At 40.9% G+C, this 144,179-nt stretch overlaps 1 protein-coding gene across 1 annotated transcript; it reads right to left on the bottom strand.

The window, feature by feature from the left end:
• Positions 1-16,180: 16,180 nt before the first annotated feature.
• LOC147455268 (uncharacterized) lies at positions 16,181-19,357 on the bottom strand. Its single transcript, XM_086515231.1, has one exon. It carries the CDS (start codon positions 19,094-19,096, stop codon positions 18,725-18,727), a length of 372 nt encoding a protein of 123 aa, XP_086371357.1. The 5' UTR covers positions 19,097-19,357; the 3' UTR covers positions 16,181-18,724.
• Positions 19,358-144,179: the final 124,822 nt, after the last annotated feature.

The following is a 144,179-nucleotide window of genomic DNA, read 5'->3' as shown; positions in this document are numbered from 1 at the left end:
CGGTATGAAGTAAATAATAATGTGATTGTCAATCTGTGTCCTGGCACCAATGCAAGTCTTTAATGTATATCAAGGGGTGTATGTAACATTCACAAATTCTTTTCACGTGAGCATAAAAGGAACATTGAGCTCCTCTTTGTCGCAGAGTTTATGAATGCAAGCTGTGCAAGAAATGATCTCCAAGATGATGAAGTGACAGGAATGAAATTAATCAAGAACATTGAGTTTTTGAATAAGAGTTGGTGTTTATTGCCAACATACACAATTGTACACAAATGCTTCTTCCTACCTTTGAATACCACATGCGATAAAGTGATTTACAAAATGAGTGACATTCACTTTTGTACACGTTTATTAAAGCTTGGATTTGCAGGATGATGTGCTCGGCCTCGGATGGAAAAGGGAGACATAGTGCTGGTTTCAAGCCACACCGATGTTGAATCTAATTCATCTACTAAAAATGCAGTGGTAATTGATGTTAATGTGCAACAACATTACTTCAAAAAAGGTTTTCTACATCAAGATCCAGAGAGTGAACACTAGAACATAGAGGGTGGAGTAAGCACTCGGCAAGATTGGAGCATATGTCTGGATATTTTACAAGGATGGTCTCCGGTTCATTATTTCAAATCTTGTAGATGGCATTCCTACTTACTTCAAAGCAGCGAATTAAATATTAGCTTATCAAGAGCACTAATAGATATTTTTGAACAATGTTTAAAGATTAAGTTTATGTACTTTAGGTTGATATTTTTTTCTATTTGATAATATTATTGTATTTTTTGCGACTTATATTATCTCTGAATGAGATTCTCTTGAATCGATTATGTTGGCTATTGTGATTTTTAGTTCTTGCATATTGCACATCATAAAGAGTACAATTTTAAAAAGCACAAATTCAATATTCCTTAATAATGCTAATTCGACATTCCTTAATATTAGTGATAATAATTCATTTATTTTTAAGATATTAAGTTTCATATTTTTTCACTAGCTTAGAATAAGGGCATTTTTCCCGCTCATTTTCACACTTCATTGGAAAATTTTGGGGCAGTTATAAAAAATTCACAATAATTTTATAAAAATCCATATAAAAAACAATTTTTGTGTTGTAAATGTTGACTAAGTATTACAACAGTCACGCCGGTGCCATGAGTACACATATAGTTTGAAAACTGATTAATAATTATTTTTGAGTGGAAAAGTTTCTTTTCATGCCTGGAATGTAGTGAGTGTTGACTTTTCAGCTAAGTTTTGGAACAGTCACGGCACCGTGAGTACTAGCTATTCCAAGAGTGAGAAAAATATTTTTTTGCACTCAAAAAGCTGTTTTTTACGCTCAAAATTTTCAAGGTTGCATGTGTGAAAAGGTCGTTTTCTCACTAACTAGGTGTGAATCTCGATTTTTCCACTCAATTTTGCAATTGGAAAAAGTTCCTGAACTTGTTGTGGCGGGAATGCACACTGGTTTGCGCGTAAAATTTTTGAATGAAAACTTTTAATATCTTACCATTATAGACAGTATACGTGTGAAAATTTTCAAAGTGAAAAAAATTATGATCTAAAAGGACTTTAACTTTTTGCATGAAGAAAATTCTTGACCAAAAAAAATATAGCATAAAAAATAGAAATTTGCATGCTCCCTTAAAGTTATGAATAATTCTATAGGAAAACATGTTGACAATATGCTAGAATGTAAAATATTTATACTTATATCACGTATAGAAATGTTTTCACTGTTGAAAAAGTTATAAGTACCGTTAGCAGTGAGTCGTAAAGAAAAATCTCAATGTAAAGTACAAGGGTCTGAATAATATTTGGGAGTAAAAGTATCAAATTTACATGGAGAGTTTGAACTTTAATCGCTTAAAAAAAACATCAATGTAAAATATGAGCATAATAATAATATATAAAAGTGAAAACATGACTTCTCCATAGAAATTCATATATTTTTTCTATAAAAAATGGTTTTCACACCATAGGGTGTGAAAGTCGGAATTAATACCCACTTTTTATAGGTAAGAAAAAGTACAAAACTTGTAGTAATCTATCCACTACAATTACAAGCTTGATTATCTCTACAAGTTTATTATTAGCGGCGCCATTGGTTTGGTGGTATTCATTAAGCCTAATCGTGTTAGCGTCTATCATCATTGATCATAGTTGGAAAATTGTACATTGTTTGGTAGACCGTAACTTTCGATTCTTGTTAATTGTATTGAAGAGTGTGACCCCTGTCATATGAACGAAGAAAAGGCTCAAGAGCTCTCTCTTTGAGTGCAAGAACTCTCTCTCTCTCTCTCTCTCTCTCTCTCTCTCTCTCTCTCTCTCTCCTCTCTTTCTGTGTGTGTGTGTGTGTGTGCGCATTGTGCTTACCCCTAAGGCATGATTAGTGATTCATCCTCTATGATTCATCTCTTTACTATGATTGATCTATAAGGCTACACCTATTAAGGTAATTTGCCCATGTTTCCATTAGCAAGTCAAGGTGTGGATAGTACATGGAGTCCAAACAGTATGAGGAAACTCCATGTCTACCATCCTCCCCATGACCTTGCTTTTGAAGAGAACTTGTAAAACAATGCAACCATAGCATTGCAACAATCTTTAGAGGAAGACTCAATAGAATATGAATTGAAAATTCTAAAGCGCTATGGCATGGGAACTAGCTACACCGTAGTCTCCACTCAGCCCCAATGATCGCTTGTCGATTATGATCAAAGTTAAACTTGACAAAAATGTGATCATCTGCCTTAGCTTCATCTATAGTGCACAAAAAGTATATGCCCATGCAAGAAGATGTGGAGCTTATATGTGAAGCTACTCAATATATGGCTTCTCTATATATGGCACCCAGGTCCCCTCTATATATACATCATCTCATGTGTGTATTCTACACACTTTGGGGTTTTATTTCTGTGCTCTCTCTTTCTCTCTCAACATGGTATCAGAGCAGTACATTTTTGTTTTCGATTTTTCTCCTAATTGAAAACGATTTTGCAGAAACTACCCAAGGTAGAGACTGGAATCGATGTGGTCTACAACTTTCAGAAGAAAGTTTTTTCAAATTCTTCACCGATTTTGAGTTATCGTTCGCGGACTGCGTACATCCCTGAAAAGCAAATTTCGCTTTTTGTTTTTGATTTTTCTGCTAATTGAAAACAATTTTGCAGAAACTACCCAAGAAAAAAAACGGAATCGATGTGGTCTACAACTTTGAAGAAGGAAGTTTTTCCAAATTCTGCACCGATTTTGAGTTATCATTCGCGGACTGTGTACATACCCGAAAAGCAACTTTGGCTTTCTGTTTTTGATTTCTCTGCTAATTGAAAACGATTTTGCAATTCTGCACCGATTTTGAGTTATCGTTCGCGGACTGCGTACATACCTGAAAAGCAACTTTGGCTTTTTGTTTTTGATTTCTCTGCTAATTGAAAACGATTTTGAAGAAACTACTCGCGAAAGAGACCGCAATCGATGTGGTCTACAACTTTGCAGAAGGAAGTTTTTTTCAAATTCTGCACCGATTTTGAGTTATCGTTCGCGGACTGCGTAAATACTCAAAAAGCAACTTTTTGTTTTTGACTTTTCTCCTAATTGAAAACGATTTTGCAAAAACTACTCACGAGAGGGACGGGAATCAATGTGGTCTACAACTTTGCAGAAGGAAGTTTTTTCAAATTCTGCACCGATTTTGAGTTATCGTTTGCGGACTGCGTACATGTCTGAAAAGAAAGTTTCGTTTTATGTTTTTGAGTTTTCTGCTATAATTGAAAACGATTTTGCAGAAACTACCCGTGCAAGGGACCGGAATCAATGTGGTCTACAACTTTGCAGAAGGAACTAGCCGCTACAGGCATCGGAATCGATGAGAAACTATTTGCTTAAGCCATCGTAATCGATGTGGTCTATAACTTTGCAGAAGAAAGTTTCTCTAAATTCTGCACCGATTTTGGGTTATCGTCTTGGACTGCGAATATGTTTGAAAATCAAAATTTTACTTTTTGCTTTTGATTTTTCTCATAATTGAAAACTTCTCAATTATATTTTTTCTTCATCAATCATATATTTGTTACTGACGTAACTTTGCTGCAGAAGCTAGTTATATATCGTTTCGATTCAGTCGAGCAGTTGATGATCGTCCAAATTCTATCGAGCTACTGTTGGTACATGATCTTTTGTTATATGATATACTCGTTCATTGATTCTCGTATAATTATTTTTTTAGAGATATAGATTCGTCGTTTTATTGATATTTTCTCGTTGATACCATAGTGATTTTGATGGTACCATGATGATGTTTTGTTAGTACTTTGGTCATGGTGATTTTTGTTGATACCATGATGATATTTCATTGATACCATGGTTATTCTCGGTGATGCCATGATGACGTTTCGTTGATACAATGGTTATTTTCGGTGATTCCATAATGATATTTCGTTAATTCCATGGTGATTTTTGTTGATACCATGGTTATTCTCGGTGATACCATGATTTTTTTTCGTTGATACCATGGTTATTCTTGGTGATGCCATGATGTTGTTTCGTTGATACCATGGTTATTCTCGGTGATGCCATGATGTTGTTTCGTTGATACAATGATTATTTTCGGTGATATCATGATGCTTTTCGTTGATACCATGATGATTTATGCATTTTTATTGATACAATGATGATGTTTTGTTAATACTTTGATGATATTCATTGATCACTACGTTGATAAATGTTGTTTTATGTAGTATATACACATATCATTTGCATCACGTAATCACGCATCTTGTACTTTTACGTTTATCCTCTATGTACCATATGTTTTCGTGCGTATATATGTCGTCAAAAGAGTGGCGTCGTGAACCATCTCTTATGGCATTGTGAATGTAAATTATTTCACTAATGATGCTAATAATTTTCATGACTATGTTTTTTGAGTTTATGATCTATGTAGGATTCATCAAAGAATTGATTTTATGAAGACAAACTTGGTGACAATAAAAGATTTATGAAGATATGTTTGGTGATGTCATATTGATGACAACATGAAGATATGTTTGGTGATACGATAGTGATGACAAGCTAGATAGCAGATTCATGGAGACACTTCTGATTACGAGCTAATCGATAGCCTTTACACCTCTTTATTGAACCTTTGTATTCATTATTGTATTTGATAGGATAGGAGTAATGTAACTCCTCATAAAACATTCATTGTAAAAGAAGTGATGTAGCTCCTCATAAAATATTCATTGTAAAAGGAGTGATGTAGCTCCTCATGAACATTTGTATATTTAATGATTTTTATGATATAACGGTGGGTGTATATAGAGCTGTGGGTTTTTCCCTTGATCCCCCAAGGGTTTTTTCATCCACAGTTAGGGACCCTTATTTGAGCGGGGGTGTTGAGCTCATATGTGAAGCTACTCAATATATGGCTTGTCTATATATGGCACCCAGGTCCCCTCTATATATACATCATCTCATGTGTGTATTCTACACACTTTGGGGTTCTATTTCTGTGCTCTCTCTTTCTCTCTCAACAGAAGAGACAAGGATATTAAAATGTTGCACATAAAAGTATTACACTACCCATTGAAAATGATAGTGCACCCAAGCTACTACCACCCAGTTTTTTTTCGGGTCAATGCTCTATCAATACAATTTTGGCTTAATTTTATATGCTACTCACATCATCGTTATGGAGCGCCAATGCTTCAGTTCGGAGCAGCAAACTTGTTTGGGGGTAGGCTTGATAAGGCCTCTTTAATGCTTGTGTCCATGACTCCATCAACCAGGGCAAGCTCTAAGAGCACCTAGTCAGACAACAAGGAATTTTGGGATGATCTTAAGTTCCTATTACGAGAATGATTATTTGAAAATCATGTATATCATGCGCATTCAAGGGATATTAAAAAATCCCTGTTTACACACATATTCTCATGATTTAAATGACCTCTCTTTCTTCGAAACCTTTAGATATTTTTCCAAACCTAAATTTTTAAACCCCTTTTGTATATGTAAACATCCAATGTTTTTAAATTGGAAACCCCCTTTTAATGAAATCGTGTGCTATATTCACGTAGTTTTAGGTGGAGCCCTCGAGTTTTTATTTTTCTTCTCAAGATGTTTTCTTGCATTTGCTAATTTCATAGCTTAAATTGAAATGTCTTTTTGTGACCACTAATTGCCTATTTTGTTGAAATTGTCCTTATCTAGTTGATATGAAACATGTCGACATCGCTAGACCATTGGCGGTTAATAACACAATGGTATATCATCATTTTTTTAATGTTGTTGTTTTCAGACTAATTGATTCAATCAAGAAGTTTCATAATCATCATGTATCTTCATGGAATGCACTATGTTCAAGCATGCAAAAATGTATGAGGTCTATAGGCAAATGAGTGGCAACTTGATCAGGGCAGTCAAAGTGCAAGGCAAAAATATGTATTCAGAATTTTTGTGGGGATGGTAGGTAGAATGTAGGTGCTTTGACTAAGGAGCAATTGGTAGATTTGGTGGAGCAAACCAATGGCTTAAAGATCATGATGTAGAGGAAGCCAGTAGGGCTTGATTTCTTTGTAGGCATCAAGAGTTAAAAGATGTACACATGCAACTTGAAAATGATTTTTTGCTAGACTAAATTGGAGACAGGAAAGGGAATGTATCTCCAAAATAGTGATAGGAGATCTCCACAATTTTGGAAAAAGAAAAATCCCTTCAAAGCATCTCCAATGCATAAGTGAAGGGTAAGTCTAGTTAATGAAAAGCCGGTTAGTGAAAGTGGAAAGTCAAAAGATTTTGCATGTCTCTTAATAAATATAAAGAGATGGTCGAGTCTCATGGTATGTGTGCATTAATCAACCTTTCCTTTACCCTTTCCTTGAGCTTTTTCTTCTCTTTAAATTTCCTTGCACTATGTCCATTTTAAATTTAAAAAATTGTTATTTTTTTAGTGTAAAGTGATGAGTCATTTTAAATAAAAAATCCTAACTCTTTTGTTGAAAAGAAGACATCTATGGAGCTCATGTTGAAGGTGTTTATCCCATGTATTGAGAAAGCCAAGGCTTTTAGATTTTGATATAATGCAATGTGGACTTATTGCAATGATAATGGATATGGTGGGGTTTGGTTTGAGAGTTGAATAATTTCGTTGCATTCTATATCAAGATCGATCCCTAGCTCACATATCAAGATCATTCAAGCCAAGATGTCCTCTTAGTCTTTGATGTCTACATTTGCTATTCATCCTTTATTCCTTTCTTTTGTAGTAGCATGTGGATAATTTATCTGGTAGCATCACGAATTAAAATTGGAGATAGGAAATGGGTGGAATTAGCATTTTCTCATGACACCGCTAATTTTTCGCGGATTTCTTGGTATCACATTCAAATGCCTATTGCCTGTAGTGGGTTAGCTGAGCTAAGTCTCTATATGCATTGTCATGCTAGAAGAACAAGCTTGATAAAGCACATGCTCAATAGATCAGACACCTTGTGGGATGACCTGCTATGAAAACTGATGCAAGGTTCGAGCAACACAAAAAGCAGACGCAAGAACCACTGCAAAATTTCTGTATGAGAATGTCTTTGTACGATACGGATTACCAATAGAAATTGTCAATGATCGAGGAACACATTTTCTTAATGAAGTCATTGAATACCTGTTAGAGGAATTCATGGTCATACATAGAAAATGTGCCCCATATCATCCACAGGCAAATGGAAAAGCTGAGGCCACAAATAAAACACTATGCACTGTTTTGACTAAAATTGTATCAGAGTCAAGGACAGACTGGGATCAACAATTACACTCAACACTATGGGCATACAAGGTAGCTTATAAAACATCTATTTGAACAACACCGTACAACATGGTGTTTGGTCTAAACGCTATATTACCCATAGAGTTTTTAGTTCCAACTCTACGAGTAGCAAAACGCTTAGAATGGACAGGGCATGAGCTCTCTTCAAGAATAGATGATCTTGAAAATCTAGATGAACTTCGACTGAGAGCTGTAGCTTCGATCTATGCTAAAAAGAGAAGACAAAAAGAGTTTTTTGACAAGCATGTGCGTACGAAAGAGTTCAAAATAGGTGATTATGTACTTGTTTATACTTTGAAGCAACATGCCAAGAAACTTAAAAAGCAAGGGATGGGGCCCTTTGTGATTAGTGAATTATCACAAAGTGGAGCTGTCAAACTTGCAACTTTGGCAGGAGAAGAAATACCAAATTGGATTAGTGGGTGTCGGTTAAAAAAGTATCATTTACCACTAACATAGGATATGCTTCAACAAATCCATCAAGAAAACCAACGGATTAAGGAGAAATAGAGGATACGAGAAGAAGCACAAGCAAAAGCAAAAGAACGCATTGCAAAAAGAAGGCTTCCACGACGACAACAACAAAGTGGTGGATCACCGATGCGAATAAATACTATTCGATTAACGAATTTTGATGAAGACACAGTGGAACCAATAATTACAGTAAGAGTGGGTAGCAATCAAGTTGAATTGACGGCATTGCTTGATTCTGGAGCTCAAGCAAATATGATCTCTTACAAATTATATAAACTACTCAAGCTCAAAGATCAATTACATCCTACTCAAAAAGTACTGGAAAGTAGTACATCACATTCGCTAGGAACATTGGGCGGACAATATTTCATATACAAATACATCAATATGTTTACCCCCACAAGTTTTATGTGGTTGAGGATGCGAGCACACTACACCGTATGTTGTTGGGACAACCTTGGTAGAAAGAGTATAATGTGCAGATAGATTGGAATTCGAATACAATCAAAATTTAGTATACACAAGAACAACACGTGGTAGTCTTTGCTCAACCAACCTGGAAGAACCAGATGATAAAATCACCATCACTGGATAAAGAACAAAAAGGATGGGTCCGAATAAAGCACAACACGATACCCTGGACAACAACCAGGGAACTGCCAACCATGTTCACTACAAAAATAAGACAACACAGACCACAGTGAATAGATCAAGGTTAGCACGACACACAAAACAAGTATGGGTATGGAAGGATAGAGGCAACCTGGCATACAAACCACAATACAACAGCAGAAGTCAACAAAATAACATAGTTAAATCCACAACCAAGGGAATAAAAAATATATGGATCCCAAAGAGAATGCTCAGTAACCACTTAAATGGGACCCGTATTTGGATCCCCAAACCAAAGCAACAGGAACTCCCTTCAGTACAAGTAACACCAGCAGGCAGACACTCACTACATATGAAACCGGCAAACCGATCTATGTGGATGCCGATCAACAGAACAACAATGACGGCCAAGGGCGAGGCAATAAACCTACAAATGGATCCAAAACAAAGATACAAATGGCAAGCAAAAGAGAAAAAGATTACGGCCAATTCAGCCACAACAATTCCATCCACGGAAACAACCATGGCCATATTGATAGTAGCGACAAACCAAGCAACTTTTGCAAAAAATACGATCAAACAAAGAGCTGTAGAGTTACAACTTTTACTTGAAAAAAAAATCTGCCAACCCAATCAACAACAAACAAGAAACCTCGACGTCGAATGCCAATAAGCATCTTGCTTATTCCCTCCTCTCGCACAGCATTAATTTTTCCATGCATTGACTGAGTATGCATCAGATAGGGCCACATTACAAGGCCGCGCATTAGCACAATTTTTAGCCCATGCACTGCGAATACCCTGAGGCGATACCTTATCATCCGGGAGGACTCCGACTAGGAGGGGGGGAGGCATTCTCAATGCGGACCCAATGAAGGTGAAAAGAGCAAAAAAAGGGCATGTTTTTCAACTATTTTGAAGGGTTTTTGTTTGATTGCAAAAAATTTGGACTAACCTAAGTATATCTGCCCTTATACAGCACGAATCTACAAGTATAGGGGGCCAAACGCCAAATTAGGCCTCTAGGTGTGTGTACATATGTAAAAATAGCCATTTTTCGGGCAAAATATTGGTAAAACGGAGAAATCCGGCCATAAACATTGCATGTGAGTGTACATAGTGTTTTGCAGTGATGTTTTTGAGTTATTGTGATTTTTGGGGATTTTTTGGGTTTATTTTGCTAGTTTCTTTTTAAGTTTACTAATTATCTGCAGAAAAACTTCAAAACTACAAAAAGCAGGTGAAATACGATCGTAATCAAAAACAAAAAATATGGGGATAATTAGTGACTATAGGACAACCTAAGGTACAATGGGGGTGCAATTATGTGAATGGAAGGGGAGGCATGTTTTGGCCAGATTTTGATTGAAACGTCAAATTTCTCAGAAACCGGGCAAACGGTGTCCAAATCAGGAACTTTTCCAGCCTTAACCACATCTCGCAAGAAGTTAGGAGCACATGTCAAATTTCATAAAAAGTCGTCCGGGGATCCACTTCATTTAGAGCTCATTTCTACTATTTCCTTCTTGAGAGAGAGCTCTTGCCACCTAGAACAAACCGAACTTTCAGTTACTTCTACAACGCGCATGACCACCCGACAGGCTCCAGATATGAGAGGTAGGCTCACCACCTTGATCTTTTCGCATATGCTTGATGTTTTATCATGAAATCTAGTGTGGGGTTCACACGGGGAATGGGCAGTAGAGACCTACAGGTAGAGGTAGCCACCTAACGGATAACCCAATAGCAATAAGGCTTCATAGGGGGTTTACCCTAGCATAGGAGACCACTCTTGAATGCACAAAGGCGGCAAAAAACCATTGGGAAACCCCTAAATTCTAGAGCCCTGCAAGAGGCCACCAAGTGGTAAATCGGTGGAAAGTCGCCCAAATGCTACCAAAACTCATGGGTAGGAGCATCTCGACATGCTCTACTAAGCTATATATCCCACATGGCCATAAGGCGACCTGAAACGGCACTAAGCTTCAGAAACGGCATCGGACACACAAAGCATCAACTGGCTCTCACGGCCAAACCGGATGTCCGTTTGCTACCAACTTCACGAGCGACTTTTCTAAACCATCAACAACCAAGTCCTATGATGGTAGACCACCACAAGTCATCGACCGCAGGCAAACACAACCATGGGCGCTTCCAGAGCGACAAATCGCCAAACGGAGCTCCGGTGAAGCCAAAGCCAACAAAAACCATATGGCAAGGTTCCCCAAGAAACCATGAAGCTATGGAAACTAACATCAAGAAATTTCATCACTGAAAAGTACTCCAAGAGTCAGAAAATGACTCAGAGGCTCTGAAAGCCAAACAGGGAGTTTCTATCTATCTTTTTGACTTTGTTTATTGAAATAAGGCTTGAAGGGGATCCAGGGGGGCTAAGGGCATATACTAGTAGCTAGCACTTCTCATAAAAAATTCATCAGGAGACATCCTACGCGTAGGCTGTCTCAAGGCCTTGTTTGGACACCCAATTCACTATCTCACCTCATACACAACTTCTACATAGCTTATACATGCTAGCCATCAAGTTTCATCACATTTGGACAAGAGTTGACCTCATATGCATCAAAAAAGGGAAAGTCAGAGCATAGAGGCAATAAAGGGTCATAGACCTATCAAAACTTGCACAATATATTGACTATCACATTGCTAAGCTAACTGTGGAGTCAGATATGAAAAATAATGAAATAGACATCCTACGCGTAGGATGTCTAAATGCCCTATTTGACCTCCAGCTGGTGTTTTTGAGTTCTAGATATCTTTATAACATTTTCACAAGCTCATATATCAAATTTCAAGCCAGACCCATCACATTTGCCCCCAAAACCTCAAGGATGCACTTTTCTGAGTCTAAAAACACTACACATGTTCCTAACAACATCAATCCTTATCCAAATCAAAATCTAAGAACGTGGCCACGTTCTACATGCTAAGGTCTACCCACAAAACCAAAATCAAGTCATTCTGAGAAACGAGACATCCTACGCGTAGGATGTCTCCAGGTTCATATTGACCTTCTGTGCAGGAATTGACATCATGGGAGTCTTTTACATGATATAAGAAGCCTATATATCAAACTTCAATCCAATTGGGTATCATTTGCCCATCCATATAGGACATCCTACCCATTTTGTGAGCCAAGAGCATAAATTTGCTCAAAATTGCACTTTTTGATGTCCAAACCACATTTCAAGTACAAGCATGTCAAGTTTCATAAAAAAATCAGAGAAGGTAGACATCCTACACGTAGGATGTCTACATTCTTATTTTTAAACCAAAAACCTACTGTGGGCACATGCATGGCTTTCCTAGTCCCTTTCGAGTTCTTATTTCAAGTTTCAGGTCATTTGGGTAATCAGAACTCATTTTATCAGCAAATCTATAAAAAACGCCAACTTTGGACTACTAAGTGCAACAGGATCCATGGAAGCCACAAAATCGCCTGCAAAGAAGAATAGGATGACTATCAAGGACTACTTAGAAGAAGTGGAGCCTTTTGTTATCCCAGAGGGAACCTTGAAGACCACAAGCACATGGATTCAAGATGACCTACTAGAAACCAATGATCTGAGAATCTACCAAGGAGTGTTTAAAGATCCGGAGGGAACTGTAGTGGAGCTACCCATGATCCCTTAAGAGCTCAATGAATTTGTCAGGAGCAAGATGGGGGACTACTTGGAGAAACTGGATCTCCACAATTACTTTGAAGCTTTTCCAACAGGGATTGATGTTAAAAAAGTGTGGGAATTTGTCACCACAATCAAAGAGGACGGCATAGCCAGAGTTACAGATCTACAAGGCAAGACTAATACAATGATTGTCATCACAGAGAAGGTGGTGGCAGTAGCACTTGACCTCTCTAACAAAGGAGATAGTGTGACTAAGAGGCAGGATGACATTAAGGTCTACTCAGAGAAGAAAAATAACTATACATTTGAAGATATTGCAAACCCGAAGGTGGCCATCATGAGCCAATTATACAATCAGTACTTCCACATGTGTACCAAGCAGCCACAGAAATACAAGATGCCACCTGGAGCTATTGCCACCATTTTCACTTGGGCGATGCAGAAGAGCCGCCCGAGGGAGATAAAATATGCCGCTTACATTCACGACAACCTTGTGAAGATGGGGACCAAAAATCCCACTTATATTGTGCCTGGTGAGTTGATAACCAAAGTCATCTATGGAGCATTGCATGCGAAGGAAAATTGGCCTCTACCTCCCTCCCAAAATGATTGGCTCAAGCTGAAGGAAGACAAAGAAGAAGAGCCTCCTAAGGCTCCAAGGGTAGCCACAAGGTTGAAGCGTCGTTTAGAGACAGTGCCAGAAGAGTCGCCACAACACAAGAAGGGGAAGAAAGAAACTCTACAGGTGCCAATAAAGGAAACAAAGTCATAGAAAGCAGCAAGGCTAGAAAGACTAATGGAGAGTTTCAGAGCTAAGAGGATGCTAAAAGGGGATCTGAGTGAATTATGGAAGCCCTCATTTGAGGCTATGTCTGGATCTTCTTGAAGAACTCAAAGAGATCGCTCTGAAGATTATATAAAGAATTTTTAGATCTTAGATGCTACAACTGAGAATATCCCAAACATACCTTTTACCGAAGAAGAAGTTGATGATGTGAGATGACAGCTGCTAGAAGAGCAGGAAGGCCAAGAAAGAGAGAGGAAAACAAAGGCTGATTGGGACTTCAAGAAGAAGCAACCAACCCCACCATCAAGCTGAGAATCCAGCCCTCTACCATCACCACCTCCTCATAGTCCTCCTCAAACCCGAGGAGTTGAACAAATCTGATGGGCAACAAGACTCCAAGGAAGAGAAGAACAAAGAGGAAGAGCAGAAGGCAGAAGTTGAACCAAAAGATAAGAAGCCAGATCCAGAAGAAAAAAACTATAGAATATTTCTTGATCTACTAGTTGCGGATACTTTCGAGAACAGGCAACTAATGAAGCTTTTAAGTTGTCAAGCACTAGACCCAAAGAATACATGTTGAGCCCTCGATTGGTGGAGTTGAAGGAAATGGCCACAGATGCAATGGATTTATAGCCACAAGACAATGATTGGGATGAAGTGATGCAAAGACTCAATGGGCTCAGAGCAAGGTCTATGGCCACTGAGAGTGAAATTGATAATCTCAAAGCAAATGAAGTTCAAATCAAAGACGAGGTAGACTCGCTGCAAAAGCAGGACCAAGAGAACACACAGAAGCAATCCAAGCTGCAAGCTGATCTAGACGCAGCACTAAAAAGATGCCAAGAGCTGGAAAGTCAGAGTCAGGCAGCAGACTAAAAGCTTCAAAGAGCAGAGGAGGAGTACAAGAAAATCAGCAAATCACTGACGGATGCGGAGAAAGAAAGAGACAACTTGACACTCCAGCTTGCTGATGAGTCCAAAGAAATGGAAACTTTGAGGAATGCTAAGGAAAAAGCTCAGCTAGAACATGAGGCCCGCCAGGACAAAGTTATAGAGCTGAAAGATGAAATAAAAGTGAAAGATCACACAATCTAGAGGCTAAGGGAATCTCTGGGCAGAGTCAGAGCCGCTACCTCAACTAGCACTGCTTCAGAGAAAGATATATATGAAGAACCAATGAAGGAACTCCAAAAGGAGTTGACACTACAGAAGAGACAAAGATTGATGCTAGCCGAGGGCTCCCTAGTGATGCAAAGCCATTTGGAGGATGAGAACAAGGCCATGAAAGATGAGCTAGCAGCCTTGAAAAAGAAGATGGACGAGTATCTAAAGATGATGCAAACCGAAAATGAAGACACCAAGAAGAAGCTGGAAGAGGCTGAGAAAGCCAATGCTGAATGGAATGACCTTTTAGTGACCATGGGGGATCAAGATGAACAGGAAAAGAAAGCATATCATAAGCAGATTGATGAGCTAAGGCCAACAGTAGACTGAAGAGCCACACTTCTGCATAGGACCAACAGCAATGGAAGGAATTGACATAGGCAATGTGTCAGATCCAGTGGACACTAAAATGCAAGAGGACATCCTTGTGGGACCATCCCAAGAGCCCCGAGATCTGACACAAGAAGAAGAAGAAAATCTACAAAAGGCAATAGAAGCGGCAATAAAAGACACCGCCAAAGAAGCAATGGAGTGGGAGCAGAGGGTATTGAAGTCTATGACCATTCAAAATTAGATGCAAATGTTTTTCGACATGAATGGCTACAACCCTCTCTCCCATATCCTCTTCTCAAGTACGAAGCTACTACAATAAACAAGAGGATTAAAGACTCAAGAGGAGCCAATAGTGCCACTATACGAAGAAGATATCTCCAAACCAGAAGGTGTTAAGATTATTGTGGACTCTTAGCCAAAATGGAGAAGGGCATGGCTAACTAAATACCCGCAGTATTTAGTACATCTGGTAGAGATGCCTAAAATAATCATAGACAACCTTAGCTTTTTCCCTCTACCAAGGATGCGGACTTGGAAAGAACAAGAGCTGCTGAAGAAAAGCCACCCCACATGGCTCAACTACCCAAAGCAGCCAGGCTTGAAGGCCGGTGAGAGATTAATGAGTGAGAAATACATGGTGAAAACCCTAACGGGCGCCATTAAATTGTTCACTGGCTTGCCTTACCTCTCTTGCATTATGCTCAAGAAAATCTGTAAAACCCTTCTGGTAGTTTTTGAGATCTTTAAACTAGGACAGGCAATAGAGAGCATATTCTTCTTCCAAGACACATATAGATGTGCGTATGAACTGTCTGCTCAACCTTCCCATGAGGTGATACATGCCCTCTATCAGCGAATAATTTTTTTGTCCTCGTACCATCTCCACGCCTTTGTAGAAGCCTTCTACACCGGTTTCTTCACCATTGATACAGATATAATCGTCCCTACATTACTGGCCCCGCATGCACGGTATGAGTCCGTTCTGAAGATGTGCGAAAGCCTCCACTGAAGAAGCAGCTCTACTATCATGTCGGGGACGACTTGACCTAGGAGGGGGGAGGTGTTAGTGGTTGGACACACCCAACGGAGGATGATTTCCCGGCAGGATACTAATTTGCTTTGTAATTATTCCTTAATTGAGAAGAAACCGTCATTTCACCTTTGTAAATAGTGGGGCTTGTAGAAGCTTCCAGATTGTATCCCATTTTTGACATTTAGACTTAGTAAATGGTTAAATTGGAACATTAGAGTTTGAGATTGTAAGGTATTTATACCACTTTTGACCTTAATGCAAAAGACATTTCTCATTTTTATAAGTTTTGTCTGTGTAAGTTGAGTGTACTCTGTGTACGAGAGAGAGTGAGAGTTTATCTTGACGCTACGCATGCACTGGTGGTCGGAATCAAGTGCGGAGAAGTGTTGAGTGTTGCCCCTGAAGAGAGCTACACGCCAACACCTACATTGCAGGTGTACGGTCTGTTTTTGCGGGATCGACCCAGGAGCTCTATCTAGTGATTCAGTGAGCGTACATTGTCCGTTTTTGCATTTCAGCATATCCATGCGTTTGCAATGAGTAGAGCTACACATTAGGCACTTTAGTTTTCGGAAACGTCGACTTGTAAATTTCAACCAGACATCCTATGTGATTTTGCACCGGGTGTTTAGGGTTGGAGTTTTGGTTCATGGACCTTAGAGAGAGCTACCTATTGGTGTTAATAGGATTTCCCTCAAGTTCCATAGCGTTTCCAGAACATTTGATGGGTATTTGGATCTTGAAAGCATTGTAGGAAATCTCCTCTTGTGTACTCTTGAAAGCTGTAACTTAAACATTGGGTAGAGACCTCTATAGGAAGTGGTCAATAGTCAGTCGAGTGTAGGTTGACACCCTATGCTTGCTTCCACGCGCCTACGGGTCGACCTTCGTCCTTAGCTGGACAAATCTTGTTAGGTGAGTTCTCGCTGTGCTGACGTCCGTTGGGCATATCCGTCAACATCGTCACCTGCCTCAAACCTATCTAGCATACCTTTCGAACCATAGAAGATGGAAATCTCATCGAAGAACTCCTGTACTTGTTGAATAGCCCACTCCATAGCTGTATCCACAAGCATACTCATCAGCTGTGAAGCAAAATCCACTTTTATAAGCTTTTCCACGGCCATAGCGTGTGGCTCTTCACTTGGCACAACCGACAACACCTGTTACTCGATCAAAGATTTCTCTATCTGCATCAATTTCACCTTCTCTTCCATACCTGTAGCAGCCTCAAGCACCTCCTCTTCAGGACCGTCCAAGAAAGTAGAGACATACGGCTTTGCTAACTCCTCTTGTATGTCATCTTATCATGAACCAGTTCTTCTAATACATGCTCTACTGTCATATTTCTAGACAAAAAACAAGGAATCTCATCCCGTATCATTTCATCCTGGAGCATAGCAGCAACAAACTCCTCCTCCTTGTAGGAGTGGGCATGCCCACTTTGTTCAGATTCATCACTATCTGTCTCTACCAAGCTCAAACATAGATCCGCTTCATCTTTATCACAAGGTAGACTGATCACCTCAACAACACTCTTCTTGGAAAATCCTTGTACCTGTTGGACCACTATAGCATACTCTATGGCTACCTTTAGGAGCATAGCCACCAAAAGGGTACCAAACACCACTTTTACTTGCATATTCTCTTTCACAGACTTTCGGCTCTTCAATTTTCTTTTCATTTGCATTTCCAATCAACATGTTTTCAAACAAATAGTCATGAATCTTTACTGTTAGAGCTTGACCTAATCGGAATCAGTTTTCTCGCCATGGGACGTGAAGTCTTGACTCTTCATACAGGCTTTCCTCTTTGCTAGTCACCCAAAACTTGGAGCTTGTATCATCATCATCCTCGCCATAGGTTGACTCCGTGTTTGCATCTTCATCCTCTTTCTGCTTCATGAAAGTTTCCCCCACCCTGGCTTTGCACACACTCTTTGTCCACTTTTGAGCTTTTGGTATCGGTGGAAAGGGGGAAGGGAGAACAAACCCAGCACACTCCAAACTTGCCTCTCTATAGCCCAGGGATTAACCCGCACTCCTAGCCACACAGAATCACACACACTGATACACAATCTACAAACTTCAATTGCACACACTCGCCTTTGAACAGCACTGGCTGCACACACTCACACAATAAGGTGAGACGCCTCGACCGCCTCCAAAATCCGCCCACACAATCTCCCTTCCTCTCTCTCTCTCTCTCTCTCTCTCTCTCTCTCTCTGCACATTCACAGCCTATCCAAAGCCACACCTACCATGGATGCTATGCATGAGACAAGACGAACAGACAAGAAAATTGGTGGCCAACCAACACAAAAAATAACCCAACTAGACCATAAATCCGCTTATGCATAGCAAAAAAAAAGAACTCTGGTACAATGATGGCTAATGTCGATTCCCTACTTTGATGCAATCATTGGCGGCTGTACAGTTTAACCCCCCATGCTCGCTACAAGCCACTCCTGCCTCTACAGCCTGACGTGACCTCCTCCTTGTATAGCCGCCTCCACTCTCTCCCAATATGGCGCACCCCATGGAACTCCTCTTCATTTGCAACTCGGGCTCCCTTCTTCCCTGCCACCTCTCTACTGCTCCAAGCCACCTCTGTTCTCTGAAGGCGGCCCCCTCTCTCTTTGGCCACTGGCCCTGGCCACCTCCCTCTATTCTCAGCCTTGTTCACGGCCCAGCTCCCTTCAGCTCCACTGCAGCGCTGCACTTATAAATAGGTCGTTGACCGCCCTCTTATATACACACCTGTTGTGATCCTCCAATTATCGTCGGTCACTAGCATCCTTGCTAGTGGTTGCCTCTCCCTTTCTGCTGCTTAACGGCCTCCTCCACCTTCCTGCGCTCTCAAACCCAACCGGCCCCCAACTCTTGGTAATTACCTCCTCTTTCCCACTCCACTGCAGACCATGACCTTCTCTTCCTTGCACTGGTGGACAGTCCCTTCAAAGACCATGACGCCTCCCTGTGTACCTCTGGCTTGGTCGTCCTCTTCTCCTGATGGTCGTTTCTTCTTTCATGAGGCCAACTCCCACTCGTCAGAAGCCTCTCTTCCTCCATTAGGCCTTGCCTTGGTAAAATTTCCCCTTCCAGAAGATTGGCGCCCCTTCTCCCCTGGCGCCTCTCCCTTTCTCCATGCAGTCCACCACACCCCCTGTGCTCATGGCCTCTTCTCCGACTACCACCCCTTATGGCAGCGCTATCCGCATGCCTCTCCATGTAGTGCTCCCCAGCTTCCCCTCAATACTTGGAGCCCCTCCTCACTTTCCTGGCACGCCTCCTACTCCTTCCAAATGGTGCCACTCTCCTCACACATGTCGGGTAGATGGCAACCTTTTCCACTACCTTCTCCCCTGGCGCCTCTCCCTTTCTCCATGCAGTCCACCACACCCCCTGTGCTCATGGCCTCTTCTCCGACTACCACCCCTTATGGCAGCGCTATCCGCATGCCTCTCCATGGAGTGCTCCCCAGCTTCCCCTCAATACTTGGAGCCCCTCCTCACTTTCCTGGCACGCCTCCTACTCCTTCCAAATGGTGCCACTCTCCTCACACATGTCGGGTAGATGGCAACCTTTTCCACTACCTTTGCTCGTGACTGCATGCCAACCAGACTTTGAAAAAAAAACCTTTTTTACAAAACTCTCCAACTTGGCAAGTATTTCCACGCGAAGAGGTCCCATCGATCCCTGTCATGTCTCCTTGCCCAAATCTCATGGTCTTTGAACACATAAAAAACTTCAAGCTAACTGACCTGATGTCCAGCTCATCACACATCATAGCACCTTTTGCCTCACAAGGCTTGAGAACCACGAATGACCTCTACAATGGCGCATTTGGCATACACATCCCTACCGTACGTACTCCAATATGCATATAAGTCCTGCCAAAGTCCGCTATCATCATCCTGCCTAATGTTGTGTACCTACTGCTGGCTCTTCCTTGTGTTGACACAAATTGGGTGCACCATCGGCAACGTTGATAGACCGTTTTTGGCGTGTACAAGGTAGCGTTTATATGCATGGTCATATGTACAAAAAGATGTAAATACATGCATTTGGGAGCTTTGCAAAGTGGGTTCAAGTTCAAAAAAAGATGCAACATGTACACATTGTGAATAGTCAGGTTCGCGTGCTAGTAGTCGGACACATGTACATGCCTTTATAGGGTATCGGGGCCTTGGATATGGTTGTAGGTGGCTTATTTTGGTTCTAGAGAATGCGTTTGAGCTTTCTAGAATGTAAATAATGCAAGTGGCAAGTATGGGTACTCTCATCCCGCTTGAGAAGTTTGGGACATGCAGTAACTGTTTATTTACGGTGCTTTATCTGCGACGATGCGTGCACTGCCCTAGAAGTGTTCAAAAATGGAATGTGAGGATGTTTCAAAGTGCTTTGGGTATCAAGGATCAAGCGGGGGAAATTTGGTGAATTTTGGAGTCCGTTTGGGGTTTTTCCCCGAAAAATGCCCGCCGGGGGTCAAAACTGGCCACAACTAGGCAAAAGAAGATCGAAAAATGGTGAAAAAAGGTGTGAAATGGCTTCAAATTGCCACATCACTCATGGTTCCGTGATGGTCCAGCCTAAGGGAGAACTTTTGAAGAAAAATATGGGCACTTTCACCTCTCTATGTGTGGGAGGAAGCAGGGTTCCTACAGGTGGTCTAGTGCAGTCCTGTTGCGTTCGCGTCCTGTTTTCGAGTGTGTGGAGGAGTGAATGAGAGATTTCTCTCTTCAATTTTGCACTTGGAAGATTCTATGGAAGTTTTGAGGTTTCCATGGATGTGTGTGTGCAAGGAATTGAGGGAAGAAGGTGCAGCTTTCTGCAAGACTATGTGACCCTATATCGGTGCCATTAGGGTTGGCGCTACTCCAAAGAGTCCAACAAAGTGGAGTTTGGTGAAGCTTTTGAAATGGTTTGAGAGTGGCCTTTTGTGGCTGGAGTTTTTTATTTTTTGATGGTTTTTCTTGTATATTTTGGTCACCATCAAGCACGATTTCAAGTGTTGATCACCTCGACTCACCTTTTAGTGTCTGCGGGCAGGCAAGGGCTTGTAGGTCGAGGCGTTTGAAGTTTGAATTGAGCTTGTGGGTAGGATTTTCAAGGATCTTTTGAGTGGTGGTGAGTGAGGTGAGGAATTTAAGTAAATTACTTGTGTTGCATTGAGTTGTCTTGGTGTGTGAGTATGTGCACGACATCTTTTGCTCCATCATCCTTTGGCGATCTTGCTCGGGAGCGAAAATTTGCCGGTTGTGCACCCAGGTAAAGCGGTTTTTCTCTGAAGTTCGAGCTTCATTGAAGAAAAGTGGTGGTTTGGTTGAGGTGCAAGACTTCAAATTTTGTGGAGTTACTCATGCAAGGGAGAAGCAACTCCAAAGAGATGGCTTATACTCAGCCAGTGTTCACAGGGAAGGAGGATGTGAAGGACTGGATTGCGGACTTTGAATGGCATACGCTTGGTATGCACATTGTGAATGATGAAGCAAAGCTTCATGTATTTCCTCTTGCGCTCAAAGGAGAAGCTCGGGAGTGGTTTGAAGGTTTAGAGGAAGACAAAAAGCAAACATGGAAGCAGGTGAAGCTAGCAATTTTTGATAGGTTTGGAAAGAAGTTAACCGCAACAAAAGCGACAACAAAATTGAGAGATTTGCATCAAGATGTTCATGCTAACTTTAAAGAGTTTTTGCAACACTTCAAAGGACTTTGGGTTCAATTAGAGACGGCATCCCAAGTACCTCCAGGGGATTTCTTTAAAGTGCGTCAGTTTATGGATTCTCTCCATCCAAGTGTGAGGGAGAAGGTCGATCAAGATGAGCTTGCTACATTTGAAAGAGCTTTGGAAATTGCCGAAGCCAAGAGTAAGAAGATCAAGAGAAGGTGGGAGCAAGGCCTGACACATACTGAGCCAGTTGTGGTGCAACCAATGGTCCCTGTGACAACGGATGATAGAGTGGAGCAAGTGGTTCAAGGTCCAGATCCTGTTATGGCGCGGGTTCTGCATGATCTTGCCGGTCAGTTGCAAGAATTAAGAATTAACATAATGAATAGGAACCAAAGAGAAGAGCGTCCAATTGGGAGAGAGAGGTAGCGGACGAAGGCTACAAGGAAGGTGCTACAATTGTGATGAAGAGGGTCATTATGCCCCTGATTGTCCTGAACCACCAAGAGAGAGAGGAGGAATATACCCCTTATATGGACGTGGTCGAGGGAGAATAGAAGAAAGTCATCAAGAGAGGGAACTAGAAGCACCGCCGCCACAACAAAAACCACAACCATTGCCTAGAAATGGAGAAGGTAGAGTTATTAACATCATTACCCTTGAGCATCAAGATGTGGATGTTTTGGCCAATAAGAGAGCTAGGCATGATAGGGAGAAAGAGACAAAAGAAGAGAGGGAAACAAGAGCAAGGAAAGGAAAGGCTAAGGTAGAAGACAAACCAGAGAGTAGCAAGAGGCACCGAAGAAGGAAAACTGGTCCAAAGGACTACCTCCTTGGCCAAGATGTTGAAGACTATGATATTGTTGACTACATAAGAAATCAAAAGGCAAATATATCTTTTGGCAGTTGGTGGCTTTGAACGCTAAATTGAGGAGGCAGTGGACCAAGTGTGTAAGTACGCGGATCCCTTCCAAGAAGGAAAAGCATCAAATCATGGTGTCATTTTTGAGGGTTGGTAACCGAGTGGATATGGTGCCAATAGTTGAAGCTATGCTGGGAAAGAAGACGGAAGTGCAAGAATATGTGGATGGTGGTGCCCAAGTGTGTGTCATGACCTAGGCTATCATGAAGGAAGCAGGCATTAAGATGTTAGTGAATGATTCGATCCGTATGAGGATGGCCAACCAAAAAAAGGCAAGGTGTCTTGGAATAGCTGAAGATGTGAAGATAAAAGTCTTGGGGATTGAGTGCTTGGTTGATTGTTACGTGATGCAAGCAGGTGAGAATACGTATCCAATCATTTTAGGGAGGCCATGGCTTATAACCCTTGGTGCTAAGCAGGATTGGGGAACGGGCTTGATCACCATTCTTGACAAAGAGAAAGGAAGGACCATTGTCTACAACATGAAGACACACGAGAGCTGTACACAGCCCCTAGTGGAGATGCAAGATACGGATTTGACAGAAACCACGTCATATGATAGTGATGCTTTGTCTACGTCATTAGAAGAAAGTGTAGAGGAAGGCTTGATACAATCGTGTCCTGATCTTTTTGGGATAAGTGTTGAAAAGGAAGCATTGGTGCATGATGTGAAGGTCAAGGAAGAGAAGGATAGTCCAAAAGCAGTTGTAGAGCCTACCAAAGTGAATGTAAGGAACATGCTAGGAGAGGACTTGACAGAAAAAGAAAAAAAGGAGTATGAAGACATGTTGAAGGATTTTCCAAATCTATTCACCACTGAATATACAGAGTTGCAAGGAGCTAAAGGAGTCAACCATAGAATCAATCTAAAAGAAGGTGCCAAGCCAAAGGTTCAAAAGCTTAGGAGGTTGGGGGTCATTCATGAGAAGGCACTTCATGAAGAGGTGACGAAGTTTTTGGAAGTAGATTTCATCTTGCGAGTGGAGGAGTCTGAATGGGTCTCTCCAGTTGTTATTGTGCCCAAGAAGAACGTTGATTTCAAACCTTTGAATGCTGCCACAAAAAGAAACCATTACCCACTACCCTTCCTAGATGAAATCCTCAATTAGGTTGCAGGTCATGAATGTTATTCAATCATGGATGGATTTTCTGGCTACTTTCAGATCTTGATAGTGATTGAAGATCGATTGAAGACGACCCTCATAACCCCTTGGGGTTGTTTTGTCTACAAAAGAATGCCTTTTGGGCTAGTTAATGCATATGCTACCTTCCAAGGATGGATGAATAGAGTGTTTGGTCCCTACTTGGGTAATTTCATTCGTGTTTTCATGGATGACATTGGGTGTTATAGCTCCAGGGTCACACATTTGGATAAGCTAAGGTTGAGTTTTGAAAGGCTTCAACAAGAGGGTGGGCAACTCAACCCAAAGAAGTGTAAGTTTGCTCATGCTAGAGTCCATTTTCTAGGACATGTGGTTTCCCAAAATGGAATAGAAGCTGACCCAAAGAAAGTTAAGGCTTTATTGCTTATGGATCCACCCAGCAACACAAAGGATTTGGCATCATTTGTGCATAATCTGAGGTACTTGTTACGTTTTTTTGGGATGTTATGTAAGTATGTGTATCCTCTCCAGAAATTGAGTCAAAGAGTTCAAGGGTTTAAATGGAATGAAGACATGCAACAAGTTTTTGATGGCATCAAGGAGGTATTGTGTGCTTTACCAATAGTGAGTCCTCCCGACTTGCAGTCGATTTTCTATGTATCTATTAGTGTGGGGTCAATAGCTTTTGGGTCGGTTCTCTTACAAAAGCAGGGAAGGAACTTCAAGCCAGTCTATTTTGAAAGAAAAATGAAGAATGTAAGCGAGTTCTCCTACACGGAAATGGAGCAATGGGTATTTGCCTTGGTTCTTTCTTGTTGAACATTCAAGACCTATCTATTGCCCCAAAAGTTCTATGTGCTCACCACATCGAATCTTTTGCCGGAGGTAGTACAACATTTGAAGCCTAGCAAGCGCATCTTAAAGTGGACTTTGGAGCTTCAAAGAGTATGAGTTTGAGTTTAAAGTGGATCATTATGTTAAAGCTCACTTGGCAAACATAGTGGTACATAAGGGGGGGGAGATTCCATCTTACCCAAGGGTAGACAAGGATGATCATGAAGAGGAAGTAGATATTACAGATGCGTATACAATGATGTTTGATGGTGCATACAGGAAAGTTCTTCAAAAGGCAAGTGGTGGGGTAGTCATTAAGAACCCAAAAGGCGATCTAATCTTTTCTAGAGCTTACGATCTTGATGAAGCTGAAAGTAACAATGAGGCTGAGTATCTCAGGCTTTTCCTTGGGTTGAAGGAGTCTGTTGAGTTTGGGTTGAAAAGGGTCATTGCAAAAGGGGATGCATTGCTAGTCATGAATCAGTTGCTTGGTTTGTGGAATGTTAAAAAAGACAATTTGAAGAAGTGGTTTTATGGCATCATGAAGCTTTTGCATGAGTTTGAGAAGATACAGTTTAAGCATGTTCCTCGTGAGAAGAATAAAGAAGCTGATGAGTTAGCTAGGGACAAGTTGAATGCCTTGGTAGCTCCTTTAAAGGTCAAGGAAGCCTTGTATGCAGGAAGGGAATCATTGCAAGATGTAGAAGTATTTCTTGGTAAAGGGAAATGTCCTGAGGGCATGTCAAAGGTTCGGTGTAAGAGAACAGTTGCAAAAGCAAGAAACTACACATTGGTAGGTGAGGATCTCATGCTTTATGGCAAGGATAGCATTTTGATAAAAGTTCCGTACAAAGAAGAGATAGGCTTGATTTTGGAGCACTTCCATGAAGAAACAGGCCATCAAGGCAAGGATCAGGTTGTCTTTCGTGTTTTGAGAGCAGGTTACTGTTGGCCCTCTATGATGAGAGATGCTTATTTTTTGTGCAAGTCATGCCAAGAATGCCAAGTGTTTGCAAATCGGAAGATTTTGGCTGAGCCTCAAAAAGCTATAATGTCTTTTGATGCATTTTCAAAATGGGGAGTAGATGTTCTAGGTCCAATGCCAAGAGCCAACAATGGAAAAAAGGCATATCCTTGTGGCTGTGGACTATTTGACAAAATGGGTGGAGGCAAGAGCAATAAAAGATGTAACAGTAGGAAGAGTGGCCTCTTTTTTATATGAACAAGTGTGTTTCAGGTTTGGAGCTCCTATGGTTATCATTTCTAATCATGGACCAGGGTTAAGGGGAAAACTTGTTGCTACTCTCATGGAGAAATTGACAATTCAGTATAGGCATTCTTCTCCTTACTACCCACAATGCAATGGATTGGTTGAGAACTGCAATGGTCAAATTGTGAAGATGCTATCAAAGTATGCTAGAGAGCATCCTAAAGAGTGGGACTTGGACTTGGAAAAGTGTTTGTGGGCTTATAGAACTGCATATAGAGTGCCAACACAGTTTACACCATATGAGCTTGTTTATGGAAAAGAAGCTCTTATGCACATACAAGTGCAGTTGGATGCCTTGAAGTTGTTGTGCAGAATGCAAGGTGAGCATAATGACAAGCTGCAAGAAAGAATTATTTCTCTAGAGTTTCTGCAAATGAATAGAGAGAAAGCCAGTGATTATTATCTTCAACAAGCACAGACAAGGATGGAGAAAGTGAATAAGAGGCTGCCAGAGAAAGAGATCAAAGAAGGAGATTTGGTGATGAAGTATGATTCTCGCTTGGATTTTACTTTTCAGAAGAAGTTGAGGGAAAAATGGTTGGGTCCATACAGAGTGAAGCATGTATTGGACCTCTAATAGCTCTATCTCAAGCTCAAGGATTCTGCCGCACAAAATATCAGGTGTCTCTCCTTGACTTGCAAGATCATGCCCTTGGCTTGCCAATGCAACAAGTGTGTCTGATTCTTTGGAAAGTATAACTATTGTATGTTTGCATGGAGGCATTGGATTATTGGCATGACTTGCAGCCACTTTCTTTGCAATCCGTCCATGCCCAACGCCAGAGTTCTTGGGGCAGTCTGACCAATCCACGGTCTCCCAAGGATGTCGTAAACATAACATTGATGTATAAAGTAGAGTGCCATTTGATTGTTGTTTGGCATAACTCTCTCTCGACATATGAATCTTTGCAGAAACACTTGTGCAAGTCCTTTGTGTTGCAAATCTGACAGCTTTACATGCGCCGACTCCTTCGCATTGTCGCTGATTCAAAATAAATGTTGACACACAAAGTGGCTTGGACATAGTTTCCTACACTCCTTAAAGCTGAGAGGTTTGCCTTGCAACCCGGACTCATCCTCTTTGATCCGTGCAATAGCTTTGAGATCTTTCTCCTGACCATAACGCTCTCTCTCCTCTTTGTAGATGGCTTGTGCTTCGGTGTGGTTAAGTTTTTCTTCCATATATATCAATCAAGCGAACATGTAATCATGAGAAAGATTTTTCATAAAGTTAACATGTTATCGCTTTCAAATCTTCAAAGAAATAGACATGATATCTTAATCTTGCAGCAATAAATAGATATAATATTTATCACCATGTCGTTAAAAAGAGAGAATATAATTTGATCAATTATATAATTTAGAAGTGCAACCAAAGACGACCATAAAAAACTCATCACTTCAGCCATCACTTGGTCGTAGACTAGAAATCGTTACAATGTCATAGCCCCACTCTATGGGCACCATTTAGACACATGGAAAAATCAAAAGCGTTAGGTCAAGCTAAGGGATTGTTTTGCTTGCCACTCTCAAGGTGGGTAAATGCATTGCCTAAAAAATCCCTTTTTTTTTTCTCTTGTGGCACTTTCATGCACTTTAAGATCCGTTTACAAGTATGACACATGGAGTCAATACACATGGCTTTACTCCAGGGAGAGGGATTAGTAGATATGCTTTCTGGGGCAACCCATGGAAAATCTCTCTCGCTCTGCTTTCTAGTTTCTATTTGCAAGTTGTGGAGAGGAGGAAAGCATGCCATGGTGGGGGTCTTTGTATATGAGCCCCAATCCACAAAGCCTGCATAGACCCCTTTCTGTCCAAAGTGAAGCATCATGTTGCAGGAGTGAAGGTCATAATACAGGCAAACAATTGGAGCGTGAATGTGAACAACCCAACTGGTGTGAGGTACACTCAACACAAGTCCTGGACATTGTTGTAATGTTGATTAACAGTTAATCAATCTAATCCCTAATGAAGTGTGTGGAATGCACAACACAACCATCAACGGATAATTTAAAAATCTCGGATTGTGGTCAAACATCGTACATATTTACATTCAAGACAACACCAATTCATCTACTGATAAGTGGCATATCTACGGATCAAAAAATACAAGGCGTGTCATGCTAAGATGAGGAGGGCATAGGTATGCATCTCTTCACTCTTAGGTAGACAAACATATCCCTCATATTTCTATGTAGTAAGAACGATGATGTGACTTAATCCAATCCCTGATGAAGTGTCTGGAGCTCACAACACAAACATCAGAGGAGAACTTAACAATCTCATATGCAGACCAAATATTGTATGTATTTATATCCAAGACAACACCAAGTCATCTAGTGATGAACAATGACATGTCTTTGGAGTTCGAAACAACAAGAGTACCCAGTGTGTCACACAAAGGTGAACAGGGTATAAACTATGCATCTCGCCACTCTCTGTTTGTTGGACGAATAGAAACCCTTGTGTGTACATGAAAAAATGATAATTTAAGTTAATCTAAAATTGAGCAACCTATAGGCCACTCTGGAGTGAGAGGTGTAGAATCACGCCTACTACACACTACGACTCAACCACTAAACCCTAAACTCATCCATGTGGTGAGAGATAAACAACTGCACCACATGAGTGAGAATCTAAGTCTATCCTAAAACCCTTCTCTGTAGTGAGCCAAGTGGCTGCACATTACGAGAAAAGTGACTAATTTCTACACACTTATGGAGTGAGCCAGATGGTTACACACCACAAAGTGGCCTATAACCTATAATCCAACTTTGTGGTGAGAGTAAAACAACTGCACCACACGAGTTTCGCACAACACACAAAAACAAGTTAGAAAAGAGCGATACAAGTTGAAAATTTTACCTCAAGCTCTGGCTGTCCCAAAATCCTCCTCAAACACTGGCAATCTCAAGCTCTGTCTGTCTCACCACTCTCTTGAAGCTCTACAACTACTTTCGATCAAAACCGGCGACGGTTTCTTATATAAGATATTTTACGATTGAAAGATCTTTTGATCGAAAAGACTTTCGATCGAAAAAAATAAAACAGCAATACAGGATTTCGGCGTATAATAGCGTTTTATGCGTATAATTATTTCGGTTCGGACGTATAAATGCAACACAGTGTGAGATGAAAAAATGCTCAAAACATTGTTTTCCTTGTCCTTCGTGGCCCAATTACACAGGATGCAACGGTTGGTTTCTCCTATGCCCACGATCTATCAATTCTAAATAACAACTTTCAACAAAGTGTGTAAGAAAGGTATACCTTAGATCCTTAGCTATTCTAGCCACTTACTGAAGGTGGATGCATCCAAGATCCACCACTTGGACATTCTAACCAGATTTTTGAAGGTGGATGCAACGGTTGGTTTCTCCTACATCCACCAACTTCCTATTTTTCAAGGAGAGTGCATCCAAGATCCACCACTTGGCCATTCTAGCCAGATTTTTATAGGTGGATGCATTGGTTGGTTTCTTCTACATCCACCAACTTCCTATTTTAAACAAAGTGTGTGCAATATGCAGACTTTAGATCCACCACCTGGCCATTCTAACCAAGGCTTGAAGGTGGCTACAATTTAGATCCACCACTTAGCCGTTCAAACCAAAACTTTCAAGATGGATGTAATGGTTGGTCTCTCCTACGTCCACTATCTATCAATTTTAAAAGGTGTTTATAGGAAAGATAGACCATAGATCCACCACTAATTGGCCATTTAAACAAGTATTGGTACCACTTGGCCATTCTAACCATGTCTTAAAGTTAGGTGTATTCAACACTTGGCCATCATAACACTTGTAATTTTGTACAATGTTTGTGGGATGAGTAGATCCTAGATCCACCACTTGGCCGTTTAGGCTAAGAATTGGGAAGTAGGTGCATCAAAGATCCACCACTTGGCCATTATAACCAAGGCTTGAAATGTGGAGCCAAGTTTTGGTGTCTCCCAGATCCACCACCTTGAAATCTCAAATAAGGTCTGTGAAATATGTAGACCTTAGATTCCGCAGTGGGCCATTCTAACCAACCCCTAGAGGATAAGTGAATCCAAGATCCAATAGCTAGTCATTTCAAGCCAAGTTTTGGAAGGTGGATGCAATGGTTGGTGTCTCCTAAATCCTCCAATTTACAAATTTCAACAAAGGGTGTAAGAAAGGTAGACCGTAGATCCTTATCCATTTTAGCCAATTTTTGAAGGGTGTATCCAAGTTCAATCACTTGGCCATTCTAACTAGATTTTTCAAGGTGGATGCAATGGTTGGTTTCTCGTACATCCACCAACTTCCTATTTTAAGCAAAGTGTGTGTACTATGTAGATCTTAGATCCACCATCCGGCCATTCTAACCAAGGCTTGACGGTGGCTGCAATTTAGATCCACCACTTGTTGGCCATTCTAACCAAATCTTGCAAGTTGGATGCAATGGTTGGTTTCTCCTATGTCCCTCGTCTATCAATTTGAAATAGTGTTTGCTGCAAGAAAGGTAAACTGTAGATCCACCACTTGGCCATTCAGACTAAGATTTGAAAAGTATGTGCATCAAGGATCTACCACTCAACCATTCTAACCAAGTCTTGAAATGTGGATCCAATTGTTTGTGACTCCTAGATCCACCACCTTGCAATTTCAAATAAAGTACATGAAATAGGTAGACCTTAGATTGCCCAGTGGGACATTCTAACCATGTCCTGGTGGGTGAGTGCATCCAAGATCCAACACTTGGCCATTCTAGCCAAATTTTGGAAGGTGGGAGCAATGGTTGGTGTCTCTTAAATCCTTCAACTTACATCTTTCAACAAAGTGTGTGAGAAAGGTAGACCTTATATCCACCACTTAGTCATTCTAGCCAATTTGAAGGTTACATCCAAAATCCACCACTTGGTTATTATAACCAGGTTTTTGCAAGGTGGATGTAATGGTTAGTTTCTCCTACATCCACCAACTCCCTATTCTAACCAAAGTCTGTGAAATATGTAGACCTTAGATCCACCACCTGGACATTCTAACCAACTTTTGAAGGTGTAATATGTAGACCTTAGATCCATGATCCACCACTTGTCCATTCTAACCATGTATTAAAGTAAGGTGCATTCAACACTTGGTCATCATAAGACTTGTAATTTTACACAAATTCTGTGGGATGAGTAGATCCTAGATTCACCACTTGTCCATTTAGACTAAGAGCTGGGAAGTAAGTGCATCAAAGACCCACCACTTGACCATTCTAACCAAGGCTTGAAATGTGGATCCAACGGTTGGTGTCTCCTAAATCTACCACCTTGCAATTTCAAATAAAGTGTGTGAAATAGGTAGACCTTAAATTCCTTAGTTGTGCCATTCTAACCAAGTACTAGAGGGTGAGTACATCCAAGATTCTACACTTGGCCATTCTAGTGAAGTTTTAGAAGGTGGGTGCAATGGTTGGTGTCTCCTAAATCCTCCAATTTATAACTTTCAACAAAGTGTGTGAGAAAGGTAGTCTACCTTAGATCCACCACTTAGCCATTCTAGCTAGGTCATGAAGGTGGTTGCATCTAGAATCCACCACTTTCTTACTAGGTCTTGCAAGGTGGCATCTGGCCATTGTAGCCAAGTTTTAAAGGTGGCTGCAATGAAGATCCACCACTTGGCCATTCTAACCAAATCTTGCAGGGTGGATGAATTGGTTGGTTTCTCCTACATCTATCAACTTTCCATTTTAAACAAAAAGTGTGTAATATACAAACCTTAGATCCACCACCTGGCCATTTTAACCAAGTCTTAAAAGTGGCTACAATCAACATCCACCACTTAAACATTCTAACCAAATCTTGCAAGATGGATGTAATGGTTTGTTTTTTTTATGCCACCATCTATCAATTTTGTTGGAATTTTTCCGCTTGAAATCTAATTTTCCCACCTGAATTCAAACTACCAAGATCTAGTTCAAATTTTTTCGTTGGAATTTTTTCGCTTGAAATTTAATTTTCTCGCCTAAATTTAAAGTTTCTTACAGAGGGAAACTCAAACCCCAGATCCACCACTTGTACAACCTTAATATACAACCACCTGTGAAGAAAACATATGAGACCATGCCTCACGGAGATGTTACAACACGAGAGTAAGTTCCACCACTTGTCCAATCTCAATTTCAACTTGAACCTCAACCCTAAACCCTAGGGCCAACTAGCAGTGTACGTGAAATTAATATGATAGTTGGTCTTTCTTTATACTTAGATCTTTTCTCATTTTATCCACTAGGTCTTTGTCACCAAGCTATAATAAATTTGTTGAGAGCCGCCCTTTGAAAGTCAAAGGATGTATTGGACAGAAAGAAGCCAAGCAATACCAAAGCATACCTCAGTGCAAGAATCAACCTCACCAGAACTCACAAGTAAGTCTACTAAAACTAACACTATCGTGTACATTATCATTTTCACCTATAAGTATGTACATTATTGTTTTCACCTACAAGTATGTACGTTTAAGTATGTACATAGAGCCTTTACACAAGAGTATGTGCAAGAGAGAGAGAGAGAAAGAACACTTAGAGTTCATGTGTGTTGAGTGGGAACTGAGTCAGATAGGAAATGAAAACAATATTCAATATTGAAAACCCTGAACCTTGTATTTTTGTGCACAAATCAGAACCTAAACTAGTATAAAAAACAGAGTCAAAATCTGAATCAGTATCTGAAATTGAATCAAAATCTGAATCAGAAGTGAATGACAGAGAGTCATTAGCTACACATGAAAACAATAAAATAGAGAGAGACGCAGCAAGAGGGAGAGAGGGTTGCACCTTTCAAAAGCTCTCCTATATTGAGCACAATCATGTTCGCAACCTTACCTTTGCCAATCAAACAAGCTTGCCTCTGTTAGGCAAACAATCTTGCTTCTGTTTTTCCACGGTGATGGTATCTCGTAGCATCTACACTGCAGCAACCTCGTATCTCGTACTCGCCAACGGTCTCCTACATGTACTGAATATGATGGTGACTTCTTTGCGTGTACATATGCATCTCCTGCGTGTGTTGTGCGTGTGGATTCTCCGTGTTTTTTGACCTCTTTGCGCTTAACTTTGTGCATGTTTGTTTCTTTCTGTGTTTGATAGGGGTCTCTTACTAAAATTCCATGTCACTTGTATTATACCATTTTATATTAGTAATAGCCCCACTTTGGACGCTTCCCCAAACCCCGCGGAGGCTGCTTCCCCTCGACCCTACTTGGGGCATTGCCCCAAACCCCACAGGGGTTGCTGTCGCTTGACTCCACTTGCTGCCACTCGACCATTCTCGAGGAATTTTCCCAAACCCCATGGTGGCTATTGTTCCTAGAACCTGCTTGGGGTGCTATTCCAAACCCCGCTCTTACCTATTGTTGCGCTAGCTTATTCCACTTTCTCAATCGTGGTCTAGCTTAGATGAGCTATCTAAAACCCAGTCTCTTTCCTTGCTTCACAACTCACCGGGGATAATCAACATAAATAAGTGGTGGAAAATGACTCTATTTTGGATCTCAAAACTCAATTTTTTCCTTGAACATCGACCATATCCGCAACATGCCCAGTCTATGCTCAAAGCTATTGAGAGCGGATTTTTTGAGATGGGGCTCAACTCAAGGCTCCCACTAGACAACCACTCCGTGAGACCCTACACATGCATATTTCTTAGGGGCACCACCCTCTTTTATGGAGAAAGAAGGAAACCAAAACAAACCATATACAACACACACACACACACACACACACACACACTCACACAAAATGTCCTTCAACCATTCAACACACACTCCTTAAGCAATCCCTTTGAACACTGCACAAACTCACATGCAAAGATTGACCTTCACCATATTAGTGCTCATATACTTCTAAGAAAAGCAAGCACAAAACCTCAAAACTCAAAACACCATAATGCCCAAATACTTGACAACTCCTTTCCTTTCCCAAAAGAAGAGACTACTTACACACATAAGGCGGCATGCATAGAGAGCTCTTCTCCATCTATGCAGCCCCAAGACTTACTTACACACAACATAAGGAGAGAAGCCAAGAAAATAGACACCATGGTGCACAAAAACTTTCTCAACAAACAAGCAACCCAATGAGCACAAAATATGAGAAGCTGCCAAGATAGGCTTACCAATTTTACATGCGTTTAGAGCAAAAGTGTGACGACGACACCCCAATTGCAACAATTTGTTGATCAAACCATGAGATAGATCATTGAAATTGATATCCTTGCTCTCATATAGAATCTACAATCCTTATTTAGGGATGAGTATGGTAAGAGAAATGTTTGCAAGAGAATGGTCGCAATAGTATATTGATGCTCTCTCTATGGTGCCGCTTATGATAGCGAGCTTAGGAAATGGATAGGGAGACAAGAGGAGAGAGAGAGATTAGGGCTTCCCTAACCTTAGAGGAGCTTATTTGCAGCAATGGAGTAGGTGTGTGTATTTTTGTGCTTGCCAAAGGGCCTTTTTATAGCTGTACAAGACCTTGGGTTAGGTTAAACTTGACTAGGGTAGGTAATTAACCATAGTTAGGTTCCCTTTTGACCATTCCTTCAATTATGCAAATAAGGGACTTATTTTTTCATTAAAAATAGCCTTTTAGGTCGTGGAGGCTCCATAAGGGTTGATAATGTATGTGGGCCCCACCATGATGTCCCTCTAGTGGCTCCTACAGAGTGTCCCCATCCTGCTTGTTGTGTCTCTGGAAGCATCTTGAGCCGACCCCTCCACATGCAAGTGGTTTTTAACTCCCCATTGGTATTTTAGAATGTTGGAGAAGTCAAGAAAACTTTTCACCTTTGTGGTTTACCTGATTGTAACTTTGACTTGCAGTAACAGTGTCCGCAGCACCTTGTTTTCACCATAACTTTCGGCCTGTAACTCAGAATTGGGTGCTGTAAAAGGAAAAGTTGACCTTCTCAAAGTGTTTAAGCTGATTTTGGAGTGTTCCTCAAGTATACCCATGAGCTAAGGCGTTCAAGATGCATCCAAAACACCTTTCGAACCAAGTCTCCTTGTAGGGGGGCCTTTAGCATGCATCCAAGGTGTAGCATGCTTTTTCAAAAGAGAATCCACCTTAAACAAATGAGGTAGGCTCCAATAAAGTTTGATTTATTGGGGATATACATTATATTTAAGATTTGTTGATCAAAACAAGTAAATGATCCAAGACTTGGGTCACATAGTGGTGGGGAAGGGAAGGCCTACAAGGTTAACCCTACCCTTGAGAGAAGATGGGTAAGATAAGTGCCCATAAATTATTTATTTACAAATTATGGGATGTAGATAGGTATTTAAATTAGTAAAGGTAACTAGTTAAAAGAATATGCAGTAAAAAAACTAGGAGAGTAGAATTAAGTTTACTATTTACATTCAGCATGAAGAGAGAAATATGATGTAAATGCATAAAGATCTAATAAGGGTAAGGTGTTTGTATGGAAAAAGGCTATTACGGAAAGAGACAATGAACACTAGGTTAAAAATTTGATAAAAAATATATACATTTGAGTAGAAATGTAGTGCAAATGCAAGGTTACCATTTAACGCTACTAGAGTAGGGTTCTTGCACTTCCATATCCCTTGGATTTGCCTAATAACTAGTAAGGAATCACCTCTTATTATAAGTCTTTTGATGCCAAGTTTTCTACATTCTTCAAGCCCCAACTTTAAGGTGACATACTCAGCCTCATTATTAGAATGAACATTTTCCAAGGTGATACCTTTCTTAACAAGAACTTCCCTTTGTGGACTTAGAATAAGAACCCCCCCTGCTGCCTGATCGTGTTGTCGTCGGTAAGCTCCATCAAAGCACAAAATGTGTGCATTGTCCATCTCCTCCTCATTATTTTGTGGTGTAGCTTTGTCTCCTACCTTTGGTGACTCTTTCCTTTCTCTCACTTTGTATGTGAGAATGTCTGCAAGACCTGCCCTTGTGCTATCTTCCACAAGAAAAGTGTATTCGAACTCTTGATGTTCTAGAACCCATTTGGCTATCCTAGATGAGAGGCTCATGTGTTGCACAACATATGGTAAATTGTTTTCCATGGTGAGAATGACAAATGGTGCAGGTAAGAGATATGATCGGAACTTCCTTACCGCAAACATAATTGTGAATACCACCTTCTCCATATCGGTGTAGCCCTTCTCTGTAGCGGTCATGACTTTGCTTGCAAAGTATACTGGCGTCATATAGCATGTTTTTGGGTCTTTTTGCATGAGAACTACACCGATGGCCTCCATTCCTACACTTGGCGTGATGTAGTATGTATCCTTTGGATTTGGTGGCATTATTGTTGGAAGAGAGTTGAGAATACCCTTTACTTCAGTAAAGCATAATTCGTGTTCCTCTCTCCATTCAAACGTGGGTTTGTTTGCTAGCTTGTGCAAAGGTGCAATAGCTTCCGCTAGAAGGTGAATGAAACGAGACATGTACCTTCTTTGTGGTTGAAAGTCATGAGCTCCTTGGTTGTCGTTGGTGGTTGTAGTGACAAGAGAGCATTTACTTTTGATGGATCCACTTGAATTCCTTGCAAAGAAACCACATGACCTAGCAATACCACTTGTGACTCTGCAATGTGACACTTCTCAGGGTTAAGCTGTCCCCCAAATTGATGAAGCCTCCTAAGCCCCTCCTCAACTTTTTGGCAATGAAGTCTTTGGCTACTATAGATACAAAAGTCATCCATAAAAACCCTAATTGACTTTCCAAAGAAGGGCTGAAAGACGAGAGTTGTAAACCTTATAAAGGTACTAGGAGCATTTGTGAGCCCAAATGGCATCACTCTATAGGCAAAGCAACCCCAAGGTGTGATGAAAGTGGTTTTTAACTGATCTTCTTCTGCTATTCTGATTTGAAAATACCCTGAATACCCATCACACACTGTGTAACATTCATAGCCGGCTACTTCGTTTAAGATTTCATCTTGGAAAGGAAGAGGAAAATGATCCCTCTTTGTTGCAGCATTGAGCGGTTTGTAGTCAACACAGACCCTCCATTTTCCGTTCTTTTTAGGGGTTACTACAATTGGGGACACCCACTCAGAGTTAGACACAGGGTAAATGAAACCAGCTTTGAGGAGTCGGTTAACCTCTGTCAAAAGTGCCTCTTGTTGTACTTTTCCTAGGCGCCTTAGCTTTTGAGCCACAGGTTTAGTACCTGGTTTTAATTCTATGCCATGCTCTATAACATCCACACCTCTAATTTGTGAGTAATCAGTGATAAGCATATCGATGTAGGACCGCTTCTCCTCAGGGGTAAGATCTTTTGCAAGCATCCTCTCAAAGTCTTAAAAGTGCTTGTGGTCACCTTTGTCATTCTTTGTTTGCTCCTTTGTTGGGTCAACCTCTATTGATGGAGTTATTGATGTGTTGAAGATGATTCCCATTACCTCCAAAGATGATTCTTCTTCGCTATTGGATGTAGTGGTTGAACCTTCCTCGTCGCTTGAGCCAAAAATCTCTTCACTTTATTCATCAGCCATGGTCTCATAGTTGATGTCGAGCTGCTTTCCTTCATGCCAATCGTATACTACATGTTGCCCCTTTTTGAGAATCAATTGTCCTGGTCCCCATTTTTGATCTGCATTCACAGCAATGAGCCAAGGCCTCCCTAGGATGATGGGATAGCCCTCCCCCTTGGCTGGCATAACATACATGTCCACACGTGCATCTATATTACATACAGAAACTTTTACATTCTCGATGATCCCTAGGCACTTCACACTTGCATTGTTGGCCAGCCTAGCTTGACAATTAGAGGATTTAGTGATTTCAATCCCTAGTCTATTAATGGCTCTTTCCGTGATCACACACATTTGTGCTCCACCATCAACATACACATTGGATACCTTCCTACCCCTTACATAAGCATCTACAATAGGTTCCACATCTTGTTGTGGCTTTGAGGTCAATGCCTTTACTGTCACCTTTTCTTTCTTTCTTGGGAGTCTTGTGCTTACAAGTTTGGAGCAGTGCTTTCTCACCTTGGGTGATAGATGTAGGAGTTGAGGCCAAGAAATACTGGGCTTTTGAGTTTGCAAATCTTCTAAGATGTTGTAGGGTTCCATATTCTTTCCTAATGGAAAATTGTTGATGCCGATCTCCCTTCGCCTTAACCTCTGCTTCTTGCCTCCTTCCTCCTTCTTTGACTTTTTCTTCCTCTTCTTCCTTGTAGGTTCTGACTCTTCATTCCTTGTGTCTTCATCCTTGTTGTGTGCTCTTGTGCGCTTTTCTACTGGCATAACATCAAAATGTATAGGGCTCACCTCTATCTCCTCTTCCAGCTTTATGACGTTTACTCCTCTCTCTTCCTCCACTGGTGGGACAGGAGGGATGTTTGCCACTGGAGGTGGTGGTGGTCGACGAAGAATTTGCGGGGCTTGAGCATGCTCTTGCTGCACCATGAGCGGAGGGGGTCTAGGAGGGTATATGTCCCCTGGAAGCCTTCGAGGGTGAGGGAAATTATACATGCCATGACAAAGTTTTGACTACGATGAGTGATCACATCAAAATGAAAATATATACATCAAGTGTTAGTTCATAATTTATCATAGGCAAAATAAAAGGGTTGATTGAGGCATTAATTTCATTAAGGCGAGTGGGTCCAAAAATTCTCCTAATGGTTTCTTGAAATCTAAATTTTGTAGCAATTATGATGTGCACAGATTGACAAGCTATGGGTGTAAAAGGAGAAGGAGCTCCAGGTTGGTTCATGTGACAATGTGTTCTCCTTTTTCTTTCTCTTGAAGAAAGTTTCCTTTGAGTGGATCGCTATCTAAGCGCCTCTTGTCCCTGCCTCAAAACAAAATAAAAACATGGACATCAAATGATTCATCATAATTAATGAATGGAAGAATGATGGGATTTGGAGATGCCAAGATTTCACCAAGTCTTTCTGCTCCAAACATAAAAACAATGCGTTGTTGGTAAAAAAATTTGTGATCTACACAAATGTTAATTCTGATGCGTTGTGAAAAATGAAAAGCATATGGTGCAACTCTATTGTTCATGAGGAGAATAGAAGGCAATTAGGAAAGTTCCTCCGTGGGGGCACCACTTTTATGAGAGCGGACTTTTTGAGATGGGGCTCAACTCAAGGCTCCCACCAGACAACCACTCCGTGAGACCCTACACACGCATATTTCTTAGGGGCACCACCCTCTTTTATGGAGAAAGAAGGAAACCAAAACAAACCATATACAACACACACACACACACACACTCACACCTTCCTTATGTGCTTCAACACAAAATGTCCTTCAACCATTCAACACACACTCCTTAAGCAATCCCTTTGAACACTGCACAAACTCACATGCAAAGATTGACCTTCACCATATTAGTGCTCATATACTTCTAAGAAAAGCAAGCACAAAACCTCAAAACTCAAAACACCATAATGCCCAAATACTTGACAACTCCTTTCCTTTACCAAAAGAAGAGACTACTTACACACATAAGGCGGCATGCATAGAGAGCTCTTCTCCATCTATGCAGCCCCAAGACTTACTTACACACGACATAAGGAGAGAAGCCAAGCAAATAGACACCATGGTGCACAAAAACTTTCTCAACAAACAAGCAACCCAATGAGCACAAAATATGAGAAGCTGCCAAGATAGGCTTACCAATTTTACATGCGTTTAGAGCAAAAGTGTGACGACGACACCCCAATTGCAACAATTTGTTGATCAAACCATGAGATAGATCATTGAACTTGATATCATTGCTCTCATATAGAATCTACAATTCTTATTTAGGGATGAGTATGGTAAGAGAAATGTTTGCAAGAGAATGGTAGCAATAGTATATTGATGCTCTCTCTATGGTGCCGCTTATGATAGCGAGCTTAGGAAATGGATAGGGAGACAAGAGGAGAGAGAGAGATTAGGGCTTCCCTAACCTTAGAGGAGCTTATTTGCAGCAATGGAGTAGGTGTGTGTATTTTTGTGCTTGCCAAAGGGCCTTTTTATAGCTGTACAAGACCTTGGGTTAGGTTAAACTTGACTAGGGTAGGTAATTAACCATAGTTAGGTTCCCTTTTGACCATTCCTTCAATTATGCAAATAAGGGACTTATTTTTTCATTAAAAATAGCCTTTTAGGTCGTGGAGGCTCCATAAGGGTTGATAATGTATGTGGGCCCCACCATGATGTCCCTCTAGTGGCTCCTACAGAGTGTCCCCATCCTGCTTGTTGTGTCTCTGGAAGCATCTTGAGCCGACCCCTCCACATGCAAGTGGTTTTTAACTCCCCATTGGTATTTTAGAATGTTGGAGAAGTCAAGAAAACTTTTCACCTTTGTGGTTTACCTGATTGTAACTTTGACTTGCAGTAACAGTGTCCGCAGCACCTTGTTTTCACCATAACTTTCAGCCTGTAACTCAGAATTGGGTGCTGTAAAAGGAAAAGTTGACCTTCTCAAAGTGTTTAAGCTGATTTTGGAGTGTTCCTCAAGTATACCCACGAGCTAAGGCGTTCAAGATGCATCCAAAACACCTTTCGAACCAAGTCTCCTTGTAGGGGGCCCTTTAGCATGCATCCAAGGTGTAGCATGCTTTTTCAAAAGAGAATCCACCTTAAACAAATGAGGTAGGCTCCAATAAAGTTTGATTTATTGGGGATATAAATTATATTTAAGGTTTGTTGACCAACACAAGTAAATGATCCAGGACTTGGGTCACATAGTGGTGGGGAAGGGAAGGCCTACAAGGTTAACCCTACCCTTGAGAGAAGATGGGTAAGATAAGTGCCCATAAATTATTTATTTACAAATTATGGAATGTAGATAGGTATTTAAATTAGTAAAGGTAATTAGTTAAAAGAATATGCAGTAAAAAAACTAGGAGAGTAGAATTAAGTTTACTATTTACATTCACCATGAAGAGAGAAATATGATGTAAATGCATAAAGATCTAATAAGGGTAAGGTGTTTGTATGGAAAAAGGCTATTACGGAAAGAGAGAATGAACACTAGGTTAAAACTTTGATAAAAAATATATACATTTGAGTAGAAATGTAGTGCAAATGCAAGGTTACCATTTAACACTACTCACTATTCTCATCATAGCAAGCTTGGGGGTTTTTTTTTCAAATTTCACCACTTGTCAAATCTTGCTTATCAAGCGAAGCAAGGGATAGGTCTTGCAATAATTCCCCTTGGACCTCACCCTGAATCTTGAGTCCACCACAATTCCAAGCCATGCTCTAATATAGCACGGTGTCTTCTATTTGAAAATCTACCACTTGGTCCACCACTACTCCAACCCTATGTTCATTCAACTTTGACATTAAAAAGCAATGTTGCTCTCTTGTAGTACACCTTTTCCATTTCCCATCAAAGCTAGGTCCACCACTTGTCAAAGCTAGACTCTTACATAGGGAGGGGGTTTTGGTTTCAAGATTCACCACTTGTTCTTGTTGAAGCAAGTACTTCTTTGACTTTAGGAAGCTACTAGCTCATCTAGTAGTTCACCTTGAATGTTGGCCATTAGAACTACGTCCACCACTTGTATAAACTATGCCCTAATATAGCAAGGAGGTTTTGGTTTCAAGATTGACAACTTCATCCACCACTTCTCCAAGCTTCCATTGAAGAAAGCAAGGGTGGCTTGGTCATTAAGAAGAAAGGCCCTACTATCAACCTTGCTTCCATTGAAACAAGAAAGGGCTACTTGGACATTGGGAAGTAAGGCCTTGAAATTGTCCTATGTTTGTCATTAAAACTTATAGGTCCACCACTTGTCCAAGCTATACTCTATTATAGTTGGTCCAATATTCACCACTTCTCCAACCACTGGATTTATCTACTTGTAGTTCACCTTGAACATTGTCCATTAAAACTAGGTCCACCACTTGTCCAAGCTACCCTCAAATATAACAGGGTGGTTTTTGTTTCAAGATCCACAACTGCTCCAATATTTTTTTCCATTAAAATAAGCAACGGCTACTTGGACATTGATAAACAAGGCCTTCAATAGTTCACCTTGGACATTGCTCATTAAATATAGATCCACCACTTGTCCAACCTTTACTCTTATTTAGAAAGGGACTTTTGGTTTCAAGATCCATCATTTGTCCAACCTTAACTACATTGAAAGAAGCGAGAGATACTTGGACATTGTAGGAACCAAGTTTCTACACCACCTTGAACAGTGGCCATTAAAACTAGGTCCACCACTTGTCCAACCCTAATTTCATTAAAAAAATCAAGGGCTACTTGGACATTGAGAACCAAGGCCCTACAATAGTTCACCTTGGACATTAACTAGGTCCACCACTTGTCCAAGCTTTACTCTCATACAGAAAGGGACTTTTGGTTTTGAGATCCATCACTTGTCCAACCTTACTTCCATTGAAAGAAGTAAGAGATACTTACACATTGGGAATCAAGTTACTACAATAACACCTTGGACACTAGAGATTAAAACTAGGTCCATCACTTGTCCAAGCTTTACTCTCGTATAGAAAAAGAGACTTTTGGTTTCAAGCTCCAGCACTTGTTCAAACTTACTTCATTGAAAGAAGCAAGGGATACTTGGACATTGGGAAGCAAGTTCCTACAATAGCACTTTAAACAATAGCCATTAGAACTAGGTTCACCATTTCTCCAAGATTTAACTCATATACAAAGGGGCTTTTGGTTTCAAGATCCCCCCTTGTCCAACCTTACTTCCATTGGAAGAAGATACTTGGACATTGAGAAGAAAGTTCCTAAAATAGCACCTTGGACATTGGCCATTAGAACTAGATTCACCAATTGTCCAATCTATGATCTAATATAGCAATGCCAATAGAGTTATATTATTCACAACCCTCATGTAATGTGTAATGTAACTTATACATTTTCATTCAAAGAGAATTTATCTATAAATATGAGCTTAACAAGGTGTTTCTTTTCAACTTGCAGGATGGAATTTGAATCTGAGAAGAAAGTACATATGATTCTTGATAATGAAATTGTTGGTATTGGTGGTGTGTGTAGAACAAATCCCGATTCCACTTGTGGTGGTACAAAGATAGGGCAAGGAAATGTATCTATACTAGTGGAGGAATGTTTGAAGGAAAATACATCTCTCCAAAGATCATTATGGAGTTTTGTTCGATGGCCTAAGCTTATTTTGCAGAAATCCATAATGAATGACAACATAATTGACACAAATGAAAGCTACAACGGTGATGAACAAGGGGATCATCTTGATCCTCTAGTTATAGATGCAATACCTATTACAAGCCCAAAGTTTGAAATGTCAATACGAGAATCTTGGAGACATATAAGGGTCCTTTTAAAAGATGACACAATGATGCACATTGTGAATGAAGGGACCATCTTGTATGTATTTCCACATGATTATGTAAATTTTCAGGTACTTGCTTATGACTTTGTGGGCGTAGGTATTGAAAGGAGGAATGCAATCAATGAGAATATGCCTGAAGTGGGAAGCATCACTTAGCTAAAGTGGCCCATCCAGCAGACAACCATGTTGGATGGGATTCCACTACAATGCTTTGTTCTTGTTGATGGGATGCATACAAGACGTGAGGATGTATCCAATGATGACAATGTTGGGGAAAAAACTTGATGGTAGTGTTGATGCCCCTTTGCTAAGGAAGAGACGATAGAGTTTCATCAACAAGACTCAAAAAGTGCAAGTAGCACCAGCTTCTACTTTTTATCTTTCAGCTGAGTCAATTCAAAGGGTTTCATGCATTGATTGTTGTGGGAAAAAATGCTGTTAGTTTGCAAATTGTGATTTGGTGACAAGATTATGGCAAGAATTTTGGAGAGAGTCTCAGAAAGCACACACAAATTATGTATATGATGTTCTATCTATATTCTATCAGAAAGATGAGAAGTTGAGATACCAATTCAAGATAAATGGCTCTATTGCTTGTTGCAAAATGGTATGAGCAACATGGATTACCAAAGACATGATTTTAACGCTACAAGGAAAATTTTGAAAACGGTGTGTGCCAATATGTGCATGGTAACACATGTACATTGAGAAAAGGACTTCAACATACTAGTTTAGCAAGAGTAGTATTATGTAAAGGCCTGGGTGACTAGACTTAGGATCCTCCTCCCAATATAAAGGCAGGCTCCTAGCCTCTTGCCCTAGATGGATCCCCTTGTCCACACTACGTAGCCTAGCAACTGGCCCAGTCCGTGACTCCCTGGCCTTGCCCTTGTCCTAACATTACTCCCACCTTGGAGAAGCATTTTCGTCCTCAAAAAAACAAGTGGTAGTATCTTTGTAAGAACACTGATGTTTTCCTTATTGGCATCCCATATGTGAGCCAATTGTCCATATGATATTTGATGCAATGAGGAGGTTCAATGAAACCAAGAGCAACATCTTGATTTTCAACATTGTTGTCCTTTTGCAACCACGTTGTCAGGAGTTTTTTTGTAGCAAGGGATTGTGCATATGTACATATACATGGATGGTGCATCGAATAAAGTATTACCCATTTTCTAGAGCCAGGTGGTTACGTGGGGCCCACATGTGTATAGGTAGGACAACATGTACATAGTGCATCGATTTTCACTATCACCAGTACCAGTGTGTTTTTTCTATAATAATGAGGAGTTGGTAGCGTGTAAAACTTCTTGAGGAAGCTATCCGCGGGTCGACGACATGAGGTAAGCAGGTGCGTCAGATGGCATCTAGTGGGGTCAGGAGGTCGAATGGGGTCAATACTTGCACATGGATAAGTACAGACACAACGTGGGTGTTTTCTTGTGATAATTATGCTGAGAAGTCATCATGAGGACCATATTTTGGGGCCACTTCACGTGGTTGCGGGATGCATTATTGGAAAAAGTTGAGTGCCAGGTGTACGGATGGATGCAGCAGGGTGACAACTATGCACTACGAGGCCACTTTTTGGCCTGTTCGGGGTCCATTTGAGGTCAACTAAAAATCCAAGGGTGCCCAAGTAATAAAGCAAAGTGTGGGAACTGAAAAACCTGAGAGAAGACCAGAAAAAACATGGAGAGAAGAGGAGGAACAGACGCAACTGTGTTTTTGCTATTTTTGGAGCCTGTTTTTGCCATAAACTGCTCATCCGAGGTCGGATTTGAGCACTTTGACATTGTAGACTGGGGTTTTGGGCCATTTCGGATGTGATGGCACTATCCATTTTTTCAAATTCCTCACTGCTTTTTTGTTGTTTTGGCTATGTAAGTTTCTCCTATGAGTGAAGCTTCTGCTCCAATTTGTGATTGTATCTGGCATATTTTACCCATATTGTGTGAGCTATTTTCCCCATTGGTGTTGGCCCAAGCTCAATTGTATCTAAACATCAGAAATTATCCTCTTTTAAGCTAATTTTTTTGGGTGTATGTGTGTGTGTGTCTCTCTGTGTGGAGTGGGTAAATGGGTAGTCTCTCTGCTCTCACTCCATAGGTGTGTTCCTGTCTTGGCCAGGTGGGTTGTGTAAGCCGAGTGGTGCCCCATAGTGTGTGTGTGTGTGTGTATCATCCCAAGAGTGTGTGTCGGGTCATTATAGAGGCGTTGTGTGTGTTTCCATCCCGCTGACATTCTTTTGGTTCCCCCACAGAGGATCTTCTTCGAGTACCTTCTGATTCGAGCTTCAAGCTTCGAGATTCGGGATTACAGGTTGCAGACTACAAGTTACAGGTTACAGGGACAGGTACACGTATAGGTGATTCACACAGGTAGCTGGATTAGAGTGATATACTGGAAAGTGGAAGTCACTTGCACTTGGAGTGGGTATGCATCATGTGGCACTTGTTTGAGCGCATTGTCTGCTGGTATTGTACGTTACTTGTGGAAACTGCCATTGTACGCCTTTGTGGAGCCATACTTGGTTTTATTTGGCAGTCCCAACCATTTTTGAGACTTGGTCTGGAAGATAGTCATTTCTGAGACTTGATTATACGAGATTTGCATAAGCCTTCGTGAGAGGGTCGATAGCGTGAGGTTTTATTGAGCTAGGGGATTCTCAAATGTGAGATCCTTTTGGTGATATAGGTAGCTAGAGCACCCTTTTCATGACCTTGCCATAGGCTAAGTAACTAGTGATTCCTACTTGATGCTCGAGTTCTATTGTTGGCAGTTTATGCATACATATACAATCTATATTTTGGGTTCTGACTGCTCTACTTTTGGGGAAACTCTGCCAAAATTTTCTCAAGTTGGGATGGCTGGTTTTTTGGTCTTTTGAACCATTTATGTTGTTATGCTAGTGAAATTCTGGCAAAATCAGAGGATCAGTCATGTGTGCCTTTTTGGGAGCTTCATGGTTGGCTTTAATGGATGATCAAAACGGACCTCAATTTACTCCTTTTCATTTAACTCAAAGAATCCAAATAAATGTTCATGTGTCTAGGAAGATTTTTTTCCAGCAGCGCATAGTCTTTATGTTCGGGCCAAGAAGATTAAGAGAGATACTGGAATGCCTTTTGCCTGTTGTAATTCCGATGATAAATATGAAAACTCATTTGATGTGCATGTGTTTGTCCTTATCTAAAGTTGAGCTCCATTGAAGTTTCTGAGAATTGGGTCAGTAAAAGGTTTTGGATTATTAGAAGGGTTCTCAAAGCATTGAAACTTGGGTAGCCATGGCTTTCTCTTATCCAGAGTTTCATGGAAGAAGCGATGAAGATGTGGAAGACTTTTTGGAAAAGATGGAGGTTGCCTGCATTAGCAACCAGATTCATGACCCGGTGTAGATGTTATGTCTTCTCCAGATTTGTTTGAAGAGTGATGCACAAGTTTGGCCCAAAGCATTTGAAGAGGAGTTGCGTGTGGCTGATCCACCTGTGAGATTAAGTTGGGACAATCTAAGGCATGGATTGGAAGTGGAGTTTGTGCAGACATAAGATCCTGACAAAGTGTGGCAAGAAGTACAAGGTTTGGTGCAGAAGGAAGGTGAGTCAGTAGATGCGTACATACGTAAGTTTTCATTGTCATGGGAGCGGATGTGCAAGGCTTTAGCACCACAAGTACCCCCACCTGACATGATGAAGAAGGACAGGTTCTTGGCTGGTCTTTGGGAGAATATATGTTGGAGAGTGGAGCTAAAGAAGCATAGGACATATGAAGATGCACTAGAGGTAGCAAGGAACAAAGAGTGGAAGCTGAAGAAACTGAGTCAATTAGGAGTGCACTCTTTGCCCATGAGGTCTGAATTTCAGCCTATGGACTCTTTACAAGGTCGCATGCCAGGGGTTCATCATGAACCTGTGGTTTCTATTACTCCTCAAGTTATGCCAGCAGTGGTCACTACAGCAGTGCAAGATGATGGGCTAAGGCAAGACATGAGGCAAGTGGTAGATTTAATGAAGAATCTCATCCTAAACATGCTAGGTCAAGTGGGAAATAATCGAAGTCGAGGGAGGTTTTCAAATCAGCCAGGAGGTGAAGAAAGACCTAGGAATGGTGTTGGACAAAGCAATGGTAAGTTCTGGAGGCAGACACCCACATGTTATAATTGCGGAGAGTTGGGCCACATTAGCCCGCAATGTGATAAGCCACCAAGGATGGGGGGAGACATGTATCCATTGCCAAGATAGGTGCTAACTAGGTCAAATGATTATGGCATCGAAATTAAATGAGAAGAAGGAACCAATGGATTAACCCAGGAGGAAAAGGGAAAGACAAAAGTGATAAGTGTAGTCACCTTGGAGAAGGCATCAAAGCTAGAGGATACATGATTGATGCCTATTGGGAAGAGGACCACAGAGGACAAGGAAGGAAGAAGTGCCACAGGTCTTAGTAAGAAGAAGGGAAAGAGCCATGAAGGCGAGGATGTCAAGGCCAACAGGAAAAGAAGAGCTCGTCACAAGTTTCATGTTTCAGATTTTCCACTAGGGGTTGGGCAATTAAGCTATGACTTGAAGGAATATTTGACAAGCAGGAAAGACGATGTTACTTTTGGGCAGCTTATAGAGATGGTTCCTAAGATAAAGCGACAATGAAAGAGGATGGTTAAACCGATGGAGAAAGAGCCAGAGAGAGGTTCAGTGAAGGTATTGGCGATGGATGAGCTACCAGACATTTGCCCAATAGATGTGTGGCACAAAAGAAAAAATATGGGACAAAGTTATGTGGATGGTAGAGCCCAAATATGTGTCATAACACACTCATGCGTTGAGAAGATGGGTCTTACAGTGCTGACTGGGGTGTCAGGCTTCCGGATTAGATTGAAAAACCATCAAAAAGTAAAATGTTTGGGTGTTGTAAAGAGCTTAGAAGTGGAGGCGTATGATGCAAAGGCAGTGGTTGATTTTCATGTGATGCCAGCGGGGTTGGGAGCATATCCTATTATTCTAGGTAGACCATGGTTACGTGCAGTGGGAGCTGTTCAAGATTGGCGACGTGGTACAATTAGCGTCTATGGAAAGACAAGTGCCAAGAAGCTTTTAATATGGACACAAGGAAAGTATTGGAAGAGAATTATGAAGATGAGGATGAGTCTAGTGATGAGGACTATTCCACAGTGGCTGATGAGGATAGTGATAGTAATACTAGCAGCGATGAGGATGCTGATGTTGCATTTCTTTTGATGGACAAAGAAATCCAGGAGTCTGGTTTAGTTGCATTTGCAAATGAGGTTGAAGATGAAAGTGAAGGGCCTTATGAAGTGATTGAAGGGCTGATGCAAACCAAGGTTGAATTGTCAAAGAAGCAGGAATTGATGACAAAAATGATAAGTGGAGACCTCTCAGCTATGGAGAAGGAGATATATTTGCACATGCTAGCTAGTTTTCCTGATTTGTTCATTACTTCATATGAAGAGATCAGAGGGTTCAAGGACGAAGAGATGCATATAGATCTTAAAGAAGGTGCTAAGCTAGTGTGGAAAAGGCTAAGAAGGATAGGTCAAGAAAATGGAAGCCTTGCGGGAAGAGGTGGACAAGTTATTGAAGGCAAGATTCATAGTCCCTGTGGAGACCACATAATGGGTGAGTCCAGTAGTAGTCAGTCCAAAGAAGGATGGAAAGTTGAGGATTTGTGTAGATTTTAAACCCTTAAATGCAGCCACTAATAAGAACCCATATCCCCTTCCATTCATTGATCAAATCTTGGATTCAGTGGCAGGTTATAAGAGGTACAGTGTGTGATGGTTTTTCAGGCTATTTTCAATTGAAGATTGCTCTTAAAGACCGCACAAAGACAACTTTTATTACGCCATGGGGATGCTATTGCTACACGGTATTTCCATTTGGGTTGTCAAATGGACCTTCCTTCTATCAAGAGAGAGAAAATTGGGTATTGGAACCATTTATTGGTAGTTGTGTTAAATCTTTTATGGATGACTTTTGTGTCTATAGCAGTAGGGTTGAACACCATGAGAAGCTGCAGATGGTATTGGCTCGATATGATGAATGTGGAGGACAACTAAATCCAAAGAAATTTCATCTAGCATAGCCAAGGGTGAAGTTATTGGGCCATATGGTGTCAGAAAATGGCATTGAGGCTCCAGACAAGGTTAAGTATATTATTCTTCTTCCACACCTACGAGTACAAAGAAATCGGAAACCTTTATACACAAAGTGAAGTACATGGCACGGTTTATTCCATTGTCTTTGCAAATTCTTATCCATTACAACAAGTGGCAAAGACTGATCCATTGCAATGGGATGACAAGTGTGAAGAAGTGTTTCAAGAGGTGTTAGGGGGGTTGTCAGCCATGCAGGCCCTTGATTGGGAGCAAGTATTTTATGTAAATCCATCAGTAGGGGATGATGCCATTGGATCCATGCTATTGCAAAATGGGAAGGGTAGCCATTATATGAGGTCAGTGTATTGTGCAAGCCGAGTGTAGTTGGTAGCAGAGAGAAAATTCTCAGAAGTAGAGCTAGTGATGGCCAGTGTAATATTTGCTTGTCGACGATTTCATCATTACTTGCTACCATGACCTTTTTTTTTCTTGACGAGTTATGCCTTTTTGCCACGGTTAATTAATGGCACTAACATGTCAAATGTGGTTAAGAAATGGGTAATTGAGATGCAAGAGTTCGAGCTCTCTTTTGTAGTGGAAGACAGTACAAGAGCTACCCTAGTTGTTTTGTTGACTTACAAGGAGAATCCCCTTCTTGTTAAGGAAGAGGTGGGGACAAAGGTAGTTGAATAAGTGCCACATATCAACAATGCACATGTTTTGTTCTTTGATGGATCATACATAAAGAGCCATGATGCAACTTCAGGGGGTATACCACTTTATGATCCAGAGGGGAAGCTAGTATGCAAGAGAGGGTTCAAGCTGGATGCGCATAGTAACAATGAGGCTGAATATGCTACTTTGGAAGCCGGATTACACATTTCTTTGAAGCATGGGATTAGAAGGTTGAGCATAAAAGGTGATGCCTTGTTAGTGGTAAAGCAAGTGTTGGGTGTGTGGAAGAGCAAGAACACCTCATTGAAGGAAATGTGTTTCAGAATTAAAGGCCTGTTAAAAAAGTTCGAAGCATGGAGCATCAGACACATTGAACATGCTCTAAATGGAGAGGCACATGAAGCAGCTCAAAGAATGATTGGGGAGCTATTTGTGTTGAGGACCAATTTACCTCTTTATCATGGCCGGGAAAGTTTGTCTCAAGAAGAGGAGTTTTTGCTAACAGGAATTATTCCGAAGGACATTGAGAAGTCTAAGAAGTATGGTTTTGTGTGTAGAGCATCCATGTATAAATTGATTGGTGATGTCTTATACATGAAAGGGGATGATATCATGTTGAGACGTGTACCTTGGCGGGAGGAGATTTATAGAGTGTTGGAAGAGAATCATGAAGGTGCATGTGGCAGCCATTTTTCTCTAAAGATCACCTTGCATAAGATCTTGCAAGAGGGGTATGTATAGCCTAGTTTGCACAAGGATGTTCACCATTGGTGTAGGTCTTGCAATAGGTGTCAAGCATTTGGGAAGAGAGTGTTGAAGACAGAGCTACGAAAAACCATTATGGCATTTGATGTGTTTGAGAAGTGGGGCATTGATGAATAGGCCCATTACCTATCACAAGCAGGTGTTGAAAGGTCAACCGTTCAACAACGCTTCCACAAAGATTCCATAAAGATTCCTCAAAGATTCTCTAAAGATTCAAAATAAAGATGCTGATGAAGTGATGAAGACGAAGATGGATGCTGTAATGTGAAGATACAAGCTCATGGACATCACCGAATATCCCGTTATTATTATTTTGAGCCATTACGGCCACTTTTGTAATGTTTACGGGAACTTCATATTTTAAGTCGGCAATTGTATTTTAGCCACAGATGCTTGTTGGATGAGCAAAGCCAGCTCACAGTGTTGTAATTAAGCTCTATAGAAGCCTAGGGACAAATCAGGTCATTTTGGTCAGACATTAGGTTTTCTAAGGCTTAGTATATAAGCCAAAACCTAAAGCTTTGTAAGAGGACTTCTAATAAATCTGATCTTCTCTGTCCTTGGGAGACTGCGAGAGAGTGAGAGAGTGTGTGTGTGTGCTACAGGAGCTACGATGGTCGGAATCGCAAACAGAGAGCAGCAGTGTGTTGCCCACGGGAGAGCTACGAGTTGATGCTTACATCACGCGCGTTCGTCTGTGCTTTGGCAGATTCACCCACGAGCTACTTTTGGAGTTTTGGTGAGTAATTGTTGTCCGTTTTTGCATTTCAGCATATCCAAGCGATCAGATAGACTAGAGCTACACATTAGGCACTTTAGTTTTCGGAAATGTTGACCTTCAAAAATCGGCCAGACATCCTACGCATTTTCTGCACGGAGGGTATTGGGTAGGTTTTTTTGGTCACGGACCTTAGGGAGAGTGGCCTATTGGTGTTGATAGGATATCCCTCAAGTTTCGTAACATTTCGAGAACGTCTAATGGGCTTTTGGCTTGCGGTAGCATCATAGGAGACTCTCACATTCACAGAACCGATGGCATGTAGATTTGATATCTCTGTAGGAAGTAGTCATTAGTCGGTCGAGTAGAGGTTGACACCCTTTGCTTGCTTCCACGCGCCTGCAGGTCAAGCTTCGTCCTCAGTCGACATTATATGTTAGGTGAGTTCTCGCTATGGTGGCGTCGGTCGCGGCATATCCATCCAACATTGGCGCCACTGTCGGGGACGAGGTCCCTAAGTAGGTGACCGAGACTAGTCCTTGAGGATAGAGGTCCCTCTGGCTTGTCAGAGTACTATTTTACATTTAGATAGGATCAGAGGGTGGTGGACTCTCTAGGTCTTAGGAGGATTCTAGGGAGTGTGTGTCTGGCCGGGATCTTCCGTCTTAGGTAGTATTAGGTAGTAGTAGGTTGTGGTGTAGAGAGTAGGAGTTGGAGTGGTAGATGTGGTGGTAGGTTGACTTGAGAGTCCGTGTGAGGCTAGGAAGCAACCAAGACATCAAAATCACCATCTCACATTGATGACTAGGAGTAGGGTAAGTAGGATATCTTGATTGTTGATCTAGAGTACTTTATGCATGTCTTATTTGCTATTAGGCTCATTAGAGAAGTGGAAAACGATAAGTAGAAAAGACGGTAAGTTTTTTTTGGAAGCTGATTTGAAGTCCAAAAGTTTCTGTGATTATTGGTGAGAGCTCTACAGAGCATAGGGAATACTACTGCTAGAAAAAAATTGCATTTTAAGACAATAGACATCCTACGCGTAGGATGTCTCTAGGGCACTTTTGGCACAAAATTTGGGAAAACTGAGATCACCAGTGGGTTCAGAGGGTGGGTTTTACCCTAGTAACATATTGACTTGAGTGTTTTTCCCTATTTTTGTTGACCAAAAGCCAAAATGCGGAGGCAAAAGACGTAAAAGTTTAGAAAAGGCTTAAATTGAGTGATTTTTGCATGTTTTTTCAATTGTGAAGCATACTTGCACTTGCTGAGATCATAAGGAAGCATCAGGGACACTTTAGTCTGAAAAAATAAGCAGTAGACATCCTACACGTAGGATGTCTACAGGGTGATCTTGGAACTTTTTTGAAAATCTGAGGTTACCAGTGTGTTTAGAAGGTAGGTTCTACCCTATTTTCACCTAGAGAGTGGAAATTTGACCAAATTTCGACAGATCAAAGCCAAAAGACGAGAATTGCCAGACATCCTACCCAAATTGTGTCCAAGGCCTAATTTTGAGACTAAACCATAGGATGACTCCAAAGACATGTTCTAAATGTTGTATTGAGTGCATGTGATAAATTTAATCTCATTTGAGTCAGTCGAAGGAAGATTGAACAGACTTTAGCATTTTTGACTGAAAAAGGCAAGAATAGCTAGTTTTGGGGTCTATTGACATCCAAACTCAAATCTAAGCATACCAGTGGGTTGCTGAAGACTAGGGGAATCTTTGGTCCAATTTTGGGTTCATTTTGAGCAAAAAGACATCCTACGCATAGGATGTCTCCTGCATGATTTTGAGACCACAATTCTACTGTGACCATACCATGCTGTCATATAGCCTTAGATAAGCCTCATAGGAAAATTTGGTCCAATTTGGAGTTGATTTGACTTGGGAATTCATCAGAACAGACATCAGGCTTTTGGAACAGATTCTTGATCATTTGACCAACCTATAGGTGTGAGAATCAAAAAGTAAAAGTAGCTGTGAGTTTAACACATCAAGGGGAAGCTACAATGCAAGTTTGAGATGAAACAGAGCAAAAAGACATCCTACACATAGGATGTCTCCAAGGTCATAAAGTGGTCAAAATTCTACTTTGGCCATATAGGGAAGTTCTAAGTGTCTCAAGGATTCCAGAACTTTTTTCAAAAGTGAATTTGGACCTTGTTTGGCCTATTTACCAAGCAAAGACAAGAATTGTCAGACATCTTACTCTTGTAGTGCACTAGAAGCTTATGCAACCCAAATCTTGACCTATTGGGATCCAAATTCAAATCTAAGCATACCATTGGGTTGTTGAGCACTAGGAGAATCTTGGGATCAAGTTTGGACAAAATCTGAGTAGTTAGACATACTACGCGTAGGATGTCTCCAACTTGATTTAGGACTCCAAACCAACCTATGAGCACACCACTGTGATCAGCACATCAAGGAGAAGCTCGGGTGAAAATTTCAAGTCATTCTGAGCAAAAAGACATCCTACGCGTAGGATGTCTAAAGGTCATTTTTAGGTCCAAATAAAATTCTGATCATACCATTGTGTTGTTGGACTTAAGGGGAGTCTCTGGACCAAATTTTGTTAAAATTTGAGTATATAGACACACGTAGGATGTCTCAAGGCCAGTTTTAGGGTCCAACTGTAATTTTGATCATACAAGAGTGTTCACAGTGTCACAGAGATCCCAAATCTTCTTTCAAAATTGAATTTGGACTCATTTTGACCATTCTAAACTGCAATTCACTGTTTTGGCCATAACTTTCACAAACGGTATCAGATTGGAAAAGTTTTTATATCAAAACGTAGCTTGAGAGCGACACTACAGATTTTAGAGAAGAACTTGAACCGACGGCAACCTTTTAGTTCAACTTTGAAAAAAACATCGTTTAAGGTCTCAAAATGCATCCGGAAGTCAGGGGTGTCTAAAACTGACAGTTCGAAAGAATTGTGAGAAAACGGTCACGGTTTTTGAAGACTGCTAAGTTAGCAGATTGAAATTATCTTTTGGAAAAACCATTGGTCACCCACAGAAAGGTGTAAAAGTTAACTACGGCCTAGTGTACGTCCATACACAAATCTGGTAGTAGTAAGACCATACACAAGGACTCTTGATTTTGCAACAACAGTCGCAAGTTTTGGAGAACTTTAACACAAGATTTTTGCTAGCAAATCACTGCGACTTGTGCATAATTCTCTTGTGCTAGCTTAAGTTTAGTTCAGCTAAAAGAAAACTTGAAAGTCATTTTCGAGCTCAAGGAACAAGTGTGGCCGTCAAAGGTACATCAAGAATTTTTGCATTCATTGTGAAAAAGTTCGCCAGCTAAATAGAATTTTGCAGATTGTGTGCTAAAGTGAACACAGGTTGGCTCGACTCAAGAATTGCTACGAAGGGAGCAGTCGTTGCAGTATAGTGGTAAGTTGCATAACTTATCACAGTGCTTTCAATAGATCGAGGCTTGCTAAAAATCTCTAGGCAAAGCAAGCAGCCAGACAAGACAGTATCAACCCTGGCAAGCAAGGGAGCTAAGAATTTCAAGCAAATCCCAGTTCAGAAAAACTGAGAGATTAAGGAATCCACAAAAGCTAAAGGACCTCAAGCAAAAAAGACCGACACAAGGGTGCTAATAATTTTTATTAGCATTGAGGCAAGCAATTAGAGCTATCACTGAACAGATACAACAAGGGAGTCAAGACGAAAGCAATGGCGTCTCAAAGGAATCAGACCAATCAGGAAGAAGCTTCAAGTACATCTACAGATATTACAAGAGAGCAAATTCGGATCTATCTGATTGGATACTACAAAGGACTGCCATGCTATGAGGATGACAATCGGAATTTGTACATCAAGACAAAGAAAGATACACAGGAAACTCTGACATCTCAATATGTGGAAGTTGAAACAACGAAGAATGTACTACACCCACATCCAGATTTCATGGAAGACTGTCTGGGATCAATTTACATGAGGCACGGAAAATACATCGACAATGAGATAGAAATGTTGTATAAGGACCAACTTACAGAACTCTACGCATATCCTCCAAGTATTTTTCTGTACAAAGCACAAGATGGAAAATGAAAAATTGATACCCTCTATGGAGACAAAGATGGTCGATACTACAGGGATGTCACAAGTCGGAAAGTTCCTGTAGAAAACAATCATTAGTTTACAGCAGAAGCGTTTGGCTCTTGAGGAGAAGACTACATGACTAAAGGTGGTAATGTATACCATCTCTTCATGGGTTTACCTCTAACTATGCACCTGGAAGAGTTAACAACAATAGCTGTCACTACACAAATGAGTGACACACCACATGACACACAACAAGGCACAACACAAGGCACAACATGGAAAGACACGACACAAGTCTCATGTGCCGCAGCACAAAAAAAAGCTCAAACACACCAAATTGCACAAACAGGGAATATGTCGGAAGTATCCGCTATGAAGATAGCACAACTTCAAAAATAACTAGCGAGTGGCATAAAATGGTAACCATCTTTTTGCAACAGTTTTCAGCCTACTCAACGTCCTTTTTCTCATATGTGTATATAATTTTCTACGCTATTAAGTTATCTAGAGTAAATTCCCCCTCTTTGTTTAACCTTTGTGGCAACACATACATTGTACTCTTCCCAAAAATTTCACCTTAGTCATATATTTATATTACCACCCTTTTCTTTTTTGCTTTGTAAATAAAATTAAGCATACAATAACCAACTATTTACCCAAAACTTTCTTACCTCTTGTAAATTAGTAGTAGAAAAATAATATATCCATCTTCCATCCCATATAGATAAATTACCATGGAAAATCAACTCTCCACTTGTCTTTACCAAAGATTATGGTCCATCTCTGCAAGTCTTCTATGCCCCCTACATAGGTGGCCCAATATCTCTTAAGAATATACATATAGTTTTTCTCCTTTCAAAAAGACTCAAATTGTATATTCTTTTCACAAGAAAATAATATTGGGTCCTCCTCTATTGTTTAAGCATCATACTCTTTTGAAAAAGCATGATTCCCCTTGGATGCATACAAGCAAAGGGCCCATACAAGAAGACTTGGAAGCAAAAGGTTCCCTAGCCTGGTGTGGACCTTCCAAACCGAATCCCTTGGTGCATGGGTGTGAAGAATAGTCCAAATTCATACTAAACATGTTGAGAAGGTCAAATTTGCCTTTTGAAGCATGTCATTCCGAGCTACAGCTAAAAAGTTATGGTCAAAATAGTGTAAATCTGTTAGCTTCGCAGCAAAAGGGAACTCTAAATCAAGTAAATCAAGAGGGTGAGATCTTATTTTGCCCCTACTCATCTTCTAGAAGAGCAATGAGTGTTCAAGGTCACTTGCATGTGATGGGACCAACCTAAAGATGTTTTCTAAAGGCCAAGACAGACAAGTTGAGATACTCCAAAGGAGCCACCCGTAGAGCCTCATGGTGGGGCCCACCTACATTATGCACCCCTATGGAGCCTTCACGGTCTAAAATGATATTTTTGGTGAATAAATAGTCCATTTTATGTCCAATATTCAATGAGTGGTCAAAGGACTCTTAATTAGGGCTAATCACTCACCCTAATTAAGTGTAGCATAATCCCACTCCTGCACAACTATAAATAGCCCCCCTTGGAGAGACTCAAGGACACACACCTATATTTTCAACTTCATGTTGTTGAAGCGGTCCGGGGCGGGCAACAAGAAGAGCAACCTCTAGACACCCTTCAAGGCTCCCGTGCTGCTCAATTGGGTTGGGGTTGGAAAAACAACAAACACACACACAAACTCGCAACCTAACCCTACACAAATTTGGGGCACCACCTAGTTTTGGATGCGAACTAGGACGCGTAAGAGAGAGAGAGAGAGAGAGAGAGAGAGAGAGAGAGAGAGAGAGAGAGAGAGAGAGAGAGAGAGATAGTGCTCGGGCTGCTTTGAAATGTATCGGCAATGATCAAGCAAACACGACTATATATTTAAGAAAGAGAGAGAAAGGGGGAGGGGGTGCTTGTTGCATTGATACCTTCTTACAAATCTGTCATGACAAATCAAAGTGAGATTAGTATTTGTTCAACGTAGCTTGCATAAATTTCACCACAACACATCACAAGAAAAGCCACCCCAATCACTGTCTTAAGGCCAGGGGAGTCCTCTCCACCCTGTCGCCTTCTTACAGTATGTGGGATTTATGGCTAGATTGATGACAACACCAGAGACAAGCTATCAAGAACTTAACAAAAAACACCAAGACACTTACGCATCATTGTTGTCCATTACTTCACGTTGGAAAGGAGACAAAGTATCCAAGCTTAGTCCAAACCCACCCTCCTTGATTCAGTAAATGTTGGGCTTACACTAGTAGGAGAAATGATAGATTTCCTACTCTCAATTGAATGATCACTCTCTCTCTTACAATGGCATAGAGTTCCCTTGCTAATCCCCTATTACAACACATGCACATGCATAAGACAATGAGCTTCCACTCAAGAGCTCCTTCTAGAGAGGTTGAGCTTGGCTTCTCAAGCTATAGCATAGTGCTCTTGCTTATGGCTCCCCCTTTTGTGCTAGCTACACCCTCCTTTTATAGCAATTTTGAAGGCTAGGGTTACTCCTCTAACCATGGTTGGGTTAGATTTTCAGCAATTTATCTAATTTCTTTTGCTTGGAATTATCAAGAAGTTGGTGGGGAAAGAGAGAGGAGAGAAATGGAGGTGATAGGACTTTTCATAGTGGGTTAGTGTTAGTAGAGTTAGTATTAATTTACAAATGGAATTGGATATTTACAATGGGAGTATCCATGTAGGATACAAATAGGGAAGAAAAACTCTTAAGAGGTAAGAAAAGGTGGATTTCTTACAAGGTTGATGCTCCAAGTGTCTTGAGTAGGGCCCATTTTGACGCTTGTTGACGGTCCACTAGCTTTGACGATACATTTTTTCTCCACTCTTGACCTTCCTTGAGAGACAAGGTAATTGAAGCTGAGTAATCAACCACCATGATGCTGTCTTTTAAGAGAAGAGGCTGAATTTTGTGGTTTTTTTTATAGATATGGGTAAATTGGAGGAGGAAAAATGAGACTAGGTGGTCAATTTTGGAATGGAATTGTGGGTGGGAGGTATGAGTTCACCATGTTTTCTCTTATTCTTCAAGGTTGAGGAGAAGGTGAGTAGGGTGCAGAGAGGAGTGGTGAGAGAGGTGGGGATGATGAGTGGAGAAGTGTGTGTGAAAGAGGAAAATGATAAAGTGGAAGAGAGAGTGTGGCTGCATAGCATGGGAAAACTGGGGTCCACTAATAAAATCATATCTCACAGCTCGTAGCTCAAAAAAATATGAAAAACTTTGAGGCAAAAGTTCAGCCCACGAGCTACAACTTTTGTTTGTATCACCTTTTCAAATTCGGAGAGCAAGTGAACTTTAAAAATTCAGCAAAACCGATCGTTTTTTTCCACTGCACAAGGTCCTTGTGGGGTCCTTCTTTGGATGATTCTTTTGAATACCTCCAAGAGTGAGCCCTCCATAGTGCATGTATGCATGCCACCTACCCTTGACCTTATTTGGTAGGTCTATAATTGAAGATATTGTTGAGATCATGATATAAGTGAATAGTACAACTAAGAAAATCAAATATTGAGGGGTCTAAAAAATATGTACATGTCAAATAAAATAATATAAGTGGGAAAAATATAAAGGGGTCAAAAGAAATCTCTCTCATTATGAGGCTAACATAAAAAGATAAATATTTTTGGTGTTCTAATTTTTTAGAAAAAAAACAAAATAGATGTAGGAAGGAAAACAATAGTGAAAAATATATACACCTAAATAAAACTAGTTTTTTTAGATTTTTGTTGGGGTGGAGTTACACCAAATATAAGAGAAGCTTACATGAAAATATTTCTATATGGAATAAAGAGTATGAAAAATGGTAAGAAAAATTGTGGTAATGTTGAGGCAATGTACAGAGCATAAATAACACACGCCTAGGTAGAAATATTTAAATAAATACCAAAATAATTATGAAAAAATCTTTTATTTAGGCCCTATATACAAAGAAATATTTACATACGCATGGGCCATAATATACTTATATTTTTTATTTTTTTGGCTCAAATAGCCCAATGACTAGCTAATTGAGGGTTTTTTATTTCAGTAAGGAGATATGGGAAAAGTCCCCTAACTCACACGCACCTATATACAGTGAAAGGATGAGGGTAACCACAGTGTTTGAGTGATTTGATAGGGTGAGATAACTCACTATGGAAATTACAGAGAGCCGAAAAAACGGCTATCATTAGCCCTCCCCCAGGATGATGGTATATTCATATACCATCATAAAGAATCTTTTCCAAAGAGAGTGCTTCAGAGTCCTTGACAAGATCTTCATTGTTTGGCCACTTATAATTTTTGTTTGCGTTACACTCATGCTTCATGGAACAATACTTACATGGGATAGTTGCCTTTTGCTCTGGTAGATCCTTTGGTAGAAGGCGACTCAAGTAAGGCTTCAAGCGATAGCCGTTTACCTTCTTGGAGTTCTCTTTCACATTCAAGTCCATAAGTTGATAGTAACTTGAATTGAAAGCCTTCTTGACTATGTATGTCCCCTGCCATCTTGTTTCAAATTTGGCATCAAAACGATTATCGAGTCGATTGTCATACCTTAGCACAAGATCTCCTTCATTGATGCCTTTGTCCTTCAGTTTCTTGTCAAGCTTCTCCTTTGTCTGTGTGGCTTTCCTCTTATAGCACTCGTATGCTGCTTCTCTTTTCCACTCAAGCTCAGCTAAGGTAAGAAGTCGATCCATCCATGCTTCTTGATCATCTTGTGCTGATTTGCCATGAAGTCGCATTGTTGGAATGTTTAGTTCAATTGGCTGTAAAGCCTCTTGACCATAGACCAATTGAAATGGTGTGAACTCCGTGGCTTCCCTATATGTGGTTCGATACGCCCACAAGGCACCATCCAAGAAGTCATCCCACAACTTTGTCTTGTTTTTCACCATCTTTCTAATGATGCCTGCAATGACACCATTAGCTTTTTCTACCAAACCATTTGATTGGGGATAGTAGGGTGTACTGTGACGATGTAGAATGCGAAGTTCTTCACAGACTTCTGTGAGCAATCCCTTTCTAAACCCTGGACCATTATCAGAAACAATCTCCAAAGGTGTGCCAAATCTACAACAAATGTGAGTGTAGACGAATTTTCTCACTGTCCTCTCATTTACCTTTGCCACACTTTGTGCTTCCACCCACCTAGTCATATAGTCTACAGCCACTAGAATGTAGAGTTTACCATTTTTTGTCCTAGGCAGAGGACCCATAGCATCAATGCCCCACTTTTCAAAGGGTCCATTTGCAAGCACAATTTGCCTTGGACCATAAATCAATCTTCTATTCCCATTTACCTGACAATTGTGACAACTTTTACACCAATGTTGGACATCCACATGCAGACTTGGCCAAACATACCCCGCAAGCAAAATCTTCTTCACAGTTAATTCTTGGGAAAAATGACCACCACATGCCTCTTCATGCAAACCTTTTAGAATGGCTGGAATTTCCGCGATAGTTGGTACTCTTCTGCACACTTGATCCTTCCCTCTTTGATAGAGGGAGCCTTCTAGGAAGAGATATGCGCTTGACTTCTTCATGAGTCTCCTCTTCTGAGCCTTCGTGAAGTCTTGTGGAAACTCGCCCTCCAAAATGTAGCTAATAATGGGAGTCAATGACTCCAATCCCTGGTATCTCGGTTGCTTGACAGTTGCTGCCACCGTGATGACCTGCACTTCTCTCTCAACACATGTAACTGCTTGTTGTGCAAGTAAATCGGCATCTTCATTTTGTTTCCTCGGAATATGATATAGTTGCACTTCTTCAAACTGATTAAACATCTTACAAATGGCATGAACTTTTGTCCTTAAGCTTTCATTCTTGCATGCCCAAATGCCTAAAATCTGTTTAACAATGAGAAGTGCATCTCCCTTTACCATGAGACGTTTTATCCCTTGGCCAATGCACATCTTCAAACCATGAAGTAGTGTGTCGTATTCTGCTTCATTGTTGCTAGTTGAACCTGGTAGATTGACCTTCTCTTTCATGACCACCTTTCCACTTGGGTTGAGCAACACTAGCCCTCCCCCTGCTTTCCGTGTGGCTCGTTGAAAAGCTCCATCAAAGAACAAGGTAAAAGCATTGGGAATACTTTTTGGTGGTGGCAATGGTAGGGTCTTTACTTCAGGCACCTTAATCTCCTTTTCATGCACCCTATAAGTGAGAATACCTGCCAATTGTGCACGCACACTATCTTCTACCTTGAAGGAGTATTGAAACTCTTGCAACTCCATAATCCACTTTGATATCCTAGTACTAAGATTCATTTGAGATGACACCCAAGGGAACAAATTCTCTGTAGTGAGAATTACAAAAGGTTTTGGTAGCAGGTAGGATCTAAACTTTCTCACCGCAAACATGAGAGAAAGCATCATGAGTTCTGCTTCTTTGTAGTCTCTCTCCAAAGCATTCATGACCCTACTAGCAAAGTAGATGGGTCGCATCCTTGTACTGTGGGGATCTTGTTGTAGCAACACAACACCAATTGTTTCCCTTCCAACACTAGAGATAACAAAGAATGTGTACTCCCAACAAGGAGGCATGAGTGTTGGTAGCTCTGACAAAATGACTTTAATGTTACAAAAATACTCTTCAAGCTCATCAGACCATGCAAATTCTACTTGTTGTGTCAACTTTTGCAAAGGATAAAGCAACTCCGAAGCTAAGTGAATAAAGCGTGACATATACTTCACTTTTTGAAGGAATGATATGACCTCTTTGAGATTCTTGGGTGAGGGGAGCTCAATAAGAGCCTTTGCCTTTGAAGGATCCACCTCAATGCCTTTATAGGAAACCTTGTGACCAAGCAAGATCACTTCATCCTCAGCTATGTGACACTTGTCAGGGTTGAGTTGACCTCCCATGTCATAGAGCTTCTTTAAACCTTCTTCTACCCTTTGTAGATGCAATGATTTTGAGCTATAAATGCAAAAATCATCAATAAAAACCCTAATGGACTTTCCAAAGAATGCTTGAAACACCATGTTCATGAAGCGTTGCAAAGTTGCAAGAGCATTTGTCAGGCCAAATGGCATGACTCTAAAAGCATAACAACCCCAAGGAGTGATAAAGGTTGTTTTCAATTGATCCTCCAATGCGATACCTATTTGAAAGTAACCCGAGTAGCCATCACACACAGTGTACTTCTCATGACCAGCTACTTCATTTAGTATCTCATCCTGAAATGGGAGGGGAGGATACCCAGACATTTGGCGTTGGCTTTCCATTGAATTGATTTCAAAGTGACACCCGTTTTTGTTTTTCTTTCCTAAAAAGATTTACACAATAATGTTTTCTAGCTTGTAATCTATTCTACAACAAAATAAAGATATTCACATCAAACGACCTATGATAATCAATAAGAGGTAGGATGACAGGGTTTGGTGATGCGAGAATTTCTCCTACTCTTTGGGCACCAAACATGAACACCATACGTTGTTGAAAATGGATTTTCCTACTAATTGCAATGTTTATTCTAATGTGTGGAGTGAAATGGAAGGGGAAAACCTCTATTCCTGGGCCATTATCCATGGTCTATGCATGACCTAATGCTTAAAACAAAACAAAAATATAGATGTCCAAACTAAGGTCGTACCTAATGAGAGGCAAAATAAAAGGATTTACTGAAGCGTTTATCTCGGCCAACCTAAGAGGACCTAAAATTCTACGAATGACACGTTGAAATTGCAACTTAGTACTAACAATTATGTGTACCTTTTGCCTTGCAATGGGAATGAAGGGATCATACAAATTTTCGTGATTCATGCAAACTACTTGACTATGCTAAAGGTTGATTCTACACAAAAATACACAAGCCGTCCTCAGTGGGGGTACCAATTTGAAGCGGTCCGGGGCGGGCAACAAGAAGAGCAACCTCTAGACACCCTTCAAGGCTCCCGTGCTGCTCAATTGGGTTGGGGTTGGAAAAACAACAAACACACACACAAACCCGCAACCTAACCCTACACAAATTTGGGGCACCACCTAGTTTTGGATGCGAACTAGGACGCGTAAGAGAGAGAGAGAGAGAGATAGTGCTCGGGCTACTTTGAAATGTATCGGCAATGATCAAGCAAACACAACTATATATTTAAGAAAGAGAGAGAAAGGGGGAGGGGGTGCTTGTTGCATTGATACCTTCTTACAAATCTGTCATGACAAATCAAAGTGAGATTAGTATTTGTTCAACATAGCTTGCGTAAATTTCACCACAACACATCACAAGAAAAGCCACCCCAATCACTGTCTTAAGGCCAGGGGAGTCCTCTCCACCCTGTCGCCTTCTTACAGTATGTGGGATTTATGGCTAGATTGATGACAACACCAGAGACAAGCTATCAAGAACTTAACAAAAAACACCAAGACACTTACGCATCATTGTTGTCCATTACTTCACGTTGGAAAGGAGACAAAGTATCCAAGCTTAGTCCAAATCCACCCTCCTTGATTCAGCAAATGTTGGGCTTACACTAGTAGGAGAAATGATAGATTTCCTACTCTCAATTGAATGATCACTCTCTCTCTTACAATGGCATAGAGTTCCCTTGCTAATCCCCTATTACAACACATGCACATGCATAAGACAATGAGCTTCCACTCAAGAGCTCCTTCTAGAGAGGTTGAGCTTGGCTTCTCAAGCTATAGCATAGTGCTCTTGCTTATGGCTCCCCCTTTTGTGCTAGCTACACCCTCCTTTTATAGCAATTTTGAAGGCTAGGGTTACTCCTCTAACCATGGTTGGGTTAGATTTTCAGCAATTTATCTAATTTCTTTTGCTTGGAATTATCAAGAAGTTGGTGGGGAAAGAGAGAGGAGAGAAATGGAGGTGATAGGACTTTTCATAGTGGGTTAGTGTTAGTAGACTTAGTATTAATTTACAAATGGAATTGGATATTTACAATGGGAGTATCCATGTAGGATACAAATAGGGAAGAAAAACTCTTAAGAGGTAAGAAAAGGTGGATTTCTTACAAGGTTGATGCTCCAATTGTTTTGAGTAGGGCCAATTTTGACGCTTGTTGACGGTCCACTAGCTTTGACGGTACATTTTTTCTCCACTCTTGACCTTCCTTGAGAGACAAGGTAATTGAAGCTGAGTAATCAACCACCATGATGCTGTCTTTTAAGAGAAGAGGCTGAATTTTGTGGTTTTTTTGATAGATATGGGTAAATTGGAGGAGGAAAAAAGAGACTAGGTGGTCAATTTTGGAATGGAATTGTGGGTGGGAGGTATGAGTTCACCATGGTTTCGCTTATTCTTCAAGGTTGAGGAGAAGGTGAGTAGGGTGCAGAGAGGAGTGGTGAGAGAGGTGGGGATGATGAGTGGAGAAGTGTGTGTGAAAGAGGAAAATGATAAAGTGGAAGAGAGAGTGTGGCTGCATAGCATGGGAAAACTGGGGTCCACTAATAAAATCATATCTCACAGCTCGTAGCTCAAAAAAATATGAAAAACTTTGAGGCAAAAGTTCAGCCCACGAGCTACAACTTTTGTTTGTATCACCTTTTCAAATTCGGAGAGCAAGTGAACTTTAAAAATTCAGCAAAACCGATCGTTTTTTTCCACTGCACAAGGTCCTTGTGGGGTCCTTCTTTGGATGATTCTTTTGAATACCTCCAAGAGTGAGCCCTCCATAGTGCATGTATGCATGCCACCTACCCTTGACCTTATTTGGTAGGTCTATAATTGAAGATATTGTTGAGATCATGATATAAGTGAATAGTACAACTAAGAAAATCAAATATTGAGGGGTCTAAAAAATATGTACATGTCAAATAAAATAATATAAGTGGGAAAAATATAAAGGGGTCAAAAGAAATCTCTCTCATTATGAGGCTAACATAAAAAGATAAATATTTTTGGTGTTCTAATTTTTTAGAAAAAAAACAAAATAGATGTAGGAAGGGAAACAATAGTGAAAAATATATACACCTAAATAAAACTAGTTTTTTTAGATTTTTGTTGGGGTGGAGTTACACCAAATATAAGAGAAGCTTACATGAAAATATTTCTATATGGAATAAAGAGTATGAAAAATGGTAAGAAAAATTGTGGTAATGGTGAGGCAATGTAAAGAGCATAAATAACACACGCCTAGGTAGAAATATTTAAATAAATACCAAAATAATTATGAAAAAATCTTTTATTTAGGCCCTATATACAAAGAAATATTTACATACGCATGGGCCATAATATACTTATATTTTTTATTTTTTTGGCTCAACTAGCCCAATGACTAGCTAATTGAGGGTTTTTTATTTCAGTAAGGAGATATGGGAAAAGTCCCCTAACTCACACGCACCTATATACAGTGAAAGGATGAGGGTAACCACAGTGTTTGAGTGATTTGATAGGGTGAGATAACTCACTATGGCAATTACAGAGAGCCGAAAAAACGGCTATCATTGTTCTTGATCAATAGTAGAGAAAAGCCCAACTCTCCCTCTTTCACATCCTCGCTCCTAACCCTCCTCTTTGGAGGAAGTGCAACTCTATCCTCCGCTCTTTCTATTCTACAATCTCTTACTCCATCAACCCAATAAATCATTGTAGCACCTCAATAACTTGTAAATACATCATTATCTCTCTCATGGTTATGTTAATGATCATTAAATCATCTTCAAAACATTCAAGTGTCCCAATTTGTGATGGTTAGCCAGCGTCTGTCTTCCCCTTAAAAGGTGTGCGAGAAATCAAGTAAGTGTTCTACTCTCCATTTACAATTGGTTTGTTTCTCCACACTTATTCAATTGGTCTAAATAGATTTCTCACTCTAAATCTCTTTTGCTTCATTACATATGCATGTGGCTACCTCTCATGGTGATTTTATCTGTCACGGCATTGCATAGATGGAGATGAGCTCTCTATGCAAAGTGTGTTAGTTCGATGTAGGTGATTCTCTTGTGTGTTTCAGAGGAAAGTCTTGTGCGCATGATTTTTTTGATGATTCCTTGAGAGAGGAGGAGTTTGGATGTATCATGGGTATTCTTATGGGGAGAAGGTGAATGCTATTCCACAAATTGCATATTTCATTTGATGCACGGCATTGGGTTGCATAATCGTTGATGGTGTCAAGTGTCCAAAGTGTGTTGCTTGAGTGGGTGAGTGCAAGTGTTATTTTTATTGGTTTCCTTCTCCACTCCCAAAAGAAGGTGGTGCCCCAAGTAGTGTGCGTACCTCTTTACGAACATTTTGTGAGGGTAGGCCCATTGATTTGGGTTTAGAGGCCCCATTTTCAAAAAGCTCGCCTTTATAAAGTGGTGCCCCCACGGAGGACCATATTTCCAAGTTACCTTCAAATTTTTAGTGATGAACAATGGAGTTCCCATCTATCCATTTCATTTTGCACAGCACATTAGAGTAAATGTTCACATAGATAGAAAATTATTTTTCCAGCAACGCATTGTTTTTATGTTTGGTGCAGAAAGACTTAGAGAAATACTGGCATCACCCAACCCAATTATACTTCCAATCATCAATTATGAAAATTCTTTTGATGTTCATGTTTTTATTTTGTTTTAAAGGCAGGAACAAGGAGTGTTGAAGGGGTGCTCAAGGGCCATATGAAGGAACGAGGTCTTCAAACCAACAACGAGGAGTAGCACATGAATAACGATCAAAACAATGAACCTTTTAGGACTATTGCTCGGCAATCTATTCATATAATCATTGCAACTAAGTTTAGGTTTCAATCTATCATAAGGAGGATATTTGGATCCACTTGCCTCAATGAAATCAATGCTTCAACTAATCCATTTATTCTACCTATGATCAAGTGCGAATTAACAATGGATGTGTACATCTTCATTTTAATGTAATCTGATTTATAGTGTCAACGATCTTGTGCGGCCCGTAAGAGAAAAGTTTCTTGAATTTTTTTTTCAAAAAGTCTAAACAAAATGTCAAGTTCTTTTCCCACGTTTTATGCAAGAAGTGGAGAAGATGCGCAAGAGTTTCTTGACAACTTGGAGATGGCACATCTCATATCCGGGAGAGATGAAGAGGAAGTAAAGCTACGAGCCTTCCCGTTGGTTCTAAAAGCAGAAGCTAAAGCATGGTATGAGACCTTGCAACCCCAAATCAATTCCAACTGGGAGAGACTGCGAGCAAGCTTCCTCTCCCAGTTCGGGCAAGGTGATACTTCTGAAGGACTATGGAAATGTCTTATTGGACATAAGCAGGTATCACTTGAAGACTATCCCTCTTATGAAGCAACCTTTGTCAATCTATGGGGTAGGTGGGAGGCTACATTAGAAAATCATGGTGGTTCACCTAAATTTCTAAAAAAAGAGAGATTCATGGTTGGCTTGTATCCAATTTTAAAGGCTAAAGTAGAGCTAAAATTTCCATCCACCTTTGAAGAAGCACGTGAGGAAGCCATCATCAAGTTTAGAAAACTACACTTTCAAGCACATAGAGCAAGGGGTTTGAATGAAGTGAGTGAGAGGGAGTCTTCACAAACCATGGAAGCACCAGTTAGGGCCCCTCGTGCACAATCTTCACAAATAGGAGATAATTCTCAACAAGAGGTTTTACAAAAGCTAACTCAACAGCTTGAGAACCTCACTCTGAATCTAGTACAGGGCCTACCTCAACAACGACAACCAAGAGAAGGAAATCGCAATCAACGAAGACAAGCTCAAGAGTTGTGATGTTGGAATTGCAATGAAATGGGCCATGGCATGTACAATTGTCCACATCCAAGGCGACTTCCCGGAGACATATATCCCCCCAGACCGCCTCCTCTCACTGTGCAGCAAGAACTAGCTCAAGGCCCACAAATCCTTCGTCGACCACCACCACCAGCAAATATACCTCCCATCCCACATGAGGAGGAAGAAAGAGGAGTCAACATCATCAAGCTAGAAGAGGTAATAGATGAGCATACTCTAAACTTTGATGTTATGCCAGCAGAAAAACGCACAAGAGCACATGATAAGGATGAAGACATGAGAAGTAAAGGAACAAATTCAGCCAGAAGGGACAAGAAGAAGAAGTCAAAGATGGAAGAAGCTGAAAGTAGCAGGAAGAAAAGGTCAAGGCAAAGGGAAATTGGTATCAACAACTTCCCATTGGGAAAGGAGATAGAGCCCTACAACATCCTGGAGGATTTACAAACCTAAAAGCCAAACATTTCATGGCCTCAACTTCTACACCTATCAGCCAAAGTAAGAAGGCAATGGCCAAAGTTAGTAAGTACAAGAATTCCAAAGAAGAAAGAAAATCTTTCCATTAAGGTTGTGGCCTCAAAGCTACAAAAAGATGTGGAACCCATTGTGGATGCTTACATAAGGGAAAATAATCGTAGGATAATCGCAATTTCACGGAAAGCAAAATCAAGGACAATGTCACAGTCAAGGCAAAGGATATCTGCAAAGACACGCTAATCACAGGATGCAGATACAAATGGGTGCCAAAAGAACAACACATACCGAAGAAGATTGAACTCATCTCTAGCTCTCAAGAAATGTCAAGACATGATAGACAAAGTGTATGGAGAATGGAGCGAGCCAATTTTCTCAACCAAGGGACCAACAACAATTTTGACAACCAAGGTCACCCAGGTATGGCAAAAGAAGCCAATATTTCCAGTATGGTCCTTTACAAATCCTCTCTTCGAGGATGGGAGTTTTGAATTTCAAAACCTATTCTTGGTCGAAAGCTCCCAAGAGTAAGTCAAGTCGCCATAAAAATCATGGCATAAGAGTCAAGAGTCACTGAATGAGCAAGCGTCAGACCCAAGATGCATGTCTTAATATTTTTTTTGGTCTATGAGTCTAGATATTTAGATTATAGCTCAAGCTGGAAGAGTAGAGCATATTGTAAAATGGGGTTTCTCATGTTGGATAGGTGAGCATAAAAGTCCAAGTCTACTATTTTAAACGGTGAAGTGGCAGAGTAGTCCAAAAAACACTCACGCACATGAACACAGTGAGGAGAGTGAAAAAAAAACCTCGTCGACAAAAACCCTTCTTGTGAGTAACGGCAGCTCTTGAAGTCAAATATATTTTTGCTTCTCTAGCTACGTTCACTCCTGGAAGCACCCATTCAAACTCCTCTCGCACTGCATATTGTTTCCCATGCATCTATCTATGCAAGCATATATAATGTCCCATCATTGGACATTTGCAGTCGACACGATTTGTGTTCCACCCATGCACTTACACAACAAAATGACGATGACGAAGCGGTAACAGGTTTCATAAGCAATTGCTCAACAACAACGACTCCGACTTCAATCTACTAACACTTATCTAATGTATATCCAGTCAATAATAGTAGCCATACGGCCATAAGTACTTTAACTCAACAAAACTCGGTTACATCAAACATAAGTACATATAGCCTCACATTTAATGGTGACTAAAGGCATTTTTTTCCCACTGGGTTTTTCCCTTTAGTCCTATCCAGGTATCCAAGACCTTCATTTTGTAATATATGCCACATTTTATTTTTACTTTTTATTTTTCTTATAAAAACTCAGAAAAACAAACCAACGACATCCCCAAAACAATTACATGCTCATAAACTAGAAAATCAAAGGGGAGCGGCCCAGAAAAAAATCAAAAAGGCTTCAAGTTTATAGGTACAAATGCAGGATGACACCCAAAGACAAACAATATAGAGCTGTCAAGATAGAGACTTGCTACAACAACCAATCGGAGGGGGAGAGCTATGGCTTCAACTACACTACATGTACAAGAAAAAGGTACCTCTACAACATACAAAGCATCTGGTAGAAGCAACTACAACAACAAAAGCTTCAACCAATACCAAAACATGAAGCACTCGTTAAGGCCATTGCAGACATAGGGTCTTGTCGGGGACGACAAGACTTCAGAGGGGGAGAGTATTGAAAGTTCAACCTTTCAACAACGCTTCCACAAAGATTCCAAATAAAGATGTTGATGAAGTGATGAAGATGAAGATGGATGCTGTAATGTGAAGATACAAGCTCATGGACATCATCGAATATCCCGTTATTATTATTTTGAGCCATTACAGCCACTTTTGTAATGTTTACGGGAACTTCATATTTTAAGTCGGCAATTGTATTTTGGTCACAGATCCTTGTTGGATGAGCAAAGCCAGCTCACAATGTTGTAATTAAGCTCTATATAAGCCTAGGGACAAATCAGGTCATTTTGGTCGGACATTAGGTTTTCTAAGGCTTAGTATATAAGCCAAAACCTAAAGCTTTGTAAGAGGACTTCTAATAAATCTGATCTTCTGTGTCGTTGGGAGACTGCGAGAGAGTGAGAGTGTGTGTGTGTGTGCTACAGGAGCTACGGTGGTCGGAATCGCAAACGGAGAGTAGCAGTGTGTTGCCCACGAGGAGAGCTACGCATTGATGCTTACATCACGTGCGTTCGTCTGTGTTTTGGCAGATTCACTTGCGAGCTACTTTTGGAGTTTCGGTGAGTAACTGTTGTCCGTTTTTGCATTTCAGCATATCCACCCGATCAAAGTGAGTAGAGATACACATTAGGCACTTTAGTTTTCGGAAACGTCGACCTACAAAAACCAACCAGACATCCTACGCGTTTTGTGCACAGAGGGTATTGGGTAGGTTTTTTCGGTCACGGACCTTAGGGAGAGTGTCCTATTGGTGTTGATAGGATATCCCTCAAGTTTCGTAACGTTTCGAGAACGTCTAATGGGCTTTTGGCTTGCGGTAGCATCATAGGAGACTCTCACATTCACAGAACCGATGGCATGTAGATTTGATATCTCTGTAGGAAGTAGTCATTAGTCGGTCGAGTAGAGGTTGACACCCTTTGCTTGATTCCACGCGCCTGCAGGTCAAGCTTCGTCCTCAGTCGACATTATATGTTAGGTGAGTTCTCGCTATGCTGACGTCCGTCGCGGAGTATCCGTCCAACAGCAGGGGCAAAAGCTATATTTTGACTGCAATGGACTATCTCTCTAGATGGGCAAAGGCTATAGCAATAAAACAGATCACTGCAAAGGATGTGGAAAAATTTGTGTATGATGAAATATGTTGCAAGTTTGGGGTGCCACTAGAGCTGCTTTCGGATAAGGGGCCAGGCTTTAGAGCTAAACTATTGGACTTTTTATGTGTGAAGATGAAGATTAGGCACCAACATACCACTCCTTCATTAGGAGATTTCGGAGGTCTTTTGGAGGGCCTTTTGGAAGAGAGAGGAAAATAAGCTCCTCCAATGAGAGAAGAGCCTACGTTACGTAGAAAAATAGATTGATATTAACAAAAATATAAAAGGTGTCCCTCTCCTCATTTAATAATCTAGTGGTCCTTGAAGACGAGCACTCTCTTTCATTTAATGCGAGCACCTTTTGCAGAAGGTAGATGCGGTGCATTTGATACGGGCTACGTCATCACTAGAACTCAAAAAGTCACAAAACTATCAAGTGGTGGAAGATTTTGAAACTTTTGATATTGTCAATGCGTCTGGAACGCACATATCTCCTAGAAATGAATGTCCAATTGCCTCGCTCAGACATCGAAAGAGGCAAAAAAATGTCAAAAAGCCCTAAAAGAACATTTTACTAACGGCGCGCGAGGGGCCATTCCAAAATTTTGTAATGCCTCCTCGCGCGCCGTTAGTAAAAAGCCCCTTTTTCCTCTTTTTAGGGAGCTTTTTGAGAGGAAAATGTCCAAAAATCTTTAAAAAGGGGCATTTTGGAAAGATAAATGTCCAAAAATCACTAAAAGGACCTTTGTACTAACGGCGCGCAGAGGGGCATTCTAGAATTTAGAAATGCCTCCTCTCGCGCCTTAAGTAAAAATCCCATTTTTTGGGGTTTTTTAACATTTTTTGCCTCTCCGGTTGTCGGAATGAGGCAAGTAGACATTCGTTTTTAGGGTATTTTGGCGTTTCGGACGCATTGGTGGTGTCAAAAGCCTCAAAATCTATCACTATTTGACAGTTTGTGACTTTTCAACTTTTCGTGATGACGTAAGCTGCATTGAATGCGCCGCACCTGCCTCCTGAAAAAGACGCTCGCATTAAATAAAAAAGTGACCGTTTTCAAGGACGATTGGGAATATAAATCTACTTTTTAGAGGGTTTGGTTGTGCTTTTGGACGTACTCACAAGGTGCAAGTGCATTTTATAAAAAGTTTCTAGAGAGAGAAATACAATTTCTTACAAGGCCCTCCAAATGACCTACGAAATTTTCTAATGATTATCCGCAGTGTAATGGCTTAAATGAAAGGTTCAATGGTGAGTTGGTACAAATCCTTTGGGAAGTGACAGAGCACCAAGGAAAGAATTGGGATTTGGAATTGCCTAGTGCATTATGGGCTTACCGTCCTTCCGTGAAGACAGGTACAGGGTTTACTCCATTTAATTTGGTATATGGAAAGGAAGCACTATTGCCTGTGGAGGTAGAGTTGCCTGCAGTAAAGATGCTAGAGAAGTTGCTTGGGCAGCCTAGTGATGCATTCAAAGAGAGGCTGTTATAGCTACAAGAGGTTCAGCTGGATAGGATGTGCGCATTGGAACATTATGGACAGATGCAGGATAAGGCTTTAGAAAAGATAAATGAAAAGGTCAAAAGTAACGGTATCAAGAAACATGACTTGGTTTGCGCTACAACAGTAAGCTGGACAACACCTTCCAAAACAAGTTTCAAATTAAGTGTGAAGGCCCTTTCAAGGTAGTGGAGTGTTTCCCAAATGGTACATATCAGTTGGCTAACCTGGATGGGATTCTGCATAGGTCAAGGGTAAATGGATTGCGTCTTAAATTGTATCAAGCTAGATTGATGATGGTGGACCAAGATGAGCTGTCTGCAGAACAAGTAATGTATGTGAGGGATGAGGAGACCTGTGAAGCGGCGCGTCTCATATCTCTTTTTGCTACTGCTGATCATGAATGATCTAGCAGGCTAGGGGATGGGCAAATTATGTCAGGAGTTTTTTGGAGCAATTGATTGTGCATATGTACATATACATGCATGGTGCATCGAATAAAGGATTGCCCATTTTCTAGAGCCAGGTGGTTACGTGGGGCCCACATGTGTACAAGTAGGACATCATGTACATAGTGCATCGATTTTCACTATCACTAGTAATAGTGTGTTTTTTCTATAATAATAAGGAGTTGGTATCACGTAAAACTTCTCTTGGAAGCTATCTATGGGCCAACGACATGCGGTAAGTGTGTGCGTAAGATGGCATCTAGTGGCATAAGGAGGTCGAATGGGGTCAATACTTGCACATGGATAAGTACGGACACAACGTGGGTGTTTTCTTGTGATAATTATGCAGAGAGGTCATCATGAGGACCATCTTTTGGGGCCACTTCACATGGTTGTGGGATGCATTATTGGAAAAAGTTGAGTGCCAGGTGTGCGGATGGATGCAACAAGGTGACAACTATGCACTGTGAGGCCACTTTTTGGCCTTTTCGGGGTCCGTTTAGGGTCAACTAAAAGGCCAAGGGTGCCCAAGTAATAAATCTAAGTGTTGGAACTAAAAAGCCTGAGAGAAGACCAAAAGAACGTGGAGAGAAGAGGAGGAACAATCGCAACTGTGTTTTTGCTGTTTTTGGGGCTTGTTTTGGCCATAAACTGCTCATCCCAGGTCGGATTTGAGCACTTTGACATTGTAAACTGGGGTTTTGGGCCGTTCCGAACGTGATGGCGCTGTCCATTTTTCCAAATCCTCACTATTTTTCTGTTGTTTTGGATGTGTAAGTTTCTCCTATGAGCGAAGCTTCTGCTCCAATTTGTGATTGTATCTGGCATATTTTACCCATATTGTGTGAGCTATTTGCCCCATTGGTGTTGAGCTGATTATCCTCTTTTGAGCTGATTTTTTTGGGTGTGTGTGTGTGTGTGTGTCTTTTTGTGGAGTGGGTAAATGGGTAGTCTCTCTCCTCTCACTCCATAGGTGTGTTCCCTATCTCGGCCAGGTGGGTTGTGTAAGCCGTGTGGTGCCCCATAGTGTGTGTGTGTGTGTGTGTGTGTGTGTGTGTGTGTGTGTGTGTGTGTGTATCATCCCAAGAGTGTGTGTCGTGTCATTATAGAGGCTTTGTGTGTATTTCCATCCCGCTCACAACATGTATCTAAATAGTAACTCATGATAACTCATGTGAGTATCTTGAAAAGCTCATAGCTAGTGAGGGATAGAATAGGGAGTGTTCTCATGTCAGACTTCTAAACATTTTGGAACACATAGAACTACATGTTCACCCCTAATGAAGGTTACATGCCAACATACTTTATCAGCACACCTACTAAGTCCTTGACTTATGAAACTATTGAATCCGTATTCAACCCCACCACAACAAGTGTTCAAAGTTGAAAACCTAACCTAAGAAAATTCAAGAATAGGGAGAGAATCACCCATTTAGAATACTTTGTGCTAACGTATGTCTTAGCAGATCCTTTAGAAAAAAATACTTCTAAGCTGCCCATCCAACGCGGGATAAACAGCAGCAGTAAGAGTGAGGTACTTTTCCCCAACCACTTATAGATAGTCTTCCACGACTGACGATAAACCATGACTCAAACATTGAGTATCCAGCCATATACTCGATATGGAATGGAGACAACCAACTAGGTTGAAAGCGGGTTGGAGTGGAGTAAACTCTTAGAGTTTAGACCAAACAACCACAAATATCCATACTCAGCCATTACCTTGTATGGCAGGGTGTAAACTCATAATAAATCTGCAGTAGGGATTGCACTTGCTGTGCAAAAATTTGTAGAAAGAATAAAATCCATGAATTTGCATGCTGATCTAAATAAACCAATGTTAAACAATAGGGCCCATAAACACCTCGTGTGCATGCATTTAACACAAACTTATCCAAACCGCAATTCCATGACGAGACTTTGCACGTACATACGGGAAAGCCTGGCAACAAAAGTTGGACCATAACAGAATGTGACAACTCATTCACACCAAGGTATCAACCATGAGACATTCTCAAGAATGTAGCATACTTGGCTAAATGTAGAAACGACCCTCCATTCAGGTTCTTTCACAACACTTGTAATCGGAAGAAGTCTGTACTGAGTACCCAACAGTTTCTAGCCACTGAAATTGTTCTTGATACAGTGTGCTCTAGATAGTCTAATAAACGGATGCAACCAGTACGTAGGGACGTCTTCTCGAAACATAATTCGGAATTAGGAACCACTATCAGTCCTAGAGACTCATATTCTCCACATGTGGAATATGTCTCAAGTAAGGATGGCCGAAAAAGCAACATCCAACAAGTACAAGATGTACTTGTGTTTAGAGGTAACTACAAAACACTCTGTGACAAGAGTGAGAGAGACCCTCATTATCAGTGCTCCACACTGGCTAAACCAATCTCCTTGAGTTCCTAGACCATGTTGTATCCCATGTGACAACATCGAACCCTACAAGTGGGTTCATAATAGCATAATGCAAAAATGTATATTGGACACTATGGCCCAAAATACTTTGTTCTGACATGCCCTTGGCATGTCTCAAAAACAAGCAAACGTATTTATACGATTTGAACAAATCAAACAAAGCATACTATAAAATGGAATAATACCAAATCAATAAATGCGTACGTGGGGATTGAACTATATGTCCACTTACCCGTATCCAATTGCAGAGGAGCACGTCCTCCACCACTGAGAAAAAACCAAGTAGCATTGTACTGGAAACCTTGGGTGTTGCGTTCGCAATCCAAACCCGTTGGTTAGAATCTATGTAGTCAGACCCCTTGGTAAGACCCTTTGTAGAAATTGCTCAACTAGTAACGGTAACCAACATAGTCAACCATGTACAGAATGATTGTAATCAATTAAAAAAGTTGAATTTATCCACTACTGCGTGGTAAATTCCGATCTTTCCTTAAAGGTATAACAAAACGGATGAAACTATGATCCTCAATTCCGATGGGATGATTTAGTAAATGTTCGCTAGGTCTCACCCCGAAACTGTATTTCCATAGAGAGTCATTAGTGCTATAAAGAGAGCAGGATATCAACACAAGTGAAATGTCTAGCTCTTATGGACAGCCATACTGTCGCAATGGTTTGATGGAGCTAGACTCCATGAAAGAGAGAAACTAATGTGAGTTTAAGGCTATCAAAAACTCAACTCGAGCGTCGCACTAAAAACACATAGTGCAGAAATAACACTCGAAACATTCGTAATGACAAGACTCTTGCTTGTCCATTAACGTCGATGTGTATTCTACTGGGTAGATTTGTTTGATCGTGAAAACAATCACTAAGGAATGCCAACAATTGGATCTTAACCAAGATTTGATAATGACTCTTAGCGAGCGTGTGTGGCTCATAGCCCTCGTGGCAAGTAGTGTTCAATCGTTGAACCGATGAAGACTAATTTGGATGGCATCTTGCCCAATTTCTAGCGGAGAGTTAGAGCACCTTGGCTCAGACTGACTCACGAACAGAACATGTATCAAAAGATTCTTAGAAAGTTGTCATTATTCATCGAGAGAAATAAGAGAGAGAAGAAGAGCATGGTGGGCTAAGGAACTTTCCTTAAATTTCTAGAGTGTGTGCACTTTGCCTGTGAAATAATTCCTAGCTTTAGTTGCCTTTTAGTGTTGTTGTGTGCGGAGAGCAACCTAAAAAAATCATGCAAAACAATCCATCACTTATCTTGTGTCCTGGACAGAGTTGCTAGTGTGATAGAAAAAGCGTAATCCATGAAGCAGTGGAGTTCATGACACCTTGTTAACATCCCTTGCATGTAGAATTGTAAGCCCTTGCGAAGAATGATGGCCTAAAATGTGAGAGCCAAAACCAGAAGTGCCTTCCATAGTAGCATGTACTGTTAGGGATACATCCTAACTTGACGTTGCCACACCTACAATGGGAACAAATTTTTTATCGTATCAATTCCCCAAACTTGTGTGCCAATATTTGGACCCGTATGACTGGCTTACGAAATCGGGCATCAAAAGTTTGCTTGTCCTGTCGAGTGACACACTCCCTAGCATCCCGCAAGTTACTATAATCCTCCAGAATATTAATCACACTCTGAGGAGGAGGTGTAAATACTTGCTGAGAGAGAGATAGATCGCCTGGGTTTGCATCATCCATCCCTGTTGCCACGTGGGTACCCTTCGTGAGAGTATATGACCACGCGGCATCCACGAGTGAAGCAGACTCCAAGTATTCAAAGTCAAACATGTGTTGATAATCAATTTCCACATTCATGGCAAAGACATGTTGTGCGAACAAACGAGAAAACAATACCTTCGTTTGCATAAAGGCTCATTGCCATAGTATGCAGCACAAATGGTAATTAACTGTGCTAATTAGGTGGGTAGTCCAAGCTTTAATCACCCGTTAGATCTACCCGTGAACACACCCTGCTTGGACACGTTGTAGTCAAGTCGATTGCAAATGGTAATTTCTTTAGTGCAATCGGTTTTATGGACACTATCACCAATGGATCAAATTTTGAAATTATCAATTCTACAGGGAATTGTCGACTTGCTAAGTGCTATACACAGGCAAGTGTCAATTGCTAATTGAATGGCCCCATTGCCGATGGTGATCGAGTACCCTTGAAGAGTGCAGTCACAGGCCGAGATTCCAGTGGGGCACTTGCCCTAAAGCGTTTTTTCAATTGGTATGCCATAAAGCTAGGCGGCCTAATCTGGGAAGGCCGAGATTTGCAAGGGTTGGCTATGGCGGGCAGTGAACACCGATGGCAAGCAAGAGGGAGAGAGAGATGACGACCGCTTTGGTATGCAAAACTAGCGGCTCTTGTGAAAAGTTCCGCTCAGCAGGTCCACACGCAACTGTCGAGCCCAAGAGCGCCCGCTTTGGTCGACCTCTCTTATACTCACCCCCTTTGACAGGGTCAGATCTCGTGATGCTCAGGACCTTGACGCCCCTTGCTAAGAGGCCATGCCTGCTTGATGGCCTCTTTTGGCTAGCATGACATGCAAAGATTATAACCTTCCATGCCTGTGAGTCCCAAAAAAGGTGGCTCTTGATACCAGTGTAAAGGCTTGGGTGACTAGACTTAGGATCCTCCTCCCAACCTCCGAATATAAAGGCAGGCTCCTAGCCTCTTGCCCTAGATGGACCCCTTGTCCATACTGCCTAGCATGGCCCCTTGCCCAGTCCGTGACTCCATGGCCTTGCCCTTGTCCTGACATATTAAATGAATTTGTGGATAACAACTCTGAGAAGATGCGACATAGAAGAGAACACTACTAGATGGCTCAAGAGAGACTCAATTAGTGATTCCATCAATGTACAAACAAGTTGATGGTTTAAGTGAGATCAACACAACAGTGGACCAAATGGGCTATGAGAAGAATTTATCTCAAGCTTCTTCCGGTAGAATTTAGAACAAAGAGTATCCACATGTCACTTTAAGAAAGACTAGTGAGTTCTCTAAGAGCAATGTCTGTAGTTCAATCAAGGCAAGGCTAGAAGCTAAAACTTCTCTTGAGAGAAAGAGAAGTTCACATGCCAGAATAGAAGAGTTGTAGGAGCTTATATTATGAATGGTGCACATATTCAGAAACTCAACCACAAAAGTATGTTTGTATAATCCATGATAAGATGGATCAAAAGAAGATTGCCATTCCTAGATTATGCATTGTTCCTAAGGGTGTGGATTAAGGCAGGTGGCTTTGATAGGTATGATCACTCATGGCCATGGATAAGGTCATTATAGTCACTTTGTCTTGAATGGTTTGTGGCCAGTTGATCCAAATCTTAGAATTTTCTTTATTGATAATTTTTTACATAACTTAGAGAGGATAGATAAGCATCCTCTTAGTGATCTAGCAACAAATGGACTACCAAGGATTAGTATCTCTCTACTACATGCTTTGAACTCAAGGCATACTTTAGACCACCACAACTTGAGTGATGGAAAAGAGCCCATCGTGCAGTCATCAGAGGCTACAGAAGCAGAATTGGGTCAACATTTTGCAAGTTGCCAGAGAACTTGTTCCTACAATTGGATAATTGTGTAGGGGAAAACAGAAATCGATACTTATTTGCCTATTTGGCAATGCTTGTTCCAAGGGGTGTTTTCAAAACCATCCAACTATGATTTTTGATCTTTGGGCATACACATGAGGACATAGATACCATGTTCAATAAGTTTTCAAAGAAATTGAGAGTTACACAAACATATACTTTGCCAGACTTGATGGAGACATTACGAAACAACTCTCCGGCCCCATTTTTGCTTGAAAAGGTCCTCGATTTCAAGCAATATTGTGATGGTTATCGTTGTGATGGACAAGACATACTTGTTGGCCATTCCAAACCATTCAATTTAGGTTTTTTATGAAAGATGAGACACCAATGATGCAGTATAAGGCACATGTAGGTGTATCAAGTTGGAGTGGAAGTATTCACCTTTGGAAAAAATAGACATAGAAGGCAATCCAATGTTGCCACCACATGGAGATCCACCTTTGGTGCCAATGGTAGAATATGTCAAGGCTCATGAAGAAGTGATTTTAGGGTTGAAAAATTATAATAAGTTTTGGCAAAATCTAGGGAATGGTTCAAATGTGCCACGGTATTATAGACCTGTGATAGATTAATGGAGTAAGGTGATTGACGAGCTTAGAAAAGCAACCATGTCAGAGGGAGGCTTGTTTGAAAATTTTTGGCCAACAACTCAGGACTCTTGTCACCTATGATCCACTACAATGATCTTACAACAAGGAGAAAAAAGACTCCTAGACCTTGAAGAGTTGAACGATCATTTTTGTGGTCCTCAATGAGATAGACCAAGGGAAGAGTTTGACCATATGTGTGATGTGCACCAAGGTGACTTTGTTATGCTAGTTCCAAGTGACATGGAAATCTATCTAGTTTGTCTTGCAATGGCTTTATCAGGCATTGATAAACAAGCCTACATCACCAAACTACAAAAACAATTTGATTCAATACTCGGAACCTTGTGTAAGAAAGAGTGGGATGACGGATACTCAAGCTTACACTAATTGCTGGAAGGGTTTTTGGGCTATCAACTGCAAGGACCCACAAGTGTGCGAAACAGTAGATGCAATTGTTTGGTCTTGGAGACCCAACAAAGAAGACAATTTTCTAGAATTAAGATTCCAAAAACGCATGGTCTAAAAGCGAAAGCAAGTCTTGCTCGTGCACATCAACTACGCTTGGATTAAAATTTGGATATGGCTTCAAATTTTGAGTAGATTATGTGGAGCTTCTATTGTGACTATAAGAGTCAATTTTGTAAACAAGATCTCTAGATGTATCAACCTTTCTTTCTTTTATTTAATTAAGAGTGTTTCTTCAAATTCATGCTTTGTTCATCCTCTTGACTTTTGGTGTTTATCAACACCACAATCCAATAAGATTTTCACTCTATCTTATCAACAAGTTTGTATCCTTTTCCCACTTTAAGTTGGAAGTTCCCAAATTACATGAATTTGGTCAGTTTGGAGATTGCAATAATGCGGGATCTTTAACAAAATACCTAATATGGTTTTAACCCTTTCAACTTGATTAAAAACTCCTCTTATAGGAGATAGTAACCCACCCAAAAAAAAAAACGACTTTCTCATGCCCATGCTATTCATTTTGGGCTCCTTTTAGTATTTCCCATGCCATTCACACATTTGTCAAGTAAACTTTGAATGCCTTGCCACCTCGGTAAGTTTCCCTTTTCTTTCTCTCACTTAGCTGCATATGGAGCGTTCCTTACTCTCTGCTCGGCTCTTTGACTCACTTGGGTGGCTTTGGGATTGCATTAGAGACCTTTAAATGTGGCCACCTTCTCTCTCTCTCCTCTCTCATGAGCTTCCCTTCCCCTGCCCCAAGCACTATACTTGCTAAGAGGGGGTGGGGGGGGCGAGGGGTGTGCATTCAAAAGGTTGAGGTCCTTATAGGCGCGGGTCCAATCCCTTGCAGGTCACCACATCAGCAGGCGTATAGACACCACGCGCCACCATCACCACTGTTGGCTACTGGCCTTGTCACCAAAACCCTCCTAGCATGGCCCCTCTCCGCTTGTGTGTAGAGCTTGAGTGCCGTGCATAGATCACTTCATCAAGTCCACCATTGCCAACGACTGAGCTCTCTCTCTCTCTCTCTCTCTCTCTCTCTCTCTCTCTCTTGCATACGTTCAATAAGGCCATGTCGTAGGCTATAAAGCCTATTTTGCTCAAGTGCGCATCCGTATGTGGGGCTATGAGCCTACCATATGGCATACCCATACCATTCCATCCCTTCAATGCCTTGAAACACCCTCTTTGTCTTAAGGAAAATTCTAAAAAACATTTCTCTTGGCCACCTTCTAGCTCACTTTACTTTCTGCTCAATGATCGGGTACCTAAGCTATAAAAGCCGAATGAAATTTCACCTTGCAAAGTGTAGGTTGATAAAATCCCCCAAGACCCAAAAAGAAAATAAATATATACGAGGGAGCTCGAAAAATGGTGGGCGGCCAAACAATGCAGAAAAAATGCATATGCCAAGGGTGGCAAGCCCGGAGGCACACTAGTATACATGTATGCCCTAGATCTATGAAACAACAGAGGGGTGTAAGTCTAACACCCCCTCTCAGCAACCCATGTTGAACCAATCGCATGAAGCCAAAGATGTGAGGCAAATGATGAAGATGTCTACTGCTACACTCATGGAGTATTGTCTTTTAGTGGACATACCATGTGAGAGTGCGCATGTGCAGAAGCGTGTGTGTGTGTGTGTGTGTGTGTGTGTGTGTGTGTGTGTGTGAGAGAGAGAGAGAGAGAGAGAGAGAGAGAGAGAGTACACCACAAACACTAATATGGTGAAGAGGGGGCAATCAACCCCCCATGACTACCATGAGTAGAATACCCAATACACAATAACCAGATAGTGTGGAAGTGGATACCCCCTGGCCCCATAAATAGGTACCCAAGGAGAGGTAGGGCAATGCCAGATAAAATCCCCCATGACCCAGCAAGAAAATAAATATATATGAGGGCACATGGACAATGGTAGGTGTCCGGGGGCGATTGGACAATGGAGAGAAAATGCATATTCAAAGGGTGGTAAGCCCGGAGGCACACTAGCCATACATGTATGCCCTAGACCTGTGAAGCAACAAAGTGCGATGTCCTTCAGTATATAATAATACAAGGGCTCTTTTGAGCCAGAAAGTAAGATGGCTAGGTTAAATTGCCACAAATGTCATGATTTACATCATATATGGCTAGTAGTAATCATACACTCGGCTCTCCCTCATATTGCAAGCAATAGCCCATTATCTATCTATTGTTAGGCTTAGGTTTCATGGGGGTTTCATGTGTAATGACTAGATCCTATTGTCCCTTTACTCGAGGGGTTCCCCTCTTAGATCTGTAAGTTACCACGTGAGTTCAAATGAATAGGTTTTCTAATTGACAATATTTTAACATTTTAAGAAGATTATATTAACAAAAGGGGGTTTCTAGTTGATTTTAGAGAAAAATCCATAATTTTTTGAAGAAAAAGGGATCATTTTATAACCTTAAGTTGGAAACTAAAGGGTTTTCTTTTTTAACCCTTTAAGTGCACGTTATATGAATAGTTTCTTAACACTAGAATGGTAACCTAACAGGACATAAAAGTTTCCTTTCACGGTTTTGGGAAAAAATTCCAAAACCATAGTAGATCCACTTATTTTGAAAAATCCTTTCATGAGCTTATAGTTCAATAACTACTACATATGTAAAAAATGAGAAACTTTTAATTTTTCTCATCCCTTGGTCACTACAAGCCTCCAAAGTTGATGGACCAGTGCATTTTGCCCAAAAGAGCAATTTCTTACGGTTGATTGCATATAAATAAGAGTGGAGATTTTTGTAGGACATGAGATAAAATGCCCCGTTAACTTCAATGGGTTGGTGACCAAAACATATGGTTGCGTTTACCTCACTAATTTTTTTTTGGGCAAAAAAAAAAGGTACAAAAAAGTTGCATTTTTTCCATTCTGCGGACCTATCATCAAAGTTTCTATAGTCACGCTCAATACAGATACTATATACATGTTTTCTTAGTTCCCTTTGGGCCTCTGGACTCAAAAGGAGCCATGGAGCATGTCAAAAGGATAATGGATCTCTTACAATTGGAACCTTGGGGGCAATGATAAAGTGCTAAATACAACAAACATGAAAAAATTGGGTTTAGCATTATGACCTCTAGAAACCCATAGAAACTACTCAATATCTAGCCAAGTTTGTAGTCTATGATTAGATATGGTCACTACCTACAAAATACACACAATTGGCCTACGAAACTAGCAATATTCAGAAAGTTATACTTGCTACTCTAAAATGTATCGTATTCTTCAGCAATCAAAAAACTCAACCATCATCATATACTATGCTATATAGCATATTAGGTCCCCCAAAACTCAAGGAAGATTAGCTTTATGTTATACATTACACTTAAACAATCAAAATTGAATTTGGATATCAAGAAAGCCACCAAAAAAAATCATAAAAGTGCTAATTTTGGCCAAAAAACAGGATTATGCAATTCTTGTAAATTGGTCATAACTTTCAATTTTACACACTTAGCTCTCCCTACAAGCATCAAAACATGTGGAGAACTATGAAGGCCTAACCTCTAGCCATCTAAACCTCACAAACATGAAGTTTAGAGTGGTATAGTTGCCAAAAATTGAAAAAAAGCCAAAGACAGGACCCGTTTTTTCACACAGTTTAGGTTCAAAAATGTTGTGCAAGAGTAAGGTTAATGGTGAGATCGATACTCAAAAAAAAAATCTAAGTTTTTTTCAGCTCATAAGGCAACTTTGTGGATATATAGAACCTAGAAATTCATTTTCATACTCTTCAAATAATTCACGCAAAATGGTCACTTAACAGGACACAAAAGTGTCCAAGGACATAAAAGTGTCCTGTTACCATTCTAGTGTTAAAGGCGCACCCCCTGAGTCCCTTTGATGGTGTGAGACATATTTAGAATTGTATTTTCCACTAGACTTTTGTATGTAAGCTCATCCTCTCAAGGATTCGTGTCTACCCCTTGACACTAAGTGACACCTATATTTAATGCAGGGAGGGGTAATGGGATCAAGGGTCTAGGCTAGGGAGCGGGATCCGGAGCCACACTAAACCTGGCCAGTTGGAGAAAAAAGGCGCATCACCAAAAAATCAAGGCTTATTAACCTATCTAATGGGAAAAAAAGAGGCACGTCGAGGAGATTTGAACTCGTGACCTCACAGTACAAGTTTAGGGTCATATAGGCTAACCACCTCACCCACGCATGCATTGTGTATCCACAATCATTTTTATAATATTATATTGTAAGGTAACATGCATGGCCCAAGCTATCGAGGTTTAATGTGTGTTCAGGTTTAGTTTTTTATTTGATATGTACAGCTACGATCTTCTCAGCCTTCGCATGTGAGCTTTTCCTCCTTTGATCCCATTGCCTCCCCCTCTTAAATATAGGTGTTACTTAGTGTTAAGGGTGTCTACCCTTAAGGTATAATTAGTGAATCATCCTCTATGATTGATCTCCTTACTATGAATCTTGGTTGCTACATGAATATGCATAAAGAATGGTGTGGTTAGAAACATGAATGCTTAGATATTTTGGTCTTAGTCATTGTTTAAAGGTCAAAGGTTCACAATCAATATATACATACATTCATACATACAGATAAATATAATGGCAGAACTCACAAAAGTGATTGATGTTATACTAAAAATATCAAAAACTTACAAGACTAGCCCTGGTCACAATCCGAGTCGGGGCATCCACAAGCCCAAGAAGATTCATAAGAGGGCTCAAAGTACAACCAAAGAAGGCTCAAGCTATCACTAGCTTATCAAAACTGAATTGATGGCCCAATACCATTATTCAAGGTCCTTTATTTTGCCAATTGATACAATCAATTCTTTACTTTTTTTCACTATCTCCAAGAGACTGGTACAAGAGAGACAATTCATGAAGACCTAGAAATTATTGGCCTTCCATACCTGCTTACAATAGCAAAATCTAACAATTTTCATGCATATTAATAATACTTGGCCTTTTATCATCATCCCTCCAAGGATAAGGTCGTTCTTGAAGACCCAATCTTCGAGGTCTTTTGTACCCATTTGAACATCTTCCTAGCCATCCCACTAATAGGGGAAATCATTGAAGAGTGGGCAAGGTCCTCACTAGATACTTTGTAGCCCACCGAATACCTATCAGATCCAATCCCTCTGGAAAATATCTTCACTCCTTACATCACGGCCCCCATAGCACTTTCCGCAGAAACATCTTCATCATTAGAGGTCATTGTGTCTTCCAGATGTTATTGGTTACCTCTATCCACCTTGCCTCCGCCCATTTCTTTCCCCAAAGCCTGTTAAGATGACATAACCAATCCCGTGAGACTATGAGCTAGTGGTAAATGTCTTTTGTCTTGGTTGCAAAAATCTCTATCCTTGGGCCACCGTGCCATGACTTCCATTATAAGGGAGACTCGCACACTGCATTATAGTAATTTTCCATCCCATCCAAACCTCTGTTGATCAAAAGAAATTTTGTCTCATTTAGGTGGAATTGGGTAGCCAGAAGGTCAACACCTTTCCAGCTCTGATTCGTGTTGTCCCACATATGGCCCATATGATTGATTCCTTTGATCTTTCTAGCTATCTATCTCCTAAAAAGGGATGCTTCTCACTTTGGAAAGCTGCAGGGACCAATGAGAGATGGAGTTGTGGAAGTACCTTGTCACCTCTCCCCATTCCTGTGCCTCTGAATCTCTATTACACTTTTGTATGATCTCCCATGCCGTGCCTCTCAATATTGAACTGGATCACTACGGGTCGAGTAGCTTGTTATGTACCTCTCATTTTTTCCACTAGCCACACTTAAAAGTCAATTTTGACATGCCTATCAAGTCCTTTTTCATGATGTCCCGTACATGATCCTGCAGCATGATTGACGCTAAGAACTTGGAACTTCATTACAAGAAATCCTTATAATTGCACTTGGCTAACTTTAGAAGAGGGCTGGTGATGTCTATGTACAAGAGTAAAATGTAATTCATCACTTTGAACCTACTCAAGAACATTAGGACTTGTTTGGAGTCTTTTTGGGCCCGTTAATCTACCCCAAGCCTAGTGATAGTGATTAAGTAGTGGAGCGGAGGAAGCCATGTGGACAAAAATTTTGGGTTTGTCAACCCCTAATTTCTAGGGGTCAAACTTAGAGTGTAGGCTTTTCTTTTTTGTCAATGGACATGAATATTGCAAAACCTTAAAAATTACAAGATTTGGGCCAATTTTCTATTTTGAATTGTGATGGCTGGAGTAAATGGGCCACCCTCAAAAAGTGGGCTAGCCCCAAAAATGCCCCCTCATCATTAATTTGGCATTCAAGTCTAATTCCCTCCACTCCCTCCTTCTCTCTTTACATACCAGATTTAACCCCTCCTCTCTCTAGAACCAAAAATCTTGGTTTTCACTCTCTTTCCTATTGAAAGAGTACCTTTTTGGAATCCTCTCTCTCTCTCTCTGTCAAATCTACCTTCCCAAGCCTAGTTATGAGGTTTGGCTCATTTTTGGCTATGGAAATCTTGTAATATAGTCCATTGTCCCCTTCTTGGAGGCCTTCCTCTCATGCTTGCACCCATTCTCCACTCTCATCTTGGGGGCTCACATACATCTTGTAGAGATTTAGTAGTTTCAACTACCCAAGCTTAGGGTTTAGGGACCTTCAGTTTGCAAAGATTTAGGGTTAGAGAGCTTCGGGTTAAAAGCTTTAGGCTTTAGGAACCTTCAACTTGAAAAGATTTAGGGGTAAGGGAGCTTCAACTTGCACATTGTAAGAATCTTGGATATCATGAGTCGTAGACCTCATTCAAGGGTAGAATCATTCTGCTGCAGCAACGGGAAAGATGAAAATAGTCATTGGGTAACCACAACCTTTGTGATAGGAATCTGTGACAATGCGGACAAGCACAAAGGGAGCCCACAAAGTCTCTCGTAGATTCATCGGACTGAAGTCCCATCATTGGAAGGGTCGTATATTGAAGATGAACCGGGTGGCCGATGGAAGCCAGCAAGCAAGGGTAGATACAACATGTCAACAAAGCTTCTCAACTATGGATCAATGACGCCGATTGCGAGCACTTTCTTGCTAATTATAAGTATTCCTAGTGTTGTTTGTAGCAAATGCTATGCTTTCGCATGAAGTTTCTAATGAGGAAAATATATGGGCATGGTGTTTGGCGTGTGCAGATGTTTTTCCATCAACATTTATGGAATGTGAGCCTTTGGAGGCACTTTCAAAATTCTTGAGGCTCACCACTTTGAGTTCAGCTTATTGCTATATTCCGGATGCTCTAGATTGGAGCTTGCAAAATGGTCCATCTTCTTCTTTGATGTAGAGTATGTAGACCCAATGGCAAGGAACGGCTATGGGACCTTGAAAACACTTAGTCCACCAACTTTTATGGATGATGATTGGCCAACTCTTGATAGTACCTCTATTGTATTAACTAGGCGGCCAATTAAAAATGAAATCTTTAATGCAATGAAGTGCACGTATGGTTCACATCGAGCAACACTAACATCTTTTATGCCTCTGCATCTTTTTGTTTTTTTGTTCAAGGTAGAGGATGTTCATTGCATGCCTACCATGTGGATTGTCGAGGGTGGACATGAATGAATGCCTTCCTTCCATCTGCACAATGGCGATAACATAAATTACATGGTTGTAACAGAAAAAATGATCATCCGATACCACATTGTGAAGTAGCAAATCTCCATTATATTCCCTTACCGATGATGGAAGCAGATGTGATGTGAATGGCAAGCACTCAATTTGGACATCACTAATCTGGATCTAGTTGAATTGCATGTGTGCAAGTAAGAGGAAGTGTGTGACGTGGCCATCAATGCTAATTAGAATATGGTAAATTTAAGGGAGTAATTGGCGCTTAGGTTTGAGCTCAAGATGGACTACTCATTTTTAATCGGTGCCAACCCTCTGCGTAAGACAAAGGAGGGGGTATTTCTTTGTAAGAGCATCCTCTTCCCTAGATGTATCCATATCAAGCAAGCAACTATCATTGCAATGTAGTACTCTCATATTAACATGATACATTTTCGTCTAATTTTCTCATCCAAAAATGTCTTATTTTCAATTTTAGAAGCGTTAAGTGACTTTAGAGTTTTGGTGGGTGGTGAAATTACGGTGTTTCAAATTGTGGTGTTTTGATGGCAATACTATGCATTATACCTCGGGATTTTTGCAAAAGAGAACGTGTAAATTTTAATCACCGTTGAATTTTTAAGTTTTATAGAACTGTACTATTTTTAATTTTCTCCTTTACAAGTGACTTGCAAGGCCCATTTTAAAGTCCCTTTCTTGTTTTTTAGCTTCTCTCATCTTCTCCACAGCTTCCTTGCTCTATCCATCCCCAATAACGTGCCATTGTCCCTTGCACTCTCCTAGTAAGAATGGATGCTGCTAATCAATCCCTTGTTGATGCTGTCAGGCATTTTTTGGATGGAAATGAAGTTGCTCATCCATGCTAAAAAGCTTGCTCACTAGCCCCGAGTACATAGATGTACATAATGCTTTCAGTTTTCGGAGTGCTCTTGTAGAATTTATGTATAAAGGGTTGGTTCTGCTTAGTCATTTGCAAGAGTTTTGGGTTGGTTGAACTTCTAAAAGGTGGTTTTCAATAAGTGCTTTCAGTCGTGCTTGATAGCGGGTGAATCGGACTTACATCATGAGTTACATGCATTGGAGGTGGGGGGTACCCTACTTAGAAAGTGGATGCGGATGCATGTGAGGAAAGGCAAGTGGGCTGATTTGATGGATTTAATTAGAAAAATTATGGCTGAGAATTTTTGGAAATAGCGGAAGTGATAAGCTCCAAGCCGGGCTTTACAGCGCTGCATTCGGTGCTCGGAGTTACCCGCCACGCCTCCATCAAGATTTCTCGGTGTGGGGAGAAAAACAGAAAATTTACTGGCTCAATTGGGAAGGTTGGAGGATGGTGCCAAGTGGCAATGGAATAACCCCACATGGGGGGGAGCAAATGAAAATTGGAGGGTATAAGGGGGGGAGTGGGTACCCCCTAAGAGTGTATCAAAGGAGCTAACTGAGCTTCTTGGCCTTGCTTGTGAGGGCTCTTGGACTTTGGGGAGGGGAGGGGGCGCCCAACTTGTGTTCCCACTGCCTGGACATGCACCCTACCCATTTTTTGGTCCCTGGACACTATCCCCCCCCACTTGACTTGGTCAAACAGTGGCCGACAACCCATTTTTTACCCAAAAAAGGCTTAAAATGGACCAATAAAAAGGTGCCCAAAGGGGGAAATGAAGTCGGCTAAGAGGGAGAGAAAATCCCTTGGGATAAGAGTGAAAAAAATCCCTCTTTAATATCATTTCTCTGCACACCTACAGACACTTTCCAGAGACCTCCTTTTTGGATCTTTTTCAAAACCCCCAAACTTCAAATGCTTATAATTTTCTCATTCCTTATCAGAATCAAGCATATGGATGCTCTACGGACATCTACGCGAGACAAGCTACACACTTATGTTCTCTAATTCTACTAATTCCAAGTGTGCCTTCCACTAGAGATGTTCTTCTCCAAGCTTTATAGGTGTTTAACACAGGTGAATTCGACGGTGCAGTTGTTGTTCTTTCCGACGGTGTGATCGGTGCAAGGATATAGGGGAATTATTTTTCATTCTCGTTTGTACTCCACATTGTTTTGGTGCCCCCACGGAGGAGAAATCCTCATGTCCTCCAATTTTTGCAAAATTTGTCCACTATGCAGGCAGAGAATGTAAAGGGGATGTGGTTCCTTATGGACAAACGCCTATGTATGTGCTATTTGTGAACAGTATTTGAGGTGGTCACTTAATTTGGATTGAAACCTTTGTGAGGGTCGTGAGGTTTTGTGAATCCAAGCACTGGGGACCGGGTTACCCAGTGTGAGGTGGATTAGGTACTGGAGCGATCCATCGACATCCCTTGAGCTTACGACTTCACATGTAAGTTTTTTAGTGTCAATCAAACATGGCAGACGAGTTTACACAGTTTTGTGGATTGCCTAATAGAATGCGCAGACTTTCATTGAGAAATTGGAAGTTAACTACTTACTGTGGAATATATAAGACCAAGCTATATTGTTGCGGTTGCTGCAATATAGTTTACAGGATGAGGCAAAGGTCTGGTTACATAACTATGAAGAGGTGATGCAAGCACAAAATCCAGGGTTGGTTTTGGACTACAATCGTGTGAAGCAGGCCTTTCTGACACAGTACAGGAGCATTGAAGCACCTGACAAAGTTTGACATGAAATTTTGGGGTACACTCAGAAGGCTAATCCAAGCGTGGATGATTTTGTCATGCAGTTTACCCGTTATGGGATAAATGGGCCTGAGCTTTGGGAAATGAAATTCCACCGGCCATGTTAAAGAAGGACCGTTTTGTAGCCAATCTCAAGGAAGGTTTGAAGTTCAAAGTTGAGCTGAAAAGGCCCGTTACTTTCGAAGAGGCAATTGCGATTGCCAGAAATAAAGAATGGAAGGCTCAACGACTCAATGAGTGCAGCAAGGCGGTTCCTGTGCAAGCTAATGGTGGCCAAGGTGAAGGAAATCAGGCAGAGACTGGAGTCCCACCCACTCAAAGGGCTGTAGACCCTGAGCAATTACAACGTAATATGCATGACATGATGAACATGATGCAGGAATTACGGCTCAATGTCCTTCGAGGTGGAGGTGGCGTGGTCACGTTCGGGGCCGTGGTAGAGGAATGGCCCAGCCATATGAAGCCCAACCTAATGCTAATGCAGGTCGTGGACTTGTTATAACTTGTTCATTCCAACTTGTTATAATTGTGGGGAACTTGGTCATATCAGCACTCATTGTACAGGACCAATAAGGATGTGAGGTGATATGTTTCCACTCCCTCAATAGATCCCTAACAGGGCCAATGGTTTTGCATTAGATATACGGGGAGATCAATGTGCCGGACATGAAAATCAAGCTTCAACCTCCGTTGGTCATGTGGGTATTGTGCGGATAGAAAAGAAAGATGCAGATGTGTTGCCAATAGGCAAAAGAGAGAGGGGAGGCTATGCAGCACCAGGGCCTAGTTGAAAGAAAGGGAAGGAGAAGGAGAGTGAAGATGAAAAATTCAAGAGAAAGAGAAAGCCTCATAGACGATTTGAAGTGGCAGATTTGCCTTTGAGAGAAGGCCAAACAGCTTACAGTTTTAAGGACGACATGATTGGGAGGAAAGTAGATTTTACTTTTGGAAAGTTGATGAATATGGTGCCCAAAATCAAAAAGGCAGTGGAAGTCATTAGTGAATCCTGAAAAAGAGCCGAAGCATAGACAAGTTAGAGTGTTGTCCGTAGGAGAGCTACCCGACATCTGTCCTGTAGTGAATGTTTGGCACAAAGGTGTGGACATGGGAGAAGCCTACATTGATGGAGGTGCTCAAGTTTGTGTGATCACATAGTCATGTGTCGAGAGACCGGTCTCATTACATGCGGAAGCTCTGGGTTTCGTATTCAACTAGCAAACCATGCCAAGGTGAAATGTTTGGGGATGATCAAGAATTTGGAAGTTGAAGTCTTTAACGTGAAAGTTATGGTGAACTTTCATGTTATGCCAGCTGGTCTAGGAGCCTTTTCTCTCATTTTGGGACGACCTTGGTTGAGAGCTGTTGGTGCCGTGTAAGATTGGGGCAAGGGCACAATTGGTGTGCATGGCAAGAAGGGTGAAAAGAGGGTGTTTGATATGACTACCAAACAACCTATGGCACATGAAGATGTGAGTGAGAATGATGAGTCTAAAACTACCAGTGATGATTTTTCTGAAGACTCAGAAAGTAGCACTACTTCAAGTTCCAGTGATGAGGGTGAAGTGTCATTCTTGTTGTTAGATGAGGAACAGAGAGAAGTTAGTGAAGTGCTACAATTATCAGGTAATATAAATGCTTCAAGTTATTTAGAGCAACTTGAAGAGTTGATACAACCTAAACAGGAACTGCGAGTGAATTCAAAATATGCTAAGTACTGATTTGACACAAGGAGAAAGAAGGGAGTACTTAGCAATGTTGGATATGTTTCCAAATATTTTCATTACCTCATATCACGAAATAAGGGGTTTTGTTGGGGATCATGTGAAGATTGAGCTAGTTGAAGGGGAAAAACCAATCAAACAGGAGTTAAGGAGGATGGGCAAGGAGCAGATGAATTCCTTAAAGGAAGAAGTGGATAAGATTTTGGATGCAGGGTTCATTGTTCCAATGGATAATGTTGAATGGGTAAGCCCTATAGTAGTCACCCCAAAGAAAGATGGGTGTTGGCTATTCAAGATACTTCCAACTTATTCTTGCTCCTAAAGATCGGAAAAAGACCACCTTTATCACCCCATGGGTTGTTTTTGCTTTTGCTGCCTTCCTTTTGGGTTAAGAAATGGGCCGGGAGCTTTTGAAATGAAAGTAGAGACTGGGTCCTTGCCCCATTTCTTGAGAAGTTTTTCAAAGGGTTCATAGATTATTTTTGTGTATACAGTTCAAGGAAAGAGAATGTTCAAAAGCTTGAAATAACGTTTGCAAGGTATGATGAATGCGCGGATCGGTTAAACCCCAAAAAATGTCATTTGGCACAGCCAAAGGTGAAGCTTCTTGGACATGTGATTTCAAAAAATGGGATTGAAGTAGATCCAGAGAAAGTGGAAGCCTTATTATTGCTGTCATCCCCAAAGGATACAAGACAATTGGCTACTTTCATTCAGAAGCTTAAATATCTGTCTCGATTCTACATTTGGCATCACAGTTACTATACCCACTGCAGCAAGTGGTTAAAAGTGATCCATTGGAGTGGACACAAGACTGTGAAGAAGTTTTCAATAAGGTCAAAGAAGTTTTGAGCACACTGCCCATTATGCAAGCTCCTGACTGGGAGAAAGAATTTTATGTTAACATGTCAGTTGGAGATGATGCCATTGGGGCTATGCTATTGCAAAGAGGGAAGGAGTCCAAGTATATGAAGCCTATTTATTATGCTAGATGGGTTAAAACCCCTCATGAAAGAGAGTACTCAGAGATTGAGTTGGTGATGATCAGTGTTTGCGGGTCGCCACGATGGACGTCCATACCATAGTTCTCAAGCATCAACATAAAATTATCGATACAGGGGAAGCGACTCGGATGAGGAATGGAAACTCACTAGGATGTCAACCCTAATGAAGTGAACTCGAAGAGATGCAACTATTAACTCCACAAGAAAATCAATCGCACTAAAGCCAAGTAATCTGCGTATGTCCTTCTACACAGCTCTACAGTCATCACGCCCGTTCACCATGCAAATCATATCGGAATCGCATGAAACTTGAAGGGAAGCTACAGGGGACTATTAGGAACATATCCTATCACTGTCATAGCATTCTAGGGAGGTACATGGATCACGATCGTTTGTCCCAAAGTACGCAAAAACAGTAAAAGGATGACCCTAAAGGGTCCTTTTTGGGTCCCTAAAGCCTCTCCTAGGGTCAAAAAAACATAAAATACACATATAAACACTCAAAGCAACGATTTAAGGCCTAAACATATGCGTTTTAAACCTTCACCGAATCTTGAATGCTTACACTTGAATGAAAGAGCAGAGTAAGAGGAACACAATGCAAGAAACAAAACTGAATTTGGATTATCGTAGCCACAGAAGCGATGATTACAAGTTGGAGCAAAGAGGTCGCTCTCTGTGCGTGACGCACTAGTCACTTATCTTCAAAAAATAATCTCTCTTTCCCACTAACCTTAGTGTATTATATACCTAGGGCTTTCTAAAGTGGCCGGCGGCCAACTTCTCATGGACCTTTACATACATCATTTTTAAAATTTCATCTTTGACTTAGACTTGACATAGACGATTGTCATTACTTTCACAGGGTTTGATGTATTAAACATCGGAAAAATAGTGTGACCACATCAAAACTTTGGCCGGCTGACCCAACAGGAAGCTTGGCTAGGTGGGAACTTGTATGTTGTTATCACCTCCAAACACTCCCCCCTTCCTAGCTCATGTTGTCCCTTGACACGACCATTTGTAGTCTGGTCTTCTTGTTGATTAGACTCTCCCCTTCCTTGATTGAGTTATATCTGGCATGTTTTGCTTGTTCAAATGGGGTGCCCATTTGCCTTTGATTGATGAACATGTGTTCTTTGTGATTTGGATGTTGTGGACGAAGCATTTGTGCATGTTGTTGCACATCCTGCTTTACCTTTCCATTTGTGCAGTTGGTCAATTATACCTGCTTCTTTGGATACTTTGCCTCCTGGTGCAGTTGACTTTTTATTGGAGCTCGTATCTCAAAATGTTTGAGACTTTGACATGTGTGCACTTGCATCTCCAATTTGATTTTCTTTGCCACTTTTTCAATAGAGCTTTGTTGGTATCTTTGAAGATAAGAGCTGCTCTTGTCGAAGCGTAGTTGAGAACAATGTGGCCCCACTTTATCTCTTTGAATATCGTGTAACAAATTCTTTATTGGTTTCATTTGATGGAAGTAATATATACAATAGAATAGTGATGGGTGTTTCTAAATTAGGGTCTAGAACTTGAATGACCAAAGGGAAAAACCCAGTGGGAAACAATGCCTTTGGTATACGCTCTTATTGGGGTTGAACACTTGGAAGTTGAGTACCTGTTCATGCAAGGTGAGTGCTTGGGAGAAATTAAGTAAGAGTGCGTAATGCAAGCGCCAATTATGGGACACTCTATATGCACACAAAAGTTCTTTCAAGAAAATCATGCGGTGTGAAAAATGAGTTGTTGGGTGCTTCAAGGAACAAATGTAGCACATGTGATATCCAAGGACATATCAATAGCTTCCACATTTCCAAGAAGGGTTTTTGATGTTGAAGCTTCTCCACTCATACTCACTATGCATAGTGCGTGAGTGTCTTTTGGACTCTCTTCTTCACTTTACCAAACTTAAAATACATAGACTTGGACTCTTATGCTCACCTATACCAGCATGAGCGACACAACATAAATATGCTGAACTCCTCCACCTTGAGCAGTACCTAGAATAGCTAAAACTCTTAGACCACAGAGAATATTACTTGAAGCTTTGGGACTAATGCCTTGCTCATTTAGTGGCTCAGCTGCCCGACTCTTGACTTTTATGCCATGTATTTTTAATGGAGACTTGGACTTAGGTTTGTTGAAGGCCGGAAACTCAATTCCATAAGTTCTTGAAATTTAGGCCTCTTCCATTGTGTTGGTCTTTGGATGCCACCATTTTGTCTAGTAGGTTGGTATATTTTGGCTCCTCTTGGCTTGCTTGTTGTACGTTGATACTTCTTTGTAAAAAAAGTCCTTCATCTCTGATAGGGCTTGATGTAGCCTTTGCATTAATTTCCATGAGAAGCGGTTGTCAAGATGTGTGGGTTCTCTGTGATTGAGTTTCCACTAGTAATTTTGGAACCCATCTTGTTTTTGGTCCTTGTGTGACCGTCTTTGGCATTTTATCTTCTTCTATAATTTGATGGACACTAGGATTTGGTATCCAAACCTGATGATTTCCGTTGTAAAAGCCTTGATTTTGTAATTGATGAAAAGGTATCCATCTGTAGATTGTAGTAGCCTTGGTTGTAATTGGATTTTGGTTGTCATTGCTTGCTTTGGGGTAGAAGCTTGTGCTGCTGATTTCTCTTCGTTGTTCCCGATTGAGCAACAATTTTTGGTAACCATATTGGAGTGTTACCTTCATAAACTCCTTGTGCTTCAAGTAGCTTCACTGGAATCATCCGCTGATTCACCTGTTTGTGTTGGGTATCTTCGTTGAAGTCTGATTTTGGTACCCAAACTTTTCGCGTTGCCTGCTTGGAAGGTCTTTTTGTTTGCCTTTTGTTGGTGTTCTTTCGCTTGCCTGAGCATTTTGTATTCCGTTGATAGCACGTCTTGTTCCTTGTAGAACTCATTGGCTGAGGTGGGTAGGTCCAGGCTGTTACTTTAGGCTTTTTGGCCCAAACATTAGTGATTCCTTAGAAGTATCCTTGAGTAGTGATTGACTCATTTGATGCTATCCACCCTGTCACCTTTTGTTGTTGTGGTTGAACACGTGTTTCATGTATCCAAACTAGGTCTTTGACTTGGATGTGATCTTTGGATACCAACACCTGGTTGACATTCTTCGGCTTCTTCTGGATGCTTTTCTGTGATGGAAACTTTGGTTTGATAGACTTTTTGCTTTGGTTTCCATTGCATTGTTGATGGTATGGATCTTGATGTAGACGCTTCATGGGAAATTTGATGGAAGCTCGTTGAAGGTAAAGTCGTCTAGTGAAGTTGATATACTTCAATGCTTACCTTTGCTTTACCTTTTTCCGCGATGGTTGGCGATTTCTTCTTTGCATGGATTTGAGAAGCTTCATGGAGTCTTACCATTGTTTTTGTTGAAGCTTTTGATTGTTGTCGAAAGAAGATGTTCCTCCAGATTTCTGTCAGGACCAGGATCTCTTTGATATGATGGGAGTTGATTAGGTGGAAAGTATTTTTATACTCCCCGGTACTCAATTTGAGTACAGCTTCTGCCACTCCAAAGCTAGGAATCGGCATTTTTGAACTTGTGTAAACTGTTTCTTCTATCTCATTGATTGGTGGCTTTCCCATCATGATCCATGTTAACGTTCCATAAGTAATTAGATTCTTTGTTTCTTCTGGATCTATTACAGTTGAACATGTTATTTTGAGTCCTGTTTCTCCGCATATGCTGAATATGATCATCGTAGGAGATAGTCCACCTTCTTCCTTGTCCGTGTTCTTCTTTTGATCTTGCGTTTGTTGAATATGTGTCGTTGAACTTGGAAGCTTTTCTCCTTCATCTACTTTCATTTGCACTTTTTCTGGAGTCGGCCTCTTTGAAACAACTTTTGTTCTTTCTTCAGGTATGTCAATAATGAAATATTCTTGTGGTTGCTCTGCTTCCTTCATTTTCAATTTTGCCTCATGCTTCAGGATGTAGCTATCTATCTCACTTTTTCTAATTTCACACTCACAAACTTCATTAGCTTCCTTCAACACCCTTATTATAAATAAGGGAGTTATATCATAGCCTTCCTCATCACAGAATTTAGTAAGGGTCGCCCCATTCACACACACATCAAGAGTTGCCAGTATTTGATCGCATCCAAAGGGTTCAAATAATTGCTCTGGAAAGGGTTCCGGTATGTAAGATTCATCTTCCATTGATCTTTCTAGGATGCAATCCTCCTTCACTGAGCTTCCACACTTCGAAGCACCACACATCCAAAGTTCTTGTTTGGTTTGTAGCCACATAGGTATCTCTTTCCCATTGACTATAGTAGAGTCAATTTCTTCTAAAGGGGTTCTATTCACATCTCTATAGCTATGGTCTTTTACGCTCATTTTTGTGGTGATGTTTTTATGTCTCAAGTAGATATAGTCATAGCCCCAATCTTGAACCATCTTAAGTTGACGCATGAAAGGTCTCCTAAAATGATATAAAAATTGTTCCCTTTTCCAAAATCTACTATTGCAAATGTATGTTCATATTCAATCCCACAAGAAGTCACAATAATTTGCTCTAGGATACCCAGAGGTTTTTTCGTGTATCCATCTGCAAGTTGCAGCTTCATTCTAGTTTTCCTAAGCGCTAGTCTACCCCATTTTTCCCAAATGTCTTTTGTGGCTATGGCTACTCCAGCCCCACTATCAAGTATAGCCAATTTTTTAACTCCTTTGTATTCCACAGGTAAGGTGGTGTTTCCTTCTTCTCCTTCGCAATATTCTCCCACCTTGTTTATTGGCACAGGTTTAGCGTCTGCACTTTCTCGTTGAGTTTTGTTTGATTGTTCATTTAAGGGTAGATCTTGAAGAGGTATCTTTAACCCCATCTTCCCCAAATTGTTGCCTACTTCATCCCATACATGTGGTCTAATCTTAAGCAATTTAGATAGAGTAATGGTGCACTGTATTGGAGCTGACATCAACTCTTGCATACTCTTTGTATCCATCATCTTGGATATGGATTTCCTCTGAGATGGCACCACTCTAGTCTCTGAGTCTGCCTCATGTTCTCCTATGTATGAGGGTAAGGTCTTCAAGGACTCTGGTTTGCTTTCAATTGAAAATTCCGTCCCTGCATCTCCATTTAGAGATTGAAAGTCTCCCTGGTAGACTTCATGCCTTGTATTGTCCTCAGTTATGGGTGCAGATTGGAAAGTCGCACTTCCATCTTTTGCACTTCTAATTGCTTCCCACAATTCATTTGGCCATGTCTCATCTATCTCTGGGATAGGTGCCATACATTGTAATCTTGATCTTACATCATTAGTGGTGTTGGCCACTACTTGATCATCTAGTTGAATTTCAGGTTGTTGGTTTCTTGTGTTATAGTCTTTGCTTGCACATCCTTTTGTGATTCTAGCTCGATGTTTCTTTGAGTTAATGTTTCAACAACCTTTGCCTTAGGAATTTCAAATCCAACACTTTTTGGTTTTGTTTCTGGAGGTGGAATTGGTGCTTCAGGCTCCATCATTGCCTGTGCAGTTTTTACCAATTCCTTACACATTTTCAACCTCTCAGTCTCTACCTCAGCATGAGGATATTTCATCCCTCATTGATCTAGGATTTTGTTGGGTTTCAATCTAGCCTCAAATGCTTCCAGTGCAGCATCTAATGGCTCTAGGACTTTGTCTAGGTGTGTGCTATTGCCCAAAAGCTTTCTTCCTAGCTATACCTGACTCAATTTGGAGTTGCCTATCAAAAGCTAGAGCACTTCTAGTGAACTGCACTTGAAATAGCACTCAAAACAGTCTCAGGACCAGAACATAGGAACTTTGGCTTGTATCTTGGCCTCCCAAAGGTATTTTTAGCTCAAACTTGAGATTTGGGATGTCCTCAAGTATGTCTACAAACTTATGAAGTCAAATACCCTCACTATGGATAGGTACACCGTTCGCGATCGTAGTTTGGAGCCCAAATTCAACCAAATTTGGCATGCTTGTAGACAATGATGTTTTAAGGCTATCCCCCAAGTCTTTTTACATTTGGATCACCAAAAGTCAAGATTTTACAGTTTCTAGGTCTGTCAAGCTAGTTTTACCCAAGTGGCCTGATTTCATTGACTTTTGATGTGTTTGAGTGTGGTTGCTTTAGACAAACTTGTTTAGAATCTTATCAGGAAGGCACATGTCAAATCTTGTACAATTCTGACACTGAGGTACACCGATCGAGATCATAGTACCAAAGCCAAATTTGATGAAATTTTACTATTTCTCTCTGACAAGTATTTCCTAGTGTTTGGTGCTACCACTTTGTGGTTTGAATCAATTTCAGCTCTGTTTGGTCAGATTTTCTAATTTCAGAGTCTTATGGCCCTTTTGCCCAAGTTATGATTTTCTAGTGTTTTTGACTCTATCTTTTGCCCCAAATCTGATTGGAATGTGATTTACTTATCCTACTCCTAAGTACAGAAATGAAAGAACATAAGAAAATGAATCAAACAAAACAAACAGGATAAAAAACGGATGATGTATCAGTACTCAATCAATACAAATAAATTTGAAGAGAAAAAATGCTTAAAGCAACCTCACTCACAACTCCCTATATCTCTCAAGAGTAGATCTAGCCAGTCCACCGACCCTAGACTCCACTAAGCACTAAACCCCTGTCTAGATGCTTCACTGAAATGTAAATGGAATGGAAATTATCTTTTGGAACAATAAGAAAACTTTGAATACACACTTGGTCACTCATCACCTAAGATTCATTCCCCGGCAATGGCGCAAATGTTTGCGGGTCGCAGCGATGGACGTCCATAGTATAGCTCTCAAGCATCAACATAAAATTATTGATACAGGGAAGCGACTCGGATGAGGCATGGAAACTCACTAGGATGTCAACCCTCATGAAGTGAACTCGAAGAGATGTAATTACTAACTCCACAAGAAAATCAATCGCACTAAAGCCAAGTAATCTACGTTTGTCCTTCTACACAACTCTACAGTCATCACGCCCGTTTACAATGCAAATCATATCGGAATCGCACGAAACTTGAAGGGAAGCTACAAGGGACTATCAGGAACATATCCTATCACTGTCATAGCATTCTAGGGAGGTACATGGATCGCGATTGTTCATCCCAAAGTACACAAAAATAGTAAACGGATGACCCTAAAGGGTGGTCGTTTTTGGGTCCATAAAGCCTCTCCTAGGGTCAAAAAAACGTAAAATACACATATAAACACCCAAAACAGCGATTTAAGGCCTAAACGGATGTGTTTGAAACCTTCACCGAATCTTGAATGCTTACACTTGAATGAAAGAGCAGAGTAAGAGAAACACAATGCAAGAAACAAAACTGAATTTGGATTACCGTAGCCACAAAAGCGATGATTACAATGTTGAAGATGATGAAACAGGAAACAGAAGGAAGACAGCAACTCAGAGTAGGAAGAAGATGGAGAAGGAGAAGACACAGAGCTTGTGTACGAGATCTCTGCAGTCTCTCTCTCTGTATTGCAACATGTATATGCCATCTTCTGATTGCACAAACTGAATACCCAAATAATAATATATATACAAACTCAGAGCTACAAAGCTTATATGAAACCCTAAGAGATAAGGTGTCCTTTCACACCGGATGTCCAGGGGGAAAAACCCAGTGGGAGAAAAGTGCCCCTGGTGAAGCGTGTATACACACTAACACTACTACATGTCTACAAATCCCCCTTGTAGTGATAGTGTGAATCCGTACAAGGTAGCAGATCATCATGTGTATGAGAGTAAGCCCAAAGCTTTTCGGAAAGCTTCAAACTTTTCTCATGATAACACCTTCGTAAATAGATCTGCAATGTTATCCTGTGTAGGACAGTAAGTTAGTGTGATCTCCCCTGCATGTAGCCTTTCCCTAACATAGTGGTAGTGAACCTCTATGTGCTTTGTTCTTGCATGAAATACTGGATTCCTTGCAACTGCCATAGCACTCTGACTGTCAGTGAAAATGGTAGTGGGTGCCTGTTGACACTCACAAAGATCTGCCAATAACCTGCGTATCCATACACAATCAACTGTTGCCGTGAAAGCTGCCCTGTACTCAGCTTCACAAGTTGATGTAGCCACTGTGGGTTGCTTCTTGCTTATCCAAGATATACATGCATTTCCCAAGAAAAACAATTGCCACTTGTGGAATGTCGTGTGTCAAAATCACCAGCCCAATCTGAATCGCTGTAACCAAGAAGCTGCATAGAACTGTTCTTTCCATACATATCCCCCCTTGGAAAGAACAAGGCAAGATTAGGGGTACCTGAAAGGTAACAAAGTATGCGCTTCACAGCCTGCCAATGATGCATACCTGGGCTGTGCATAAATCTGCTTGCTTGTGAAACCCCAAATTGAATGTCTGGACGAGTGTTGCCTGCCAAATATATCAAGCAACCAACCGTTGCTGCATAAGTATGTACATCAAAAGGTTCTCCAGCATCGTGCATGCTCAACTTTGATCCAGTTTCTACGGGTGTAGAGATTGGCTTACAATTTTGCATACCAAACTTGTCCAAAATTTTATGCAAATATTTTGCCTGCAACATGTATATGCCATCTTCTGATTGCACAAACTGAATACCCAAGTAATAATGTAGCAAACCAAGATCAGACATCTCAAAGGTTTTTCTCAAAGCATCTTTAAACGCTTCAATTTCATCTGCACTACTGCCTGTAAGAAGCATATCATCCACATAAAGTGTTAGCATAATGAGGACTCCATCTCTCTTTTTGACATACAAAGTACTATCTGTTGGACTATTCTGAAATCCCTGGCCAATCAAATAAGTATGTATCTTCTCATACCATGCTCTTGGAGCCTGTTTGAGACCATACAAAGCTTTACGCAATCTACATACCTTTTGCTCTTGACCTTTTACAACAAAACCACTTGGTTGACTTACATAAACTTCTTCCTGCAAATCACCATTCAGAAAAGCAGTTTTGATATCCAACTGATGCACTTTCCAACCATGATGAGCAGCAATTGCAACTAGTGATCTAACTGTGGACGCACGAGAAGTAGGAGCAAAGGTTTCATCATAATCTATGCCTTTCTGTTGCGCATAGCCTTTTGCCACAAGCCTTGCTTTGTACCTGTCAACAGTACCATCTTGTTTCCTTTTTACCTTAAAAACCCACTTTGTACCAATAGGCTTTTTACCTGTAGGCAAGTCCACTAGATCCCATGTATAATTCTTATGAATAGAATCAATTTCTTGCCGCATAGCATCTTTCCACTGAACACACTCTAAAGCTTGTTCAAATGAATCAGGCTCATCTGCATCACAAAGAGTGCTAAAGCAAGCCAAATCTACTTGCTCTCTGCCAAAAGTAGTACCAGCATGTGTTTTTCGTGGCAACGGTGCATACAACTTGCTATCCTGCAAAGTTTTCTGAACCCATTTAGGCAAGGTTCTTTCTTCCCTGAGAACTTCTTGCTCTTCACGCACAATTTCCTCTACATCATGAGGTGTCACATGCTGATCAAAAGATTGATCAAGATTATCAACCTGTTGTGATTCTTGATTCTCCACAAAAGAAGGAAGCAAACCTTCAAATACATCATGTGTCTGCATATGAGGTACATCAAAAGCAACCATAGGTTGAGCAGTAGTTTCTGCAAAAATTACATCACGACTTTCAAAAATCTTGTTTGTAGCAGGATTGTAAAGTCTATAACCTTTACTTCCACTACTGTACCCCACAAATATACATTTGATTGCCTTATCATCAAGCTTCCCACGTAACTGCTGAGGGATGTGAGCATAAGCAAGACAACCAAAAACACGAAGATAACTGACTGAAGGTTTTTTGTCATACCAAGCTTCATATGCAGTAATGGTCTTCAAGGCACGAGTAGGACACCTGTTCAAAACATGTGCTGCACAAGCAATTGCCTCCATCCATAGCTTATGAGGCAAACTCTTAGCCTTGAGCATACATCTAGTTGTCTCCATTAAAGACCTGTTCTTCCTTTCTGCAACACCATTCTGTTGTGGTGTGTATGGCATAGTGCATTGGTGTTTAATGCCTTTCTTTCCCAAAAAATCCTTAAATGCACCTGACATGTATTCACCTCCTCGATCGGTACGAAGAGTCTGTACTTTGCAACCTGTTTCATTTTCAACCATGGCGACATAATGTTGAAAAACTGCAAACACGTCTGACTTTGCTTTGAGTGGATACACCCAACAAAACCTGGAAAAGTCATCAATGAAGGTCACAAAATAAAGGCTGTTTCCTATAGATGGCGTCCTCATAGGACCACATACATCACTGTGTACAAGATGCAACTTTCGTGTCGCTCTAACTGAACCATCCTGCGAAAATGCAAATCTGTGCATCTTTCCAAGAACGCAACCTTCACATACATGTCTTGGTGGCATCTCCAATAAAGACAAATCATGCACCATATTATGACGTTGTAAAGTCATCAAACTGCCATAACTAACATGCCCAAATCTAGCATGCCACAACTCAGCATCCTGCATGGCCTGAGTCTTTGTTTCTGCAATACATACCTGAATCTGCTTTTCATAACGATCTAGCACAAATAGTCCATTGTCCAGCGTACCTGTAGTGATAAGAGAATAACCATTCTCTCGATCTCGTACAACACATCTGTCATCCTCAAAAATGACCCGAAGACCATTTTTTGAAAGAGAGGATACAGAAAACACATTCTTCTTGATCCATGGAACATATAAGACATCTGGCAAGCATAAATCTGAACCATCTGAAATGGTAATCAAAATCTTACCAACGCCTTTGATTGGATAAGAAGCATTATTTGCACATGTCACCTTCTTTCCTGCTGGAGCTGCATCCAATGAACAAAACAAATCCTTCCTTGAAGTAATATGCCTGGATGCACCACTATCAAAGTACCAAATCATTTGTGTCTTGTCAACACTGTAAGCAGAAAAATTTGAACATACTACAAAAGCATAAGAATCCTGCACAAAGTTTGCAGACTCTTCTTTAGCTGTAGAAGAATCACCAGAAGCTAAAACAACCAAACTTGACTCTTTCTTCTTTTCTTTAGCAATTCGCTTTTTACACTCACTAATGTAGTGACCAGGTTTCTTGCAGTAGTGACATTTACCTTTCTTCTTGGACTTGTCGGAATCACCTTTAGACTTCTCTGAAGATTGTCCTGCACTAGACTTGGAGTGATGAGCACTCTCTTTACCCTTGTTTTTGTTCTGTACAAAAGCATGATCCATACCATCCACCTGTAAAGACTTGTTCTTACGTGATTGATCCTCCTGCAATAGCAAAGCCACTAACTCTTCAAAATAAAGAGGGTCAGGATTAGCTCGCAAAGACAGAGTCAAAGAAGTCTGAAAAGTCAAATAAGATGGTGGTAGTGAATTGAGTGTTTTGGAAACCAAGTCCTTCTCTGGAATCACTTCATCAATGCTAAGCAATTTCTCTTTAAGATCCCTGATTTTTGTAAGATGCTCGACAATATCGTCACCTTCGTCCATCTGTATTTTGTCAAGCTGTTTCTTCAAAAACTCTATTCTGGCAGCGTTTCTTCCTCCAAACATAGCTTGCAGAGTGTTCCAAGCATCCTCAGAAGTTCTGCAAGATCTGATATGTGGTGTGATTGTCCTCTTTATGGTTAAGGCAATCACAGCCATAGCCTGTGCATCTTTAGTATCCCATCTCTTTTGCTCTGGAGTGACTTGTGAGGGTCCTGCACCAACAGCTGCACCACGACCAGGCGTGGCAGGTGCAATGCTACCTGGACGAACTTCATCTCCAGATACATAATCCCACAATCCTTTACCAACCAAAACATTTTTGGCCATAAAAGACCAAAGAGAATAGTTGGTACCATCCAATTTGTCTTCGGATGTAAACGCACCAAAAATCTCTTTCTCCGTAGATTAAGCCATATTGTAGATGCACACAAGAGAGCAAAAGAACCTCCAAGAGATTCACAAATCTCCTCTCCAATCCAAGCAAAACTCTACACAAAATCTCAGCACAAAGCTAAGACAAGCTGCTTCCCAAAAGAACTGTTTACCTGAAGAAAATCTGTCAGAAAGCACACCCTCTTGATCTAAACACCTCGGAAAAGTAACTTCTGCTACGCTGCTCAGAACGAAATTCTGAGGGCTCGAACGGCTTCGAAAGGGGGGTAAAGCCCCAGGTCACCTGATCAAAATACTCCCGGAACGTCGAGGATGCTCCCACGAACAAATTTTCCGAAAACTGCCTGAAAACTACGATTGCGCGCGCGGACGCAAAAACGCAAGTAGAGGCTCTGGAAATCACCTTGCTCTGATACCAATTGTTGAAGATGATGAAACAGGAAACAGAAGGAAGACAGCAACTCAGAGTAGGAAGAAGATGGAGAAGGAGAAGACACAGAGCTTGTGTACGAGATCTCTGTAGTCTCTCTCTCTGTATTGGAATAATAATATATATACAAACTCAGAGCTACAAAGCTTATATGAAACCCTAAGAGATAAGGTGTCCTTTCACACCGGATGTCCAAGGGGAAAAACCCAGTGGGAGAAAAGTGCCCCTGGTGAAGCGTGTATACACACTAACACTACTACATGTCTACATACAAGTTGGAGCAAAGAGGTAGCTCTCTGTGCCTAACGCAATAGTCACTTATCTTCAAAAAATAATCTCTCTTTCCCACTAAAGTGGCCAGCGGCCAACTTCTCATGGACCTTTACATACTTCATTGGAAAAATTACATCTTTGACTTAGACTTGACATAGACGATTGTCATTAGGCTTTTACAGGGTTTGATGTATTAAACATCGGAAAAATAATGTGACCACATCAAAACTTTGGCCGGCTGACCCAACGGGCACCTTGGCTAGGTAGGCTGTTATCACCTCCAAACAATCAGTATGGTCTATGCTTGTAGACGATTCAGGCATTACCTATTGCAAAAGTCATTCACTTTTCTAAGCAGCTACTCATTGCTGCGTCAGTTGTTTAATAACTCAAATATATCAAAGACAATGATGAAATGGGTTATACAATGGCACGAAATTCAATTCACTTTTTTGGTGGAAGAGAGTACTCGGGCTACCCTGGAAGATTTACTCACTTACAAAGAGACTCCTGTTTTGGTTAAGGAAGAGGTGGTGCAAAGGAAGAAGGTTGAAACTCTTGCTATATCCAATGCTTCATTGTTATATTTTGATGGCTCTTATCGAAGAAGTCATGAAGCTGCTTCTGGAGGGATTGTTGTCTATGATGCGCAAGGAAATCTTGTGAGGAAACAAGGGTTAAAGATTGATGCAAAAAGTAATAATGAAGCAGAGTACATGGCCCTTGAGGGCGGTCTGCACATTTGCTTACAGTTGGGAATTAAACGCCTACAAGTCAAAGGAGATGCCTTGTTGGTGGTGAAGCAGGTATCGGGGGTGTGGAAGAATAAGAACCCTAAGTTAAAAAATTTGTGCTTCAAAGTGAAACCTTTGCTTAAAAAGTTTGAGGCATGGAGTTTACAGCATATTGAGAGGTCTCGGAATGAAGAAGCTCATGATGCTCCCAAGAAATGATCACTTGTGTGTTTTTGTTGAAGGCTGATGCCCCTCTATATCATGGAAGAGAAGTGCTATCAAAGGAAGCGGATTTTCTGCTTATAGGTGGTTTACTTGAAGATTTGCCATCATCCAAAAAGTATGCTTTTATGAGAAGAGTGAAAAAGTACAAAATGCTTGATGATGTGATTTACATGAAAGGAAGTGATTTGATATTGCGATATGTGCCCTGGAAATAAGAAATCTATAAGATTTTGGAAGAGAACCATGAAGGATTCTGTGGAGGACATTGTGCCATGAAAATTATGCTACATAAGATTTTACAAGAAGGCTAAGTGTGGCCGAGTGTCCAGCGGGATGTGAACCATTGGTGCAAGTCTTGTTTGTCTTGCCAGAATATGGGGAAGAAAATTTTGAAGCCTGAATTGCAAAAGACAATTTTAGCTTTTGATGTATTTGAAAAATGGGGTCTTAATGCTATTGGACCCTTACCCATGACTGGTAAAAGAAATGCTTACATTTTGACAGCAGTGGATTATTTGTCATGTTGGGCAGAAGCTAAGGCTGTCAAACAGATTACCAGTAAAGAAATGGGGAAGTTTGTGTACGAAGATATGTGTTGCAAGTTTGGTGTGCCTTTCGAACTAATTTTTGATCGTGGACCAGGATTTAGAGAAGAGTTGTTTGATGTCCTTTGTGGAAGCTTAATATACAACATAGGTACAATTCTCCTTATTATCCACAATGCAATGGTCTTAATGAGCAATTCAATTGAGAGTTAGTGAATATCTTGACAAAAATGATTCAGACACATGCGAAGACTTGGGATTCAGAGTTGCCTTGTGCACTATGGGCTTATAGAACCGCTATCAAAACAAGCACAAGGTTTTCTCCTTATCACTTGATTTATGGCAAGGAAGCTTTATTGCCTTTTGAAGTGGAAATCCCTGCACTTAAGTGGTTGTCATTGGAAGGTGAACAATAGCGAGATGCTTGGAGAAAAAGGTTGTTGGATTTACAATGCTTGCAGTTAGACAGAATTTGGGCCTTGAGTCATTATGAAGAAGTGTCAAAGAAGGATCAAATGAAGGCCAATGAATGCATCAAGGATAAAGGAATTGAAAAGGGTGATCTTGTGCCGCGGTACAATAGTGAACTGGACAATACTTTCCTGGAAAGCGTTTCAGATTAAGTGGGAAGGTCCTTTTAGTGTTGTTAACAAATTTGAAAATGGCACATATCAATTGGAAAACTTAAATGGTGCAGAGCATAAATACCGTGTTAATGGTTATAGATTGAAGAAGTATCTGGCACATTTGATGACAATTGTGACTGATGAAATGCTATCAATAGAAGGAGACAATGCGGAAACATTTGAAAATGTGGGCGAGGTTTCTGGGGATGAAATGCAGCAATTATTCATCCTAGGGACCTCTGCTTGTCATGAATGACTAAGCAGGCAAGGGGGGTTGGCAAGCTATGTCAGGCATTTTTTGGGTGGAAAATAGGGTTGCTAATCCAGGCTAAAAAGCTTGCTCACTAGCCCCGAGTACATAGATGTACATAATGCTTTGAGTTTTTGGAGTGCTCTTGTAGAATTTATGTATAAAGGCTTGGTTCTACTTAGTCATTTGCAAGAGTTTCGTGTTTTTCAAACTTCTAAAAGGGGTTTTTAATAAGTGCTTTCAATCGTGCTTGATAGCCGGTGAATCGGACTCATACATCATGAGTTACATGCATTGGAGGTGGGGAGTACCCTACTTAGAAAGTGGATGCAGATGCATGCAAGGAAGGAAAGTGGGCTGATTTGATGGATTTAATTAGAAAAAGTATGGCCAAGAATTTCTAGAAATAGCCGAAGTGATAAGCTCCAAGCCGGGCTTTACAGCGTTGCATTCAGTGCTAGGAGTTACCCGCCATGCCTCTGTCAAGATTGCTCGATGTGGGGAGCAAAACAGGAAATTTACTGGCTCAATTGGGGAGGTTGGAGGATGGTGCCAAGTGGCAACTGAATAACCCCACATGGGGGGGAGCAAATGAAAATTGGAGGGTATAAGGGGGGGAGTGGGTACCCCCTAAGAGTGTATCAAAGGAGTTAATTGAGCTTCTTCGCCTTGCTTGTGAGGGCTCGTGGAATTTGGGGAGAGGAGGGTCCACCCAACTTGTGTTCCCACTACTTGGACAGGAATCATGCCCATTTTTTGGTCCTCGGACAGTGTCACCCCCCACTTGCCTTGGTCAAACAGTGGCCGACAGCCCATTTTTTACCCAAAAAAGGCTCAAAATGGACCAATAAAAAGGTGCCCAAAGGGGGAAATGAAGTCGGCTAAGAGGGGAGAGAAAATACCTTGGGATAAGAGCCAAAAAAATCCCCCTTTAATAGCTGCATTTCTCTGCACACCTACAGACACTTTCCAAAGACCTCCTTTTTGTAGCTTTTTCAAAACCCCCGAACTTCAAATGCTTGTAATTTGCTCAATCCTTATCGGAATCAAGCAGATGGATGCTCTACAAACATCTAGGTGGAATTGGAGCTGATCTCTTGAGACAGCTAATTCCAGTGTTGAAGGATTTTAGCTACTAGTGTGGGAAGATTTCAGACAGCAGACTAGACAAAAATCAGAGACTAGACTGAAATGTGGATACTGAAATAAGAATCAGACTTATAGACTGGAATAAGGTTCACAGTCAGATTCAGATTCAAAAGACTAGACAAGAAGTAAGTATCACTGAAATATATGCCATGATTGAGATTACAGCGGATTGATTACAAAGGGAAAGTACAACCAACAATACTGCCACTAATGCTCAAGTACATTTATAGCCCAAAGCGCTAATACAAGTGATAACAATTGCCAACCCGATAATAATGTAATGGGCCCTATTTATACACTTCGGGTTTACTGTAGTAATTACTAAGTAATTCACTGCCCATCTTCTAAGAACACGTTCCCACATGGTGATTATCCAGCTGTCTACATCCTTCCCTTGTTTCTTGAATTTTGGCAAGATTCCAAAATTTCTGAAAAATTCCCTTGTCTGATTCTAATGTGAGACTGAAAAATCCATCGTCTGGTTCTAATGTTGGGATGCCAGTTGACCACATGAAGAATGGCCATTTAAAGATTACAAGTAGGAGTTCAAGAAGGACCAAGGATTGCAGGAGGTAGCGGAAAAGGCCAAGGTGGAGTTCTCACCAGGCCAAGGTAGAGCTGTCATCTCTCCCTGCCTACTGATAAGAAAAGTTGACACTGAATTCTAGGATGGAACTACCCAGTATCCTTCCATTGGAACGTCTTCCTTTTGCCTTTTCCCTTTGCCCGGGATGGTGCTTGAGAAGTCCCAGCACCAATATTCTCCTTCTGAATCAGTCGGTAAATGGCCTCCTGCTCAAGCTGATCCCGCCGGTCTGTGGTTATCTCTACCTCATAAGACGTGAGAGAATGATAGGTTTTGGTGTCAGGATCATAGAGTGTACGCCTGCCCTTGCTCAGTCTGGTTCTGGCCAGCTTATGACAATGCGAAGCAGTATGGATACATCCTTCTGGAAGAGGTTGATTTGATTTGACGCGAGCTTCGAAAATAATATCAACCATCTCCCTGTACTGCGGTGCGAGACCCGGCTTTGCTGCAATGTCTTTTTCAGGCAATTTGGAAGATTCGACGGTGAGTTTTAGCAACTGATTAGTAATCCTGGTCAATCCTCTGACTTGAATCTTCCACTCGCCCATACACACCTGGATCCTATGCAGCTCCTCTTTCATTGCCTGAACATCATTGATTTGGAGAGCATCATTGAGCAATGTCCGCCAAGTCTTCCATTCCACAGTTGATCGCTCATACCAATCCTAAATCTCATCAGTTATTTTGAAATATGTGAGTTGATCAACTGGTTCTTGATGTTGAGGATACATCTCAGTTTCTCTTGCTGGAACAACATACAAGAGAACTGGAGAATCATGCACAAATTCCAAGAAATTGAGAACAACGTGGTTTTCTTGCTGCATCATCTTTCTGGTGATTCTCACTAGCTGGAACAGGGTTCGGAGAGCAGTTGCATGTGCTCCTACTGACATTCACATTTGAGGTCCTCTGCTAGTAGCTGTCTGATCCTCAAGAATGGCTTTGACTCTCTGATCCAAAACACCTTTGGCAGCTTGCATTTGTGCCAAAACTTCCTTAAGTTGTACCCTAACATCCTTCATGCAGTGGTAAGTTGGTTTGTTACTCAGCAAAAGTTCCAGTTCTAGAGCTAAGGACCGACAATTTGCAGTAGACTGCCTTTGCCAGTGTGGGTTTGCCACTTTCTTATCAGCATTTAGTATCTATTCCGGAACTCGTTCCAATAGCTGGACTGTACTGGGATGCGCAGGTAGTCTACAAGCTTCTTTATCATGGAAAGCAGTTGATTTCCAATGTTCTACCATTTCCCTGGCTCCTACATATAGTCTTTGAAATCTTTCCAAGTCAGTCCAGAGAGCATCATCCTCCACATACTGTCTGGTGATGGAGGCCTGTTGATGTCTTAGTTGCTTATTCAAAGTAATGATCTGCAGTGAATGTTGATGATCAGCCACTGGTCCCTCATCTTGAACTTTCATTTTCCCTTTAGCCTCTCTGTTGTGATGGGACTAATCAGTTGTCTGATTCCCAGTGTTACTGGGCTGCTGCTCTTCAATCTGCTGATTACCCGACTGGTGCTCTTTATCCTGTCCTTCCTGCTGACCCTCATTCTAGCCTGGCTGGTCTGGCCTCCTTCATCTGGCCCTGTCCCACCAGTACCAGGTCCTGGAGGTGGAGATGGTGGTGGGGCATCATCATCATCCTTTGTATGCCCAGTTTCTTGATCATCCTCCTTCTGATCAGCTTCATATTCTTCATCTTCTTCATACTCATCCGGGGAAGTCTGTTGCTCAATATAATCCATTATAGTTTGGTTCATCAGAGCATTATTGAACTCACCCACCTTGTCCTGCAAATCGCTCTGCATACTTTCCATCAAGGACTTTTAAATTTTCTAAGTTGAAAACAGCATTTCCTAAAGGGTTTTAAATTTTAGACAAGATATTGTAGATGTATCTTTCAATCAGCGAGCCCTTCAGAGCTGTATGGTGCAATAGAAGCTTTTTGAATTCCACCCGCTTCATCCTGAGCGTCGTTTCAGCTCGCTCGACAGCTCTGAGTGCTTCATTCCTTTGACTTTTGATGATCATAATTTCAGACTCAGCCTTAGCTAACTTTTTGTTCAACAACTCCTGAGTCCTTTCTGATTGAGCTTCGAGTACCCTGTGTTGTATATTCTGCACTTCCTGGGCTTTCTGGAGCGTTTCAATCTGATGTTGTGCTTCTGCCAAGTAAGCTTTAAGCTTTTTGACTTTGTCTTCTGATCCAGCAGCCTCCACCAATTGTCCCATACAACTGACAATGTTATTCCAAGAAGACTGTATCAATATTGAACATCTGCCTTTGACCGTGGTTGGATCAGAATCAACAGGTTCATATATTGCCCCATTGGAGCCACGTAGGGTAAAGTTGCATAATCAGCTTTGCTGAGCAAAAGATGCCCTCTCAATTTCTGAGTTTGCATTTGCTGAAACTTATCCTGTTTTACCAATTCCAGAGGGTTTCTAGTAATGGCAGGAACTCCACCAGACAAAGTTGAGAACACTGGACCTTCCTCTTTGTCCAATTGACTCTTGCCTTTGTCCCCTGACTGGTATGGTATCTTCTTAACAGTGACTGGCTTGACATGATCTTTCCCAGATCCAGTAGCAACTGTATTTTTGACAACTGGCTAATCAGGCACAGTCTTCTGAGAAAATTGCTGCTCAGTTTTACTCATCTCAGCTTTCTCAGTGCTTACTGCCTTAACCTGGCTTTCTATTTGCTTCAAGAAATCATTGCTTTTTGTCAGTGTAATTCTTGGCTTCTTTGAACTGCCAGCTTCTTCTGCAGTGGATTTCCTTTTCAGGTCAGTGGAAATCGTTTGACTGTCTGTTTCCTCGTCGTCTGAGGACAGTTCAATTTTCTTTGGTTCAGAAATGGGCTACTCACTCCAAGCCTGCTTTACTTGCTCATTAACATATGCAGCAGTAGCCCAATACAGGAATTGCCAGACATACCATGCCTTGAAAACAGTTTGAGATTTCATCTTGGCAGTCTATTGGAGTAGATTATGCGAGAGTATTTGACAAAGGTTGATATGGACTTGTGGATCCAGTATCTTGTCCAACAGCATAGCAAACAATTTTTCTGACACATACGTTGGGTTGTTCTTAAGGCTGACTGCTTCAACTATAAACGTGTAAGCAGTGGAGGCTTCCAGTCCTGCTACTGGAACTCCTTGAGCACTTGCCTTGCGCTTCTTTCTAGCCGTTTCATCCTCCTTTAGAGCGATACATATTTGCTACGTAGTTGCCAAAGATGGTTTGGGCTCATTAGGCATCCGCAATGAAAATGCAATGGCTTATGGTGTCACTGACACCTTCCTACTATTTACCATATCACTACTAGTTTCAGCATCAAAGGAATCAAGAACTTGCTTGATGATATCTGCATCAAAAGAAATCCTTGTAGCTTGCAACACAACGCGCAGATCCCAGAGTTGTATCAGAGTCATTGCGTGATTAGTAAATACATATCGTTGGATTTTATTGTATGGAAGAACGGGAAGGCTTGCCTTTGCCTCAACAACTATAGCATGGGTTTCCTCAAGAGTTTCTTGCATCTTCTCTGAGCGCTTCCTTCTACCCATACACTCTGAGGTCGATGACGATGAAACATGAGAAGGAGAAGATGACTTACTTGTGTCGAATCCGTTTCCTGGTGTCACTGGTAAGACTGTCTAGCAGTAGGCTGTATCGTCAGAGGTCGAAGTTTGCGGCTGTAGTGAAGAAACTTCGGAGCTCACTGATGGCGAATGGTTGACATGAGGAAAGCGTCGCGCAGGAGATTTATGGGGAAAAATGCTAACTCTCCTGACTGTTATATGTGTTCGCGCCATAAAAGCTCCACCACTCGCCGCTCCTAGACTTGTGTGTGTCGTTGCTGTCGTGGCAGACATGCATTGGACAAGACTGCAACCCATCCTTGTAATAATTACCACTGGCGTGCCATTTGACTGTTGGGCGCTTAAAATTTGGAAAGTGTGTCCATACTGGTACTGAACTGATTCCCAGTCTGGTGCGACCATACTCGTACTGATTCTAAGATCAGACCGATCTGGTCCTTCTGGTACTGGTTCTGAAACTAGAACTGGTTGCACATGAAAAAGTCCAAAAATATCTGATTTCGGTATCTCTTGATCAACAACCTCTAGTTCCTTAGTTCCTTGTTCGAACCCAGTTTCTGTGGTCTCTGAATAATAGAGCTTGATCTTTGCTCCATTATACACTCCCGGCAACATTAGTCCGGATAAATATTTCAATCTGACTGTGCCATTTGAGAAGGACCAATCGACCTCAAAAGGTCCTGCCCAGGCAATCTTCAAATTCGGCTTCTTTGGACCCAATCTAGATTGATATAGAAACACTAAGTCTCCTTTCTGGAATTCTCAAACTTTAATTTGGCGATCATGCCAGTGCTTCCTTCGTTGTTGAACAATTTCTTGTTCCAATATACCCCTTTGCTTGAGTTCATCTAACTGCATCAGTTCATCTAGCCTTTTCTTAAGATTATGGTTGAAGTCTAATCCATACTTCACAGCCATTCTTAGACTGGGGCTTACAAACTCCATAGGAACCACAGCTTCAGTACCATACACCATTCTAAATGGTGTCATTCCAGTAGCTACCTTATAAGCTGTCCTATAAGCCCATAGAGCAGTCTGAAGCTTCAAATCCCATCGGTCTACTTTCTTTTGCACCACCTTAGTGAGAATAGTCTTTATTGTCTTGTTGCTACTTTCAACTTGTATATTGCATCTAGGATAGTAAGGAGTAGATTTCCGATGCTTGACTGAAAGCATATCCAATAGGATTTCCATAGTATCATTGATAAAATGTGTTCCTTGATCGGTCACAATTTCTACTGGACATCCATATCGGCAGACAATATTCTCAAACAGAAACCTTGCAGTTGACTTGGCTGTATTTTTAGGAAGAGCCTTAGCTTCAACCCACTTGGTTACATAACAAGTAGCCATCACGATGTACTTGTTCTTCCTGGGAGTCACCTTCTTAAAAGGTCCCATAAAATCCAGTCCCCATTTCATGAATACTCCCAATGGTTGTATTGGCATTAAGGGAGTCATGTCTGCAGCTATTGGTAGGCCCATTCTTTGGCATATGTCACAAGTTTTACAAAAACTTTTGACATCAGCAAACACTGTTTGCCACCACAGACTTGCTTGCAGAATCTTCTTGTAGGTCACTTCATTGGAAAAGTGTCCACCAGACTCACCATTATGCGCTTCTGAAATCACTTGCATTCTTCCTTCCATAGGGACACATCGTCGAAGTATACCATCCACACCTAGTCGATAAAGTACTCCTTCGATGATGGTAAATTTCAGGCTTTTTATGATCAGAGCTTTCTTCTGATTCTGTTTCCAATCCTCTGGAAAGGCACCTTGGGAAAGGAATTGATAAATATTATACCATTCAGGATCCACTGATTCTTATGCTTCTAACTGAAATAAATCAGCATCCACTGGCTCATCTCTCAGAGGTGATTCTGAATATCCTTCCGTACTTCTAGAAAGAAAGTCAGCTCCACAGTGGTTTCGGCCAGGCTTATGGAAAATTTTGAATTCAAATTCCATAAGGAACATCATCCATCTTATCAGCCTGCCTTGAATAATAACTTTGTTAATAAAAAACAGAAGAGCTTGATGATCCACATAAAAATGGAATAAATTCCCCAATAGGTAATGCCTGAACTTCGTAGCGCTAAAAACCATTCCAAGAGCTTCTCTTTCAGTAGTCGTATAGCCTTGTTCAGCCTGACTGAATCTGCGACTAGCAAAATAGACCGGATAGCAAAATGTGTTCTGCCATCTGGCTGAGCTAATATTGCCCCCATTCCCAATCCTGAAGCATCTACATGTACATGAAAAATAATATCCCAATTCGGCTGCCTAAGGATTGGTTTACTGATAATGGCTTTTTTCAAATTCTGGAAACTCTCCTCACACTCAGCAGTTCAGTTGAACTTACTGGTCTTCTTTGTAAGCTCATATAGTGGTACTGCTTGAGAAGCAAAGTTGTGTACAAATATTCTATAGAAATTCACATAACCCAAGAAAGAACTCAACTATGAAGCAGTTCTGGGTGCTTTAGCTTGCTAGACACACTGTATTTTGTCATTGGCCATCTCTATTCCATTGCGGGAAACCACATGTCCCAGTAGCTGTCCCTTTCGGACCAGAAATATAGATTTGAATGGATTCAAACAAATCCTCTTCTCCTGACAGCGTTTAAAAACCATCTCTAGGAATAGAAGTTGTTGTTCCTCATGTGAATAAACAGTGAATTCATTCATGAAAATGGCGAGGAACCGATGAAGAAATTCATTAAACATCTCCATCATACACCGTTGAAAAGTAGTTGGTGCATTGCACAGGCCAAAAGGCATCACCAGATACATGAATGCTCCCCACTCAGTGATGAAAGTGGTCTTGGCCCTATCTTCAGTATCGATCTGTAATTGGTTATAGCCTCTATAACCATCCATGAAGCTATACATCTCATATCCTGCGATCTCATCAAGCAACATATCAGTAAAAGGTAAGGGAAATGGATCATTAATAGTCTGGGCATTTAGTTTCCTATAGTCGACACAAGCTCTTAATTTCCCATTCTTCTTAGGAACGACGACTATGGAAAATAACCAATCACTGCTTGCTACTTCCGTAATGAACCCAGCCTTGAGAAGATTATCAATCTCCTCCTTGACCTTCTTTGCATAGTTGGGGTTCATCCGGTATCTTTGCAATCTTACTGGCCTAGCATCCGGTTTCAGAGGTATTCGGTGCTGACAGACTTCAGGATCTACTCCCTTCAAATCTGTATGTTCCCAGACAAACACATCTTTATAGTTCTGGAATTTTCCGTGCCTTTTCCTTCATTGCCGGTTTGAGGTGCTTGTTGACTTTGATCATTCTGGGATTTTTCTCTGATCCTAGGTTCCACTCCTCTACTTCTTGATCGTCTGGAAGCAACCAGTTTGGTCCACCTCCTTTTCGTTTGGTCGATTCTTCAGTGTAGTCCCAAGAAGGTCCATTCATTTTTGAATCATTATTCTGATCCAGTGGGTACTCTTCAGAATATACTGGTTCTTCTATTATACCAGTATCATCTGGTTCCTCCATTCTTCCAGTTAGCTGAACTCTTCTTTCCCCTGCATTGACTTCAGTAAACTGATCAGGGAATTGTCTCTTCTGTTTGTCAGCTTGCCCTTTGTTCAGCAGGACTGCATTCAAATCAATTTCTGCCAAAGGAAATATGTTCATAGCTACTAGCATTCACTCAATCATATTGGCTCTGTATTTCTCACACAACTCCTTCGGCCTCAGTTCCTTTTTCCAGCTCCTGGTGTTGTTGGTCTGGATTTTGATTCTGCCCCACTGGCCCCTTCTTTGGTCAAAGTTTGGTTTGCGTAGTCATGAACAACATGTGTTGTTCTTATCCATGGGCGGCCTAGTAGCATTCCATATGCTCCTTGCACATCCAAGACTAGGAAACTGGTTTTGAATTTCTCCCTCCCAACTCTTATCTGCATGTTTTCAATCATACCCGTCGCCTGTACGACTCGATGATCTGCCATTCTTACTCTGAATGGTGGTGGTTTCATGTTAGTGATACCCATTCTTTGCTGAAGATGGGATCCCATTATGTTGACTCCTGCTCCTCCATCCAGTATGACGCTTGAGAGAGGTTCCCACTACTTCCTAACCTTGTAGTCTACCTGAATAAGTGGAACTTTATCATCCCGAACAGCCGTCAGGTCCACTGTTCTGGCCTCTGCCTCAGTCTTCCTACGTTTTCTGATAAAGTTGGCCACCTCAGGCAAGGTATTTCCTATATCCTTCAGCTCTACAATCAGCTTATGGATTCTATCACAAATTTTCACATGAATTTCCTCTCGCTCTTGGTCAGACTGATTGTCAGAGCTTGAAGAACTGGTGTCTTCACACTGCCATTCTTCTTTAGCAGTACTTCTACTCTTTTCATCCACTCCCATTTCATCATCTAGTCCATGTACTACAGCCAACATGGTCTCTGTCATGGCCGATACTGACTGATCTTTATCAGTCGATTGGGTTGGTATCTTCTGAATGCCTCTAGCTTCGAAACTTTGTGGCTGCTCTGGCAGCTTCTAGGATAAATCCTCTGTGATTTTAGCTGCTAGTTTTCGCTGCTCTTGCCACTCATCTACCACCTTTTCTTTACCTTTGGCCTTCCAAACTTCCCTTTGTTGAGCCCACTTGCTGCTGTTAGGATTCACTGGTACTTCTAAAATGTCTGGAATTTCTTCAATGATTACTCCCTTGCTCCTGGTAACCACCCTGACTGGGACTAGCTCTGGTGCCTTAGCCTTAGTAGTAGTCGTTACCAGTGCATGTGGACATTCGGCTGCAAAATGACCATACTTCCTGTTAAGTACGGAGCCTGATTTACCCTTGTAATTTTCTGTGGTAAAAGCGCACATTTGTAAGGCCCCCATTATGAGGAGAAGCCATCGTGCGTGAAGGAAAATCACTCACCGGAAACCAAAATTTTCACGGACAAGAATCAGGGGCAACTTTAAAGGAATATTCTTTTTCGCCAGAATATTATGGCCGGACGGCAGCCGGAAAGTGGTCGGAAAACAACCGGTCGGTTGGCCGGTGGCCGGTAGTCAATGGCCGATGGCTGGTGGTCGGAAGTCAATGGCCGGTGGCCGAATTCAAAAGCGGACTTGTCTTCTCAAGGGCGGCCACACATGGGTGGATTGGAGGGTCCGATTTGGACTTATTCTCACAAGGGCGGCTACACATGGTTGTCTCTCATAAGAGAGCGCAGCCCTTTTGGCCTATAAAAGGAGGCCATTTCTACACACATTTCATAGTGTGAAGTTGATGCAACACGGTGAGTGTGAGGTGGTGAGAGTGAAGCAAGGCGGGAGCTCCATTAAGGGTATAATCCCTTTGTAAACTACTTTTTGTTTTGAAGTACTAAAGCCATTGAGTGGCTGCTTTCCCGTGGACGTAGCCCACATTGGGTGAACCACGTATATCGTGTGTACTCTCTCTCTCTCTCTTTCTCTCTCTCTCTCTCTCTCTCTCTACTCTATAATCTTGTGTATATAAATCTGTCTCTCTCCATTAAGTAATCTACTCAATTATCTATTTAGCTATGTCTTATTTCCTAACACTTCCCATAGGTATAGCAATTCATGCTCCTAGTCTAGAAGTTGCCTCTTCCTCTTCCTCTACCCATTCCTGGTTGGTATCTGCCATGTCCTTGACCAGTACCATTGGTACCTGGTCTTTCCTCGAGCTACTTTGATTGGTTCTACCTTCATTGGTTCAGTGTAGGCAACCACTGATAGATCATTTCCTTCCTTAAAATGGTGAATTCTAATGCCACAATTATTCCATAGGTGACCAAAGGCCTTGCAATAGGTACATTGTGGACATTCAATGGATATGTGGTCCTTGGATATACATCTTGAACACCAAGTCTCCATCTTTCGGACCGGCTGTCTTGTGTGGCTATTTTTTGCAATCTGCCTAGCCATTTCTTCAATGATTCCTTCTTGGTCCATGATTCCTTCTTTGATTTCTCCTTTGTTCGTTCATTGGAGCTGCTCTCGGAGCTGCTGGACATTGCACTGGAATCAAAAGCTTCAGTAGCCGAGCTACTGCTACTGGTCCTTCGCTTCTTGTGGCTCTTCTCTTTCTTAGCCTGCTGTTCCATCTTTAATGCTCTTTGGACTAGGTCATTGAAATTTTTTTTAGGGGCTGGTACTTCTTGTTTCGTAAGCTTCTTGCTTCTGAACCCATTCAGAAACCATGCCCTCAATCTCTTCTCAAACATCGGTTCTTGCAACTACCTGGTCAGTTCTTTATCTTTTCTACATAGCTACGGACTGACAAATTCCCCTGTTTGATATGATCCAATTCATAGAGAATATCCTCGTCCCCTCGATTGTCGGAATATTCTAACCTAAAGGCCTTAAGTAATTTGTTATATGATCTCAGCTGGCATGCAGGGTAATGGTAATACCATTTCCTCGCTGCCTCCTTCAAGGTTTGTGGAAAATATTCCCCCCAATCATCTTCATCAATGTTTTTTAGTTCAACATACTGCTTGAAAGCTTGTATGTGAATGTCTGGATCATCCTTTTTCCCTCCTTTGAATATGGGAAAGGAAATCTTCAGGGAAGCTGTGTAATATTACTGCTGATCCCACCACTTCTCTTCTTGGCTTTAGAATGACGCTTGGGAGCCTTCTTGCAATTGTCAATGTCAGCATCCCAATCAATCTCTGTCTCTTTCTCAGTATCAATATCTTCTCTGTTTTGTCTGCTAGAAGTACGGTGACTTCCCTTTTTGCCCTTGATATGCTCATCTCTCTGGCGAAACTGAGAATTCTTGGAACTCTTTGCCTTTCGTGCTTCCCGTTCTGCCCGTCGACGTCGAGAATGATTGAAGTGCTGTGAGTCCTACGCCTCATCAGTCTGACTATGCTCCTCCTGAGCCTCAGTGTCATCATTTTCTCTTTCTTGGGGTCAGACTCTCTTCCTGACTCCTCAGTATAATGGGGTCCACACGAATGGTAGATTTCCGGCCACGATTGGATTTTGGTGCCATTGCTGAAAACTTCAACTGGGAGAAGAGTCTTTCAGTCAACAAGCTTCAGCTCGAGCCACCGTGATCGCCAAAATGGAATTGGAGCCGATCTCTTGAGACAGCTAATTCCACTGTTAAAGGATTTCAGCTACTAGTGTGGGAAGATTTCAGATAGCAGACTGGACAGAAATCAGAGACTAGACTGAAATGTGGATACTGAAATAAGAATCAGACTTATAGACTGGAATAAGGTTCAGATTCAGATTCAGATTCAGAAGACTTGACGAGAAGTAAGTATCACTGAAATATATGCCATGATTGAGATTACAGATCAAGATTACAGCGAATATGATTACAGAGGGAAAGTACAGCTGACAATACTGCCACTGATGCTCAAGTACAATTATAGCCCAAAGCGCTAATACAAGTGATAACAATTGCCAACCTGATAATAATGTAATGGGCCCTATTTATACACTTCGGGTTTACTATAGTAATTACTAAGTAATTCGCTGCCCATCTTCTAAGAACACGTTCCCACATGGTGATTATCCAGCTGTCTACACTACGCAAGCCAACCTACACACTTATGTTCTCTAATTCTCCTAATTCCAAGTGTGGTTTCCGCTAGAGCTGTTATTCTCCAAGATTTACAGGTGTTTAACACAGGTGAATTCGACGGTGCAGCTGTTGTTCTTTCCGATGGTGTGATCGGTGCAAGGCTATAGGGGCATTCGTTTTCATTGTCATTTGCACTCCACAATGCATGAACTAGGACACATGATGGAGAATCTTACTGCGTGTTCCAGGTATCCATCGACATGGAGGCTACCATATCAAACTGCATGTTGATGCATTTGAAGTTCTTACATCCTACATGGAGACACATATAGTTAAGTACTCCATCAATTTTGAAGATGAAGAAGGTTTTTGGGTGCCATTTGATCTCTTCAAGCACACCTTCAATGAAGATACTAGTTTTTGATTCAAATTGGGTTGAGTGATCAAAGAGCTCACTAAGGAACACTACAAAGAGGAAGAGGAGGACAGCCTCATAGACCTAGGCATGGGGAACATTCGCACGGGATTTATGAGGTGAGACATGGTGGTCACTATGATGGTGATGGAGAAACATCAAGGGAAAAGGTAAAACAAGTGATTGTAACAAGTTGTCTCCAAGGACGCCTGTAAAGGAGGTGAGGTCCAAAGAGGAGAAGATGTCTAGCCAAGAAGAGGCTTCATTGGCCCTCCTATGTCTCCAAGGCAATCCTCCTTTGGAATAATTTGACCAAGACCTAGAAGGGGAGGATGTCAAAGATGAGATCCCAGAGCTGCTCTTGCAGACCCTACATCCAATTATACTGGACGGTCAAGAATTTCTCTTCCTTGACAAAATTACCCACTCCCTTGACATGCACCAACATGAAGCCCTCCCTATTCTTGCAATATATGATGGGGTTTGTGATACAAAGAACCAAGTTAGAAGACTGAGTTCCAAGTGGACTACTCCTCTACTCCCCTCATCAACACAGTAGCCTTGCCAGAGGGACATAATTCCATGGATTCCCTCGTGACAACACCTCCACAAACCATTGATCTTGGGAGGGGGGTCACTTTGTATAGATTGTGTATATCACGTGCGATCAAGGACTATTTATCAAACTCTTTATCTTGAATTTTTGACAAATAAAGTACACCCTTTTCCTATTCAATCTGTTTAAAAAAATACGATTTCATTTTATGGTACCCTTCTGTATATGTGAAAATGTAAGAAAAAATGACAATTAGTAACCCCTTCTTTTGCACTCACGTGATAGTCATTCTTGTAAACAAAAAGTAACAATCCATAGTTTTGGTGAGAAAGGGGCAAGAAGGCTTTTAGGATATTGCAGCCTTTGCCTCAAGCAAGGAACAACAAGCAAGGAAGATATTGTATCACGCATTGGTGAAAAACTAGCTTTAAGGAGAGTAGGTCTAGATGCTTTTAATGACCTTGTAAAAAGGTTATCTTAGCCACGTGCATTGCACGTCTCGATGTATCTTTGAAATTAATAAAGTTATCAGCTTGAGTGAAGTTTTTTCTTGATCCATGTGCGTCATGAGCCATTTGCACACTAACATGATTTTGTCTTGTTGTTGGTGAGCTTCACATGCCGTATAAACCCCGTTGCCATGCACATGGAAAAAAATTGATCCATTCAATCGCTCTCTGTGCCACACAGAGACTTTTGGCAGTTTGACAGGGCCAAACTACCAAAAGTATCGATCAAACTGCCAAAAGTCAATGCGTGGTACACAAAGCCATAGAACAGATTGATTTTTTGCCATGTGCATGGAGATGGGATTTATATGCTCCATAGGCAATGGGATGGGCACCATGTCAGCTGTATTTTCTACTTTCCAAATAACATGGATCTCAAGAGCATAGAAACATTTGTTCCGAGCACCTTGCAGATTCAATGTGGGCACGAACAATTTGCGTACTAACATGATGTATTCCTTCCCTAGTTGAGCCCCACGAGCCGTATGAATCTCCTCATTGTGCAATGGTGGAACAACAAGCTGTTATGTGGCCCGGTGTGCCAGGGAACGACTTTTGACAACTTGACCCGATCAAATTCTCAAAAGTCACTCTATAGCGCACGGGGCCACGGAACGGCTTGTTATTTTGCCCATGTGCAGAGAGATTGACCTAAGTACCCACATTCAAATCCACAACAAAGACAAGCTTAAAATTTCAAATAATACATTGCAATTGCCAAACATAGATATGATAATTTCATTTTCAAAATAGTTACATGATAAACCTTGCAAAGATGCCGCTTGAGAAGTTACAATGGATTTCCTATCTAGGTTTTAAAAAAGAAATCATCACCACGTAGCCAAAGTGCTAAGTTCATATCTGAGGGCTTAATAATCCCACGCTTAGCATGGACCATTTCCAAAACGGTGTCTTGGAGAAGGGTTATTGTGATATCCTCCACTGGTTGCTGCAATGCACGTAGTGTTGCAGCTTCCACCCTTGTTACACTATCTAAGTACTCATACATAATCTCCTTCACAAGCCGAGAAAATGGGGCTTTAGGGATGATAAGTTGTGTACTCTTATGGTACTTATGGTGCCCATGTGTCTAGCGTCCATAGCAGCGCTTCTTCTTGAGAGGTGGTGGTGGTGGTGGAGGTTGGGTAGTACGAGCCTAGGGGACATTATCTCTGTAGTTTTTCTTGAACCTCTCATCACATTGGTTGGCCTCCTTTGCAGTTTGTGGAGGATTATTTCTCTTTTCCAATGTCTTCCCTTTTGGTTCATGAGTACTTTCACCCACTACTTTAGATAGGGGTTATTTGGCCTTCTTTGGACTCTTCAAGGGTGGCTTCTTAGGGGTCTTTTGTGTGGCATTCTTGGACCTTTCCTCCTCCGCTCTCTTTTTTTCTTCTTCTCTCTCCCTTGCAACGTGGATTGACTCTTCTGTCCTTGCGCTCCATTGTTCTTCTTCCATCCTCCTCACGTTTCTCAAGGACTTCTCATAGATTTCTTGAACTATGCTATTAAAAACCTTCTCTATGAGATCGACCACCAATCATCACTGAGTAGTTGTGAATCTGTGTTAGGCAGCTAGTCCCGACGTCTCTTGTTCTTTGTACTAACCTCTACGCTCATGAACTTGGTAATATTGTCGTGGGGGTATCGTTTCTCTTAGAGCATCTTATAAGTCCTATTTGCTTCTACAATTAGATACTTCTCTTCCTCTCTATAAAACTCTTGTGTTCTCATCCTCTAAATATCTTGTTGAGCCTGATCAAATTCTGTTTGTTCTTGGCGCTTGCTCTTGTCCCGAAAGTGCTCCGCCTCTTTGTTCATCTATTGTAGCAACTCGATGTTTGGTATCGTTGACCTCTACGTATGTGGGAGTGGATGGAGAGTATCAAAAAAATCTTGAAGTTTTATGTTGTCAAAGATCACCACGACATTGTTGGTTTCTTGATTGCTGGTTTCCTGGTCATTGGTTTCTTGGTTTTTGGTTTCCTAGTTGTTGGTTTCCATGGCGGGAGGTGAGAGTAGGGAGGAGGAGACATTAGAGAGAGAGAGAGAGAGAGAGAGAGAGAGAGAGAGAGAGAGAGCTTACAATAGACTTTAAAAACTCACTTTGATATTTTTAAGGCCCATCTTTTTAAAAAATTACAAAAGTTATCATTAATATGCTCCAAAATGTGGAAATTACAATTGTTACTACGTGGTGAGAAGCCACGCGCACCCTACTCTTTGCCAATTTCTCCTCCATGCTGATGCTCTCTCACATGCATTCAAACCCATGGTATCCTTGCATTTGTTGGACACTCACCACTTTCATAATATGACACCTAAGAGACAAGTTGTTCCATGCCCTTTGCTTCTTCCTACCATTTAGTGCACGATAGAACCAATTGAACATTTCATGAAACGCGCTGCTGCGAATCTTGCCACCACCATGTTGACTGCTCTTAAAATAGGCATCCTTTGCTTGATACTATAATCTTTCCATCCCTTGATTGCTCCAGAGTGCAACAGATCCATACTCATCAAGAAAGTATGGACCACGAGCAAACAAGATATGCATGTAGTGTGTGTTATGGGTTTCTCCCCATGCATCGACCATTAGCTCTGTGAATTTATTAATAGAAACCTTGAATGATTGTATCTCATATTCACTAAGGTGCAGCTACTCAAGAATCCTCACCATGTCATCGCATGCTTTGCACATGTGTGCTCTATTCAACCCTAGTGTTGCCTCATTGCTAACGTAGGTTGTTATGTCACACATTTGATTCCATATCTGAAAAGGAGTAGGACTGTGAGCCTCACCATAGTTTAGAAGAAAGTATTTTTCCTTTTTCCTACACATACATATCATATTAGGGTTATCATGTGTGGTTGCTAGTTTTTTGTGGTCCTTTGAGAGGCTTACTGCTCCGAAGAAGCCCCACAAATGACAAAGTTGTTTCAAGCGTGCAAATGCATTCCTGTCGCCGCGACTTTGGCTCCATTTTCCATGCATAGTTTATATGCAGGATTAGCAACTTGTCCAAAATTCTAAGTCTCAAATGCAAGGAACACACATGCACTTGATTAAGAGAAAGTGAAAAAATGGGATGCCAATCTAGATCCTCCTCTGCACGAGATGGTGGCTTTGATTTGGTTGCAAGTCATGATCCCATTGAACCACAGGTACCTACTTGCTTGCGGATTTTTGATCTTTTGACATTTGTGCCCTTCCCCAATGCATCCTTAGGCATATTTGCATGGGAACAAAAATGAAAATAAAGTATTTGCACTACCCATAGGATGATGCCCAAAGTTTTTCCTTTTCAGCTAAGCTTGCAACTTGCAACATGTCTAGTTTTGTTTGAATCTAATTAAGTGTCAAGAGCTCTTGCAAGTACAAAGTTAAAGCCTCTGGTAATAGCCAAACAAACCATGGTAGCCGTCACCCAAAAAGAGTAAGAGCTACCTGATGTAGAAAAATGGTGGAGATACACCTATATGAGGGTCAAGGGGGTAAATTGCACCATCCATCCAAAGGTCAATGGCTTTTCTCCCTCGCAATTGTAACATGTTGATTTAAATAGACCCAATATCTCAATTTGTTCATAAAGTTGAATACTCTTGCTTCAAATTGACATGTATTCTAAACTTCAAAGGCTTGTTGGTGATGTCTCGCATAGCCATTGTAGATAGAGATGGAGATGGAGATAAAGATGGAAATGGATAGAGGGATAGAGGTAGAGGTGGAGGTGGAGATGCCAATGGAGATGGAGATGGATCTTGCAAGGATGTGTAGGTTTTCACCAATGCACATGAGAGAGAAAGAGCTATGGTGAGCTATTACAAGAGAGAGAGAGAGGGCGGAGAGAGGGAGGGAGGTAGAGGAGCTTCAAATCTGTAGGCTATGGCTTCTAGAGAGTAAAAAGAAGCCTAAACCCAAGCATAACCCTCCAAAATCGTTTAGAGAGAGGGTGTAGAGAGAGAAACACATTTTCAACACCTCCAAAAAGGGGAAGGAGAAGTGACAAAAAATCTCAAATTCAAAAGTGGGGGAGTGGTATGTGGGGTTGTACTAACGCCCTAAGAGCTAAGAGGATCTGTACACAAGAACTAGACATTTCCCTGCAAAAACAAGGTAAGAACTTTCTCATGGGCATGTCTTTACTCCATTTTCCATGGAGATTTCATCTTGTCAGCAAATTGGACCTATGAAGAATGACACGACTACATGAAGAAGATGATACCAACATCATGACTTCAAGATGAAGACAGTGAAGGGGGTAGCAATGAAAACCTCTCATCTTCAATGAATTAAAAGAGTGTGAAATGAATCATTTTGTATTACCATAGGTCTACCTTGTGACGGGATGAGCACTATTGAACCATAGATGATGAATCCATTTATGAGAACCATCATGATGAATCATGTACTACACCTAGATGTATTAGTAGAACCTAGGAGGACACTATGACATGAAGATTATGACATATTTCTATTTTTCCCCAAGAGTTGGCTTAAGGGGGCAATTTTTAGGGTAAGCTCATGATAGTGGCACCACATGGGAAAGAGCCCTAGTCTACTAGGATGGATTAATAGATGACTTGGTCCAGTAGGAAAATGATGCAACCTCTCTAGCCAATGGATGTAATTTACCAAGTCTATATTAGAGGCTATTTTCTAATCACTCTTTGCAGTTTGAGCATTATCATTGTGTATATACTCTCTCTCTTTATGCTCTTGCATTTGGCATAGCCAAACCCTAATCTCCATCTCTCTAACCCTAACCCTAACACCATGGCCTAGATAGGCTTCATCCACCATAGCCTAATTCTAAGCCATTGGTCATTAGGTAACACGCTTCCGCTTTAAACCCAGTAATACCTTGAATCTTATGGATATGTACATGAATTGTAGGCAACTATATGAGTAGCAAAATGCTAAAAGGATGCCATTTTATATTTTTCTCCCATGTGTACCATCTTTTTTTATATAAAAACACTATTGAGGATGTGTATGGAGGGCTTGAAATTTGGCCACTTGCAAAGCGGGAGATCTTATTAAATGGATTGGATATTTTACACATACTTTTATGTGTAACGTGTTCAACAATGCACTTCAAAATGTCATGCCTTGTGATTAGAGCACTAATTGGATCAAGCCTTTGCATAAAGAAGGGGATGTAAAGAATGTAAATAGCCACCACACTATCATGATTGGGTCTCTTATGGAAAAGTTCTTTGGATGCATAATGGAGATAAGATTGAGTGACTAGATTGAAAATAATGGCATCATGCAAAAGGATGAGCGATTATTTATCAACGGCATAGCACCATTGATCATCTTGTCACTCTTCATGTTATCATGAAGAAAAGTTGGCTGAAAGGCAAGCGATTGTATTGTTGCTAAGTGGACTTCAAGAAATCCTTTGATATAATTCCGTGTAAATTTTATTTCTAGAAAAGGATGAAAGAACTCCAAGTACCAAGTGAGTTTATGCTTACAGGTTTTTGAATCGATAAGAAGGTGATACTATGTTCATATTATTACTATATTCTTCATGAAGTAATGTCGAGGTTTCCATTGCCACCCACCTTGTGCTCTTATACCAATTTAAGAGCACACCACCATGGAAGCTATGTGCAATGTGTGTGTCCATGCGATGAGTGTAGAGTGATGGCCCAATGATATACTTCATGTGGGTGGCATATTCACTACTAAATGAGTGAGACCCCTTATTCTTTTATGTAGAAATAATAAGGTCATTGGTCATAAAACTAGTGGGCGATCGAACATTGGAAGTCTAGCCTCAAGGCAAGGCACATGCCACCTTTACCCCAACATGCATAAGCCCAAAGGAATATGAATCATATATACTAGAGACTCATGTACAAGCTTATGGATTCCCATTGCTCTAAGTAATAAACAATTAAATGCTTAAGAAGACTTAGATTGTATTCGCCAAGAATGAAATTAGATGTTAATATTTTTGTTAGCAACTACAATTTATGTGATGCAAATCCACTGTTGGATTATCCACCTTGTTTCAAGTGATTATAGCACCTTAGTGGATCCAATATATTGTGGACTTTCCCATGACAAAGACATTTCTAGAGGGAAAGGGCTTTAGAATCAGAGGCTAAAGATAATGCTTTGATTGCGAGTTAGCTCTACAAGCATGGAAAAGATATGTAGTTAAGGCTATGCATGAACAAAGTGGAATGCATACCTCTTTCAAAGTAGGCTCGTGTAGGCTTGATAGATGGTCATTTCTTGGTGGAAAGAGCTGTTAATGAAATTCAAAATTTGGTGGCCAACCCTCATTCAAGACGCTGACTTGTACACTCAATGGTGTGATGAATGTCAACACACTAAAGTGCCAGTAAGGCGAGATGAGATGCCAATAATGCCACCGATGGACACATGGGCTTTTGAAAAATGTGGGTTTGACTTTGCTGGACCTATAACCCCATCGGCATATATATCCCATGCTTATATTTGTGCAACCTAGGAGTTGTTTTGGGGTTTTTGGCACATTTCAAATGCAATGGTGGTGTCCACTTGTCCTAAGTTTGATCACATTTACTGTAGCAATGTGCATGGCATCAAAATTCTCACACATAAACAAAGGTTTTGTGCACACATAAAGAGACACAACACATGTGTTTTATGAATTGGTTCAATGTATGCTTATGTGGGTTATACATGCTGTATGTGAGAGAGGTGTAGTTGTTAACTACAACATAACAGGTTGCACGCACATGGGCTATTAGGACACTATAGGTAGTTATTTGGCTAATGTGTGCTTGAATGTTTAATTGTAATTGTGTGCATTAAGAATACGTGTGTGTGCATTCTACTTGAGTGTGTGTATGCTTAATTTTAGGTGTGTATGAACTAATTTTCCCTTGTGTGTCCCCTAAAAATTAATGTGTAACTAGGGATTTGGCAAATGTGATGGTTGATTTGATATGGAAATGTCCAATTAGACAATTATGTGTTTAATTTGTAAATTTGACATGATTAATACTTGTGTGTGCACACCGAGCAATTAGCAATTATTAGTGTGTGCGTGCATAATAAGTGGTTAGTATGCATGATTAATTGGATGTTTGATTTCAAATTTGATATGTGTAATGATAAATTGATGCATTTTTGAACTCTAAACAAGAATTTCAACTCTCTAATCGCACTAATGTTTGACCTAATTTTGTGGATTTTAATTGCATAACAGTCTTGATTTTTATTGGTCAAATTAATTAGCAATTGAATCAATGTGCTAATTGAGATGTGATTTGTTTCAACCATTCATCTATGTTTGTGGATTTTTTTAAAAAAATGGGGTATTTTTCGGATGATTTTTTCTACTTTATATATTAATTTCTAATTAATCTTGTAAAAAAAAATAAACTATGATCTTGATGATTTGTTTTGGATGTGAATTTATGGAATGATTTGGAGTGCTTTTGTGCCATCATTGGTTGATTTTTTGTGTGTTTTGCTCTATGTTCATTAATAATTATATCGTAATTGGTGTTTTTGATAAAAATTACTATTTTCGGCATGCTTGTATGTGTTTGAAATGAGATTTTTATAAACTTTGGAAAATTCTCTAGAATTTTTGGATGATTTTTGAAATTTTGGCTAATTTTTGAGCTAATTTTGGCATTTTTGGAGATTTAAAAAATTTAAAATCGTAAATTTTCCTCAATGGATGGCGACGAAGGTTGATGACACCATGCACACTCTAAAAAGGGTTGACATTGATGCTAATGCATGGAAGTGGCAAGTTTTGGACTCGGATGTAAAATTGATTTCGTGTGACGACCTCTTTTGGTGAGAACCTCTTCTAAAATCAGTAAGGTTCAAAAAAATAAATTTTAAAAAAAACCCTGCACTCTCTCTTAGCTTATTATCTCTCTCTCTCTCTCTCTCTCTCTCTCTCTCTCTACCACATCAGCACACTGCAGGGCAGAGCAGAGTGTGGGCAAGGCAGGGCAGCGCGTGCGCAAAGCCACTTCACTACAAGCAACAGCGCTGGTACAACAGTGTTGTGAGCATGGCAGATTTTCTGGGTACAACAGACCTTAGGTTATGACTCATTTCCTGTGCAACACCCTCCTTGCTCGGCTGGTACAAAGAGCCTCCTGCAAAGGCAGGGGAATCGTAGGGCAGTGGAGAAGGAAGAGAGGCAGTGTTGGGCACTGGGGCAGGGCGAAGGCAAGGGTGAGCAGGTGGGAGCCATGGTGACGGGCTAGCGTAGAACAGCTCTGATCTCTCTCTCTCTCTCTCTCTCTCTCTCTCTCCAAATCTACAAACCCTAACGCTCTTCCTACGCGTAGAAAGTCTCTCTCTACTCGCGTGTTCTGTGGCAGCATAGACTTCCTACGCTTTTACTTCCTATTCTTTTAGAGACCCTCTACGTCCCCAGAATTCCTACGCTTTTAAAGACCCTCTACGTGCCTTTTCAAAACTTGTTAAGAACCTCTACACGCCTTGTAGACTCCCCCTCCTTTTGGCTTATAGCTCATCAACCTACAAGGCGAGGAAAGCATCTGATTACATGTGTAACTATCTAGTGTGACAGTGTTTCTTTCTGTTTCAAGATTCTTGAGTCTCTCTCTCTCTCTCTCTCTCTCTCTCTCTCTCTCTCTCTCTTCTCAGTCCCTCACCCTAGTACCCTACCCTCTTTCTCTCTCTCCATAGGTAGCAGGGATCGCCACATTTGTGGCTTGGGTTCGATGGATCCGCCTACTGATGGGGAAGGGCCGGGGGTAGATAGCTACACCACCCCATAAAAAGAAACATCTACATTTAAACAGAGAAACAGAGATACTGTGCTATCACCAGGATCCTTACGAGTTGGGAAAACCTCTAGGATACATGATGAGCTACTGATGGAGAAGGTCGAGGTGATGCTCAAATCAGAGCTAAATTATATGAGGGATGACATCAGGAAGGAAATGCACGTGAACGCTAAAAGCTACAGGAACTCCATGTATGGAGACATGATGAGAGAACTAAGGAGAGAGATCTGGGGGTACAAAATGAGGAAATTCAGAGCTTGAAAACGGAATTACGAAACCTAATCAAGGCCTAAGTAAATGTAACAGAATGCGTTATGCAAAAGAAACTCGATGAGGCAGTAGCAATTTTTGAAGCATGGAGAACAAATATGGAAAAGCACATGGGGAAAAAAGATGCAATAATCGAGGAGCTAAAAGGAGAACTTGCGGCTTGCAAATCTGCAACTAAGGAGAAGGGAGACGACCAACCTTCGGTGCTGAAGGAGCTCGAGGACATGAAGGATCAGATGAAAGCTCTACGAGAAGGAGATGAACAGAAATAAAAAACGGCATCTTCATGGGCGGAACGTCTTGTTAAGACACAAGAAAAGGTTGATGAAGCAGAGAAATGGATTGAGGATGCGAAGAAAGGGCAGTCCCAGAGGCCTAAGACCACACCTACCTCCACCATTATTAATATGACCATTGAGGAAGAGCAGAAAAGGAAGAATCAGGCTCTGCATGTGCGGGTCACAGGAGTCAAAGACAAAGAGAATGTAGATGAAGAAGTGAGGGAACTACTACAACGCATGGGCATCACAGAGCCTACTCACACAAGTGCATGGAGAGTGGGCAAGAAAGGAATCGACGAGAAGGGAAACGTAAAGGATAGGGAACTTATTCTCCGCTTCCCGAATATAGAAATAAGGAAAGAATTTCTAAAGAAGAGGCCAACTCTTAAGAAAACCGGTATTTTCCTGGGAGATGACCTTACATTGGCACAAGTGGCACACATGCAAGAGTTGATACCAGAGATCACGGCAGCAAGAGAAAAGGGGAAAATCGCCTTTTATAGAGGAGGGAAAATAGTGGTTTGGGAAAAGCGCTCATCATGACGGTGCGAGACCTATGGGGCGACGCTCCGGATAGCGGCGTGGAATTGTAATGGATCATATAGGCTAGATGTAGGTGCCTTTGAAGACAGCTTTAGGGACAGAGACATAGTTTTCTACTCAGAGACACACCAGATACCGGGACAACTTATGCCACATGTGAAGGGGTAATTATGGGAAACAGCTGGTCGACCAGACAAGAGATCTCTGCCAGGTAGCCGGGGTTCAGGAGGAGTAGCAGTCTTATTTAAAGAGGAGCTGAAACCACTACTACAGATTATCAGGAAAGATGAACAAGCAAGGTATATGTGGGTGAGAATGAGAGCCGAGACAGGTAGATTTCTATATATCGCTATATGCTACTTCCCTCCAAGTACATCAGTCTACTCCTCACGTAAAGGACAATCCCCTTTCTCCATATTGAATAATGACATATGGGAGTTCTCTAGAGATGGAGACATCGTTCTCTTAGGAGACTTTAATGCCAGAACGGCCAACTCTCAAGCAGTATTCTATGTTACCTCTGAGGAAATGCTCAGAGAAGTGGATTTATCACAGGAGGGGCTTACTAGAAACTCATTGGATAAAGAACACACTGAATATGGGAGACATCTCATGGAAATGGAAACTACACATGGTTTGGCAATACTTAATGGTCTATACAGAATTTCCCTTTATGTGGGGGATTCACATGTTTCCCACATAGGCATGGGGCCAGTACAGTGGATTATGTCATGACTTCACCAAGCTTTATTTCTAGTATCGAGGACTTTAAGGTGGGACCCATACCGGTTGGGATTGCAGTGGATCATGCTCTCTTGAACTTATCAATCTCCTTCCAATACAATGCCTCTCAAGTACAAAGGAAGAAGACGCACACAAGATATACTTTCACGCCAGAGACTGATTCAGTCTATGTGGAAAAGATCTATAATAGGATGTGGGCAGTCAAGCCAGTATATACTGTAGAGGAGATTACTTCTCAGCTAATAGAGATACTACATGGAGCAGCACAAGAGGCATACCCACATACTCAACCTGATCAGAAGAGGATCTGGGAACATGCCTCAAAAGAGTTGGTATGACGAGGAATACAGAGAGACGAGAACCCAGGTCCAGAAAGAGCTTGCACTTGGGATCATCACATATAAGTATTCTCGGATTTCTCTTCGGTGTATAGTACGTCGCAAGAAAAGGGCATTTTTAGCCAAACTAGAGAAGGATTTATATCAGCTCTTCTTGAGTCAGGACTCACATGAGGCCTGGCATTTATTTCACGAGCACTCATCACCTCCGACAATTACTTCTCCTGTGATCGGGGTCAATATGTAACATCATTATATACGGTATCTGGACAGCCTCCATTACTAGATCCGCTAGAGCCATGCCCTGCTACTAGAACTTTCTTTACTACGGAAATGGTGGAAAAATCCAGTGATAAGATGAAGACAAGAAGATCATATGATCATGAGGGTTTAGTAGTAGAACATCTGATCCATACAAGGGATCTACTTTCAGAAGTCCTTTCTCGTCTGTTTAATCGGGTCATGTGTGAAGGATTACCTGAATCTTGGAAATTATCTACTATCGTACCTATTTTCAAGTCAGGGGATCCTATGATACCCACGAACTACCGTACCATTATGGTAGGTCACACATTGGCCCGACTGTACGCATCCATTCTTGAACAAAAATTGACTAGATGGGCAGAGAATGAGGGCATAAGGGCAACAGGACAAGCTGGATTCAGGAGGGGTTATTCCACTTTGGATCATATTCTTACGCTCAGAGCCATTATTGAGGAAGGAAGAGAAAGCGGGAGAAGGATGTATTGTTGCTTTGTGGATTTTCAGAAAGCTTTTGATACAGTACCAAGGGCCAGATTGATGCGCAGGATGCAAAATTTAGGGGTCCCCAAAGAGATTATTTGGGGGATCATGTCCTTATACGGGTCAGTAATTGGTTATGTACGTACTCCAGAAGGGGATTCCGACACTGTTCATTCCACCGTTGGAGTAAAGCAAGGATGCCCACTGTCCCCTACTTTATTTGCTATGTACATAGATGAGGTATCAGATTACATTGATAGAGAGGGTGACAGAGGTGCTCAACTTGCAGGGTCATGGATCCCTTTGTTGTTGTATGCAGATGATATTGTATTGATAGCAGAATCAACAGATGGAATGCAGAGGCAGCTAGATGCATTACATAAATTCGCGGAGGACAGTGGACTATCGGTAAACTTGGATAAAACCAAATTTATGGTGTTTAACACCACACCACAGTGGGTTAGGATATCGGCACCTAAATTTGCATATGGCCAGGTTAGAGTAGAGTACACAGATGCATACACATACCTTGGTGTGGTATTTGTAGGACCGAAGTTTACTCTTAAGAAAGCAGCGGATGCTAGATTGTCCAGAGCCTCAGCGGCCTTGAGAGGGTTGGAGAGGATGTGTTCACAAGTGCAGTTTCAAGAACCACGAACAAAACTTTGGCTCTTTGATACTGTGGTGGCTTCGGCTATGCTTTATGGGGTCCAAATTTGGGGACCATCTGTGGATCAGGATAATTGGAATTCAATGGAGAGACCTTTGGTATCTATGATTTCCCGAATGAGTAGAGCCAAGGCATCCGTACCACACGCGATTACCCGAGCGGAACTAGCTTCCCCTCCGATAGAAATTGAAGCTCTTACCAGATCAGTGTCGTTTATACATGGTTTGTGGGATACAAATAATTGTCGATATACTAGACTGGCCCTCAAATCCTCTCGACAATTAGCAATGCAAGGGGATACATCATGCTGGTATGCGCAACTATCCTCGTGGTTTCAGAGACACGGGTTCAGTATGGAAAGATTACCCCCCTTACAATACTCTCTTGTGGCTCCATCACTAGCAATTACACGAATGGATATTAATAAAATCGTCCGTCAGGATCTTCTACAGCTGGATACTAAGAGGACATGGGTAGACCCTACACAAGAATTGGGCACGAAGATGGCCGACTACAAAGAAAACTTCCTATAGCTATTTGAAGATGGATTTGTGATTCGCTCGAGGTATATGGATACCCACCTATCTCATGGTTTGAGATGTGCTATTGGTCAGATTCGTACATCCTCACACCAGCTGGAAATTGAATTTGGTAGATTTAGGGGAATCCCACCTGAGAGCAGAATTTGCAAGTTATGCGGAATGGAGCCGGAGACAGAATTACACTACATATGCCATTGCACCGTATACTATGAGATACGTGGGCGTTGCCATTGCCTATTTAAAGAAGGCTTTGGACCTCTAGATAGAGTCATGCAATACCAAGATCAAAGATGCTTAGGCTTGTACCTACTGGAACTACATCGGCACAGGGATAATCTAATGAGAAGACAAAGAGCACTACAGCCTCAGAGGCAGATCACAGATTTCTTCCGATCGAGAGAAGCAGAAGTGGAAGGAGAAGCAAGAGGCCAGCAGCCAGCACAAAGGAGTACCCACATTCATACCAAAGGCACCCTCATTGATAGGGCGATTGAGCTTAGGAAATGGAGACGACCACGACCGAGATGCAGAAGCACACTTCACCGGAGGAGACTACAACAAAGGATTAGAAGCATTCTAGCCAGACACCCAGAATGCTCCTAAGAAGTTTATTTAATACTTTGTATTTATTTTTTCACATTTATTTTCACACTTTTCACACTTAGTACTTTGGTACTAAGGTACCCAGACAATGTAACAGATTCACCACTTTTGTATCAGTTTGGTCTCATAGGTCATTCTGGCCTTTTGAAGACGTTAATATAGCATTTCATTACATTTCATTTCTCTCATCTCCACTCTCTCTCTCTACCCCATCCACACTCTCTCTCCTCCCCCAATAAAAGCCCGCTTATTATCTCTTTCTCTCTATACTTTCTCTCTTCTCTTCCCTCTTCCTCTCTTCATTTAAACAAAGTAACACTTATTATGTAGGACTCCCCCTCCACACACACACTCACACACAACCTTTTGACGCTCAGTGGAAGACCCACACACCCTATTCTCTCTCCCCTCTCTCTCTCTCTCTCTCTCTCTCTCTCTCTCTCTCTCTTTCTCTCTTTCTTTCTTTCTTTCTTTCCGTGCCTTTGCGGGCGCATTTCTGAGGGCTCTGAACCCACACACACACACACACACACACACACACACACCTAAGTACTTCTACAACTAATATTTAAACCGAATTAAAAAAAACTCGACTCTTTTTTGCTAGGTTTAGACTTCTTTACCACAACCCTCAAATATACTATTAAAAAGTCCCCCCCCCCCCCCCCCCCCCCCCCCTTCTTATATGGGAGTGGCCCCTTAAAGCATAACTTTGTTAAACTCCTTTCAAAGGTGCATTGAAAATAAAACAATACCCCATAATAAACTGGTAGGCAGCTCTGGGTACTATGTTGAATGATGTTGGGCATATTGAGTTGTTCACGCCTATCACTTACAGTGTATACAATAGATAGGAGCTCTGTGCACCCGCACGTTGCATGATGATGTTCCTCTTCTCCTATCTCCCACTCAGTCCCCCTATGGGGCCAAGGCGGCTGCCACTTTAGGCCTTACACTTAGGGAACGGAACCGATTTCAATACAATTGGTCTTCTTCACCATCAAAACACTATATAAAGGTGAGGATGTCCCCTCACTTAGTCGCTTTACGTGGTGTTTGTGTTGGTATAAAGAGAGATTGAGGGTTTGTTTTGGAAGCTTTCCTACTATCTAACCATGGAGCTCATGGCCAACTGTCCGTGGTCTTTGTCCGGTGGCCAAGTTCTAGGAGGACTTGTCTACCCAAAAGCGGCTACACATGGGTGAGTGGGAGACCCGAGGGGTTCACCTTACATAGTATGTAATCTATCAGGTGAGTTCAATAGAAGGATATTTAAATCCCTTAAAACTTACAGAAAAAAATTTACATAAGGATATGTTTTTTACAAATCCACCAAATATATGTGCACCCTTGGCTTCTCCTCATATGGGGGCCTTACAAATTAGGCAGCATATATTGTGGTGGAAAAACTAAGAGAGGTGAGCATTGCAAGTATACCAACACCCCCCTCAATGAACACCCAAAGATGCTCTATGTTGGTCCTGTGCCAACTCCAGGTTGATGAAGGTGTCGAAGTAGCTGGTCTTTGCCTAGAGCTTTGGTGAAGATATGTGCACATTATCTTCAGTGGGATAGTACTCTAGCTCCACAATTTCATCCTCAACTAGCTCTCAAACATAATGATATTGAACCTCAATATGCTTTGTGCGATCATGGAAGATGGGGTTCTTGGCAATCTCCATGCAACTCTAGTTGTTGCATTGAAGTGTTGTTGTTGAATCAAGAGAAACACCTAAGTCCATGAGGACCCACCTTAGCCAAACTACTTCACGAACTGCAAAACAAGCAGCTTTTTACTCTACTTTGGTTGAAGAAAGAGCGACAATTGGCTGCTTCTTGTTGTTGATCCAAGAAAACACTCAAGAACCTAGTGAGAAACAAATCCAGAAACTGACTTTCTAGAGTCACAATGTCGAGTCCAATCAGAGACACAATACCCACTAAAAGTGTTTGTGCCAATGCCATAGGCAATGCCATGGCGTGAAGTACCTTTGATGTACTTAAGAACTTGCATACCTGCCTTCTAGTGAGATTCCCTTGGTTAATGGTTGGAAAACTTGCTTAAAACACCTACTACAAAAGAAGTATTTGGCCTAGTGTTGCACAAGAAAATTAAGCTTCCCAAAATTTTTCTGTACTTTTTAATGTCGACTGAGGGAGAAGAATCTTCCATGGAGAGTTTTGCATTTACCTCCACTGGAGTGCTCACAGGTTTGCAATCCATCATGCCAAAAGCTTTTAGGATCTATGTTGCATACTTTTGTTGACAAATAAAGATACCTTTTGAGGATTGCCAAACCTCAATCCCCAAACAATAATGCAACAAACCCAAGTCTGTCATTTCAAATTCATAACTCAAACTCTCACGAGTTTGTTGGATGAGCTCTTTGTGGTCACTTGTGATTATCAAGTCATCGACATACAATATAATAATGATAGTCTTGTTTTCCATTCTCTCTAAGCACATATAAATTTTCTTCAGAAGCAGTTCTTCTAAAGCCACGTTTCTTAAAAAAATTATCAATTCTAACATACCATGCTCTTGGATATTGTTTCAGGCCATCTAAAGCCTTCTTCAATCTGCAAACCTTATGTTTTGAATGAGGCATCTCAAACCCTGGTAGTTTCTCAATATACACCTCCTCCTAGCTTGAGAATTCCATTAAAAAATGCAGACACAACATCCATTTGGTAAACAACCCATAAAATAGATAGCATCAAGAGCAAGCACAAGACGAATAGTTGTCATTTGAGTTGTGGGAGCGAAGGTGTAACTAACATCAAACCCTTTGACTTAAGAGAAACCTTGTGCTACTAACCTAGATTGGTACTTTTGCAAAGAGCCATCGGATTTATGCTTGATCTTGTACACCCATTTTGTGCTGATGAGTTTCTTCTTTGGAGGCCGATCCACTACTTCTTAAGTCTCATTCTTTGTGATGTTGTTGTACTCTGAGTGCATCGCTTCCTTCCACTTTGGATCAGCCATGGCCTTGTCAACGGAGGCTGGCTCCTTCACAGAGCCCATAATTTTTGTCATGAGAGCCATATTGACGATGTGTTCAAAGGCTCTCCTTTGATCCTCTATTCTCTTTGACCATTGCAAACCCCCTCCTCTTCATGAGGATTGTGAACATGAGGGTTTCGAGCGTCAAAAAGCTATTGAGCCCACTTTGGTAGTGGATTTTCTTGTTATGCTGCAACAAGTTGGCTAGGTCTATTTGAATTGTCGTCATCAAACAACTCCTCCTCTTTAGTTTTTACCTGATTTTGGTTCGGCAAATTGTGCGTTATTTCTTCATTTGATGAGAAAGTGGACAAACCTAGTTTCTCCACCGTTTGTGGCCGTTCTTCAAATACCACATCCCAACCAGTGAGTATTTTCTTTTCCTCTGGATCATAGAGTCTATAGGCCTTAGACTCTTCATTGTATCCGAGAAATACACACTTATTGCTTTTGTTTCCTAACTTTGTTCTTTGTGAATCAAGAATATGTGCATAACAGAAGTGCCCAAATGTTCTAAAATGCAAGACCAAAGGTTTCTTACAAGAATAGGCTTCTTGGGGCATTTTCCCTGTCAAAGACTTTGTGTAGCTTCAATGGAGAATGTACATTGCTGTACTTACTGCTTTGGCCCAAAAGGAATTTGGCATACCCTTGGATTTGAGCATACACCTTGCCATTTCTACCATCGTTCGATTGCAATGATCCACAACTCCATTCTATTATGGTGTGTAAGTTGTAGTAAGGTTCCATTTTATGCCATGCTCATTGTAGTAGTTGTTGAATTCATTTGAGATGAATTCTCCTCCTCGATCTGTGAAAAGGATCTTCACCTTCTTTTTTGTTTCATTTTCTACAAGCTTTTGCCACATTTTAAACTTTCCAAAATATTCAGACTTCTCAAGAATGAAATACACCCACATCTTTCTACTAAAGTCATCAACTAACAAAAAAATGTAGAAAGATCCATCCAAAGTGGATGTAGACATTTTACCACAGAGGTCTGTGTGTACCAACACTAGAGGAGACTTGATTACTACTCTCTTGTGGAAATACCTTTCTTTGTTGCTTTCCCATCATGACAGCTTCACAAACTTCATTTATATTTAAGATTTGAGGCATGTGTGCCACCATCCCATTTTTTTGCATCTCTTTTATCATAACATTGGTTAACACTTGTTTGGTAACCTAATAGGACATAAAGTGTCTTTTCAGGGTTTAGGAAAAGAAATCCAAAACCATAGTAGATCCACTCATTTTGAAAAATCCTTTCATGATCTTATAGTTCAAAATCCTTTCATGCCTCCAAAGTTGATGGGCTGGCGTATTTTTCCCAAAAGAGACATTTCTTACGGCTGACTACATATAAATAAGAGTGGGGATTTTTGTAGGACATGAGATAAAATTCCCCATTAACTTCAATGGGTTGGTGATCAAAACATATGGTTACTTTTGCCTCACTTTTTTTGGGGAAAAAAACACGTACAAAAAGTTGCATTTTTACCATTCTACGGACCTATCATCAAAGTTTTTATAGTCACGTTCAATATAGATAGTATATAGATGTTTTCTTAGTTCCCTTTGGGCCTTTGGATCCAAAAGGAGCCATGGAGCATGTCAAAATAATAATTTACTAAGTGTAACCTTAGGGACAATGATGAAGTGGTAAATACAATAAACATGACAAAACTGGGTTTAGCATTATGACCTCTAGAATCCCATATAAACTAGTCAATATCTATCCAAATTTATAGTTTATGATTAGATCTGATTACTACCTACAAAATACATACAATTGGCCTAAGAAACTACGAATATTGAGAAAACTACACTTGCTACACTAAAATGTCTCGTATTCTTTAGCAGTAAAAAAACTCAACCATCATCATATACTATGCTATATGCCATATTAGGTCCCCCAAAACTCAAGGAATATTAGCTTTATGTTATACATGACACTTACATTACCAAATTGAATTTGGATATTAAGAAAGGCAACAAAAAAACCATAAAAGTGCTATTTTTGGCAAAAAAAAGGATCAGGCAATTCTTTTAGTTTTTCATAAATTTCAAGTTTAACACTTAATTCTCCCTAGAAGTGTCACACCCACAAGCCTCCTTGCCCAATGTCCTAAATATCATCTAGACATTGACTTGGATCCTCAATATGAGCCATTATGTAAGTGAAGCAAAACCAACACACAAGTGACACTAGCAGAGAAAGGTAGAGGGAGAAAAACATGTAGACATTTGGGAACATGCTCTGTTCTATCCCTTGAATACTAAGACTAATTTCGCTCTTGCATTTGCAAATCCTACTAGTTTATTGACCTTTGCTAATGATGGAGAAAATGACTTGCTTGGCTATTGTAAAGCTCTAGCTAGCCAAGCTAAAATTCAAAAATGCATGTTTCATGCTCAAGAAAATGAGATTCTATAGTGTCAATCCACCTAGAAAGCAAGAGAGTGTCTTCAAGGAAAAAGTTGTTGTAGTCCCCCCTTGTGAAATTCCTTTGTGAAAGACCAGGATTGGTGTCTTGTAGATTTTTTCAAGATATTGTCAAAGAGTTTCATTCCTTCCACCGTACTCTTTGGTCCCATGACTGAGAAAGTCATCCTTATTCAAAAATCCATGATTGTAGTCAGAAAGAAGTTCTAGAGAGAGAGAATGAGAGAGAGATGGAATGGGGAGCTTACCATGAAGCTCTCATCTTGCACCCAAATTTTTTCCTTCCATAGGTCCAACAACCCACTCGAACCTTGTGCTAGGTGCTTACGCCAATCCTCTACTTCTTGATTATTAGTTGAAGGCTTTAAGCTATTTTTGATTGATTGAATAGTCACCTCATCATGTAGTGTCTCCTTATACTTTTTTGCCTCTTGAAAATAGAGTTTGAGGCACTCTAGCGGGTTACTAGAGGTTTACATTGCCTCATCATCACTACTATGTTCAAAAACAAAGCTACTCCTCTCCTGTTGGAATTTGCAGAGATGATGCCGAGTGCAAAGTCTTCCCTCAGGTATAAAATACTTTGAATGTCATGGAGAAAAATGTATGTCCTATCAAATTTTGGCACACCAAGAAGCATGAACTCAGTCTGTTTCTCATTGAATCTAGACAAATCCACTGGTAGCTTGATTTTTGATGTTTTCACTGACAACATTTTTCTTGTTTAGCCTTCTTTGCTTATTCCTTGAGTTTAATAGCCTCCTCAATCTCATCCATTGCATTGTAGTGGAAAATGATGGTCTTTTTTTAACGAATTTCCTTTGGTATCACAATCTTTTAAGTGTACCACCACCATATCATCAAGGAGAACCCCACCCTTTTGCACCTATACCTCAAACCTCTCTCTTTTAGGATTTAAGAAACTGTTGTGCTGAGCTAGACAATCATCAAGTTTAAAGATGGCATTGTAGCTGCAAGAGACATTATGAAATTTATGAGTAACTCTTGAAGATGCTACAAAGTACAAATCCTTTCATCAATGATTTCAAGGAATCTAGGAATAAATGCCTCTTTTTTCCTTTGCTCTTTTGTACTACTCTTTGTGGGTGGCCCATAGGCAATAATTGAGAAATCACATCCCTCTTTTTTGAGTTGAGCACATGAACCTTGGGAGGTGCAGTGTCCTCCTAACTTGCATAAGGTTTTGAATCTACCTCGTCAACATCAATAGCTAAGCTCATGTCAAGGTCCTCTACTACCATAGTAAGAATCTCCAAAGACTCGGTGAAGTCAACAATTCTCTTCATTGAACCTTTTAACAACTCCGAGGAATACTCTTCTCCATACTCGTACCCAAATAAACACTCTGGATCTATTTTGCATCTCTTTCCGTCTGTGTTAGCTCTTATGCTTGGAAATCATCATTTGCAAAAAATGAAAGCGGTTACATATTTGCATTCAAACTATGTGTAAATGAAAATGATGAGAACACAAATGTATATACATGCAACATTTAATATTTGTATATATATACTCGTATAAACACACACACACACACACACACAAGTAAGATACATTGTTATGTGCACATCTAAGAGAGTATTTGACCAAACTATGTCAGGTCTTCTAGACTAAGGCTTTCCCTTATATTGTCTACCATGAAGCATATCTACATTGTCTCTTCCTACGACACATGGAGAAGCATTTTCAAAAGCTTGTGCATCCTGCCATTCAACCAATCTAGGTGAGTCCTTTAAGAGTAAACTTGCCCGTATAATGACCCTAAGACAACCCTCAAACCTATAATTTGATTTATATTAGCATGCACTTTTATGTTCAACATCCCAACTACAACGTTTTGTTGTTTTATTTGTAGTTGATAGTAGTTGTATGATGCAAACTCTTCAAGATATTGTATCTAATATATATCTTTCTCCTACACCACGCATAGATGCATACATCTAAAGTAGATAGATCTTTGCATGCCATTGGGAGAAAAAATAACAAAATAATTAAACACAAGATGATACCTTTTCCTAGGCTTTCTATGTTGTATACTTCCATTGTGACATCTAGTTGATTGTCGAGCTCTCTGAGAGATCTAGGGGACCATCTAGCTCTCTGTGAAAGATCTCAAGGACTAGCCAACCAATGATAATAGCAAGTTCCTCTCTCTCTCTCTCTCTCTCTCTCTCTCTCTCTCTCTCCTAAAATAAATTATTGGAACATTGGTAGCATGCATGGTAGGGTATCAAATTAATGCTTCACATGTGTGCACTTTCTAATGATAAGTTGTAGTCATTAAAGAGATCTTGAGAGAGAGAGAGAGAGAGAGAGAGAGAGAGAGAGAGAGAGAGAGAGAGAGAGAGGGAAGAAAATATCCCCATAGACACAATCAAATAGATACTTTTGATCTATCACAATAGCAAGAGAGAGAGTTGAGTGCTCCATCAGAGCACTAAGAATGACAAAGAAAAATCCTGAAAGAAGTTGAAGCAAAAAGGGATACCCTCACCCTCCAAATGGATGAGGTATCTAAAG

Source organism: Adiantum capillus-veneris, chromosome 6, assembly GCF_014529385.1.
Source record: "Adiantum capillus-veneris isolate H3 chromosome 6, ASM1452938v2, whole genome shotgun sequence".
Classification (NCBI taxonomy): domain Eukaryota; kingdom Viridiplantae; phylum Streptophyta; class Polypodiopsida; order Polypodiales; family Pteridaceae; genus Adiantum; species Adiantum capillus-veneris.
The sequence above is the reverse complement of the archived record's forward strand: the minus strand, read 5'-3'. Positions and strand labels throughout refer to the sequence as shown.

Excerpts from the sequence above, each read along its gene's own strand:
- LOC147455268 (XM_086515231.1), bottom strand. The coding sequence starts at position 19,096 with ATGGAGAGGCATGCGGATAGCGCTGCCATAAGGGGTGGTAGTCGGAGA.